The 123,328-nt window shown below is 37.5% G+C and overlaps 9 protein-coding genes, 1 non-coding gene and 1 pseudogene across 13 annotated transcripts; 5 read left to right on the top strand and 6 right to left on the bottom strand.

Annotated features, from left to right (window-relative positions):
* Positions 1-10,010: 10,010 nt before the first annotated feature.
* Positions 10,011-27,458, bottom strand: LOC149006953 (potassium transporter 6-like). Of its 2 annotated transcripts, none has more exons than XM_089164657.1 (8): positions 26,840-27,458; positions 26,258-26,744; positions 26,099-26,140; positions 17,151-17,411; positions 17,021-17,073; positions 12,329-12,452; positions 11,982-12,236; positions 10,011-11,609 (listed from the first exon to the last, which is right to left on the bottom strand). In XM_089164657.1, exons 1-8 carry the CDS (start codon positions 26,876-26,878, stop codon positions 10,558-10,560), a joined length of 2,313 nt encoding a protein of 770 aa, XP_089020783.1. In that variant the 5' UTR covers positions 26,879-27,458; the 3' UTR covers positions 10,011-10,557. The 2 variants fall into 2 exon arrangements, with proteins under 2 accessions (XP_089020783.1, XP_089020782.1); XM_089164656.1 differs by having other exon boundaries at positions 10,012-11,609; positions 26,099-26,152.
* Positions 27,459-33,234: 5,776 nt separating this feature from the next.
* On the bottom strand, positions 33,235-50,223 carry LOC149006954 (putative potassium transporter 12). Its single transcript, XM_089165176.1, has 10 exons — positions 49,919-50,223; positions 49,563-49,798; positions 47,890-48,118; positions 47,493-47,741; positions 42,026-42,076; positions 41,420-41,680; positions 35,437-35,489; positions 35,131-35,245; positions 34,772-35,026; positions 33,235-34,630 (listed from the first exon to the last, which is right to left on the bottom strand). Exons 2-10 carry the CDS (start codon positions 49,779-49,781, stop codon positions 33,585-33,587), a joined length of 2,478 nt encoding a protein of 825 aa, XP_089021302.1. The 5' UTR covers positions 49,782-49,798; positions 49,919-50,223; the 3' UTR covers positions 33,235-33,584.
* Positions 50,224-53,958: 3,735 nt separating this feature from the next.
* Positions 53,959-54,039, bottom strand: TRNAL-AAG (transfer RNA leucine (anticodon AAG)). The gene has a single exon. It is a non-coding gene; the product is annotated as a tRNA-Leu (tRNA).
* A 503-nt stretch (positions 54,040-54,542) lies between these two features.
* LOC149006956 (spermidine synthase 2-like) lies at positions 54,543-59,014 on the bottom strand (annotated as a pseudogene). The gene is made up of 9 exons (XR_016175274.1): positions 58,687-59,014; positions 56,701-56,777; positions 56,440-56,562; positions 55,625-55,729; positions 55,309-55,381; positions 55,100-55,217; positions 54,930-55,046; positions 54,716-54,840; positions 54,543-54,608 (listed from the first exon to the last, which is right to left on the bottom strand). The product of XR_016175274.1 is annotated as a spermidine synthase 2-like (transcript).
* Positions 59,015-63,497: 4,483 nt separating this feature from the next.
* Positions 63,498-78,163, top strand: LOC149006957 (cyclic nucleotide-gated ion channel 18-like). Its single transcript, XM_089165238.1, has 6 exons — positions 63,498-64,182; positions 64,912-65,124; positions 65,432-65,742; positions 69,812-69,923; positions 76,562-76,798; positions 77,387-78,163. Exons 1-6 carry the CDS (start codon positions 63,739-63,741, stop codon positions 78,161-78,163), a joined length of 2,094 nt encoding a protein of 697 aa, XP_089021364.1. The 5' UTR covers positions 63,498-63,738.
* A 3,122-nt stretch (positions 78,164-81,285) lies between these two features.
* On the top strand, positions 81,286-85,921 carry LOC149006958 (aldehyde dehydrogenase family 2 member B7, mitochondrial-like). Its single transcript, XM_089166210.1, has 11 exons — positions 81,286-81,556; positions 81,842-81,976; positions 82,098-82,240; positions 82,356-82,509; positions 82,600-82,829; positions 83,471-83,560; positions 84,260-84,433; positions 84,517-84,654; positions 84,858-84,995; positions 85,095-85,156; positions 85,250-85,921. Exons 1-11 carry the CDS (start codon positions 81,484-81,486, stop codon positions 85,521-85,523), a joined length of 1,611 nt encoding a protein of 536 aa, XP_089022336.1. The 5' UTR covers positions 81,286-81,483; the 3' UTR covers positions 85,524-85,921.
* A 1,649-nt stretch (positions 85,922-87,570) lies between these two features.
* On the top strand, positions 87,571-93,306 carry LOC149006959 (aldehyde dehydrogenase family 2 member B7, mitochondrial-like). The gene is made up of 12 exons (XM_089166992.1): positions 87,571-87,652; positions 88,657-89,031; positions 89,450-89,584; positions 89,676-89,818; positions 89,931-90,084; positions 90,196-90,425; positions 90,878-90,967; positions 91,857-92,030; positions 92,116-92,253; positions 92,502-92,639; positions 92,737-92,798; positions 92,883-93,306. Exons 1-12 carry the CDS (start codon positions 87,571-87,573, stop codon positions 93,154-93,156), a joined length of 1,995 nt encoding a protein of 664 aa, XP_089023118.1. The 3' UTR covers positions 93,157-93,306.
* Positions 93,307-93,584: 278 nt separating this feature from the next.
* Positions 93,585-95,584, bottom strand: XTH33 (xyloglucan:xyloglucosyl transferase 33). The gene is made up of 4 exons (XM_089166103.1): positions 95,346-95,584; positions 95,143-95,243; positions 94,808-95,016; positions 93,585-94,252 (listed from the first exon to the last, which is right to left on the bottom strand). The coding sequence occupies exons 1-4, from the start codon at positions 95,581-95,583 to the stop codon at positions 93,841-93,843; spliced, it is 960 nt and encodes a 319-aa protein (XP_089022229.1). The 5' UTR covers position 95,584; the 3' UTR covers positions 93,585-93,840.
* Positions 95,585-104,963: 9,379 nt separating this feature from the next.
* Positions 104,964-107,592, top strand: LOC149006961 (U-box domain-containing protein 19-like). Its single transcript, XM_089167502.1, has one exon. The coding sequence runs from the start codon at positions 105,045-105,047 to the stop codon at positions 107,097-107,099; it is 2,055 nt and encodes a 684-aa protein (XP_089023628.1). The 5' UTR covers positions 104,964-105,044; the 3' UTR covers positions 107,100-107,592.
* A 3,251-nt stretch (positions 107,593-110,843) lies between these two features.
* LOC149006962 (protein DELETION OF SUV3 SUPPRESSOR 1(I)-like) lies at positions 110,844-114,955 on the top strand. Of its 2 annotated transcripts, none has more exons than XM_089166940.1 (3): positions 110,844-110,956; positions 111,194-111,304; positions 114,621-114,955. In XM_089166940.1, the coding sequence occupies exons 2-3, from the start codon at positions 111,214-111,216 to the stop codon at positions 114,749-114,751; spliced, it is 222 nt and encodes a 73-aa protein (XP_089023066.1). In that variant the 5' UTR covers positions 110,844-110,956; positions 111,194-111,213; the 3' UTR covers positions 114,752-114,955. The 2 variants fall into 2 exon arrangements, with proteins under 2 accessions (XP_089023066.1, XP_089023067.1); XM_089166941.1 differs by lacking the exon at positions 110,844-110,956 and adding an exon at positions 110,969-111,038.
* Positions 114,956-120,212: 5,257 nt separating this feature from the next.
* Positions 120,213-120,713, bottom strand: LOC149006963 (putative E3 ubiquitin-protein ligase ATL44). The gene has a single exon (XM_089166993.1). It carries the CDS (start codon positions 120,711-120,713, stop codon positions 120,213-120,215), a length of 501 nt encoding a protein of 166 aa, XP_089023119.1.
* Between the last annotated feature and the right edge of the window lie 2,615 nt (positions 120,714-123,328).

Consider the following 123,328-nt stretch of genomic DNA (forward strand, 5'->3'; position numbering starts at 1 on the left):
AACCAACATTATCCTCCAATTCTGTCACTCTGTCTTTGACAATTTATAAATTTTTCAATGTTTTATATTAAATAACAAAATATTAGGCACACATGAAAAATGAAAAAATAAATAAATAAAAAAATAGGAAAAAAAATTAGGTCAAAAAGATTGAACAAGATATATGACACTTAAAGATAACTCCTCCCCAGTTGACTCCCACTAAACTTTATTATATAAATATGGTAATTTATTTATGGATAAGGGTTGAAAAGTCACTAATCCATTACCATAAACAACACAAAATGCATTAGTTGTATACTAAAAAAGTCATACCACCTAAGGAAATTGAGTAATGGCTAAACAATATATAACTCATTTTTATAATGGTTAGAATTGGCTTAAATGTGAATTAGGATTGTAACATGACGAGTTAGGTCAAATTTTTCAAAATCCATATTAAGTATATATTTACCCTCACGTTACTTCAATGCCTAAAATTCTTATCTTTAACCTTGAATCTTGGCAGGTCAAGCTAACGTAGCCTCACCGCTGATTGTCGGTGTTTATACAAATTCTAGACGGGTTGACCCTGATTGGTCCTGTACATGCCCTTGATTTGTTCTTTCTCCTATATAGATATATAAGAGAGGGAGGGTATTTTAGGTATAAAATATTAAATGCTGGAATTTTTTTGGGGGTAAAGACTAATGAATATTGGTGAGGGTAGATGTGGATTGGATATATGCTGGCTGAAAGCCAATGACAGCTGGGTTACGACTTTAGGTCTTTGTGGGTGAAATTTTCTTTTCCTGGATTCTCCTAAAACCCATTTACCCAGGTGAAAAAAAAGCAGCTTTTTACCACTTTTTCTTGGGGTTCTCTATAACAAAACGACCCTCCGGCTCGAGGAGGGGCCATTTGAAGAACCGAAGACTGACTCGGCAACCGTGACCGAGACCGCACGCGTCTGCCCAGCTGGCATTTTGGTTAAGTATGCATTTCCCTAGTCTCTATCCGATCGTTGTTACTATTTTGCCCTTTCCAATTGGTCTGGTTCGATTTTAATCCACTTGAACCGGGTATGTTCATACTGGTCTACTAATTCGTTGGATTCCAAATCATTGGCAGACACTGTTAGTGTACGGTTCTCGATGTGGATAAAATGGCAAACCTGTAATTTAAGTAAAAGAGAGTGGCTTTTGATGATGTCGATGTCCGATGTTGATAAATGAGGGTAGACAGGGATTTGGATTTCTACCTTTTTCATGATTCGCTTTTTCGGGTTTTCCAGTTTCCAATTTCCTCGTCCCGTTTCTCCCAGCCACTAGCAATCTCGTACGGACGTCCCCACGTGAGCAAAACGCGAAACTCATCTCATCTTATCTCTTCCGGTTTCTCCAAAGCACAAAGTCTACGATCTGACCCACAGTGGGTCCCATTGCACAAATGAACGTTTTCGATCGATCCACGTCATCCGCTAATTACCGGATGGAGGGTCGGATCTAGTGCAACGTTTCGCACCACGTGAGGAAATTGATAATTTAACCGTTTTTGGTTAGACACGTTTCGGTAGACTCAGACATGGGAAGCAAGCAAGCGCGGTGGACGAATAGGTTATAGTGGGTCCCACACTGGTCGGGTCGCCGCATTTCACGGCCATTTCTAGGAAGGCGTGCGAGGGTTTGATAAAAAAGCCTTTGTGCGTGGAAGGTGCAGTGAGGAGAGTGGGGTCCACCGTCGTCCCTATCCAAAACCTCCCCATTGTGTGTGGGACCTACATTGGGATGGAATGTTCTAAGCGTATCTTTCACGCAGTCGGCAGTTCCTGTTCCTGCCCTTTATTACTTGTTTGTTGCCGTTTCCAAATGAATGAAATCCTTCACTTTCCCATTCAAATTTTCCACCGTTGATACAGGATAGGTGGCTATAGATCTGGACCACCCATCGTATCTAATGATGTGGATCTAATATCTTTATGAATGGTTGAGATCTTTACTTTTCTCCTACTTTAATTTAATTTTTATCGTATTCTACTGTTTGTTGGTAAGGAAAATAATTGGCATATTGCGAAAACAATAGGGTTGGTAGACTGATAAAGATTCATACTTCTCAGTAGAGAGGTCATAGGTTCGACTCTTGCAGATAGTGTCTCCCCCGAGGATGTAATCAAGTTGCGTGAAAGCTAGCCTAGATGAACCTCAACTTTCAAAAATATATATATATATATATATATTTGACACATTGTTAGCCAATCTAAATATTTTATATTATTCTTTTTCATCCTATAGTAAAACTCAAGGGAGTAATTTATTTTTTATAGTGAGAATAATAGCTATAACCTTTCTACATGATATTGTATTTTATGTGTCATTAATTATACATATGCATGATGGTTTTCTGTTCATGAATGATGTGCATATTGACTCTTTGTGTTCATGTTAATTACTATTATATTTCTTTTTAATCCGTATAATTGAGAATTCGTATTCCATTAAGCATGACTTGGTACCTTGTAAGACAAAATAATTATGAAGAACTTGCTTAGATTGAAATTGAATGAAATTATATAAAAAAAAAATCAATAGAGACAAATAAATTAGTCAATATCTTTATTATTATTATTCTTGTTTTATTATGTTTTTCTTGACTTCTAAAAACATAATGGACACAGTTGGTTTCATGTTGAGAAAAAATTTGGATAATAAATAGGAAAAAGTCTACTCTAATGAAATTAGGAGTTGACAAATAGAAAATAGAAAGGATTGACAATATAATGGTGAAATTTTTTATTTATAAAGAAAAATAATTGTAGATAATTTTTTTTTTTTGGTAAAAATTGTGGATAATGTTAGAAAATGGACTTATCGATGAGACCTATGAAAAAGACTTAAAAAAGAAGAAGAAAAGTATACATCACAAGAAAGTTAATAAGAGACTCCTCCATATTTCACCCAATTATACCATGAAAGGGTGCTGGGCAATTTTTTAAAGTAACCTTTCAATATTGAATCTTAAATAAGCTTTATTTTGCAAATTAATCAGCTCAAATTATATCCTAGAGTAATGCACCTTGAGATCATGATGTGCATAAGAAAATAATAATAGTTCACCATCATGTCTTCACAATTTGTATTATGTACGTGCACTTAACGATCATTTTTGTTAATACTTTTATCCATAATTTCATTGATTCCATGTTGATGTGAGTTTGAATCTTCAGTAGGTCTGTGCTTCGCTTACATCTTTTTACCACATATTAAGAGGAGAGTCTACTTTTAAATTTTGACAAAATGAATTAGAGGTGAAACCACTAATAGGTCCTTTGTAGATTTCGTTTTTAATGTATAATCAAGAGATACGGAGAGAACAAAGAACTTATTGACATATAGAAAATATAGACTTTGTTGATGCATGAGTGATATAGGCTAAATAGAACGAACCAATATAGTCCCACCACATCCACAGAGATCCAAACAAACTCTGGTCGAACCAAGGATAATGTTACAAACAATTTGCAAATGAATGAACTTCCTTGAAGTTAGGAATTAGAATCCTAACCAAGTAGGAAAGCTTGGATTAACTTATAGAATTTTTTTTTTTTGGTAAACCGATCTTCAATTAAAAGGGGGGCAAGCAAAAGCCAAGATATCCTGAGTATAGAGTTCAAGAAGCCAATGAGTGGAATTAGGTCAAATAGTCCTACTTGCCACGGACTGGGCTTTCCTAGCTAGATTATCGGCTACAGAGTTAGCCCATCTAGAAATAAAATAAACCGACCATGACGGTTCCATCAAAAGAAAGTGGCGGATGTCCTTGACCACACAATGCGCATCCAACACCACAGGACAAAAGGGGTCCTCAAAGTAATGAATCAAAGCCTGAGAATCACTTTCAAAAGCCACGTTCTTCAAGCCACCATTTTTCGCCCAAATCACAGCTTCCCTGAGAGCCATCGCCTTTCCATCGAGTATAGACGAAGGAACAGAAGGAATTGAAATCGCGAATAGGCAAGATCCGGAAGTCCAAATAAACTACTACCTCTCGAAAATAGAGTTCAAAATGAATTCATATACTACATGGCTCAGGTAAATTCCATTATAAAATGACAAATCCAAATCGAGAGAAATGTACATTCTTAAGAGGAATCACTCCAGCTGATTTCCTATTTCTTATGGAATACTCGTCTAACTTGACCTTCAGAGGTGTTACTCGACCAATCCGATTAAACACATTCTTGCAGGAACATCTAATCGTGTGGACGAACAGAATTCTATAGCAACAATGAGTTACACCAAAAAAACTATAGATATATTTATCCTCATTTGGATGTAAAGTGCTGTCACGATCTCCTCATCCAACCAGACAATAGTTTTTTTCATAAAGGCTACTAGACACTACTCATAAGTCATACCACCTTTGGTGAGACAGCATGTACAGAGATGAAAGGATATTGGAAGTTGACCTCCAAGTGTAATAATTTATAAAGAGAGAAACAATAAATAGTTTTGGATTATGTGATAAATTAGAGTTGACTTGTGTATAAATGTAATAATAAATCCATTATTTCTCTTTATGAATACTTAATACGGAAATGAGCACTTCCTGTGTTGCACCAAACCTCACCTCACGGCAACGAATGAGAAGCAAGAGAAAATTCCAAGTCCACTCAAAATTCATGAACCTTTTGAGTTGTTTGGTTCCATTTCTCCCTCTTTCTGTGACACGTCAAGAATATTAGAAGAATATAATTGACTTTGGTTCACTTCCCATTACTTCAAAGAATATAGTTGACTTTACTTAACTTCACATTGCTTCAAATGTTAATTAAATCTCAAGAAGCCGGTTCACTTCTCACGCTTATCTGGTCAAGAATTTGAAATTTTTTGAAATTGAAGATAAAGTTTAGAGTATTTTTTACCCCACTTAAGTTGGAGTTTGGATCATCTACCACGTATGTGCTTAGTCAACTATTGACCACAAATTATAAGTAATGAAATTTTTTTACTTGTGGGCCCCACATAGCTTGTGGTTGTAAAACAGTTGGAAGAAATGATCCACACTCCTTAGTTTGACCAAAAATATAGTCAATTCACTTTTATGTGACTAAAATTACATGTTTTTCCTACTAGTCAATTTGAAAAATTACTAGTTATTCAATGTTACTTTTTTTTTTTTTTTACATTTGCCCCTCTTTCGTTGCTTGTTGTGGAAAAAAAAAAAACCCTAGCACCGCTCTGAAGAAGATCGTTGCCGCTGGGCTCTGAGGTGGAGAGACTCCATCTCTACCCCTAAACCTTCTAACCTGTTACCTCATGTCCCCTCTCCCTCTCTCTGCCTCTTTGTTCGTTTTTTTCTTTTTTAATTTATTTTTTTACTCCTATTCTGCTCCATCGCCTCCTCTCTCTCCCTCCATCCCCACCCCTGTTAGCTTTCTCTCCGCCTCTTTGTTAGTTGTCTCTACCTCCACCTCAACCCCTATTCTGCTCCTCAGCTCCCTCTCTGCCTCCACCTCTCTCCCGTGATCGGTTTAGAGAGAGAAAAAAAAAGTCTCACTTTTTCATTCTCTCGTCTCTCTCTATTTGCTTTCTCTTTTCTCCAATCAGTCTTCCGTGACCGGTTTGGAAAAAAAAATCTCTTAGTTTTCTTTTTCCCCAATCGGTGTAAGCTCAAGTTATTAGTGGGGAAAAAAGAAAGGAATTTTTTGTTTTTTCAAGTTCATGCGAGATTCGGTAGTGCATTCCGCAGATCATAAGGTTTTACGCGGGAGCTGGAAGTATCTCTCGTGGATCTAGAAGCTTTGCTACTGCGAGAATCTTGTGTTGCTAGTCGCCGTCGGTGTGTCTTCACCATGGTTGTTGTTTCCACCCTTGTGGCGTGTCGCCTATTCAGGCATTTGTGATGGAGGATATGTATGTCGTATTCTTTATGCTTAATTGGTGTTGTAGTTGTTACAACCATTATTCTAAGGGCTTGAGCCCGAGCCATTCCTTTGCCAGGTTGATCTTGTCTATTGTATGTATGACATTTGGTCAATTTCCAGTCCTTGATTCTGATCAAACCATGTGTTTTCATGCATTTATCTTTCGTATTTTTTTCCCCCTTTGACATGTTTGTATTCCCTTTCAAGTTCATGAATGAAATTTTTTCTCTTCGAAAAAAAGGGATAATTACTGTTGCCTCCTTGTACTCTGATTTTATTACTACTTTATCCCCTCTATTTTTTAAGATTGTTAATCCAACCTTTTAACTTTGTCTAAAATTACTAATGCCCCCTTCCGTTAAGTTCAGTTAGTTTACTGATGATGTGGCATCTATATATTTTTTCAAAAACCCAAAAATAACCCTACAATTATCTCTTTACCTATTTACTCTTTGCAAGTTATAATACTATCCTTAATTAACTATGGAAAAAATTTAACTTTAAATTAAATTTTCTTTTCTAAAAAGAAACTACCGATTAAAGAAAAATACTTGATTTTTCTTCTCTAAAAAGAAATTGCCGAATAAAGGAAATATGTGATTAAATAAAATTTAAAATAGAAACTAAAATATTAGGAAATATCAAATGTAATTCAAAGTTGAAAATTGAAAATCTCCTAATATATGCTAACCATTGTACAAAGTGTGTGGTCCCACCAAAGCCAAAATTTATTATAAAATATAAGATTTTAAGATAATTGACATTCAATATAATTTCTAAAAATGAGGATGATGTTATATTTTTTAACTTCTTAATTTAAATGAAGGGCAAAATAGACATTATATATTTGATGTTAACAACCACTTAACACAGTTAGAAGTGAGGGGGGCAACATTAATTTCATAAAGAAAGAGGTTTGATTAGTAATAAAACTAGAGTACAAGGGTTAATAGTAATTATTCAAAAAAAATTGTTACTTTTTGATAATTTACTATTAAGTTTTTAAAATTTTTAAATGTTTTAAGACCAAATGTCCAAATGCCATTACCCTATCATATTACATTGTTATCCCTAATATTCAATTCCCACAACGTCCCTCTCTTGTCGAAAACTACCCACCACCGCCCCACTTCCCCCTTACTGATGCAACTCTTCCCCACCACCGGAAGTCTCACTGATTAAGTGACAACGATTGTTTTCACTGATGGATCAATCTTTCTTCCTTAACCATAATTTGAACCCTAGATCTTCGGGCATTTTTCATTTCCTTGGCTGTTTTGCAGGTTTTAGATAAAAGTTTCAGGGATTAGGTCACTCTGATCCAATCGAGATGCACCTTAATACGACGTTTTCCGCATGTTTTGCAGGTTTTAAATGGAAGTCACTGGCTGAAACTCCCCGATCCAATCAGGTTTCAATGGTTTGTTTCCGAAATTTTGCAGGTTTTTAACGGAAGCTGTAAGAATTGTGTGAATCGATCCGAAGGAATCAGGTCAGGTCCCATCACTCGATTCAATTGCAACTGATTCAATTCCAAGTCGATTTGAAATTGATTCTGTTCTAGGACTTCTGGAAATTCCTGGAATCTGGACTTCAAAATTCTCAAACAAACTCATGATTGTCGGTTGGAGAAACTGAAACATCAGTTGGAATCAAATCTTTGAATCTGAAATAAGGAGAACAAATGATTCTCTCATTACCGCGATATTCTAATGAGTTACAGTTTTCATCTATGATCTATTGATTCATAAAAGTTTGATGGAAGAGCACATAAAATTCACATCTCCATTCCTAGCTCTGTTTGCTTCTTTGGGTTTGGTAACAGAAGGGGTGCAGCAGCAGTTGCTCCATCCAATGGTAGATGAAAAAGAGGTAAAGCCTAAATCAAGTGAATAGGGAGTTGTTTTTGTAAATTTGAAAAAAAGTAAGTGAGGTTTTGTAAAATAGAAAACTTATATTTCTCTTCGACCTATGGGCAAAATGGTCATTTTAATTTTAAAGTTAACAGAAAAATATCATTAGGTAGTCGTAATATTTTAAATTAATTAGTGTGGGCAGTATGTAATTTTCGCCTACAATTTAGACCTAATTTAAGTGGACAACATGACAAAAACTCTAAAATTTAATAATTAGTATATATTTAATTAGTTATAAAACTATCCTTAGAGAATATAGTCAAAATGCACATAAATTGATTTGAATGAAACTTAACTAAAAAAGGAAAAAAAAGAAAGATGTTTTGTCACTTTGAGTTAGGCAAGGGTTAGCATGCGCGTACAAAATAAAAAATGAAAAAAGTCAAACAATTATATTTTAGAGAAGGAATATGCAAGCTGAGTTCAGATCCCTTATAGGATCAAATGCTTGCCGTTCTTCTAAAATTTCAAACATGTGGAGATGATATCACTATATTTTTTTTATATCTTAGCCAATGCGCATCACGGTTTAGTACTTCTGATGAGATCCCAAATGAATTCTTTACAATATAGAAGATGCAACTCATGAAAACATTTTTGGGTAGCATTTCGACCTTTGAATTGCTTTTTCCAAGTACTCATCTCTTTTTATCTATAGTAAAGGATAAGGAGACATGAGAGTGTGAACAAGATAACATATATATAATTGGATTTGATGGTTCATTCAATGCCACCATGGATAAGGTTGTTCTTCAATTCGATAAAAGTTAAAAGGTCATTCATGCATATGAGGGTGATCAAGAATTCAAGAAGTCCCATTCAAGCTTCTTTTGCTTTTGACCTAATTTTCCTTTTTGGAGTGAGGTTTTGGCCTCTCAATCTCTCTATCAAATGATAACAAACAACAATACAAGACAAGATTAAGCTAGTGCGATTAGATAACATTCTTTTTTCCTAATAAGAGAATTTTTTTTTTTTTTTTTTTATGAAATTGCATAAAACTTGTGGTCAAATACAAAGACCATATCAAATGGACCATGTCACACTTTATATTACAAGTTTTGGGTTGTGATAAGGGAAGAATCCTGAATGGACCACATCGAAAACCCGTTAGACTCGATCGGGTTCAGCCGGAATGAGGTCAAACTTGAAGAACGAAAGATATGGTATGCGCAACAAGGAAACCAACGACAATATGAGAAAGGTAAAACTCCTAGTTTAGGTGGAATTTGGAGACACAGAAGGAAATGAGTCAGCATAAAGGGAGAAGTCAATACTCTTCGAGATACCCAAATCCTAAAGGAATTCAAACTCTAAGATCAAATTAACCACAACTCCACAAGTAAACCCTTCGAATAGATCCGACGATCCACATTTCGAGGTAAAACCTATAAACCCTGCACCCAAGCAAGGCCAAGGTAACTTTATCATACCTTTTGTCTATGTGATTTTTCGTTTTCACTTTGCAACTTAGTAGGGCTATCTGAGTGGTGCAATTACTGATTTGATTGTCGGAGGTGGCTTCCCGACTTGTGGTAGGCCTGCGTTCAACCCTCTTTGAGGTACGTACCGGTCATTGCTTATTAAACAACCCATTATGATAATATGCTAATTATTTTGATAAGGACTTTATCTACTGGGCCCCACGGCAATATTAGGTTTAGGCTGCATTTGGTAGCCAAGAAAAGAAAAGCCAATTCTGAAAGTTGAGGATTATTTTCTACGTTCCAAACATTCGAGTAGAACCAGACCACCCCTTTCCATTACAGAAATAAACAAATAATAAAAAATTAAAAAAATTTCAAATAGTAACAATAATCCATTAAATTAGTATTATATTTTTCAGTTATGAATGCAATACTATAATCGGTAAGTTTTTTTCTTTTTCTTATTTTGAGTAACCACTAATCAATACTATTATTGGTAAGTTAAGTAAACGCTAATGAGCGTTCACCCACGCTTGATCACCGCATGCCACGTACCATTAGTTGATTCCTAACCAGTTGCCGCCACGTGTCATTCTCTTCAACCATGTACGTCAGCATATATCACTTACAATTTTGAAAAACACAAAGGGAAATATTTTAGTTTTAAATAATGAAGATTTAATAAATCTGATTTGACTATTTTTCCAGTCGTACATAAAAAAGCCATAAAATGTTATAAAATAAGAAGAAAAGAAAAAAAAACCCAAGATTCCTTAATCAGCTTTGCATGCACTTTGCTATGGGCCATCCCAATCCGAATGTCGAGGTTCATGGGCTGGGCCTTTGTTATGGGCCATCACTATCCCAACGTCTCCGTTCATGGGCTGGGCTTCTGTTCTCAATCCCATTTTTTGGAAAAGCCATGTGACAAAAACAGGTCCTAATCCATTGCATTCCACAAAAAGATTCCAGCATGTTCTAATCCAGAAGTAGATGAGCATAAATTTCTTCAAAAATGATCTCTGAAGTGCTATAGGTCAAGCAATGATAAAGTCCTTGAGAACCAAAAGCTGGCTGCTGAATTTCATTTCCAAAATTATAAGTTACAGGGGTGGGTGTGTTACAGGCATTGATAACTACAAATGATGATTCCATCACATTCTGAACAATGTAGACTTGTGAGACACTACATCCCCACCATCAATGCCATTCCTTAACTCAGAAATCTGTAGCTTGGAAGTTTTCTTTTTCTTTCTTCCCAATCTATGATATACACAAACATGATATAAACAAAAACATGTAGAAACCAAAGTCACACATTGCAGATCATTGCCACCTCGAGGATAGATGCATGAGGGATTTTATGAGCATATGATGGCCCCCTGCTGTTCCTCCTCAAGAAATCATACCCAACATTGATCACCAACCTCTTCATCAAGCTCGAACCACGTCTAGCTCTTACGTAAGAGTGTCCGAGTATGAATGCCAACCCAGCCTCCCTTGCTTCCATCAGATCCCCAAGCTCCTCCTGTGTAGCATTATCGATCTTTGGGTTCTCAGGCAACACAAACCTCACTCTTTTCCTGTGCACCATTGGAGAATGTACTTCCTTCACCTCCGAAGGACCAGCAGCTTCAGCTCCATTTCCGTCTTCACAGATACGTAGCCCTTCAGAATTTGTTGCAGATGTTCCAACTACAGTCATTTTCTCATCATACTTCTCCAAGTCCACCCCTCCTCCGCTGGGCTCTGGTTTATCCGAGCGAATAAATTCTGCTATGCTAAAAACAAGGTCCTTTTCAAACTCTAAATCATCCTTGTGCACATCACGGTACCCATAACGTGCAATGCACCTATAAAGCCTGTGCTCTTTTGGGCCAATCCGGCCCACAAGGAACCGTTCCTCAGGCCGAACGTGTGGAACAGGGACAGATTTGACACAGAAGAAGACCAGAATTTGGTGGAAGGCAGGGAGGTTGGTGACAAAATGGGAGAAAATTGCAGGGATTCCAGACACAAGCTCAGTGTGTATAAGACCAATGCCCTTGACACGTACAATCCCCAGACCTTGACCCAAGGTCAGTAGCCAGTTGATAGAAACCTTGTTTTGGACATCAAATTCATATTTCTTGAGTGTGCCGTAATGCCAAACATACATGACAACCAAGAAGGTGAAGGCAAGAGCAATAGGGAGCCATGCCCCTTCAAGGAACTTGATAAGGGAGGCTGAAAAGTAGAGTGCCTCAACGGATCCAAAGAAGAATATAAAGCAAACAGCAAGCAAGACACTCTGATTCCACACAAGAACCATAACCAGAGACATCAGGCATGTGGTGACTAGCATGACAGTTATCACCGCCAAGCCTGTTCAATGAAAAATTTATAATAGTCAGGAAAAGTCTAAATCAACAAAAAAATCAATTGAAAGGTTCTCCTATTGCTTCTTCAATACTGAGATCCTGGACTAAATATCTGTTTTTGCAGTGTAACCTCTGTTTCACTGGTTAAGTTTAAAATCGCTACCAATAAAGAATTATAATGAGATAGCTATATTTCTCTTAAAAATTGGTGTTGGTCGATCATCTGAAAATGAGATAAATTCTATAAAAAAAGGTCAACCCAGTAGGAATATTCAGATGATCGTCAGACAACAACATCAATTCTCTCGAATATAAAATACATAATCAATTCAAGCAGGAATATTCAGATGGAATTATTTTAATCATGATAGCATACCTGCAGCATTACCCATACGTTTTGTGTCCCTGAATCCAATTGTAACAGCCAAGCATGACAGTAGTAAAATCCAGTTGATTTCAGGTATATAGATCTGCCCATGTATTTCAGATGATGTATGAACTATTTTGACCCTTGGGAAGCAACCCAAAGCGGAGCATTGCTTGATGATTGAGAAGGTCCCTGTAATTATGGCCTGGCTTCCAACAACTGCTGCAAGTATGGCTATTGCCAGAACTGGCCACCTAATCCTCTCTAACACAATAAATTCGTCCGCTCAAATTATTACAAAACACCATTACTATAATTCAGTTGCTTGCCTCTATCAGAAAAAACAAAATAGTTACCTGGTACGGATACATAAAATCCAATCCGGTAGACACTTTCAATGGTGTGATGCTTGGACAGATAAGCGGCTTGTCCCATATATGCAAGTATCAAGGATGGATAAACCACGGAGGTAAAAGCAATCTGTAAAGGCATCAGTTCATTTGTATGAGCTCCAGTGTATCAAATTATCTGTGTTACTTTATTTTATTTTGGTATTTGGGGGGGGGGGGGTAGGTTGGTGAGAATTGGTTAATAAGTGCTCATCCCAGAATTGTGTCACATAAACAAGCCACATCAATGTTACATAAGTTTGGATCTGAAGAAATGTGTCTGGTTTTGTTAGATTCATGTCACATGGCCTGTTTGAGGATAATCAGTGTCAAGAACTCTCCTTAAGAAAACTAACCATAAACCTCATGCATGCAAAGCATAGATCCAAACACCAAGCCAAACACTTCATCAATGTTTTAAGTATGATACATTAGTATTACCCTTTAAGGTGTTTCACTTAATGGTTGGGCCTATGCTTTCCCTGCATGAGGTATGAGGTTTAGGGTTAATCTTTTGTGTTTTTGCAACTAGATATGTTAAAACTTATCTTATTACACCTAAGCCTTTTTTAAATATATTCAATAAACACATGAAAAATCAGACATCCCAAAAGCATATTAGCAGCAGTCACCGTTAATCAGATGTGTCAGGAGATATGGATTATTATTAGGTATACAGTGGATATCATGTAAAATTCATCAGATAAAATTCCCCTCCACAAATGCTCATCCAAATATTTGGCAATTACCCTGCTCTGCCACCCACCAAATATAAAAAATATTTTCAGGGAAAACCAAACATGATATTTATCACATACATCTCGAAAAACCAATCAAATATTACAAAAAGGATTAATTACATTTATACCATAAAACATCTTGAAAAACCAATCAAATATCACAAAAAAGGATTAATTACATTTATACCATAAAACTATAAATGAAACCACAATACAAGCCCCCTCATGTAGGATACTTAACTGCATATTGCAGTTTCCAGAGATATACTCTTTGATATTTGTTTGTATGCTAGTTTTGTAGTATTGTCTAGGTATTAATACTATACTTATGATGCAGTTCAGCCGTCTAAAGCAGGCTTCAAGCATATGGATTACTCCCCAAACCAGCACCATTAGGTTTTGGGGGAGGTGTATAGGGAGGCAATAAATATCATGGGCATAGATTTAGTTTTTTAAGCTTTAAGTAGTCCTTTACGTCAGCCTTAAGAAGTTCTAATCTGGTTATGACTTGCCAATTGCCATTGAGTAGTCAGTAAACCTAATCCTAGTTTAAGTGAGTACTAATTTGAATTTGAAAGCTACATAAACTATTGTGGCTTCAAATATAGATGAATTATTGAAAAAGAATTTAATTGATTTGTAATTGCAAAGTTGGCACTTCGTGCTGAGAGGAACTATCGGATTTTCAAAGATAAAATCAGCCAAAAGACCAGCTAATTGCAGTCACTGATGTGAGGATGAAATGTGGTGCTCCATGCATTAGTAGTTAGTGAACTGCCCAGGTTGGATATATAGCTGAGAAGTGGAGTGGAATATCCATGCAGCTTGGAGAGTAGGATTCCTTAGGCCTGCACCTGGTTTAGGCCACCTATAAATATGATTTCTTTGCGCTGTGACAGGACATTATTGAATCCAATAGATATATATTGGAGGGGGGGGGGGGTTTACTAATGAGTTCTTCAGGAAGTCCAATCCTGGCATATGCTGGCAGAGGAGAAGAGTCTCAATCTTGGCTATGGAGCTTCAAGCCATTCTTAGAGGGATCCAAATTTGCACTCAAGAAGAGGTCTCCATCAGATCTGATTTCAAATTAGTAGTGGATGTTCTTGATGGGACTATTTAAAGACCTTGGAAGTGTCAAGCTACAGAAAGAAGAATAATGCAAGTGGCAGCAATGATAAGAAAGAAAGAGTTTAGGCATGTGTGAAGAGAACAAAACCAGTGAGCAGATTATATGACAAGGGTTCAGCTGGGGCAGCAGCAACTTTGGTGGGATCCTACTCAGTATTCTACGATTCTGAAGAACTAGACGATCTAATTAAGAAAGATGCGGAAGCACATGCTCATTACAGATTTGTAATTGGGCTTATTTTTCTGTTTGGGATATTGATTAGGAGGGAATGCCCTCCTTGTTTAAGTTCTCCTAACCCCTCCTACTAAGGGGTTCTAAGAGAATAAAGCCTTCTCTACATTTTATCCCTTTTTCTTAACACAAAATCCCACCTTTAAAAAAATAAAATAAAAAAGAATTTGATTGTTTTGAGCATTTCTACCCTCTGGATTAGTGGTTAATACCCTATCCCACCCCCACCCCAAAATCAAATTTTCTCCTAGCAAGCCCCAAGGCTACCAAATAGAGCTGATTGGAAAACAAGAAACCATGTAGCAGACCCCATCTAGTTGGGACAAGGCTTCTTGTTGTTGGTGTTGTAGCCCCAAGGCTGCAAAATCTGGAAGTTCTCTCTTGTCGCTGAATATTCTTCATCAAAATTCAAGGTCTTCATCTCAGCCAGTCAACCTTTTTTCCTCACAGTAGTGTAAGTTGAATCATCCCCAACCCCTACTCTTCTTGTAATCCTCTACAACCCCAAACCATAACGTTCCCTTCCTGTTTTTCTCAACTTCCTCGTGACCTAAACCATTCACAGATCATTCCAGCAATCCAGCTATCAAACACCTTTGCCCTTGTGATTGAATACTCCCCTGGTCCATTAGAGAACTTGACCAAGCTGCAACCCTGTTGCTTCACTCAAACCCTAGAAACCTCCATCTTAGGTTCTTCTGAGGAAACTCCAAAACTCACCAAACTCATCCAGTCATCATTTTCACCCAAATATGGATCAATTCATCCCCTCCAGTGGCTTCAAACTCAATCCAAATCTCATCCACAGTTTCCAAAAACCTATATTCTCTCATCTTCAAATTTCCAAAACCCAAACTCCACCCTAAATTGCTGAAACTTCAGTTCTAGCAATATTCTAACATCAAGGAAATGCTAACCCTTAACTAATAGCCGGAACTACATTCATTTATCAAAACCCCATCATTCAACCATAACCCTAAGCTAACCTTAACCCTAAAATTGACCAGACTACCTATTTTTGTCTGTTCATGAATCATAATAGATCCTGGTTTATTGGCCCCTAGTTAATCTCCTACCAATCTAGGACTACATTAACTTGTGGTTGATCGTTCAACATCATATTATATAAGCATAATAAAAGTTCACGGCTATGAATGGTAACTTGGCACATGAGCATACGTGTTGCAGTTCAAGCATAAAAAGTGATCTTAGAGCCCATTTTCTTTACCACATAGCCCATATGAGCAGATCCGGGCCTTGTGGTCCTTTTGCAAGATCTCACTTTCATAAAGTGGATCAAACACGTACTCAAGTTGATTCTTTGGCGCAGTCATTTCATCAACTTATGATTTGAAATATGAAAAATGATTCCTATATGTTGGAGATTTCTAGGTTATTTCTTCAGCAATTCTGCAGATCCAAACTTAACATTTTAAGGTACCTTGAGACCATGGCAATCAAAGCCTGGCTAGCTGATTGAATTGGACAGTCTTAAGTTCCAGCCTCTAAAATGCTTTAGGTTTGACCTTGACCCATCATATGTAAGGATACTCCAGTGACACCATCAGGTTTGTGGAACCTTGGAACAGTAGCTAAAACTGCTCTCAATTGCTCCTAATTTGAGCATTAGATGAAGGGCCACAAGGCACTTAATAGTTGATGTACCAGAATGACTTCTGGCACCATAGGTCATGGCAAATCTGCTCATCTGAAAATTTTACTCATGGAGTCATGGGTCATGATTTGTCAATTAATTGATCAAGCCAGTAAATTGGCCAACCCTACTACTTCTACTAAACTGGTTCGGTAAGTAATCCAGTTTGACAACTTCTCTGCCTCTCCATGAAGCAGGGTAAGGCTGTGTACATTTTCCCCTCCCAGACCCTCGTGATCTGCGATGTTCTAATGTGAAAACTGAAATAAGAAAATAGTAAGTAAGAACAGGAACTACAAGCAGAACATTATGTCCCATCACCATGTCATGAAGTCCCAGCAATTAACATGCTACATGGAGAAAGATCTCAAGTTAGATTAACAATTCTATTATGGATTTCAATGCCTTAAAGTGGATCTCATAAAGGGAATTTACAATGAAGGTTAAAGCCTTTTTTCAGACAACCAAGAAGCCACAAGAATGTAGTATAATAATTGAAAAAAGGAGATATCAAATTTTAAAAGAGATGCATTGGTGGGACTTGCTATTTGTATTTAAGCAAACCTGACAAAGGTAGAAAGAGGGACTGGTAAAGGAAGGGAGCAACCACTACTATAGTCAAATGCGGATGAAAATTCTTCTCGTATTAAGCTCAATGAAAGTTTACAGACCATGATGTTTAGCAATATCAGCAAATTGGTCTCACCCATCTTTTGAGAATAATATTTACCACAAATTGACAACAAGAAGGATGGACATGGGAAGAACACAAAGATGCACCAGATAGGTCAAAAAAATGAGCAGACTAGTTATACTATATAAGTATATATCTAAAGGTTTATATAAAGAATATTATATTCACAACCTCCAATAATATTTGGGTAATGCCCACTAATTTTTACCTGAATTGATAACTGAGAGAAATGTCCAAGATCCGCGAACATAGCTTCTGAACCTGCAACAATGACAATGAACATCGGAACGCATGTTCTGGCACGAAAATTGAGATATGTTAACATGCTTATCAAGTACCTGTAATGCATAACAAGATCCCACCTAAGGACATCCAACCTCCCCTTCGTGTCTTCTTCAAAAATTTGTACATGTAATATGGGGAGAGGGCTTGATAGACATGAGGATTCCAGTGAAGTATGTTATACACACCAATCGCACTGATGCATAAAAGCCATGTCAAAACGATTGGTGCAAACAGGAATCCCACTCGGTGGGTGCCGTAATGTTGGAGAGCAAACAAACATACCAGTATGATACAGGCCACCGGGAGCTCTACATCTGCAAAATCACAGAACTTTATAGGTAGACTGATTGTTACTCATACAGAATATTTGTTTCAATTTTTGTGTGAACACATGATTGTCAATATGACTACATAAAGAAAAACCAAGAATCAGAAGAGTTTTGTGGGGAAAGAAGAATTATCTAAGACCCTGCTTGATGTAGAGAGGTGTTTGGCTGATTCTGTATCCACCACTAAAGAATTTGAAGGAATCAAATTCGTGGACATAACTGGTGGTCATTGCCAGAAATTTGTGATACCTCGCAGATATGTTCTCCTGGTTACTATATCCAGCCTTTTTTTATTGATAGATTTACTTTTAGAAATTCATTTTAGCACACAAGAAGCAACAGAATGATCCTTGCTCTCAGAAAAAATTATGATAGGATCAAAATTATAATTTTGTCAATATTTGAAAGGCCAACACTATCCTATCCTGATTGAATTGAAAACACTTGAAGTTGGAATCAGTCTGACTGCTTGTTGTTATCTCCTAAACAGACACTAGAAATGCTGACATGATCCTGACCTCTGATGAAGCCATGCAAGGTCCTGAAGGACAGCTGGAGGGGGAAGTGTGAACGTGACAGCAGAACCACACAGATGGGAGAGAGTGCGGACATGGCAGCAGCACCATGCAGGACCTCCAGGATTGGGAGACAACCTGCATTCCTAAAGGATTACATGGTGTAATGGGGAGCGTAATAAAGTGAGACAGAACATCAAGTGGCAATGTTTCATTGGGTAGAAATGACCCCAATTGTCAGGAATCACTAAGGAAATGTGGGACCATAACAATCTCAGCAGAGAGAATGTGTATAAAAGATGCAATCCCCGCAGAAAGCAAGAAAAGAAGTTATCACCCCCCCCCCCATTCTCTTATTCTCTCTCCCCTCTTCCCTGCCAATCTTCTGCTTAGTTGGTCTTACCAGGTCTCTGGCAGCTACACAGGCAAAACAGATATCATCCAAGCAAATGGTGTTTCTTCCCAATAAAACCAGTAAACTTCAAAACAACCTAATGTTCATGATGGAGATGTGCAGCCATGTTTTGGACGCCAGATCCACTCTACTGCACGGCACAAAGAGGAGGCCCAGGCCACCCACACCACTGTGAGCATTGGCAATCCCTAGGATAACTAATATAGTAAAAATGATTTTGTATAATTATAATTCTAAGCCACTTAGAAGCCATTTTAATGCAATAATATAAATATTCTAGTACCAACCTCACATGAGAAAATGAACATAGAAGAAACAAAGCATATAATCATGTTCGGTACAGACCAAAAGAATAAGAGTATATACAAATATAATTGTATTCATTACAACCCAAAAGACTAAAAGTATATATAGTGTGCTGTCATAAGGAGAAATCTAGGCATCCAAGGTGGCTGCTTTTCTTGTGTCAAACAAGTCTTGTTGCTGTGTACGACCCAAAAAACTCTGGATGCCTAGGCAAACCTTTGACAACAATCTCTGTCACTATTTAAAATAAAAATGAGTACCACAAATTTGTGTGAATCCCTGTACTTGTTATGGAGTAATCTTTGTGCAGTAAGAATTCCAGATGATGACTAATTCCACCAAAATTTTCAACCATGGAGAAAACTCCCTTTTTGTGCTATCCAGATGTGCACTAACAGTGATCAGGAGTCAAGACCTCCAATGCCGGATAGCTTCAAAAACCATAAAACAAATCATGAAATCCTGCAGCATCGCCCAAGAAAGACAAAGGTATTCAAATTCCACCCTCAAACTTTATGAGCAAAAAGTAATGTATCTATAAGGGGCTTAACAATGGCCTCCCTACCCAGCTTTTCCTCATTGGCTGCCATATCCCTACCAATCCCAATTGCATCATTTGTTGGAATTGGTTCAGAGGACATTGAACATCTCTTCTTCACCTGCCTGTTTGCTAGCTCCCTTTGGATGAAAGCTCTTGCTTCCATTTGGCCTCGTTTGAGACATTCCGATGGCTTTGCTCGAGATTGGTCCTTGGTGTTGAGAATCTATTTAGGGTCTACCATTTGTGACCAACTTGATAAGCCAGTATTTTGGTGCCACCATCCACCATTTGTGGTGGGAGCAAAACCTCAGGAGACGGACTTCCAAATCGCGTCCTCTTGACTTGATTTGGAAAGTCATTTGTTTTGATGTCTCTTCTAGACTTTAGTCATTCCCCCATCCCCTTGTTGTTGATACCTAAGGAACAAGCACATTGTTGTTACCTGGGGTATTAGTTCTCCCCTCCAATCTTCCTCTCGAAGGCTGGTCACCCCCCCCCCTTTCCTGGTTGATCCCCCACAAGCCCCCTCTTTCATCCTTTGTACATTTCCTTTTTTTTCTCTTGCTTTAGTAAAGTTTATAATTCATCAAAAAAAAAGAAAAAAAAAGGGGGCATTCTTAACTACATGCAACAAGTCTAGGGCATAAGGAGACCCCTTGTGATCGGACATAGTTGACGATTAAAATACTGCATCTTTCTGCTGCTGCTCTGGCAAAAGAAAAAATAAACTTGGATGGAGGGATTTTAGCCTTCACAGCTTTTCAAAAATGTGTATCTATTTCTAAACTTTCACATTGAGTTTAAATTGAGGGAATTCCTTGAACATAAGCTATTGATTCCACTATCCTGAGAATTCCTTGTATATACAAGTTCTCAATTTTTTTTCTTGGTAAATGACATCTAACATACTGTTTTGACAAATTGTTGCTTAGGTGCCTGACTTTTCACACATTGCTTTAGGCTACCTAAAAGGCTAAAGCAGCTTAAAAAATTCTAACTTAACTCTTGTGAATAAAGATATAAAACTGTGCAGGACCTCCTAAAGAGTACTTGTGTCATGTCTTCTTGTAAGTCATATTAAGTGGTAATTTCCCTTGTTTACTTTTTACCTCCCTAGAGGCCCATGTAATATCAAAGCTATTTTTAATGAAAGAAATAGGTGGGGAGCTCTACATGCTCTAGTAATCAATCCTCTCATTCTCTCTTCTTCCTCCTTCCCTTTTCTGCAAACACTTGTTCCTTCACCTGTACAAATCTACTCTTAACTTTGAATTGTTTCATGACCAAACGAGGTGAAAAAACCTACCAAAACCATCAAAGGAATTCACAACTGAAAGAAGTTCACCAACTCGCTTTTTTGGCTAGCAAAGTTGGGGGTCTAAACCAAGTTCAAGAATCTTGGTGTCATTTACCACATCAACAACAACTCAGTATCCCAACTAGATGGGGTCGGCTACATGGATCACACTGCCTTCCAATCAGCTCTATTTGAGGTCATATTGGAAACGACGCCTCAGCTTTGCATATATTTTCTCACTACTCTACTAAGTCATACCCCTTTTATTTGGAAACCTTCAAACACCTTCTTGATTGCAGATTTGAATCCCTCTAAAGATGGCTTGCAATTCCATTGCCAATACCGAAAGCTCTTGCTCTCTACCAGCAGATGACATAATAGGACTGCCAGAATTATGTCTTAGCAACCCACCAAATGTAGCTATTGAATCCATTAATGCTCCATCATAGTGCAGTGAGGTCATATTTGAGGAGGCCTAAACCAGGAACAAGCTTTTGTAATCCTATTCTTCCATACAAATTGAATATTCCACTTCTCAGCTATATAAATGGCTTGGGGGCAGTCTGCTCACTAGTAATGTACAAAGCAGCACAATTACCTTCACATCATCCACAATGGCTCCAATTAACTACTCAACTGTCCTAGTCTTGTCCCTGAATATCCAATAGTTCCTCTCAGTCCAAAGGTGCTGAATAGTTGCATAAAGTGCCAGCTTCACAATTATTCCGATCCTCTCCGGTGCCTCCTTATGATTCCTCACCCAATCAGAAGCATCATAAAGCCTTACCAGTGCCCTCCTTTTGGTTGTCAACATTTAAAACATACCCCTCCACACCAACTAAAGTGACAATGAAAAAAGATGCTGTCTCTACTTTCAAACCCTACCAAGCAAAAACAGTAATTTGGTTGCACCAAGATCTTCCTTTTCAACAAATTATATCTAGTTGGCAATGCATCTCTAAAACATCTCCAAGCTGTAAATGAATGTTGTTGATCCATTGGCTAAGACTGCATGTGTTGTCATTGTTGGCAACCAAAATGCAATATGTGCTAAGAGTGTGTGGCTTGTCCTGAAGTGAAGGTTCCATAGAAGATTTTGGGAGTTTATTATGTTTTTAGAGGGTGACTAGCACTACTACAATGGTATTGAGTGCTGTTGAGAAGATTTGGGAATTCTGGGTGAAGTGAAGATTCCCTAGTATGGCAGATTTCACAGATCACTGCACAAGGGTTATCTTGAATGAATTTTTGGATTCTCATGCAGTTTTTTTTTTGGTTCAATTTCGACTGAAAAAAATGTAGTTTATGAAGTTCTCTTTTCAAAACTTTTTGGATTGTGATTCCGACATCAAATGAAAGAGTTATGGTGTTTCTCGTGAGGTGCACAATATGGAAACAAATCTGGACAATTTGGAGATTAAAGAGAAATTGCTCTCTATGATGTTGTTTTGAAACATAGGTAAATGGATGATTTTGAAGAGTTTTGGGGGTCATTTTTGAAAGAAGAATCATGTCCTAGGGGGGAATGTAATTATAAAAGCTTGAATGATGTGAATCCAAGGGCTATCAGAAGGCCAAGCATAAAGATCTTTTAAGGGCTAAGATTGATGCGCTTGGAATTTTAGTACTCAAGACGGAAAAGATTCCATCGCATGGATTTTGGTTGGTCAGGAGCATGTATATATGGTGCACTGCAAAGCATGATGATTAAAATGGCTAGTACATCATAAATTTATGATAGAATAAGAGAATATTCCATTTGAAATAAACCTATGAAGTGTGTTTCGATCTTATATAACCTAAAAGATCCAACAGCCTAGATTTGGCCCGCCACTTTAAAGTGATTACCCAAAGGTTCCAAAGTTAGCTTCCATTTGGGATTCATCCAAAAGGTATAATTGGACGGTTCCTGAACATTCACATTCTTTCTCCTCAAAAACTCAAATTTGAGGGAAACAACAGAGGGTTTTTGAGTTTTTTTTTGCGCATGTAGACCAAGAAAAACGAAGAGAAGAAGCCAATAAGCAACATTGGTATAGAGAAGAAGCCCACAGGTGCATTTTAATGAAAATATTGAATAAAGTGGGCGAGTTTCCTATTGTAATCTTCTTAATTTGAATAGTTTTACCTTTCAAGTAGTTTTTTGTTCGGTATGAATTGTTTGAGATTGTAGCCTCATTTTCTTGTGGGTGCAAGAGTTTATGTTAGAGTGGGTGTTCTAGATATTGAATGTATTAAGAGTGGGTGCTTTATGATCATTGTATTGATCAAATTTTTAGTTGGAGAGTATGGAGTAAATACAAAGCCCTTTTTAAAGCATTACTCCATGGACGTAGGCAATTTGGCCGAACCATGTAAATTTATTGTCTTGTGTTTCTGGTTTATTATTTTGTGTATATATTGGAGTGTTTCAATTGCAGAGTGGTGGGACACTGTTTGGCAGACCTAGCCACATTGTGGTGTGTGGTGGACGTATCTGTGTATGGATGATAACTAGGGGATTGTCCTGAACTATCTTGACTTGAGATTAAAGAAGCATCCCCATATTAAAGAGAACTTTGAGTACACTGATTCATCCTCCTCTCAATGGCTACCTAGGAATAACAGTCAAAGAATATCATATGCAAACCACACCTTCTTCCACCAAACTCACCTCCTGTGCTTATTCAGCTATTTTTCTTAATAACCCTTTATTCACCATTCTCTATAGTTTCCTCCTTTTCCTCTTCTTCTAGTTGCTATTGCTGGTTCTCCTGTGACAGATTTTCACATAGTATCAAAGCATTGACAAACCAGCAGTTGCAATCCTTCCGTTAAAAGTTAAAGAATGCAAGGGAACAGCTGAGAAAGGTGAAAGACATGGAAGGGAAAATGGTGCAATGCTGTATAGAAGAATGAGACATAGCAACACTAATAGTCGTTGTACCAATGCTATCTATTGAAAATGTTGTTCAGAGCTCAGTTTGAAGATAGGGCCACATCCTACACCCTACAAATTTGTGTGGATGACCAATGCTAATCTCAAGATCAAAATGGAAGATCACCCACCCTATGCATGGGTTTATCAACATCATGCAATGCGTTGTTCTACCCATAAAGATGTGTAATTGTCATTCGATAAGAAGGCACAGCAACCACACTGTGATTATGGGAGAACTTTCTTCAAACAAGGTATACTCGATGTGAAGTTCCTTCAATCCAAGGACCTTCCAACAACCAAGCTTCCCAGGCAGAGGAGTATTTTCCCTTCTCGTATGTCAATTCAGATTGTCTCTATGGATAATGCAAAAGTCAACCTCAAACGGAGGAAACCAGTGGAGATTGATCACAGCCAAGATCAACACAATTACGATGAACAAGCTGAATACAACTGAAACTTCTATTGCTTTTTCTTTCTTTTCTGTTTATATAAGAAATAAGAACACAAACACAGGATAAGAAGAAGAAGGGGATCAAGAGAAGGAAGGGGTAGGGTCTCCCAACCACAGAATCTCAGCTGCTGAACATGGATTTCGCTTCATAACAGAGGATACTAAGCCGAAAATTTGTTTTCTCCAAGTCTAATATTCTAATGCGACAAGAAGGGACGATAGTCTGTCTGCCATAAGATAGGCTAGTTAGTTTCGATATTTATATCAGTCTAACAGCAGCAATAGGAGTGTCTTTGTTTCACCTTTTTCAACTACTTGTAATCAAACAGATTTTAGATATGGAATAGAAAGTTTATTAAGTTTGCTCACAGTAAGTATAGCATGACTATGGATGCAAGATTTTCTTCCCCCTTTTCCTCTTCAAACTCACCACTGTGTTCCCACTTTCCTTTCCGGCCCCCTCCCCAACAAAAATACAAGAACCTTGATCTCATCATCCTAATTTGCTAACTTGAAAACAAAATGACCAGAACCCTATATGCTATGTGTAGTATTAATACATTGGGTATTTTAGTCCTTATACTTTTTGGCCATAGATCAAGTGCTCACTTGCTGAACACTTGGTCATGCGTTCAAATCCTGGAAGACAGTCTCTTGAAAGACATAGGCAAGGCTGCATATGTTTGATCCTCTGTAGACCCTGCATGTGCTTTTTGTTTTTAAAATTTTTCAGTTTTAAGTTTATAACCAGGGGTATGCTTTTAATCTTTATGTCTCTAATTATGATAAATAACATTCACCACAGATGTGGAGTATTCTATTCCACTCTTCTTCATCCCAGATATCTCTTCTATTTCCTTACTGCATCAGTTTTTCCTCTTCTATCAACAACCTCATCTATTCTTCCTACTGGCTTCATTCTACTTTGTCAAAGTTAACATAAATGAGGTTTTAGGGATGATAGACGGTTCGTTGTAAAATAAAACTACAGTCACCAATATGGTCAGTGTTCACATGGTGTGCACGAACTAGAACAGCTGAGGATCTAGGTCTCAAATCAAAATTTTCAACTTTACACCTCACCACCATTTTGATTCAAGAAAATTTGAAAATTTGAAAGAAACCAGTAGGGTGAGAAAGCTGACATGCAACAAAACTCCTAAATGTACACAGATTGTACTAAAAACAAAAGCATGCAGAAAAGGGGGAAAACATTCTGAGTGAAATATTAGAGAGAACACCAAGGTAGACAACTGTAGCATGATGATAATATTACTATCAGAGAGAACTTGGAAACATCTAGTGGAGAGGGTGATAATGAAAATGGTATCTCTAGAACTTAATGGTTTTTTTTATTGGTAGAACTCCAGAAGTTAATGTTCATGAATATAAAGATAGGATCTTGACAATTTGGACTCTGTTTAATGATCTATCAAGTGTCAATGATTGATTGACTAGCAAGCAACCTAAATCGGTGGTTTTTGAATGATAACCTTAATAGCGAACATGTTAATTTGTCGACATGCAGATACCAATGCAACTAATTGGCAATGGAAGAATCCAGCATTCAACAAGCAATGTAAGAGATGTAAAATTATGTATTACGCAGTCGTCACCATTCAAAACCCTCCATTTTTAAGCCATCTATATTCCTCCACCATCATTGATATTGGAGAATCCTTGATCATGTAATGGTTACCTATGACAGATAAGTACGACTTTCAGGAAGCTGCAGGGATCATAGAAACAAACAACCCGAGGATCTAATGACCACAATCATACCCGCCCCCCATCCCAATCAACAGCCCAAAAAGTAAGAGGGAAAAAAAAACTTATCTGATAGATTAAAATATCGGTTTGTCAAGAAAATAATTTAGAATGCATTCTACAGTAGTCTCTGTGGATTAATATTGCAGAGCACAACTGGTCTGATAAATTAGACTTTGGAATATTGTCAGAAGTCCTAAAGAATATTAAGTGCCTTGTACACTAGATGATGCTCATCTGGTTGATGACTACCAAGCCAATAGCGTTCATTAGAAAACACTACTTCTATAAGGTTTTTATATTCCCCCCTGTTTTCCCTGTTATCCACTTCGAAGTCCACTAAGACCACACAGGAGCTTTATTTCCACGCAAGGAAAGCCGCAAAAAAAATTCAGAGGTGATTAAAAAAATCCAGAATATGTAAAACTACACAAATAAGGAAGAAAAGAAACGGTCTTACATCTATGATGTTCTTTTGACATGGAAAGCTCCAGGCCTGACACTGCAGAGAAAACTTCGGAGCAACACAACATAATCATATGAGTCAAGAACCAAAGTTCCGAAAAATCTTAAAAGAAACCCAACCAAGTAAAAAGAACAAACGGTACCCACTACCCACCAGAAATTGCCGGAGTGAGGACCCCATCACCAATTACCATACAAGTTCCAATCAGGGCCAGAATTAACAGCACCTTCTGCAATACCTTATGCTTCTCCAACATCAATTTTAAACTCGACCCAATACCCCTGTTTCGACTAGCAATGCCATCCTTTTTGTATTCAGATAGCTCCTCATCTGCAACCTGGCAATTCGGCAAGAAGTTCACCCGAGCATGCCTGCACAGCAGTGAATATAATGCAAAAGTTCCACCTTCACCGTTGTCGTCGGCTTTGAGCACGATGAATACATATTTTAGCAGCGGCACCAGTGTAAGCGTCCAGAATATGAACGATAACACTCCGAAAATCTCCTCGTTTGTCTCCGAGTGCTGAATATCCTCTGCAAAAGTGCTTTTATAAACATAGAGAGGAGAAGTACTCAAATCTCCATATACAACACCCAAGCTCTGATAGGCCAAAGTCAATACTGTCTTCCATGATTCCTTCTGCAACAACAACAAAAATAACTCCCTTAGCTAAAACCCACAAAATAAACCAAAAAGATTAAGGGAAAAGAGAAAGAAAAAAATACCCATCTGACCTTAATGGGATTAGCATAAACCCCACTCTCCAGATCCATTACAAAGTTCACTCAAATCTCTCTAACCGCATTCTTTCACTTTGATTCTGTAAAAGTTATGTAAACCCAACCCAAGCAGAAATTTCATTCGTTACTACAAAAGACCAACAAAAGAATGGTTTTGGGTTAAATGGGTTTGAAGTAGAGGAAGGTCTTAAGTTGAACAACTACGACTTAGTGGAGATATTTGCAGGAGAAACACGAAACGCCACCCCAGAAAGAACAAAATATTCCTGTAGAAAAGAATTCAAATGAACAAGAAGTAGAGGGCAGTTGGGTTTTCAAATGAAAGGACAATACTAGAATTATTAATTTGCTTGAGAGAGAAAGACAGTTTTGTTTTGGAGTGGGTGGGGGTTTCTTCTTCTGTGTTCGATCTTACACAGTTTCCTCTACTTATGGGCTTATGGCAAAAGTAACAGGGGAGAGCTCTGAGGAGAACAAGCATGGCCTCTCTCCAGTAACTTGTGGTGACCAGTACTTTTTAGGTAACTGGAGAGAAGCGGTTAAACTGATGTCATTCCAGCTCTGCAGTCCCCAACTCCCTTATCGAAAACTTTGATGGATCAAAATAACTGAAAAATACGTACTAGTGATCTCCACTTAGAACTCCACTAACTCGTTTTATGATAATAATTAATCCACAAACAATAATTTACTTACATACCTAATAAGAATCAATTCAGTCTTTCTAGATAATTTATAAAAATTCGTTTTTTTTAAATCTATATTTTTTATAAATGTTTTGAATTGAATTTTTGTCCAATCCCAAGCCCAGATGAAGGAAGATAACTGGTATGTCAAATGAATTTTTTTAAAACAGATTTTGGTTGAATTTTTTTTAACTCCATAAGTACTTGTTGCCAATCCTTTGTCGAAGTAAAGAAAAAGGGTTAATGCGATTAGATGAGCAACCGCATAGAAAAAGATCTAATCAAACATTTTTTACATGTATTCAATTTTACAGATAATTTTTAATAATTGATCTTACTTTTTGTTTTTTTGTCTTATTTTTAAAAGTAATTTAGTGTAATTGTAATCTTATCTCATTACATGAACATGATAATTTTTGAAAAATTATACCTAAAAAAAATAAATAATTCTTGAAAATGACTTGAAAATTACTTACAACTTAGCTAAAAATCCCTTTATGACTAGCCTTTATACATAAACATAAAATTGCAACTTTAGCTAGTTGGTGACAACAAGATTTTTCACTTTATTTTTCCACCAACAATTTGATTTTTTGTTGTCATTATAATTGGAGGTCGAGTTTAATTAGTGCATGTGAATGGTCCTACCTAAAATTTTCATTTAAAACAAACAAAAATTACTAAATATAGAAAAATAAGATCATTAAAAGATTCCAAAAATAAAATTATTTATAAGATATTTCCAAAATCAATCATACCTTCTTCCACCAATGTCATAAATGTCCATATAAAAGATCTTTAATTTTTATTTCTCCAAAAGAAAAAAATAAAAGATTAAAAGAAGAGACAAATGTAATAAATTAGGAGAATCTCAATTCAATGGATCTTCCCCAACCTTTAAAAATACTACAAAATGTCATTAAATGAATATAAAATGATGATAAATTTTATAGTATTCTGTTACAAGGAAATTTATTTGTTAAAAATTATATAAGAAAAATATTTTTAATACTTTATGTTCTATAATATATTGAAAAATGTTTTTGACTGTTGAAAATTTCTAAATTATGTTAAAAAAAAACAAGGAAAAGGCAAGGGACACCTGTTCAATGGATCCAAGAGAGGAAGAACCCAAAAAAAAAAGCAAAAAGCATATGCCATTGTGTGTGTTAGTGTGTATAAAGATTGAAAAGGACCTGAGAGTATTCTGTATTCCCACATCAAACACTGGGAATATTTTTTGTTGTTCTTATTGGGTTTTTGAGATTTTGAGTAAACTTACCAGGGTCTGATAAGAGCACTGAGTTCTCCAGAAAAGCATTTCACAAGACAAGTGGGATTAGTAGGGTCAGGGCTGTCAAAATCTTGATGTGAGATTGTGAGTGCAATTTCTTCAAAATCAAAACACTTTTGATTAGAGAGTTAATTAAAAATCATGCAAAATCATTTCAAGGACCACGTAAAAAAGAAAGATTAGACAGCCCCAGCTGTCTAGTTGGAAATTAAAACCAGCCCGAGTTAACTCGGTACTTTTTCTGATTCGACCGCCTTCAATATCGTCCCCTATTATGAAGACTGTGTTCTCCTCACACTTTTTAACTAAAACTGTGCTCTCCTCACACTTCTTATTGAGTTTTTACATGTAAGGCCCTTTAATAGTGGACCATAAACTAATGTCGGGTACTCTTAATGTAATATATTACGTGTCAACATGTGGGTCCTTGTTAAATATATTCAAATTTCAAATGTGAAGGGATCAAAGTGTCGAGGGACATTTTAGTCATTCTGCGTTGTAAAATTTAAATATACTTAACGACGATTAACAGTGTTAGTCTTATTAGAACCCACACATAATATATTGTACTAAGGGGACCCAACATTAGTTTGTGATCCACTAAGGGGACCCACACGTCAAAAATTTTTTAGAAGTGGGGCGATTTGTTGGTGTAGTGAAAAAGTGCAGAGTAGTACATACTGCTTCCCCAAACGAAGAGGTGAACTAGATTCTCTTAAATGTGCGGTGAATGAATGACTTAGAGATGGACCCCCTAGATCACCTCCTCTTTAGAGCGTACATATTATCTCCCATGCTTCTTCATCACAAAATTGACGTGATATTTTTTATAAATAATAATAATAAAAAAATCAGTGGAACCCACATGGATTCTCGTTGATTTTGGGGCAAAGTGATCTGGACTCTTCTAAATGTATTATACAAAATGTGAAAGAAACACAATCCTCTATCTTGATGAATAGAGGATCCGAAGTCTCAATTTTATAAGAAGAAATAAAAAGCAAAAGCCCAAAGGAATATTCCCATGCCTATTAGGGCTTTACCCTACCACACTTAGCTGTTGATAAGCGTATTAGTTATTAGATAATGAAAAGTATAAGTGGGATGAGATAAGACGATTGTAAGAGAGAGAGAGAGACGTTGATGGTGAGAGACGAGAGTGTCACTTCACCCACTAAGGCCAACATAACCACTGGTTCGTATCGGCCGGATTGTATCGATATCGCAATCAAGAATGGGAATCGGTTGGATCAATCACGAATCACGAATCACGATTGCTGTATAAACTGAACCGATTCGAATTTTATGGGGAATCTATGGATGGAGAGGAAAAAACTGGAGAAAGGAAGGGGAAATTGCACGCAACGTGTTCGCTTTTATGTCTCTGTGGGTGGATTTCTAAATCACTGGTCATTACCTCTTGCGTCCACTGTCCACGCGTCCCATGTCCATGTCAGCCCATGACCCACAACAACCAAGGTGGCCATTACAAGTTAAAACGGTCGATTTCATGCCCAACCCTAACAACTAAGCTGCACCAGCACAACCACGTTCAAAGGAGGCCTGTTTTTCTTTTCTTCGTGAGTATCTTTTATGCGATTCTCCAAAAGAGAAACATAGCATTTTCAAGATTCAACAACTAATATAGTCATTAGATTTGAATCTCAAAAATATCATGAATTGTCTTTCACTTTTTTGGTCGAAAGAATTTACTTTGTTGATTAGAATAAATCTCGAGAGTGAAACTCCTAGAGAGTAGTAAGGGGACAATTTATGATGAAAGTCATGTGATAACTACTAAGTTCTGAGGACCCAAAGCTTTGCAGGCCTATATTATGCTAGAAGATTAGTAAGTTGGTTGTCCTTGTAGATGAATTTGAAAGAAAAACGAGTGTGCAGAGTTGACACGAAGAGAATATTACCAACGATATCAGTGGCTGCCCAATCTAAAGAAGAACATTAAATACTAAAAGCTCCAACCACATTGACACAATCAAAGAGGGGAAAAAAAAGATGAGCGTAAGTCTATACGTTGAGAGAAATGACTATTAGAATGCATCTCTCAAAGACTTTGCTTCCATTGCTAGTAATTTAATTGACAAAAATTCTCTCCAGGGTTTATTATTTTTTTGAGTAATGCTCTAGGGTTCATTTATTTTCATATTAACAAGAACACATTCTTGTTATTCTATACAAACACACTTCATGACTTAGAAAAATGTACTTTCAATACTAAAAAATAATGTCTATCTGTCTTTCTTTAAAATTTTGCTTTGGAATGATGTTAAAGAAAGATAGAACACAAAGTCACAGTTTTGCAGTAGCAAAGTGTTTGACAAATGCATGCCTTTCACTCTAAGCCTTTTTGCTTTTTTTATCACCCAAAAGCAGGTAGGGTTTTATACTTCATATATGCATTGATTAACCTTTACTTTATTTATTTTAGTTTTTCTTTCTTTTTATCTATGATTCTATTCACACCTTTTTTATAATGAAACATTATTTTCAAGTTTCACGACGTTCATGTGCAAGTTCTCTATCTACCAATAGTTTGAAAACACAAATTTACATTCAATGGTCCTGAATTGATTCAAATTTAAGCGAAAAAGTCACACAAATATATTGACTGAGCTTCATGCATGAATTTCCTCTCATAGATTTGTGAAATAAATAACTAATTTCCCTTTAAGGCCCTATTACTATAATTTGCTTGACGTAAATTTATCTCCCAAAATAAAACAATCTTTAATGATTCTCTACCATCCGTGCACTTTCATGTCGAGACATTTCAAACTTGTGCTCAATTGAATACAAAACAAAGACAATTTTTCATTCTTTAATTTTTATTTATTTTTTTGTTGGGTTAGCTCTCTTTTTTAATCTACAAAAAACATGTCTTTTCTGATGAGATTTTTTTTTGGCAAGAAAACAATACAAAATAGCATTAAATTTTGTGGTTACAGAGTTTGTTGAGCTTCGTGTGGGGATTTGAAACATACAAATCATTATATTCCTAAAACATAATGAAAAATTTAGTAAAAAGGAGATTAAGTTGATTAGCCATGCTTGGTTTTTGGATGTGATATAATATTTAGAATGTCTTTTTCATCACATATATTTCTTGCAGATGCAGCTGTGCTGTTTGCACTTGATGTGTTTGTTGGCCATTCAAATGCATCTTCTATTGGTCACTAAGGAATGATATAAGCAACTGTTCTTTACCTGAATGAGTCCAATGAGATTTAAAAAAAGTAGGTTTTGAATTGCAATTCATTCAAATTGTAATTGACCCAACTCTGAATTTGATACTTTTTTTACTTTGTTGTACCTGGGATTCAAAGCCCCTGAGTCAAACACACGGATTTTGAATTGCTTGATAAAGTAGATTGAAATTGTCCAGAAAACCCTAGAATCATTTATAGAAACTCTGTGAATTTATTAATTGTGTCTCAACATCAACATGGATCACCATCAATTTCCAGTCAAATCTTCTAACAGCTTTCTTTACTTTTGGTTTTCCTAACAAAATCAATTTAGTGATGGTTTATGGGTAAGAATCGTAAGAGATGAAAACTTAGACAACCCAGAAGTCCCTTCAAAGACGTCAGAAAATCATAAATTCTTTACCCACAAAATATAAAACCAGAAATTAAAACATTCAAGAAATGGAGACCAAGAGATGGTCTGATGAAGGAGGAAGTTTCTAATCTTGGAATAGTTTGAAAAATCTTTATCAGCTTTGACAGACTAGTCTCACCCACTTTGCTAAGTTTGACTGTAATTTTTTGTTGAATATACTTTGAATCTACTTTTATTGAATTTATTTTTATTGTACTTGATCAAAAAACTTGTAAAATAAGGTATTTTTTCTCATCGGTTTTACTTGGTCATTTCCAGAGAAATGTTGACCAGAAATATTGTTGTGTTTGTTTAGATTTAAACTAGGAGCCCAGAAGTATAAGAAATCATTGATGGCTTCACCAGGAACTTCAAAGTTAGCTTATCAAACTAGTGGTTCAGAGAAAAATGAAATATCCCTCTATTGGTTATATATATTTAATGCAATCCCATTTGTTTTGAGGGGAAGGAATGCTTTCAATACCAACTGAGAAAGTATTGGATGGCTCCAATGTGATATCCTTCTATAGTATCTTAACTGAAACCCTTTTGTCTAACCTATAATTACAAAGTAGCATTTGTGGCAAGGAAACAACTTAGGTCATGCAAGGGACAATTTGAATTTTGAACCTTGACTTTACCTAGTCTAAACTTGACCTGTCCCATTTTGTTCATGAATAAGGTGGTTTAATGTGGCACAAGAAGGTTCTAGTACCTGACAAAGGGCATAGAGACTACTGCTTACCAGTGATCTAAAACCTAAACTGTGTTCTAACTTCATCTTGTAAGATAGTAATACATTATTAAGCTGCATCATATGTGAATGCTATTAAGAGAAGTCTTCCATGCTTGAAGAAAACAGCAGGCATCTTCCAGCTAGTGTGGATCCTCATAACATGTCTCATGGTCTCACCAATGTTTAACATTCTCCAAGAGATGAATGCCCTTTTATCAAAGTCAATCCAGAAACTGACACTAACAGGTGCAGAGAGTATCAACATATGGCACATTTAGTAACAGAGAACACAACTTCCTACTCAACAAATTTTAAATTTCTGTTACTGAATGATCAAAAGTTACAAATGGCTTACACCATATGCAAACAACCCCCAGAACTCAGAAAAGGAGAAGATTGCCTGATTTAAACCATGTAAGTTACCCCAACTTGAATGATATTCATGTGAGGAACTCGCATATTTGCTGCTCCTGCTCTGCAATTCCTTCTCATGAATGCGTATATGTAGTTTATAACTAGTTTCTTGAGGAAAAAAGATTCTTTCCTTGCTCTCACATCCCCATGCCCAAGTAGATATGTAAATCCTGATTCCATGGCTTCTCTAAGGGCCGAAAGCTCATACTCCAAGCTTGGATTCTCATCTGAGGACATGATACTTGATGGCAACATGGTAACAGTTTCCCCTGAGCTAGACGTCCCTGCCTCCTCTCTTTGATCCTTCAACAGTGGAACCTCAAGCTCCCCAATCTCACTACTTGATACTGGAGACTCCCTAGATCTCCCTGGAATGTCATCAAATTCAGTCTCTTTTAGGCTGATCTCTAATACAAGTTCTTGAGCCTCTTTCCTCAAGAACCTCTGGAGACTCTCAACCAAAAGTTGCTCAAAGGCATGGTGATCTTCCTTCCTGACATCCTTGTAACCATAACGGGCAATGCAGCGGAAAATGTGATAATCCTTTGAGCAAACCCTTCTGAAAAGAAACCTTTCTTCTTGGCGTACAACTGGGACTGGGACATACTTAATGCAGACAAACACGAGTGTTGAATGAATGGCCGGAAGGCTGACAAGGAATTGCCCAAAGACTGAGGGAATCCCTTGAACCAGCTCATTGTATAGTAATCCAATCCCAGGGACCCTGACCGTACCAAGTGTTGATCCCAATTCAAGAAGAAAATCCATGGAAATCTTTTCTCTGACCTCACTCTGGTACTTCAAAACACTTCCATAGTTCCAAATGTACATTATACAGAGGAAAAAAGAAGCAAAAGCAAGTGGAAGCCAACCGCCCTCCATTATCTTTGTCAGGACTGCAGACAAATAGATAAACTCTATTGACCCAAATACAAGTGGGAAACATAAAGCCAGGAAGAGGTTGGTCTGCCATATTAGTAGCATTACGAGTGTCACCAATATTGTGCTGACCATCATGACACCAACCTCCGCAATGCCTGCAAGAAAAAATTGTATTGCTCTGTAAGATTCACTGGTACTGAATGTATGTCATATTAGTAATAATCTGATCATTCTCATGCTAATCAAACAAGACATAGGATCTACATGCAATAAGTCAGCTTGAGTGAGTACTTAACCGTATGCATTGGCTATATCTGTTGTGCTCCTGAAGGTGGCAACCACTACAATGCACATGACCATCAGGAACCAATTGATGACGGGAATGTATATCTGACCCATGAATCTCTTGGATGTGTGGACTATCTTCATCCTTGGGAAGCATCCTAGGGCCATGGATTGCTTAATGCAAGAAAATGTTGCAGATATCATGGCTTGGCTGGCAATCATGGCAGCAAGTGTGGCTATTACAAACATCGGCCAGAAAAGACCATCTGATAGTCAAAAAGATTTTGGATATTACAACAATTAGTTTGTAGAGATGAAAAACATTGAGCCAAGACTAATGAAGTACAATAATGACACTGTAAGTGCTCACCTGGGACAGAATCGTAGAATATTCTTTCTGTAGAAGTAGGGAATTTCATTAGATATGCAGCTTGGCCCATGTAACCCAAGAGAAGACATGGGAAAACGACACCAGTGAAGGCAATCTGTGGGCACCAGAAAAGATTCTTAGAGGATATAGCTATCCATGTTTGTGCAACCAATCGTACAAAAACTGTTTTTCTGGGGTCATAAACATATATACCCAACACTAATGTGTAGGTTTAGAGTTTTGTGAAAAACATACGTATACTGAAGTATAAATGAATGGGAAAGGCATAAAGAGTTGAGGTAGCACCTGTATAGATATGACAGAGAAATGACCCAAATCAGCAAACATTGCTTCAGCCCCTGTAACCATCACATAGGAGCATATGTGTAAGGAAAAAAATTCCACCTTATAAATTTTGCCACTTGAAAAGTAGTAACTGTTCTGTTAAATATTATTAATCTGCCATATCACTTCTGAAATAAATAAGAGCATCCCAGTACACTGCAGGGTCTGGGAGAGGCAAGTTATCCTGCTTTTTTTGTTTTCAAATTTTAAACCCACAACCTGATATAAAAGTTACAAGCTAAATTGGTACCTTGAAATTTAAATAGTGATTTATCATTGAAGTATATTTTTACCTTATAAATACCAAACAAAATTTCACGAGGGTTAAGATATAGTGCTTCTACAGGTTTAGTGAATATAAGAAACATATAATAATCCCACAAATAGACTTTCTTTTCTTTTTCTTTTTCTTTTTTAATTTTATTATTATTATTATTTTTTAGGTGAATGATCCTGCATAGACTAATTCCATAACCATGGATGACTTCATATACCAGTTGGCTTCTATGCCTAGTAGGTTAAGCTTTTTGGGTGGACGATTTAATACAGAGTGGTTCTCTAGAAATGACGTTTTAGGTAATAGGCTCACAAGATATTTTTCCTAAACTTAGTGATGAAGCTATGGTTCAAGACATTCATGCGAACAAGACTGAAAAAGAAAATTAAAAAAAGTCATCTAGACAGACAGTTTTACGTGGGACATAGGAGCAAAAGAGTTGAAGGAGTAAGTAGAGTTGTACAATAGAACTATCCGAATATCACTCCACAATATAAATAAAGGGCGAGACAGGACATAAGCCATCACACAACGTCCAACAGGCACGAGCCTAAGCGATGGGGAGAGAAAGAAGAAAGAAAAAAGAGAGAAGAAAAGCAAAACTCTCTCCGGAAGACACCCCCAATCTCAAACCATGCGAGCTCAAACCACACCGGAAGCAACAAACACAGCCTTGGCAATTCCAAGTCCCCAGACGAGAAAGACAGAACAACAAAAGGAAAGAAGAAGAGCGAAGAACCCGAAACCACCATCTCTGAGTGATCACGGAAGAAGACGACACGACCCACGAGCGAAGAACCCAAACCCACCTACGAGGATCGATCACGAGAAGAGAGCGCACCCACCACGCCCCCATCCCCGCCGACAATCAACAGGCACGAGGACCCCCCGAACAACCCAAACATCCCGGAGAGAGGGACAAAAGAGGACGAGCCAACACGGAAGAGGACGGGAACACGGGACAACAAACACACCACGCGCCCGGAAAAAGGATCGAAGACCAAGCATCCGAACCAGATCCAAAAGCCGGGATACAACGAGGCAAACGGAAGGCACAAACAAGGACGGGGAAGAGCGGTAGACCGAAGAAGAGGACTACCCAAAAGGAAGGGGCCAATAGAGGCGACTCTTGGCAAGAGGGACAAGGGGAATAACAACGATGATGGGGACAAAGAAGCACAGATAAGAGAGAAGACGGGGGGAACGGGAGCGACGATCGAGACAAGCAAGGCCCCTCCACACAGAGAGATGCCTTGGGTGGAGGAAAGGGAAGCAGCAACCTATTGGAGAAACAGCACAGGACAAACGACCGGAAGGAGAGCAAGGGAGCGCCAAACCCATCATACAAGGAAAATGGGAAATAGGGAAGGGATTGAGAAAAAAGAGCACAAAAAGGAAAAAAAGCAACCGAGAAGTCACACCCCGAGATGTTGGTCTCTCACAGAGGAGTAACCGCGAGAGAATCTCACGGGCAGCCTCACACGCCCCACTATTCAAACCAACTCCACCGCACGGAAACACAAGCAAGTTTCTGTCACCGGATAGACCGGAGACGATCAAGACGGATCCTCTCTACAATATTCTCCAACCGGAAAGGATAAAGGAAGATGGCTCCATCTTCCACGGAAAAGGGACCACAACACTCCATCCCGTCTTGTCAAAGACAGTCCCTCTTCTCTACAACGCTCCACGAGCTACACAGACTAAATTGTAAAGGACATTTTCCCATCTGTGTCTTCGGGATGGTAGCGGGGAAGGAGATGGACGTGGTAAACAGACAATGGACTTATTTGCTCGAGCGAGAAGGATACGCGACACACTAACGGGTCCATGGAAACGGACCCACGGGGCACCGAGGCTAGGCACCCCCCAGGAACTCTAGAAAATATCGATTTAGTTTCTCGAATGAGGATGATTTTTTGTGAAGCGCATTTGCAAAGCAAACGTCTACATTTACCTCTCTTCAAATAGAAAAATATTCCTTATGTTAATCATCCGATGTGTGGGGTCCCGCCGACGGTGTCTATCCGGCCATAGGTACTTTGTTACTTTATTGATTGTCACTCTCGTTCTACATGGATTTATCTTTTAAAACAAAAAAGAAGTTTTCCGATGTTTGTGATTTCATAATATGATTAAAACCGGCAATGCCACGTGAAGATCCTTGCGGTGACAAGGCAAAGAGTATATTGATGGTGAATTTAAAGATATCTCCGACTCGGCATAATACATCGGACTAGTGCGGATACGGCTGCCCAAAATGGGGTGGCGAAAGGAAGAATCGGCATCTCTAGAGATAGCCCGATTATGATTGCTATGAATGTGCGACCGATCGGAGTGATGCTATTCTCCGCCTACCTTAGAATAGGATGCCCAGAGGATACTTGGTTTTAAATGTCCTAATGAGATTCTTGAGGAGCCTCTTCTTTGTTATTTCTCCAAAGGTTTTGGATGCGTGTGTTATGCCGAATCACGGCCCACGAGTAAGTTGGCTCCCGCAGCCTACGGCATATTTTGGGGACGCACCGGAAAGGGACAAAGACACCCCCCAGAAAACCAGACCAGGAGACCAGAGGCCACAACACCCCGGGAGAGCCAGAGGAGAGGGGAAGATCCCACACACCAACACAACAAGAGCCCGGAAGAGCCGACCGGGGAGACGAGGAACGAGGACCAACCCCCCAACCGAACCAGGAAGAAAGCAAGGAGACACGGAGACACGGGGGCCAAAACAGAGACCAAAAAAAGAGGGGGACACGGAGGAAGAAAACAACCGGCAAAGCGGGGAGAAAGGGGAAGACCACGGCGCGAAGGACGAGGAGACACGAGAAAAGGGGGACGACAACACCCAAGCAAAAGAAACCGCGACACGGAACCCGCAGACGCAAAAGGGCGAAGCCACGAAAGAGAGGAAGGAAGCAGGAGAGGAAACGAGCAAGAAGAAAAAGACACGGGAGGGACACCCCAAAAAAAACGGGGGAAAGGGAGGGAAACAAAAAGGATGGATCAGCAACAAGAAAGCAGACAGGCAAAGGGGACCGGACAGGGAGAACGGAGACGCGGAAACAAAACGAGACAGGAGGGAACAAAAGGAACGACCAAAGACGAAAGAAGCCACAGGGAGAGCAGAAGAGGCAAGGAAACCCACAGGCCGAGACAACGGGGGAAAGCGCGGGAAGAGGAAAAGGGAAAAAGCAGAGGGGAGCGAAGGCAAGACAGGGACAAGCAAAGCAAGGAATACACAGGAAGAAGAAGACAACAAAAGCAGAGACGAAGCACACGGGGAAGAGGGAAGAAATCAAAAGGAAGGACACGGCAAAGAGGAAAAAAGATCAGGAAGAGGACAGGGAGAGGTGGCCGACAAAAAAGGAACCATCCCAAAGAAAGATGCAGACAACGAAGGGGAAGGGGGGAAAGAGGATACCCAGAAGGCGGAGCAAACAAAGAAAAAGAGGGAGAACCGGGGACAAAGGAAGAACAAAGGGGAGGGAAGAAGCACAGGGGAAGACGAGGAAGGAGCAACAGAGACAAAGCAAGAAGGGAGAAAACGAAAGAACCGAAAAGGAAAGCACAGAAACAAAAGAGAAGAAACAGAGAGGAAGAAGAAGAAAGGCGACAGAGGAACAGACAGAAGAAGAAGAGAAGGGAGCACAGAAGGAAAAGGAGGGGAGGAGCACAGGAAAGGAAGAAAGCCAAGCAAACCAGAGAAGGACAAAAGGAAGAAAAACAGGAAAGAAAAAGAAGAAAGGAGGCAAAGGAAAGGAACAAGGGAGCAGCCGAAGAGAAGACAAAGAGAGAAAGGGAGAAAGAAAGAGAAGAGGAAGAGGAGAGAAAAGCAAGAGGGGGAGGTGGAAAAAAAAGAGTGAAGGAGTAAGTAGAGTTGATCAAGAATTATGAATATTTACTTCCATAATTATAAATAAAGGGCTTGAGATCATGGATCAATAAGCCATTCTACTACAATCGTTTCTTTCAACAAACTGTCACGCTAAACCATGCCATTCTTAATCTCAGAAGCTCCCAAAAAACTGCAATCAATGAGAAAATGGTCAAACCTGTTTCATTTGTACCTCAGTTACTTACTATTCAATTAGATGTTAATATTTTTGGCTTAAAAACTCACCACTGTTAACAGTATTAATGAGGGAACCAAATAATTTGTACCTAGCATTATCCATTGCTAATGAGAAATTGTTTAAGATGTTTTCATCGACAATTTCACCCACCCAGGGTAGAAAATACCAGTGCGTACCCACTGACATAAATCAGTCTCAGTGGGAAACAATATGATGTTCATTTTTAAGTCTGATATAGATAGATACAAGTTAAACACACTCAAGAATCATCCTATAGACCTGCAAAAATAAACCCTGAAAGTGTCTTGTAACATAGGTACAACCGTACAAGGGTAGGTTGCTGCTCCCCTCCTTCCTTAGCCTTCATTTCTTCATTTAGTTGGGGTTCTCCCATTCTCTTCTGCAGGCCCTTGCCACTTTTAGCACAGCTTTGTTTTTGGCTCATGTCTTTGTCCCCACCTCACACCCAGCCCCACCCCCAAAAAAATTCCTCTTTCTCCCTCTTTGCTACTGAAATTATTTATTCATCAGTATGAATCCCAAAAATATTTTATTTATTCATCCATAGAAAAACCAATGAAACTAACCTATCAATATCCCAAACCACCACAATTTTAGGTAACTAGATACAGCTAATAGAGTTAAATCCATATTGACCAGTTGTCCTATATTGACTTTCAAAATAGGTCTATTATAATACAAAACATAAAAATTCCCAGCCCATGACCAGTATTACCTATTAGGTACATATTTTAACCCATTTGACTTGGATTTAGGCTTGATTCTGTAAGAAATTTTTGCTGGAACCTCCCTTGATCTATATCACCTTGTAAGATATTGATTTCCATGCATCCCGAGTTTGCCCTACCCAAACCAAGGTGAAGAGGGCGGTAAATGAACGGGGCAGAGCCACATGGTAGGATAGGAAGCATGAGGGAGGGAGGAGAACCAGTGACCAGAGAAGGGGGTTTGGGTCAGACACGCCAGCCCCTCTCCCCAACCCACGGGCAGGGGCCCCCGGGGGACGCCAGCGCAAGAAGACCCAGCTGCCCGCGACGGGAGGACCGAAGGGGCAAGAACGCGGGGCGGGAGGGCGGGGACCCGGGGCGCCGGGAAGAAGAAGCAGGCGCACGGGCAGGGGAGCCTTGTCGAGCTCACCGAGAGCACCACGATTAGGGCGTAACCCCGGTCCGAGCAAAGCGGGGAGCTACCATCCTGGATGTGGTCCGCCACCGTAAAACCCGGTTGTGCGGTGTTGTCGCTCTTCGATTCTTGTTGGTATTCCGCTGCGTTAGACTAGTTTTTCTTAACAAGGGCTAAATAATACATCAGGCTTTGGTACCAGACTGGCTAAATGGTTAAACAAAATCAATATAACCAACCCCATTTAGTTGGGAGAAGTCTGGTAGAGTGATCTATTCCAGGCTAGTGGAATCAAAGTATTATAGGTTATCACTTAAGGTAAAGAAGTTGGGAATGGAAAATGAAAGAACAGTAAACTAATAATAAAGGTCTAGGCCATGATCTCAAATAAAGAAAAGTGAAGAGAGGAGAGAATTCAGTGGAAACAAGCTCCCTCATGGTAACTCACCTGTAATGCACAAAACACAACCACCAAGAGCTGACCACGCCCTTACATTATTCCTCTTGAAGAAATAATAAATGTATGCTGGATTCAATGCCCTTATAACTGTAATATCGTACTTCAATAGGTTGTACAATCCAATGGATCCCAGGGAAAAGAACCACAGACCCAGTGCAGGTGCGAACATAACACCTACTTTACCAGTCCCAAACCTCTGTATGCTGAACAATGCAATGAGAAATACAATCGAAACAATAACCACAGCATCTGCAACAACAAAATTGAGATCAATAATCTTGCAAGTTCCATGTCACACTGTGATAGTGCATATTTCCATACTCTACACAGTAAGTGTAGCATATAAAAGAAACTGATCAATCACATGGCAAGGACACTACGATGGCTTCAACTATTGCTAAAATTCCATAACCAATTAATCACATCAAATTATTGATTTAAACTGTCTCAATCAATGAGCACTTCCAACATTTGCAGTGAATTGCATCAAACCAATATCCTTCACGGTGAGATGCTGAGATAAAGAGGACTCTAGGCATGAGCATAAAAAAAATTTAACTTCTAAAAGCAAATATGTGTCAACTGTCAACTTACTTGTATCAAATCCTGGAATTTCACCCTGTAGTCCACTCACTGCAGACATTACTGCAATACACAGAAACATAATGAGACATATTGAAGAGATCAAGGAAAAACAAATACAGACTATAGAGGTCTTCCATTCGCAGAAAAGTAGTGCACACAATGGAATGTAAACACCTACTTGTCAACCATAGCAAACCTCTCATAACACAATCTCTCACTTGTTTCCTTTCCCTATGCTCTTACTTTTATAGGTAATATGACAATAAGCATTAGTCTGCATGGCTCTGTGCAAAATTATGTTGAAATTTCAAACTTCATGAACTCATTGTTGTCTTCTATAAGCTTTGCTTAACCCATGACATTGACTTTACACTTAATTGGATATTGTAGTTGTTTGCATGATCCACTTGAGATATATATCTAAACAAGGACATCATAGCCCTACTACCTAATGGTAAACTGCAGTGGGCAAGCCTTAGAGCAATGTTTCAATTTTGGGATGGCAACTTATTCGTTGCTAGTTTTGAAACTTGAAGTCAACCTCTCTTGCATAGCAGGGGGTAAGGCTATGTGCATTTGCCCCTGCCAGACCCTGCAACCCCGGGAGCCTGTTACAGTGGGTTGCTATTTCATTAAACAGTAATTTACCAAGAAAAGGAAGGGTTCAACTAAACCATCCAAAACTAAAGGATTTTAATTCAATATGATTCTTAGCATTCTCCTTTTTTTATTGTCAACAAATTCCAGCTATTACCTTCCCTACACACCCACAAAAGAAAATAAATGATAATAATTTAGAGAAAAAAGTAAAACCATGAAATATATTTACTTTAAGTGTGAAAAAGTTGATCACCAAAGGAGAATTTATAGAGCAGGCTCTTTTTTTTTTGGTTGGTTGGATAAATAAGGTCAAGAAAGTTATCGAGAAGAAAGCAGGAAAAAAGGAAGTGGGGAGAGAACTAGTGATGCAAGGCCGAAGACGTATTCTCAAAATAAAAAGCCTAAGGAGTTTGGTCGGATTATGACCATGGCTTTCATGGACCAAGACTATTTAAGTTGGTTAGAGTCAGCCACATATTATGGCCTTCATGGGCTAAACCCAAGCCCAAGTCTACTCTAACACAAGGAAATTTGGGGAGTCTCGAAATCAATAAAAAGGGCTATAATGTGATTATCAAAAGGAGCTGTCCTTTGTCAATAGTTGGGTAGTAGTTGAGTCAATGTTAGTTTAAGTTAATACTCTTGTTGGTGGGTGCTAAGTAGTTGGTGGTTGATGTATTTTGTCTTTAAGTTGGCTATATAGAGGAACTTATGTAAGAAGGTTCATCACCATATTCATAATGAAATTTGAAGTTGTTATTTGCAGGTTTGTTCATATGGAATTTGTTGAGAAAACTGATTGTGGTAGAATGGCTTAGAATGGCTTGAATAGATCAGTGTGATCCCAAGCCTTTATTTATAATAAGGTGGAAAGAGCACTATACCCTCACTTGCGCAATAAGAAATAGAAAACTACATGAACTAGAACTCCTAATAGAACTCAACCAACACTCCCCCTCAAGTTGACGCATAGATATTAGTCATGCCCAACTTGCCCACAATAGGAAGGAAATCTCCTTCCTTGAAACCCTTAGTGAAAAAATCAGCCACTTGGTCTCCAAACCTCACAAAAAGCATGCAGATGAGCCCTTGTTCCAACTTTCCTTTGACAAAAAACCTATTAATTTCAATGTGCTTAGTTTGATTTTGTTGCACAGGATTATAGGCAATATTTATGGCAGCTTTGTTATCACAATACAACATCAGAGGGTTCAGAACTTGAACTCCAATATCTTATAGTAGACCTTTCAACCATAGTAGCCCGCAGACTCCACGAACCATAGCTCTATATTCAGCTTTTGTGCTGGATAAAGCTATCTCCAAATAACTAGGTTACCTCCAACAAAGGTACAATAACTTGAAATTGATTTCCTGTCAGGAGACTCAACCTAGTCTGCATCAGCGTATGTCTCTACCCTTAGATTGTCAGTGGGTGACAAAAGTATTCCTTTTCCAAGAGTTCCCTTCAAATATTGCAGTATACAATCAGTTCTGTATACATAGATTCTTGCCTTCCAATCAGTTATGTTTGAGGCCATGCTAGATACTAGACCTAAGCTATGCATATCCTTTCTCACAACTTCTCTTAAGGTTATCCCTTGCTCAAAGTGATTCTTTTAGGTAACGGCCTTCATATAAGTTGAATATAGATCATGCATGAACTAGCTCACTGAATAAATGTTATGCTAAAGTGTTCTCCGACAAAAGAAGCGATACGCTACACTATGGCCCGGGGGTAGGGATAAGGGGGCAAGGGTTAGCTAGGGCATCCCCCATAAGTGTCGTGCCGCAATACAAAATTTGATTGAAACATGCAAAATTTTGAATTTCGCACTTTTGAAACTTCAAAACAAAACTTTGAGTGACTGGAAAAAAATCTCAAGTTTTGATTGAAACCATCAAAGTTTCGTCGAAACCTGGTTCATCATGAGAATAAAAAATTTCCCAAATTTCGTGGGAAACATGAAAAATTTGATGAAAACCTGGGACTTTTTCTGCAAGTTTCGTAGTTTTTCCAAATTTTTAATTTTCTTTTCTTTCATGTTTCCCTAAATGCCATAACAAATACCACCTCCATCAAGACTTCCCTATCCAAATTGTGTATTCCCTCAAACTGGTTATCTTAGGCATGTTGATGACCAGACTTATAAAGCTGCAGCTGTCAAATATCTTGACAACCATAGGCATAAAATGTCATGGGATGTCTATGTTCGTTGGTTGGAGGGGATGATGTCACAGGCACAGTACTACTCAACTCATAGGATGGATCCACCAAGGCACTCCTCTTGGCACTGAGTTGTACTTTCTTTTTATTGTCAGTTACTTTGTATTTGATGTTTTGAACTTAGAAGTTATCTATTGAATGTTATGTACTAAAGTAGTTAAGTTTATAGTGTACTTCTCGAACAACTCTACATTAATGTCATGTACATTGGATGACATATCTATATTGACTTTTTAGCAAAATGCATTTGTCAATGTGTTCTTTATACTATATTAACTTAAATGCAAAGTCCTACCCTAAAATACTCCCTTAAAACCTGTCGAAACTTGCATGAAAAAGTCCAAAGTTTCCTTGAAATTTTCCAGTTTCCCACCTAAGTTTCCCATTTTCACTTGGTCAAAACTTGAGTTTCCCTCAAAACTTTTTCTATGGTCAGTTCCCAGATGCGGTGATAAGTAGGCAAGGATTCATGCACTGTGGACAAGTGCGAGTAAAGAAGCTAATTCAAAAACGTAAGATTAGGTTGGCATCTTAATTAGGATCTCTAAAAAGTAAGAGCTTAGAATTAATAGATGTTATGAGGAAAAGAAGGATTAATATAGCCTGCATTTAAAAGACTAGATGGAAGGGTAAAAAAGCTAAAGAGTTGGATGACTTTACACTTTGGTATACTAGGGATAAAAGTAATAAAAGTGGAGATTAGGTGATAGGATTATTGCTATCAAGCTTGTAATGGAGAAAGAAATCGTATATATGCACCTCAAGTAGGATTGGATGAAGGTCTTAGGTTAGAATTTTGAAAAAATATGGATGGATTAATGCAAGGAATTCGTCAAGGAGAAAAGATTATAATAGGGGGTGATCTAAATGGACATTATAACAAACTAGAACCTACTACTGAGGTGCAGCCGTAGGTTAGAAGATGAGGTTAGAGAGCTAAAGAAGAAGAGAACAGAGAATGAGGAGAAGAAGAAAGGGGCAGAGACGATTCTGCAGTAGTAGTCATCTCTGCTCTCTAACCTGTTATTTATAGTTGATTAGTACAGCACTAAAGCAGTCCCAAAAACTGATGGGAAACCAACTTACTAATTCTGAGTACATTCTGAAAATAAATACTAACTATCTAAGACTCTAAAACTGTCTCCAAAAAAGGAAGATAATATGAAACTAAATCAACTAGAAAATTAGCAACTCTCTAATTGTGTAGAGCACCCAAACTTTCTAATTCTGTAACAGCTTGTTCTCCAAGGCAGCACTTTCTAAATCTGTGACAGCTTGCTTTCTAAGACTCCACGACTTGCTCTCCAAGACTCCACTCAACTATCACAACAGACATATTGGGAAAGATCAAAAAGGCTATGAGAGTGTACATGGAGGATATGGTTTTGGAGAAAGGAATGAAGAAGGAATATCAATTTTAGCTTTTGTTGTTGCTTTTGATATATCCATTGTAAACACTTACTTCAAAAAGAAAGAAGAGCATTTAAATAACTTTAAAAGTGGACATCATAGAAGTAAACCAACACCATACCTCTGGCTGCACATGCAAGTTGTTCTACATTATTTTGTATTTTTGTTTTTATTTTTATTTCGGTATTAAAATTTCTATAGGTCATATATCTTGTCTTTCTCTTGCACAACAAGGTTAGAATATTAAAAGTCATTTTTAGATTGCTTTTAAACTATTAAGCATAGTTGATAAAAAGACATCATTGATGAATTTTATGCTATTTTACGAGTTAATTGTTCTATTAAATGATTTTATATTGGACTTTAAATGGTGCAAAGTCATTGATGAGTTTTATGTTTGCCTGTTAATGCTTCTATTAAATGAATTTACATGTATTACTGATCCAATATATAAATAAATATTGGGCATTAAATTCTGCAATGGTAAGATTGCTCTATTGTGACCAAGTGGTCATGAATTCGTCTAGAAATAACCTCTGCTAAAGCAGAGGCAAGGCTGCATATACTATGACCCTCCCCAGCCTGCTGCAGCAGGATCCTCATGCACTGGGTATGCCCTGTTTACCTAGTAATGAATTAGTTAGTGGTTTGCAAGCAAAAAGAACTATTCAAGAAGTTAGCATGGGAATTCTACTCTAAAAGTTGGCTTCCTATCCATGAAGAAACTTCATACATTGGGCAGACTTCTAAACCAAGATTGAGCTTTGATCACACATATGGTGACAACTAACAACTACTTCCCTAATTGTTAAGCAACCCCTTTTTGGAGGAACCACAAATTTAGCATTAGAACTAAGATTCAGGTTTCCAAAAGAACAAGTATAGCTGTGTATGTATAAAGATGAGTGTACAGATCATTATCCTTTCACTCTTCGTGAAGCTAGCTACATGCCATTGCAATTCATGATTCCTTTGGTGAGTTTGTACAGGCATACTGGATCAAAAAACGTACAAATATCATAGGTTCGAGTTTCATGCTAGTGTTTCTCCACATTCTTTTAATGATGCAACAAGTCAGAACTAGGTTATCATGAGAAACATTCAAGGGCAAGGGATGTAAAGGTTGAGTGTAAAGCACTCATAAAAAATTATAAAGACATGTAATTCACATAACCCACCAACATGAGTACCCTCATAAATCATTACAAATAGCAAAAAGGGAAAGAGGAAGCATCAATGTACCTGACATTGCGGGAGTAAGAATACCATCCCCAATTATCATAGAAGTCCCCATCAGAACCAGGAGCAACAGAAGAGTTTTCATGGAGGATCTCCTTTCCAAGCAGTCTTTTATTCTTAACGCCCTCTCCAGCTCTGGAGTTGGCAGTCTGAGTTTAAAACTAGAGATATGTTCATCAGCTGGCTGCTGATTTGGCAATAAATTAACTTTTGCATACCTACAAATTAATGAATAAAGCGCAAATGTGCCTCCTGAAAAAGATTCAAAAAAAAAAAAAAAAGAGTCAATCATTAGTCAATATGTTGATTCAACATATAGATGCCTCAGATTTTACTGATGGGTAGGTATAAACTATTTAAAGGAGGAGACAAAGGATTTATCAAGCTTTCAAATATTTACCTTCTCCATTATCATTAGCTTTGAGCACAATAAAAACGTATTTAGCAAAAGGAATAAGAGCAATCGTGTACATCACTAGCGATAAAGCTCCCAAGACATCATCGTCTGACCTTATAGGCACCTTGCTAAAAACATCAGCAAAGACATACAAGGGACTTGTGCCCATATCACCATAGACTACACCAAGTGTTTGAAATGCCAGTGCAACAGTACCCCAAATGGAGAGATCCTAGAGATGGAAAATGAAATCTTAGTAAGAAAGTAGAAGGATCCCAAAATACCGATCATCACATGATAAATGAAATGTAAGAAGCCCCATATATATAATGCAGTTACCACCCCTCCTTCCCCCCAGTATAAAGCTACCAGTTCCAAGAAAGAAAATGTAAGAAGCATGGAAATCATCATTTGTTAGTCGGTCTTGAAGATAAAAAATAAGGCTGGAGTACTTGGAACTCATTAAAATGAGAAAACATTATAATTAGCAGAATGCTAGAATCTGCAGAATTTTGTCTAAGTTACACAGCTGGACACAGGAACATCTAGTAGCTACCACCCAAGAAAACCAAGAAAACTGGTTAGGCATAATCTTGGATACCATCTATTAACACAAGTCTGTTACATGTGAAACACAAGCACTTTTTTATGAAAAGACATGACGGAGATGAGGAGGGAAGTAACTTCTTCGGATAACAACCAACTGAACAAATGGGTAGAGTTCACAAGATAACAGAAATCTCACCTCAACACTTGATATAATCAATATGGAGAAGCCAAAATACCTTCTCTTCTTCCCTTGACAGAGAGAATGCTGTCAATCCATAACCCAAAGGAGAACATATTTTCCTGTTTTTTTCTTCTCCTCTTTCTCTCGCAAAAAGAGAAAACGGAAATCTCTGTTTTCACAAAGACGGAAAGAAATCTCCGAAGTACATATTTTAACCTCTATATGCTTTGTATTTTTATATAAAGACATTACAGTGATTGACTTGATGCAAGTGAGTTTCGAGCAACCAACTCTAAAAAAAGACACTGGTGGGTCTTCCCATAGGCGAGAAGAACTCCCAAACCTACTGTGATCAGAGTGGTCATAAAACCAGTGACAGGCTTCATGCGAATGGGATTTGGAGAGAAATTGCATTTCAGATCTTGATTCAATTGTAAACAACAAAGTTTTGACACTTTAAGCGCATATTCGACAAAGTCCCAACTCCTAAAACCAATGGATAATAAATACATAATTTGTATTTCTCACCTATATCAGGTTAACCAATTCTTTGAAATCATATCAGATAAACTCATCCACATACACTTCACTTCAAGACCTCTGCAAATTAGTGAGCATCCATAACACCAACGAGAAGATGCACACAAAAGCATCCTTGCTCCCTAAAGGAAGACACCCTAAAGTGAAAGAATTAACGAAAAGGAAAATGATTTGTTACTTCAATTAATTATGATACTTTTTAGCCCTTTTTCAAATATCAACACACTTGGGGACCAATTTAAGGAACTAAAGTATCGATTAGTCTTCCAATCAACCGAACCAAAGAACACCTACATGGCTATTCTACCACAAAAGAAAGAACACTAAACCAAAACGCATCAGTGTGTAAAAGAAGATAAAAAAGCAATCTGAGAGAAAAGAAGAAAGGGGGGAGGCGATATACTACCTTGGAGTGTTGGTCATGGGACCTAGATATAGACATGGCTTCAACATCTAACGAATCAACTCTTTTTGGTTTCTTCACAAGCCTCCTTCTGATAGACCCGTGACTTTCCTCTTCGAACAAGGATATTGGAGGAGACTCTGAATCTACTTCGCTTCCATCCACCCATCTGGACTCCGAACGAACCAACCGAATGCTCTCATCAATTCCTCCTTCCTCCATTTACCAAGTCTCAGGTACTAAAAACCATCAAACGAAAATAATAAGCATATAAGCACACATTCTCGACATAAATTGTGGTCAGTAAATCATCAAAACACAATAGCAGAAAAATTAGAAGAAAAAAAATGACTACCGACCTAATCAACCCTGCAAAGTTCTTCGATGGTACCTTCACGATCTCGTGTGAGGAGAAACACAATTGCTAGATTTTTTTTTAATTTTTTTATCTTCTTTGTGAATGAAAATCAACCAGAGCCAAACATCTTCCTTTGCTATCTCCACGAATTATTGAGTAAAAAGAGAGAAATCTTCCTGATCATTCAGTGTACTTGTTTCCGCCATTGCTGGAAAACGAGAAAAAGAATTGTCCAAGAGAGTAACAGTGATGTGAATCATGTGATAATTATAATAATAGCAATTAAGACAACAACGACAAGGTTTGCCATGCCTTGCCTTTTGCCTTTGCCTGGATAGCATTGGACGTTGTGAGCAAATAATTCATAATTGGGCAGGTCCGTGGGTCCCACTGCACTATCCCGCGTTTTTTAACTTCTCGTTTACGGCCACTGTACCCCTGCGCAGGCGTTTCCTTTACCTTACCTACTTTGTCTCAGGCGTCAGGCGTCAGGCGTCAAATGTGCCACTATCTGCGCCACAATTTTGTCGTGTTTCTTGATTTTTTATTTTATAATTTTAAATTTTAATCAAATAAAAATAAATATTTCTTTTTTTGTAAATAATAATAATAAATAAATAAATTTGGTGAAAATAATAATAAATAACCAACATCATGTTGCATACTTGCATGCGATTCACAAATCACAAGTAGAAAATATAATATTACTTAGATTCAAAATTATAAATATAATGGAAAGTCATTTTTGTAATTTATCGTCAAAGTGTCGTGAGGAATCTGTTCGTCAAACTATGCGAATCTAGTCTGAAAATACATTATTCTTGTAATAAAAAAAAAAGTTTTTTTTTTTTAAAGAGTAATTGTTCGCTAAAATAAATTAAGTTTTTTTTTAATCTAAAATAAATTTAGTTAACGTTTAGAAATAACGAAGAACCGACAACGTGATTATATGCTGGCAGCGTACTTTACATTTTTTGAATTACACCATGGGATAACCGGTAAGGTTAAATCTGAATCGTCCGAATTTTGTTCGTAAAATGGGGTCAGAAAAAATGAGTGAGAAAAATAGATATGATACCATATGTAAGAGGGTACAAGAATAGAAAATAAAATAAAATAAATTTGTGAAAATATTTTTTTAAATGGGTATCATCTTTTCCATCACATTGAATCTCATAAGTCATATTTTCGAATTTAATGGAAAAGTAGTAGAGAGGTCTTGGATTCGACCCTTGCAGACAATGTAATCAAGGTACACGCAAGCTAACCCGGATGAACCTCAGCTTACAAAAAAAAAAATCATATTTAAGATTTAATGGAAAAGTTTACTTTTTCACCTTTTTTTTTTCACTCCATTTTAGATTCAGCAAAAACGATGCCTAAGAGGAAATAGTTTCATACGAGACTGTATTGTGAGTGTCACGCCTCCCTATCACAGAAAACAATGTACTTCTTTAATGTTTTCCCAACAAATAATAGTTGTTGAACAACCTATAAATATTGGAGAAAAGCAAATTTCATTAGGTCTCATGTGAGTCCCATTCCTTATTGTGTGGCTCAAAAGCATCAAGAGCCTGAGACAATTATTTTTATTTTCTTTTTTATTTTATTTTTTAATATTGTGTCTTTGTCAGACTAGTCACAAGGACTAGGAGCCTATTGACCCCCTTCTATAGGCTATATACGTCCTTCATGGAAATGTTTTTAAGGCAAGTCGTGGAAGTAACCCTTCATGGGTCTAGGGAAGTATAATAGTGGACTTGAGGTTCATCTGGGCCAGCTTGCGCACACCTCAACTACATCCTCAAGGGAGACTTTATATATCTCTAGCCCTGGGGGGTTCAAATTCTGACCTCCAATGTGTAAGCGTCGGTCTTTTGGCATTTGAGACACCCCTCGAGGTTGATTTTCTTTTTCTTTGCGGTAGCCCTAAAGCAAGTCGTGCTATGGTTAGATATTTGCCAAATAAAGTTTAGTTAAATTTGACAATGTATATTAAAAGGCAAGGGCTTAAATGTAAATATAAATTTCTTATTACACAAGACCTACGTTTCATAATATGAGGTCCAGAATTCAAATCTCCTTAAGACCAAAGACAAAACCCTACCATATATTTAAATATATAAAATTATTCTAACGATACAGTCAATGTGCACATAAGTTGAACAGATGAAATGCCTAAAAAGAAAATTCTATGAGCATGTTTCATTGCTTAGGTTGGGTTATAACTTCTATGGGCCCTACATTTCTATGAAAACAAGATAGAAGAAAAGAATTATTATATTAGATTGGACTTAAGATTGAATGATGCTCGAGGTGGTATGGGTGTCTATCCCCCAAAATATCATATTTGTAAAGTAAAAACTAGTAGAAGTACTAAAGAAGGAATCCGGATCATCATCCCCGTCAGGGAGCACACGGTTTTACCACCACAAATCGATGGGCCCCACAGCTAAAAAACATTTTTAAAAAAAATCCCATCACCCACCCCTTGGGCCCCTATATTTTAGGGTGGAAAAGCCATCGGGGAGAACTTTGTGCTCCCCGACAGGGTCGTAGATCCAAACTCCTAAAGAAGAGTGATCAAATATGACCAAATGAAGGGAAAAGAGGTAAAGGAGGCCTAAATTGAATATTGAATTACTAGTAAAGCATCAGGAGTAAGAAAAGATTTCTACCAAAAAAATGTATTAAGAAAAAATAAATTGGTAAACAGCCAATTTATTCAAAGAAGAAGCCTACATTAGAGATAGGTTCTTTAACCAATTAGTGGACGTTTGGCCAAACCATTGTCTCCTCCATCACTCCATCATTAAGGTCTCTGGCTAAATTATAGGCCACAGAATTCGCCTCCCTAACAAAACCAAAGAAAGTTAAGAATAAAAACAAACCTTAAACCCTAAACCCTAAATTTTAGGGTTAAGAATAAAAACAAAACCCTAAACCCTAAAGCTAAGAATAAAAACAAAAACACAAAAAGCAAAGTATGCGTATATCATACACCACCCCTGCCACGAAATTGCTTCGAAATTGCTTGAGTGTCCACTTGGGTGTTGCGCATTGATTGCACAATATCAAAATTCTGAGCCTAGTTTCAATCATACGTTGCTGTATATGGACCCAAGTAAAACCTCTCTAGCTCAATGAATGTTGGGTTACCAAAAAAAACAATAAAATAAAACCTCTCTAGCTCAATGAATAGGAAATAGAAAATATATGTATGCATATCAAAATTACGACCCTAATTTCAATCTTGACTTAATTACGCAACACTCAAGTAAGACCCCCCAAGCTCAATGGCTAAGAAAATATATGTATGTAAATAATTTTTGGGTAATTTTCATTTGGACTCCTTAAGGTTTGGTCCAGATCATTTTTAGTCTGAAAAAATTTCCCTTTACATATGGTTTTCTTGTGGTTTCTAAAAATAACTAATTAAGGACAAATTATAATTTTAATGACCAAAATACCCTTTTGATGCAATGGTTATGGGCTTGTTTGGTTACATGGTCGGGAGATTTCAAATATCTAGAGATTTCAAATATATGAAGTTATAATTTATAAAATTAGATGTTTGGTTGTGGAATGAAATCTGTAGGATTCATCCTTAAAAACTATTTGATCGATTGTCGTTTTAACGATTTTGTGAATGTGCAGATATATGAGCTGGTTTTTCAAATATCTAGAGATTTCAAACCTATAGCCTTCAAATCTATGGAGTTATAATTTATAAAATTAAGCGTTTGGTTGTGAATGTAAATCTTTGAATTCATCCTAAAAATTTATTTGATCGACATGATTTTTGTGAATGTATTTTTGGAATGTACAAATATATAGCTTTTTTGAAATCTCTAGATTTCACCCCTTACCCATAAATCTATAGATTCACGTTTTTAATGTAAAACTAGATTCATAAACCCTAAATTCATGTAACCAAACATGCCCTAAGATTATGGCATACACCGTTTATATTAAATAGACAAATTTTAACATAATGAAATCATAAGACACTTGAATATTAACAAAAATATTTATTAATGCTGTTGAGAGTGGGATTTGAACCCACGCCCTTTCGGACCAGAACCTTAATCTGGCGCCTTAGACCAACTCGGCCATCTCAACCTTGTGTGTTAATAAATTTAGAGCATCATTAATGAACCATGGAAGTGAGCGCCCCAATGTCAAAAGCCAACCATACTTCCGAAGATCTTATAATGTGATACCCTTGGAAGAGACTTTATGTTTATGATGCATAATGATGATTTGAAACGATGGAAATCATGGTCAATATTAAGTAAAACTATGAAAAAGAAGGGGAAGAACCGTATTTAAATTTCTAAACAGCAGAATGGCTTTGAGAACCAAAGCATGGGTGATGGAACATTCACTGGTGAAGGAAAGCAGCCCTAAAAGTAAAGGCAAATTTCCTCCACAAACAACTCCATTACGTGTCAACTGAATACTCCAGCTGAAAGGCTTATTTCCAGACTCCAACTCACATATATACATTCATGATATACTTAGATCTCAATTTATTTAGTAGCCCAATGCAACCTGGGTGAGATCCTAAGTAAACTACAAAAGCTAAACAGTCCTAACCTATGTTCTTGGATAATCTCAAGCAGCTATGGCAATATGGCATCAATCACCTTCTTTGCAAAAGATGGTAAACAGAACGAAGCTGAATGGATCTGCAAGAAAAAGAGAGGGCAAGAAGGAAAATCTCAAAAACATAATGAGAAAACCAACAAAAGATGACTAGAACAGGATAGAAGCTAGAGAAGGTCAATGATAAAACCTGTGAGTTGTAGAACTTCAATGGTCCTAGGCTGTTACTCTCATTTGACATCCAAGGGATTCACTGGATGCTTGAAGTCAACTGGTGGCCCTTCGGTTGAGCAAAGCATGAAACCGGTCACTCCACTGCAGTGATCAATATGTATCAATTACAACACATTTAAATGTTTCTAAGTTTATAATACTAGCTTTAATATACACCTTTAAATGCATACCTGGGGTAAGTAGGAACGGTTGTCCAAGCATAGGTGACAGTTCCTTTAAATATCTGGCGACACAATGAGATAATTTTCTCAATAAGGTGCATGTGAAGCCAAGTTCTTGTGCAGGCCCTGATGATGTTAAAGATGATGACAATATGATGATAAAAAAGAAAGATGATGACTTAAAGATCCCAAGTGAGACAGTAGCACGGTTGCAGTGAGCATTACCAATTGGATCAGAACAGTCCACAATGATGGCATCATAAGTTCCTTCAGGAACAGCTCTCAGAAATGCTGCTCCTGCAGATGGAAGAGCAATGAAGCAACATGAACCAGGGGGGCAATAAAAATTTTCTTTCAAAGGAAAAATAAGAATAACAGATCAATATACCATCGCCAACATGGAGGGTCACTCGTGGATCGCTATAACCAACTGCAACAGCTGGAAAAAATTGCTTTGAAACCTGGAAATTGATTAAACCAACTCAAAAACTTTAGCCGTAGACAAAGAAAGAAAGCAGTAAATTTCTAGAATCAAGGATCACCCTTTCTTTACCCCTCTTTTGGGGGAGGATGGTTGCAGAATACACAAACAAGCATCTGAAGTACTGTTCTATGGAGGATGTACAACATCCTATCACATTATACTCTGGGAATATGAGTAGCCAAGGAAAAAGGAAAAGCCAAAAAGGTTATTATTCACTCACATCAGCTACCATTTTGTCAATTTCACATATATCTATCTGCTCAACAGAAGAGTGGCGGGATACTTCTCGTAGAACACCACCATCTCCTCCACCAATAACCAGCACCTGGAGGAAAAGGACCAAGTTTTATGAGTAAAAGAAGCTAATAGGAAGTAATCCTTCAAGCACAAGGGAACTGTACTTCAATCCTCCACCCCCATGGCACCATCAATGTTCATCTAATGTTATTCTGTGCAGCATATGTATGCATGCAACAAAAAGAATGAAATGAAAAAAAGATAACGGATATTCAACCACAATCAACCAAGCACCACTCATGGATCTCACTGATCAGGATTGAACACAATATTATTGAATCTCTCTTGTACATTTTACAGTGACCAGCTCTAATTCTTCTAGGTTGCCCCAGGGGTTCATCCCTCTCTACCATACCTATCCATATACACTCCATCTTCAGGGGTCTGGCAGAAAGAAATTCAACTGCTGCCTCTAATCTACTAAGCAAAACAAGTTTTGGTGCAAATGGGTCAGAAATGATCGATGCTTTCTCCATTTGAGAGGAGCATCATACATTTCATTTCTTCCCATTTCCTGAAGAAATAATTTCAGATGGGTAGAGAGGGCCCAAGTCCGACTGGGAAGCAGTGAATAGACCAAGAACACTCTTAGGGCTCAGGAATGTCACCAGTCTTGAACTTTACATATGAAAATCTACAACTAGTTCATTAAAATTATTACCCTAAGAATTAACAGTAACAGATAAAGAAATTCGGAGAGGAAAAAGTGTGTATGCAACATTATTTGGGCGAGAATACCTTCTTTGGGTTTGGAATAGAACAAAGAGGAAGGTGAGTTATCATTTCTTGATATGCACACTCATCTCTTTCGGTAAGTTGAATCACGCCATCCAATAAAAGAACCTTTCCATATGTTGCTGACTGGAACAAGAAAGAACAACTGATTCAAAATTACTGCAACACTGCAACTAATCTATATAGGACGTGTCAACTACATATTCAAAATGTGGGCAACATGAGTCAATAAAAGGTTTCATCCTTTCCTGGAGCAGCAAGTACCTGGAATACCATAATGTCTTGGTATTCAGATTTCCCCTGAAATAAGATCTTTTCTACCTTCAGAGAGTGAGCTTCTCCTATAAAATAAATAAAGTAACATCAATAATATCTGCAACTTCTAAGTTAGAGAGTCTAAAAACCATAAAAATCCCCAAGCTTTTATACGGATGCTAATAGAGAATGTATTTATACTTTTAAGGAGGTGAACGGATACCTAAAAAGAAGCTTTAATAAAAATGAAAACATTAGACCAACTATAACTTCAGGTTTTCCTCTAAGAATTAGTCTTTATTGTTCATTTTCAGTTGATTAACCCATTAAACATGCATCACAAGAATCTAAGTTCTGGTTTGCATAAAAAAAACACAAACTACCCAGAGGAGGAAACTATCAAACTAACAGACACATTGGAAGGGTACAGCAGAAAGCCTCTTACCAGTCCAAACTAATTAAAAGGACGACAGCGTCAAAACAGAATTGGAATCCATAGACTCAAGGGCGCCGGCCCCCGCCGGGCCCCGCGGGACCCCGGCGATGGACCATACACCCAGGGAACAAAATGGTTAAAATTGCCCGTCCAATTAAAACTTAAGTTGGAAGAAAACCCAATAAAATAGGAACCAAGCATTTAATTAGTTGTAGACAAATGCAAACTAGCTAGTTCAAACACTTAAAACGTTGCAGTAAGCCCAGCGGAATGAAATACTTAGAAAACATCAATATATTGTAGTTAAAAAAAAAACAGCCAGTGCCAAAAAATAAACCACAGTAAGCACTACGGAAATATATATATATATATATGGCAGCAAGTTACTGAAAATATATAACATCAAGCAATGAGAGAAGGCTACAGAAAGGACAGAAAAAATTTACCTCAAGAATCAAGAGATATTACGGAATAAGTATGCATTTACTAGAAATCATATAACTGAAAAGAGTTTTCATTTCTCATTTCATTTTCATCCCTGTTTTCCCATATTTTCACTCCCCCTTTTTGTTGTTTGAACCTCATTTTACTATTTGGTTTGTTTGAGTCCAGGTTGACAACCCCATTAAGTTCAGAAAAAGCTGTGTTTATTGTTGACAAAGAAAAATATAGTCAGATAGATATCTACAACCAAAACAGTGTGTTCTGTTACATAGTCTAAAAAAAGGATTAGTGATCCATTATATCCATAAATTGAAAAACTGGCATTTAAAGAACAATCTGAACAAATTGTCAATATAAAGGACTGGAAACGAAATCATAAAGAAGAAAAAAAAGTGAGAATATAGGGTACCACACTTCAGCAGGAAACAAGTAGCTCATTGCAAAACATGTGGGAAAAAAAAATTAAAAAAATCATAACACTTTATCCTTTCTAATACGATCATTTCTTACTTTATCCTTCTTAGTTTTACCACTCATCCATCTCAGCATCTTCCTTTCTACTAAGTTGAGTTCACCTATATGACAATTCTTAACTGTCCAACACTTTATGCCATATAGCAACACTCCATGCCATATATCTTAACAAATCGCAAGAGGACCCTAAGAAACCAACCGCACCTAAGCACATCTAAGACAAAACTTAGCAGTCACAATCCATACCAAAATCCAGAAACACTCAGTAAAATGATCTACACAGAAACAAGATGTCAATCCACCTTAATATGCAAATCATGAAATGCAGTGAAAAATTTAAAGAACAAACATAAAATCCGTAGAATGAGATACAAAGAAAAATCAACTCGTCACAACAAAAATCCATCATAACTGACAGAGCAAACCACGAGAAATCAGACAATATAATAACAAAACCGCAGTCACTAGCAACATGCAAAAATGGAATGCATGCAAGCACCGTATTCACTAGCTAGTAACATGCAACAATGAAATGCATACTAACATCGTAATCACTAGTAACATATGCAACAATTTGAATTGAGTACTAGTAATCGGTAAACCTAGAAATGCAGGAAAACAAATGATGAAAGAGAACAAACCAGGCCACATTGGGCTAATCTCAGAAAACCACCCAGGAATGATAGAAGAAATGCAATCTGTCTTGTTCCCATTTCCCTTCTCAACAGAAAAAATTGAAGCAGAAACACCGTTCTCTTTGTCATAAATCACAGCTCCAGTTTCTCCTTCTTTCCCTCTCTTAACAGGTACATCAGAAGCAATAAGACCGCCTTTATCCATGGATTCCCCTCCCTCACTTCTATATAAACAACAAGAAACCCTCAGAATCAAACAACAACAATCGTTGAGACTGAGAGGTGATTTCAGAAGAAAACCAAAAATTTAAAACTTTGCGAGGGAAAACGTCTCGGTGGCTTCACTTCAACGAAAAACGATTTATCACAATTCTTTTAACTGTAGTATTTATAGATAATTTATTAAGAACTGTCATTGGGATTGTCACCTTCGAAGTTCTCATTATCGAGATACATAATCGCTCTATTTTACGTAACTGCCACTGGTTATCCTGTATTAGACAACCACGTGTCTGTGTGTATATGTACACGTTTCAATGTATATGAATACACGTAAATGAAAAACATCAGTGGGTCAGTCTGTATATATACACAGTAAACGGAGAAAACGTCTACGTGTCAGTGATTGAATGTGTATTATTTTAATAAAATAATTTTATTGAAGCGTTAAAAGCCGAAGGAACAGGACTACAAAGAGACTGCAACCAAAGAAAGAAAATGGACCACAAAGTTGGGCAGCTTTTATCAGATAAACCCATTCCAAATCATACTTATAGGCATGCATAGATTATAAGCTAGGTTTATGGATATATTGTATAGGCAAATAATATTTTGAACTATATTGTGAAGTAGTTAATAAAAGTGAAACGAGCCTAATGATCCTCGTAAGACTCCATTAAATGCAACCATGGCTTTACTCTAGATAAGGCAGTAATTTAGAGTCATGCACATATTATAGGGCACGCACCATCAAATTGCATATCAAAATAGGTCTTCTATAGGTAATGAGTTAATTATGAAGGACTTTGGTAGTGTGATGGTTATTACGGTTCAAGCCATTGAATTGGAGTAGACCACTTCGCTAAACTAAGGGCTCAAATCTAGTCAAAAATGGTTCATCTAATAATTCTCAAACATGGCACTTCTCGGAAGAGATATCTATTGAGAAGCTGAGAAGTGGGCATGGAGGTGACACTCAATTGCCAACATGCGACTTCCCGACAAAAGTACGCATTTAATTCCGTATTAAATGCTCACTGTTGGCAAGGAAGCTTCTCATTCGTTCAAGACCAACTTTGAGTACTGCATCTGCACTTTTTGTCTTCCCAACTTTGAATTGGTGTCACATCAATATCAACTTGATGTTGACTATTTGATTCACCAACGAGATCTCCAGCTGTCCTAAAAATCGCGCGGTCTGGCTTGCTGAACAAGCCTCTCTTAGAAACCATCTCCACCCTTCATCCCCTCAGATGGGCATTGTAAGCCATGGAGTGTCCACTATCAGTTTAGGTATGGACCAGCTATATATATCATCACTATACATGAACAACGGTAAGACTTGAATACTCCAGTTATTATTTTCCTGCAATTATTCATGAAGAACATTATCTTCTTCATCTTCTCAAGTATTTATTTCTCAAGGGAAAGACTTTAGTTTTTTTACCTAAACGAACTTATTCATTGGATGTGGCTTTCTATCCCCAGAGGCAATCAACTTTTACCATTGTTTTGGTGTCAGGAACTACACCAGGTCAGGAGCGAACCAAGGAATTTCAAACACATTTTCACTACAACAGGTAGAATAGATAATTATTTCATCATCTTGACATATTTTACCAAGGCAAACAAGGTCGTCTTGTTTCTCTCCCACCACATTGACCTGCATAATTGTTTGATGATGAGGTGTAGGTTTCCATGTTGATTATCCTCTTCCAGTCTTGTGTTTTGTAAGCCAATAGCACTTTTGGGATTGTGAAAACCTTAGGTTGCGTTTATTTGTTGGAATAAAGGTGGGGTGGGAAAATTATTGAAAAAAATGTAAATTTTTTACTTTTCCCTTAAATCCCAAAATGGTAGATTGTTTGGTTGCTTGGGGTGGGAAAGTAAGTGACAAGTTTAATTGAATCAAAGAAACTTGTCTGATGATATGACAGCCTAACTTTCCAATCCTAAGTAAAACCCCACATATTTGGTGGGACTTTGTGGAACTTTTCCATCTTAAGTAAAACCCCACATGTTTGGTGAGACTTTGTGGAAAAGTTGAAAAAAGTAAAAAGTAAGACCTAGCATTATCACTTTTCTACAAAACCCTTTTATTTCCTTCTCCCTCACCCCACTACACATGGGACACACATTTTTTTTTTCCCACCCCACCTTTGCAAACAAACGCAGCCTTAAAGTCTAAGGAACGCAAGCTACCCTTTGTGCCCGAAACAAACTTCATAAAATAATTTTTTACGAATTCGTTAATCAATTTATAAATTATGGAATTTTTTTGTCTCACCCTTTACTTATTTTCTATTTGTGGGAAAATCTATGGCTATTTTTTTAAAATATATTTCCTTGTATTTTTTTTCCTTAATGATCCTCATATGACATCATTCAATAAAACCATAACCTTACTTGAGAGTTGAGATAAGACGATATATTGTGTCGCCCCAGGATCCAGGGTACATACCATTGCCATCAAATACCAAAATACATTTTTATTAGGAGGTTGAAACTTGAAACATGGTTGGGGGTGGGTAGTTTCAGGAAATCCTATTATAACATTCTTTAGCTCAATCCACACATTTCATAACCTATCCCTTTTTTTTGGTAGGAAATTCCAACTGTTTGATCGAAGCCAATGAAACATAATTCATGTAAGAGAAAAAATTATGCAGGGTAGATAAATATTCATACTTCTTAGTGAAAAATGTTATAGGTTCAACCATTGTAGACCGCATATGTAATCATGGTTCGACATGTCGGTCCGTGTCGCCATGGTCCGCACGGCGACTTGGGCGACATGTCACCAGATGTCGACTAACTTTTGGCAAGGATTCGATAAAAATCAAACCCCTGTTTTGAAGGGTATTTCAAGTCATTTTGACATGAAATTTGACTTGTAGCCTAATTTGAGGCCAATAAACACATTGATAGTATTATTTTTACCTAAAATATCACCTAATCTAAAGTTTATAATTAGCACATGTCCGGCTATATGTGGGCAAAACTGGAAGATTGAAAATTTCATATAAACTAATGTAAATATGTAAACAAAACACAAATACACAACTAGTAAATAGATGTACTAAAGTTTATAATTCATTATACAATTATGTTGAGTATGGTTCATGCTTCACATATTGTTGTAGAGATCCTATGTCACTTTGGCAAAAATCGAACAAAAAATGGGCGAAAAACGAATGAAATACTGTTATATATGCGAATGTAGCGATATATCATTGATTTTTTTGGCGATATATCGACATTTTGGCGATATATCGTCGACACAGGGCAATATATCACTTATATATTGTAAATATCATGTCACACAGGGCAATATATCACTAATATATTGTAAATATCATGTCGCTGGGGGGAGTCGTGTCGCCCCCCAGCGACACGGCGATATATTGCTGACACAGTGTACCATGTATGTAATACTCCCATCCCCTATATAAAAAACTCTTCAGTTTAAAAAGATAAAAGAAAAAAAAAAAAGTTTCTTGAGGTGCCAACGCTCACACAGTCCAATGCTTGATGGACATTAGGCCATTAGGTTGGAAAACCTGAATTGAAATCTTTATCCACGAGAGTAATGGATTGTGCTTTCCATACACTTATCTACTACATACTTAGGAAGGGAATCTATAAGTGAGTCTTCCTCTTTTTTTTCCTAAATATGTAGTGAAAAATTGTGAGGAGAACTGTGAGTGAAGGATCTGGACTAAAGAAAACATAGCCTATCCATGGTACATGGACCCAAAGAGTGGGTGGGGGAAATGGGGGGAGGACTTTCCCAGTGGAGAGAATTTGGATTAGAGTCTTGATTACCTCCCATTTCATTACATACTTTGTGTGGGGGTACACGTTTAAAATTGATAAAACAATTCAGAAATGAGACCCTTAATATGTCATATAAATTGCACACAAAATGTGTGTTAAAAAACATCAAAGGAGCCTGTAGTGCTGGATTCACATCTTCTGTAATTTTTTTTTTTTTTTTTTTGATGAGGTTCATCCGGGCCAGCTTACGCGCACCACGATTACATCCTCAAGGGAGATTTTTTATATATATATAATTAATGCCGCCAAATGGGTGCGAACCCAAGACCTCCCTAGGGAAGTTGGGCCTTTCCCTACAATTCCCTGTAATTCTCTCATAGGATTGTGCCTTGTGGCATTTAAGGAATCCAATGGTTATTCAATTTACTGAGAAATCCGAATCTTTTCCCCGTCGGGGGAGCACAGCATGGCTTCCTGACCACAAACATCAGTGGGTTCCACTGGTGTAATTTTTTTTTTAAAATTTTTTTTCAAAAAATGTTTTTCATCGTGGGCCCCACTGATGTTTGTGGTTAGGAAGCGTGGGGGAGCACTTTCTGCTCCCCGTACGGGTCGCTGATCCGGACTCCTTACTGAGCGGTGATTTGATAATCTGACACGATTAGAAGGCGAAGGCCACGTCAGCAACCGCCTTCGCCCGCGTTTGAAAAATTGAGGCGAAACAACCACCCCCGCCTAAAATGAACCAACACTATATTGTGATATCAAGCGTTTTTGGTTTCTCACTGCTAACGGCGTTGCGGCCATGGCCACACCGAAATCTCTGCGATTTCTCTGGTCTCCCGCGAATCTCGCAGTGAATGGAATCGCAATCCAAATCCCAGCCTCACTTCTGTCTTCTGTCGTTTCTCCTTCTCCTGTTGCTCAGCTATCACCTTCTCTTTCTTTTTGTTCTTGTCTTCTCGGTTTTTGTTTGTTTTCTTTCCATCCAATACTACTACTGCATGGTGTCTCGGTCGCAGGGTTTCGTAGGATTGGGAAAATCCGTCTGCGCCATGGAAGATGAATAGCGGGGATCCTTCTTCGGCGCCGACTTTCCGCCCTTTCAGGCGAACTTCTAATCCGATCTCCGATCAAAAGACGCCATGGCAGTACCGAATTCTAGATCCAGGTGGCGTAATCGTCACTCGTTGGAACCATGTATTCCTTGTATCATGTCTTATTGCTCTCTTCATCGACCCTATCTACTTCTATCTACCCCATGTTGGAGGTCCCGCTTGCTTGAGCATGGATTTGAATTTGGGAATCACCGTCACGTTTTTCCGCTCCGTGGCCGATTTTTTCTATCTCGTGCATATGATTATGAAGTTTCGAACAGCATTCGTTGCGCCTGATTCTAGGATTTTTGGAAGGGGCGAGCTTGTCATGGATCCACGGGAGATTGCATTACGGTACTTGAAATCGGATTTTGTGATTGATCTTGCCGCAACTCTTCCCCTTCCACAGGTAACCCACTTCATTTCTGCAATTGATTTTTAATTACAGTAATATCTCTAAAACAATATGGAAACGCATGACGAAAGGAGAAAATATGTAATGCCGAAAACACAATCAACAGATCGATGATGTATTAAATGCTGCTGCCTTTGACAAAATTATTGTGTAAAAAGAAAATGAAGTTTTATTGCGAATTTGTTAGGCTTACTGAGAGTTTCTGATAATGGTCTCTCTGCTGAGCATACGGGCTTGTTAAGGTGTTGGTCCTTTCTGGAGACTGAGGAGCCTGTTATGAGCGGGCTGTGGAGCATGGGTGCTCCATGGACTCTAGGCTCTTAAGCCACAAACTTATGAACCCAAGGAGTGTCAAATAATTCATAAACACAAAAAACAAATTTTATGCCTCATAGTTAGAAAATCGGTCTAGTTAATACGAGTAATTTTCTGCTTCAGTTTTCCATCTTGGTGGCATCGTTTGGCTTATCATGCTAAAAGAAGAAGTCAATTCTGGTTTTGTTACAGCTAGCTCCCTTGATTAAGTGGGTTGCATTTGGTGGAACTTATTGGTAAATGCTTCCTAAAGTATGTCTGGCACTTCGGGTGCAGATTATTATTCCATTGAAGTCCCAAAATATTATGTTTAAGAATTTTTTTTTCTCATTTTGATTTTGACATAATTCTTCCATTCTAATCTGTCTCATGTATCACTTAAGCTTCTATTGATTTTTTGTTTTGCAGATGGTCATCTGGTTTATTCTGCCAGCACTGAGGCAATCTTCTACTGATCATACTAATAACACCCTTGCTCTGATTGTTCTCATCCAGTATGTCCCTAGATTATTTCTCATTTTCCCTTTGAATCGTCGGATCATTAAAAATACTGGGGTTGTTGCCAACACCGCTTGGTTGGGAGCTGCATACAATCTCCTCCTCTACATGCTGGCTAGTCATGTATGTATTCAACTTCACATTTTTGCTTGTAAACTCATGGTTTTTGACCCAAAAAAAGAGGTGTAAATATTTCCATTATGAACAACGGATCTGAAATTCCACTAGGATCACATAAACACGAATGTGATCTTTTTATTTACCCTTTTAATTGGTAATCATTGAAAGACCAACCACTGAAAAGACACCTTGCCTTACCTTTCTGAGTATGTTATGGTGCTCATTCACTAATAAGCAAGGAATGCGTTATTCTCATTGAGATCCTTGCAGCCATCACACCCAATTATTTATCTAGTTTGCTGCTCTGCAGGTTTTAGGTGCTTCGTGGTATGTATTGTCCATAGAACGACAGCATACCTGCTGGAGATCAGAGTGTCAGAAAGAGGAGACTGCCATGCTAGTTCCTTGTAATCCTATTTTTCTGGATTGTAGAAGTTTGGAAAAGGAGGATCGAAAAACTTGGCTGAATATAACTCGTGTTATTACCAGTTGCGATATTTCAAACAATACTATCAAGTTTAAGTATGGAATATTTTCTGATGCTTTAACCAATGATGTTGTTCAATCGAAGTTCGTGGAGAGGTATCTCTATTGCCTTTGGTGGGGTTTGAAAAATTTAAGGTATGTTTTTTTTTGCATGAAGTATACAGTTTCCAAATTAATGGGGGGAGGGGATGGCTTCGAGTGTTGTTGACTGAATGATTCTTTTATGTAGCTCTTACATCAATGACTGGTAATGTCTTACTAATCCTTCATACATATACTGTAATTAACTACTAGTGTGATTGTTGCCTAATGGAACAACTAGCTGACTAGGAAGTGACCAATAATAGGTTTTTAGTTGACTGACTTGGTTGACTTTTTTTTTTTTGCTTTCAAGTTGAGGTGCTAATTTCTTTTTGTGAAGGGTTGACCATTTTCTTTTATACATTAAACTTGAGATAATATTCTGATACTATATATTCCTTTCTTTATTAGTCATTGCTCTTTGTTGTCTTCAATTAACTTAAGTACCACTTTACAGAGAGAGAATATAGGAAAGCCTTAAAGAATCAAATAATATTTTTTTTCTCTCCGAAAAGTGCCCTTCAAAAGCATATTCATCACCAAGTTGGGCTTCTTTTGTAGGAATAAGTCTAGGGTAAGGTCATATATGTACTAGGCCAATGATCCCATTGGTTTCTATGTAAATGGGTCACTTTAATTTCTCTTTCAGTTTTATGAAGTTTTGATTTATTGTAGAGCTTTAGCCAAGCTATAAATATGCGAAAGAAGATAGGCTTTTGGACAAATTGTTTTGTGGTCCAATAGCCTCAGTTATGGAATAAAACTCATGTTCAACAACCGAGATAGTGTAGGTGAGAGACCCAGGGCTGAGATAGCCCAATCCCTTACCCTCCTCCTTCTTTATCCTTTTTCTTTTCTTATTTCACTAGCAAAATTTCACCCCTTTTTTTTTTTTTAATTATTTAAATATGAACGTTTTCTTTTAGGAAGAGAACATATTAAGGTTAACTTATCCTTTTTTTTTTTTTTTTAATTTTAAATTTTTATGAGTTATTAATATTAATGTTGATTGATGCAGTAATTGTTTAGTAAATTATTTCCTTCCACTATTAAAATATTGGGCGAATTTGTGGGATGAAATACACAACTTTTTTGGTTGTGACTAATATTTATGGGAAAGAAATAAGGGAATTGCGCGCAGAGACATAAGGTTTGAGGCAAGAGGGTGTTAGTTGAAGAGGTCTACCTCTCGAGAGAACTTGTTAAGGATAGATGGGTGGGATGTTTTGTGGTGGTGTGATTCAATGGCTATTACACGGGGGTGGTTTGAAAGGATACGTTTAATGAGGAAAAGGTGAAAAAGTATGCTGTTTTGGAGGAAGGGTATTTTCGTCCATTGAAAGGACAGATCATAACTGAGTTAAGGTTCTACTTTCTTAAAAAATAACAAAACAAAAACATAAATGAAAAACTAACCTAAAGTATCCTCCTATTTGAAATTTGGTCTTGTGGTGGGGAGTTCTTTTCATCCACATAGATATATTTTTTTGGGTAGAAAAATGAGACTTATATTATGAAGAAGAGCAGATGTTACGTTCTGAAGAACCATGGACTTCATCTCTCCTACCACCTGCATATTTTCAGGAAACAAAGAGAGAGTACTAATTATTATTTATTGTTAAGGAAAAATAGATGTTGCAAAGGATTAGGAATTACTTTTTTTTTTCAAAAGAATTAAAAAAATATATTGGTGGATTTTTGGGGTGGGATGAAATATAGTGAGAATTTTTGGCTGTGAATAATATTTATAGGAGGGAAATAAGGGAGGTGGGTGAAGAGACATAAGGTTTGAGGTAAGAGGGTGTTAGTTGAAGAGGTGTACCTCTTGAGAGAACCTGTTAAGGATAAGTAGGATGCTTTGTTGGGGGCGTGATTCAGTGGATACTACACAACAGTGGTTTGAAAGGGTGTGTTCAATGAGGAAAAATTATGTTTTTTTGGAGGAGTGAAAGAACATACCATAACTGAACTGAGGTTCTACTTTTGTATAGTAGTATGATATGATTTTTGAAAATTTAAGGACATTTTAAATAAAAAATAGGGCTGATTTTTGGGGTGGGATGAAATACAGTAAGATTTTTTTGGTTGTGAATAGTATTTATAGGAAGAAATAAGGGAGGTGGGTGAAGAGACGTAAGGTTTAAGGTATGAAGGTGTTTGTGAAGAGGTGAGGTAAGAGGGTGTTAATTGAAGAGGTGTACCTCTTGAGAGAACCTGTGCAGGATAAGTGAGTGGGACATTTCATTGGTGGCATGATTCAGCAGATATTACACGGGGGTGGTTTGAAAGGGTGTGCTCAATAAGAAAAAGTTATGTTGTTTTGGAGGAAGGGTATTTTGGTCCAGTGAAAGAACATACCATAACTGAATTGAGGTTCTACTTTTATATAGTAGTTATAGTTATGATTATGATATGATAGTATGATAGGTTACCAAAAAAAAAAAAAAAAAAAAGATTATGATATGATATGTGAAAAGACAAAAAAAAAAAAAGAAGAAACAAAAGAGTTCTGGCTATTATATTTTGTCTTCTTTATTGTATCAGTCTCCTGATGCTTTCGCTGGTCCGAGGTCAGCTTTTGCATTAAACTTGATTAGAGCTAATGATAAAACACTAGCCCTCAGGTGCACTGCATACCTAGGTCTAACTTATCTGAACTAACCAATTTGTCCTAGATCTTGGATATTGGCTCTGGTTGGTCTCCAACCAATCTATGGCTGCATGAATACCAGAGCCAAAGGACAAACTTCTTCCAATTGCAACACCAACATGAACACATCAACCATTAGCACAGGGGAAGAGAAAAATGTTGGTAACAAAAAAAACCCAGATACATATGAGCAACTGAGAATACCAGCTGCAAGACAGAAAATAACAGCAACTACAAAACAGCAGTGATGGAAGATTAACAAATGATCATTGCAGCCTATCAATTTTTAATAAGAATACACACAAAAAAATCTCAATGCCATAACCCTAACAAAAAATTTATCTCACTATGGAGACACACCAGTTTCTCCCACGATGAAGGGAAGCAATAATTTTCATGGGGAAAAAGAATCATCACAAAGAATAATCTCCACATTGGAGAAACATGTAATAATCTCCTCCATGAAGGAGACTTGAGTAATAATCTCCACTAAAGAGACATAATAGTTTCCACATGGGGGAGTCAAACAGCACAAAGAAGACACAAGTACTTCTCTCCTCAAAGTAGGCAGAGTAATCTCCAAGTGCAAATATGCAATCTTCACTGCAGGCAAAAAATATGAATTCTTTGATAATCATATGTAATCTTCAATTAGAAGAAACTAGCTCAGTATCTCCAACCTGCCTGTCATATGTAGCACTAAGGTGGATGAACAGTGCAGGGGAGACTACAAAGAATAACATGTCATCATATTGTAGCACCAACCAACATCAACAACACAGAGACAAAATAAACAAGAAACTGCAACATATATGCGTTAAACAAGATCTTATATAGATCACCATTTTAGATATGTGAAATCCCAGATTTTAACCATAAATATCAATATCTGTGACACTTTGGCAATCACCAAGCTACAGGGTCCATCAAAGCTATCAGATAACAAGCCAATCACTTCGGAATAGTATAGATATAATTCCATAGCAGCAAGGTCATAATGGGTCCACACAAGTGATTAATGGCTCAAAAAGAAAAGCAATAAGAAAAGCAATCTTCAAAAATGAATTTAAGCTTTGATCACAATTAAGAAGGCCAAATTTTATTTTATTTTTAATTTTTTTTGGCAGGGGGGGGGGTAAGAAAGTAATATAACTTGTCAAATTCTAATATAAATATGGAGTGTGCTCACTGCTTCCCTATTGATGCTTAAGAAAACTGTACTATCAGTTTTGCAGAAATTTGCTGATGACATGTCCCCTTGAAGGTGGTATTTTGCTTGCTGTTATTTTCATTCTCTTCTGGTCATCAGTGTGATCTTTTAAGTTAATGTGTTAATTCTTTTTTAGAATAAACTGCAAAGTTACATTGGTTGCCCTGGTTTTGTTTAGGGTGATTTTTTTTTTAATTCTCCAATTCTGAGAAATGCTTACATGAGTTTGATTTGCTCTTATGCTTTTATTTATTGCTTTGTAGTTCGTATGCACAAAACTTGGACTCAAGCATATATATTGGCGAGACAACATTTTGCATTTTAATAAGCATTGTGGGTCTAGTTTTGTTCTCCCACTTGATTGGAAACATGCAGGTATCATTTTTGTTAACTATATTAGTAAGGCCTTTTGATTTGCAAATTCATATGTTTCTTGTTGATATTAATTGTTCTGTGATGCAACTTTTTTTTTTTGGGGGGGGGGGGGAGAGGAAAAAACCCCATCACGGTCGTGTCCTGAAAACTGCTTGTGGTACTTTATGGATCTAGCCATAAGAAGAATGGTTGGTATAAATAGGTTTGAAAAAGGATCTTAGAGTGTCTAGGGATGGGCCAGGAGGGTCTCTTAATGGCTTTTTTTTTTCTTCTTCTTTTTCTCATCGAAGTTATTTCACAAAGACTTGCCATGGTAAGGAAGAAGGGGGAAACAAGCACACTTGGAGAGCGCAGTACAATGGAAATTTAGCTGAAAACAGACTAGCATAGCTATCTGAGATATCCACAATTTTCTTCATTGCTTGATATTCTTAGTAATTATGGATACTGACTGCTGAGTTAACATGTGAGATGTGATCACAAAGCAGGGTACCAGAGTTAACATGTGCGATGTGATAACAAAGTAGGGTACCCATTACCAATAATAAGTTGAAAATTCCCTGTCTCATAAGAAAAGATTAAGATCTTGATTTCTTATCTGGTTTAAACAGGACTGGTACTGAGATTGTTTCAAGGTTTTGACCAGGGGTATCATTTTTGCCTGGCCCAAAACAGATAACTTGGAGGTTTCAGTCAGTTTCAACTGAGATTTAGTAACGTATCCCTAGTTGGTAGGAGACCAACTAGTAGCCAATATCTAGGATCTAGGATGTACTGTTAAGCTTGGGTAAGTCAGAATTGAGGTGTGAGGCCCAATTGTGAGCCAAGTTTAGGTCAAAACTAGGGTAGAATATACAGTGAAAGTTAAAATTCTTAGAACTAAATCAGGTTGTTAATCTGGAGTTATGGAGGATTCTTAGTAAGAATATGACAAAAGTTGATGTAGATTCATCACCAAATTGGGCTTCTTTCCTCAGATATATTCTATGATTTGTATCACATACGTATTTGGCTTTTGATTCCATGGGTTTAATTTTTCATTGGCCAATTTGATGGGCCTAGAATGTAGGTAGAAAGTAGGGAAACGGGATTTCTTTGATTAGTTTGGAAAGAGTCTTATTCTGAGTCTATTTCCTTGTCAGTTTAGGGTAGCTATTAGGTTTAGAGTTGGGCTAGGCCTTTCCTTTTTAGTATAGGATCCTATATCAAAGTTAGTTTCTAATTTTGTGTCCTATTTTAAGTTTGAAACTACGTCAGCCAATGTGGCTATAAATATAGGTGCAATTGCTCAGCTGAAATGAATGATGAATTGTAATCTGAGTTTTGTTTATTGCTGCCGGAGAGGTACATTGACATAACATCTATCCTCATCTCTCTTTCTGTTTCTAATGCAATTTATTCTTCATCTTATTGCTGGAACTTTCTTGTAGCATTCCACCTGCTGTTCTTAAGATCACTAGTAACTTGAATAACCCCATTCCCACGGTTCTTCTTCTGATCCTCGAAATTCCCCAACCCTAACTTCCTTTTTCTTTTCTTTTTAATTTTCGTATTCCCCAAGAAACCCAAAATTCAAACTTCTATCTACATCAATCTAACAGTTAGAATCATCCAAAACTTCAGGGATCATCCCCATATATCATTGTCAACCACCGTAACTTATGTTCTTGTCTACCTCAAGCAACTGTCCCAAAATCCTAAAAGCCTCAACCCTAACCTTTTAAGTTGAGATCCTGGAATACTGGCCCCTAGTTGATCCTCTTCAATCTAGGGCTACATCAAGGGTGACTTCAGGCAATTGACTAAGTGATTGAGTATGAAATTTGGATGGGGTTTTCATTGGGGTTAGGAGGAGATTCCTTCAAACTTCAACATGTGATGGAAATGATGACAGTTTTTGTTAACCCCGTGTGATGTAATGACGTAATGATTTAGAGAAGCATCCACATGGGATGAACTAGGAATAAAATTGAAACAAGTTAAATTTTATAGGAGATTCTTGACATGGGTTAGAAATCTTAGGGTTAGGAATATATGGTTTATAGGATCAGAATGAGACGAAAGATGGAGGGAAGGTAGATAATGATATAGGGAGATGACCCTCCAAGTTTGATGATGCTTGATGGGTAGCTTGGCTAGATCTAGGTTCTTCTTTTAGGTTGTGGATTCAGCCCACCATTCCCACCTTCATTTTGTTCATTGAAGCACAAGGTTAGTACTTCAGAGTACCCCATACTCACTCTTCCCCTTTTTTCTGTTTATTCTAAGCCCTAATACCTTGCTGAATCCCTTCCTTTCTGTAGAATCAATAAACTTCAGATTTGACCAACTATCCATCTGAATTGCCTCAAAGCAAGAACCTAGATCTAATCAATTTACGCATTAGAACATTCCTAAACTTGAAGGTATCACCCCTCTACATCAATCCGACATTGCCTTTAAGTTCCGTTCCATTTTGACATCGGTAAACCCATTTTCCCCATCTCTAGAGTGTTTATCCCATATCTCTAAGATCCTAACCCATCCAATGTATGACTACTTCCTCTTATTTAAATTGGTTTCAAGCATAACTCACCTTCTTTGTAACCCTGACCTAGTACACCATTCGAACCATAAGTCAAATTAGTAACCCTGGGAACTTATATTGAATTTCTCTATTTTTATCCCATAAGCCCCATAACTGAAATTCAACAAATCATTTCTTGGGCAATTTTAAGTTGAATCTGACAAGATCTTAGCTATTTGGTGGCCCTTGGTCAATTGAGACTACATCAAAGTGATATTTAGGCAGTGGCACAACCAACCTTTTTTTTAACACTTCAACATTGTGGTCAAGAAGTCATTATTTTTAGGGTTGGCCCAAACTTAACTCCTCATACCTATAACCAAATCCTACCATTGGATTCTCCAAGCATCGAAGCCGCAAGACCCCATCCAGGATTTCTCCAATTTTACCTCATAGACCCCATAATTGAATTTCAAGAAACCATTTCTTGAACCCATTTGGGTTTTCAGAACTTGGCTATCTAGCCCTCATTTAATTTAAACTACATCAGTAGTAAAGTCAACAACTTGTTCGGTTTCGGGACCTAACTTGGCTCATCTCAGCCCGTACTCAATTTTTCTCAGCTTTGATTAGTCAGCCCTAGTTGCAGCTTGAGAGCATAATGTTCGATTTCAGTGACCATTAAGACCATCCAGTCACTAGGAAGTTGCCTCCAAAAAAGCCAAAATTTATTTCCCACTTTCTTGCATAGTAGCATAGAAACATTTGTTTTTATGGGCTTCAATTTAACCTTGCTAGAAGTGAGGGCCAATCATGATGCAATTAAACCAGCTCAAATGGGGTGAAATCTAGGGTTTCATGAGATTTTTTTATTGGGGCATATGGGATTAGAATGGGAACGCTCTCAAATGAATTCTTGCATAACTTGGTTAGAATTCAAGTGGGTTGGGGCCAATGGGATGGAATGGTTGAAATTATGGTAACACTAGAGATTAGAAACAACAGAATTCTGTAATTAGTTATTTGAGATAGGGCAAAATGGGTGGAAACCTTGAGATGTAAAGACGGCTTTTACTAATGAAATGGGGCTGAAACTAGGATCAATCTAAGGTGAATAGTTTAGGTTTAGAGTTTACTTCTTAAAGTGTTGATGCGGGTTTGTGGCAATTTTATGGTGAAACTTAAGACGGGCGGAACCTTTGATCTGGGAAGAGTTATGGGACCGTCAAGATATCAAAAAAATTGGCGTGAGTTGATCTATAGAGTCCCTACCGGGGTTCACTTGGTAGGTGTCATTTGACCCCTGAATTCCATTGTTTAGTTGGTTTCGCTGTACTTTTAGTTTCCTAGTTTGAGTTGTTTTTGCTTTGTTTTATTTCCCCCTAATATCTTAGGGTTTCCTAGCTATAAATATGCATCATTGTTATCTTGTAAGGTACTTTTCTATTTTGAATAATAATTTTCAGTTTATCAAAGTTCTCAGAATTCTTGTTCTACGCTATGACGGTGCGTCAAGTTTGGTAGGGTAGATTGATGGGAAATCAAATTCTTGATAGGGTTTAAGTGAAACTCGTTTTCAAGAAGATGCTCGTTTAAAAAAAATGCTGGTTTTAGGTTTTGGATGAGTGGAATGGACGGAGTGTTGAGATCGAAGGTAAGGGTTAGGATACTCAATAAGCTGTTTAGGGTTCAGAAAAGGTGGAAAAAAGAAGGAAACAAAGCATGGGGAAGTGCTTGGCATACAATTTACCTGCTTTAGGTCTTATTCTTTGATGGATGTAGTGTTCGCTGTGTTCCATGGCAACGGCAAATTGAATCCAGTCATAGGAAGGATCTTGGACAGTTTGGACTTGAAGCAAACACCAAGAAAGTTCAACCACCTTGGACTTCAAACACCAATGATCCTAGGTTTTGTGGACTTAAAACACAATGTAACCTGCTATGGGTGAACACTTCGATCAGCAAAATCTCAGACAAGAGGAGCATAAAAGCTCAGAAAAATAATTACCAGGCTGTGTATTCTTCCCTTTGCTGGGCTTTAATTAGGGGCCTAAGGCCAACTCAATTACAATTAGAACTTGCAAAACCTGATTTAAATAGGAATAGACTCTTCTATTGTTTAACTTAAATTGAACCTTTGCTGGTAGGAATAGACTCCTTTGTTGGTAGGGCTATTCTGATCTGATCAGTCCAATCTTCCTATCTCTAATGGTGTGTCATCTTCTTTATCCCTAAAGCCAGTATTCAATCTATGGAGGGCATTTTCTATGCCTTCCTCTAGAAAGGCCAAGTATCCTCCTGCTTCCTCCATCCATTAGTTGGGCCTCTGTTTGCTGCCCCCAGTCTGAAGGTGGTCTTGGTTTTTATAGAACCCAAATTACAACATTGCTAGCTTCACGAAACTCATCTGGAAATCCTCCTCTAAGCATGACTTTATATCGGGTAATTGGGTTTACTCTCACTTGCTTAAATCGGACTCTATCTAGACTGCCTTTCTCCTGTCCAACCTATCTTGGGTCTAGATGAAGTTGCTCCTCCTTAGACCTGTCACTCTCCTTGCTATATCCACTCAGATTGCTGACGGTTCCTCTGCCTTCTTTTGGCTGGACTCTTGGCACCCATTTGGTATCCTCTACGATCTCTTGGGCCCTCTTTAGGTGTGTACTACTAGAATCCCTAAACTAACCCATCTTTTGAATTTCATCTCCAATAACTCTTGGGTTCCCCCTCCCCCTCTCCTCCGAGTGTCATTCATGTTTGGTCCAAACTTTCCCTCTTGCACCCTATTCCCAGAGACCTGTCTATTTGATTCCCATCCTCCACTAGCACCTTTTCCACTTCCTTTGCTTAGAACCTTAACCGTTCCCTTAGCCCTCTTGCTCTTAGTCTCGTTTGGTTTGGTTCAAAGGTCACATTCCTTGCCACTCCCTCATTGTTTGGAGAACCCTTAACGTTGACCTTGCCACCCAATCTTTCCTCGCTCATCATCACCTCTTTATTGTCTCAAACTGCATCTTCCGTTGGAATAATCTTGAAGATTTTGACCACCTCTTTTTCGCCTATGCCTTCCCCCATTCGCTTTGGGGGAAAGCTACTGCCTCTATTTGGCCTTGCTCTTGACAATCCTTTGGTTTCTCTAGTGAATCGTCTTGGTGTTGAGTTCATTCTCCGGTTGTACCATTTGTGACATGGTCGGGAAGTTGGTTTTTGGCACTTTGATCTCTCACTTATGGTGGGAACGGAATCTTAGGAGATGAACCTCCAACTCTAGATCTCTAGACATGATTTGAAGGAACATCTGGACATCTGCTTTGATTTCTCCTCTAGGATTCAGACTCTCCCCCACCCCCAAGTTTTGGACACCCCAAGCCATAGGCTGATTGTTGTTGCCTAGGGTCTTGGTCCTTCCATTTTGCCCCCTAGTCGGTTATAATAATTTCCTCCCCTCCACCTCCTTTATCCCTTCCTCTGGTACATTTTTTTTCCTTCGGGTTCTTGGTAATGAATCTCTTTTTTTATCCCCCCCCCCCCAAAAAAAAAAAAAAAAAAAAAAAAGAAAGAAAAAAACTTCAATTGGACTAGAAAATTTATTTAGATGAATTAATTGAACCAAGCAAACCATGGTCCAATGGAACTAGACTTTAATTTTATCTGGGGTTATGTGCTCTCTTATAAAATCCTTCCAATAAAATTGTGATGCAGTTGTTTTGAGTTCATTGATCAGTCACATACTCACATAATGCTTCAACACTAATGATAATGTAATTCTTTAAGCTCGCAGCAACTGGTCTTATATTATTTTAACTTTGGGAACTTTGAGTAGTATTACATATTATTGTACTTCTACAAAAGAAAGAAAGAAAAACCTAATAAGCAATACTTCCAAATGTAAAATTGTAAGGAGTTGGCATTTACTGATTGAGTTTTATTGCTATTCATATCAAATATTACTGCAATTATGAATGTTTTACAGCATAAAAGTTTGGGTATAGTTCTTGTGACCACCTGTAAAGCTGGAAGTCTGACTATTCTAATTTGTTGAATATCAGTAGCCATACAATGTTGAAGTGATTGAATTGAAATAATTAGCTGAATGGTAGTGATTACTTTATCAATATTTTTTTTTTTGAAGACGTATCTTGCATCTATGACGGTGAGACTTGAAGAGTGGAGAGTAAAGCGAAGAGACACTGAAGAGTGGATGAGGCATCGCCAGCTTCCTCTTGATCTTCAGGAGCGGGTTCGCCGGTTTGTTCAGTATAAGTGGCTTGCCACAAGAGGAGTAAATGAGGAGGCTATATTGCGGTCCTTACCTTTAGACCTTCGTCGTGAAATTCAACGGCATCTATGTCTTGGTCTTGTTCGCCGAGTAAGTCTCTGTCTGGTTTCTGTCTATGTTGGTGATAGTATTATCTTGCGAAGAAAATGACTCTCGCAGTCATTCATTTTAGGACTATTTTTAAATTTAAAATTTTAAAATGCACCTCTAATGTCTTGCTCAGGTATGATGGTTACCTCACATTACTTACACTAATTTACAAGAAAACCTAAAAGTTTATTTTCTTGGGGTTTTGGGGGGGGGGGGTTAAATGGGTGAGGGAGAGTGTGGTTCATTGACCTCTGAGGGAAGCAACTTTGTCAAGAGTTAAGAGGTGGCCCCATTCTGAATTTGTGGAGGGGAGGCCCGAGGGCAGTGATATATGCTACTACCCTCAGGGGGAGTTGAGCCACACTCGGTGAGGGGATGTGTTGTGAATTTTATAGTCTTTAATTTATCCCAGTAATTAAAAAACTTTACCAGCTTTAGACTTGCACCAAAAGCATATATTGGCCATGACAATCTGTAACACTGGTTATGCACATTAAAATGGAACAATCAGCTTCTTGAACACGGTTACCTACTTTTTGGTGTGCATAGATCCAAACTTATCAGTTGACACCTGAAATTCCACTTTAGGTTCCTTTCTTCTCACGAATGGATGATCAGCTCCTGGATGCTATATGTGAGCGCCTAGTCTCATCCTTGAGTACCGAGGACACCTATATTGTTCGTGAGGGTGATCCAGTTAATGAGATGCTCTTCATTATCAGAGGGCAACTTGAGAGCTCCACAACAAATGGTGGGAGATCTGGATTCTTCAACTCCATAACTCTCAGACCTGGTGATTTTTGTGGTGAAGAGTTGCTGACTTGGGCTCTAATGCCCAACTCAAGCCTGAATCTGCCATCCTCTACTCGAACAGTCCGAGCCTTCAGTGAAGTTGAAGCATTTGCACTTCGTGCTGAAGACCTCAAGTTTGTAGCCAATCAGTTTAAACGTTTGCACAGCAAGAAGCTCCAGCATGCTTTCAGGTACTATTCCCATCAATGGAGAACATGGGGAGCATGCTTCATACAAGCTGCATGGAGACGGTTCAAGAAGAGAAAATTAGCAAAGGAGCTGGTGATGCATGAGAGGTTGTATAATAACATGCCAATGCCCAATCTAGAGAGTGACTATGGTGATGAGGTTCTGGAAGTGTACTATGAGGATGATGATGATGATGATACCGAAATGTCAGCAGAGAATGAAAGCAACACCCAGCATTTTGGGGCCACAATACTGGCTTCAAGGTTTGCAGCAAATACAAGAAGAGGCGTTAATCAGAAGGTCAAGGTGGTTGGCACCTCTTCCTCCAGCTTAAAGATGCCCAAGCTTTTTAAGCCAGAAGAGCCTGATTTTTCTGACGAATGATATGGTTGGTAAGTAGTCCAAAACATGTTCATGATAAAATGGGTAAGGGAAACAAATCAGTTGTTAGATAGGATCTTTGTAACTTGTATGTATATTTTACTAGTGATAATCCAGATACTCCATTTTCTGTCTTTTTTTTTCCTTGAAAAATTTTTGGGTAGAAAATAGAGGGGAAAGAAACAAAAGGAAGAAACCAATGAGTTAATTCCCTTGTGAAGCTGTAATCGAGCATCTGTCTTATTCCACAACCATCAGAAAACAATTGCAAATATTTTGTAGCATGACATATACAGGGGATAGAATCTATTATAATTAGTTTTCCTATATGGTGTTGAGAGTATTGGTATAATATTTGTTTTTTCTAGGTTCTTTTGAATTTTGATTAGACATTATCATGTATTGTCTTAAGCCAGGACTAAGCATTCTGCTTTGTCCAGGCATGAATTCTTTCTTTCTATATCATGTTCATTTGCATCTTCAATACTTGTTCACTTTCAGAAAAGATATAGGTTTCAGCATATAGATCTGCAATTCTAATCACCATTGTAATTGGGAAGACTACTTGGTTTCCCCCCAATCCAGATCCTCTCTGACTACAGCATTCTGATAAAGTTCTGATCTGATGAAGGCTGATCAGAAATTCTGAATAGCACTACTTTAATTTTTTAACTTCATCAAATTTTCTTTTGGAATCTGTATATTTGTTTGCCACTCGATTTCTGAAACATTCAGATTCAGAAGTCACATTGGAAGGCTGATTGAATTTATATAGAACCAAAATCATGTTCATTTGGTGTGGTTGCTTCAACATGAAACCAACACCAAAGTAATCAGAAATATTATAATTTCAAGAACATTTTGGATTATTTCAAAGGTAAGGTAGGGATTAAGCCCTCCTCACTTGAAATTCTGGTTAGAGGGATTGCAAATGCTGGTAAAGATATTGCAGCAGATTGCAGCAGAGTGTCCCAAAACAAATGCAATTATTTCTCTATGATAAATTCCATCCTTCCCCTGCTGACTTTTTTCATTTTAATGAAAAGAAAAAGCTTTATCTTCTTCTTTTTCTTTTTCTTTTTTTCTTGGGTAGAAAGTTAAACTCTTTCTAAAAGCTTTGGAGTTTTTTACGTTAGATATGTATGCTTTTCTATTTTGGCCCAAAAAAAAAAGTAATGACCCCTAATATTGTTTAAACATATGATATGACTAAGGCTTTTTTTGGTATCAATTATCATTCTCAATTAGGAGAAATTTTCATTATTTTAAATTGTTCGGCATCTATTATTAATTTTAATTTTATTTAAAATAATTGAAAAACCTCTAAAATTCATTATGGATTATGGTGAGAATTTCATTATTTTCATTTATGTACAGGTTTACTTAAAATTTTATAGTTAAGATGATAATAAAATAATCAATACACGTTTTTTTTTGTTGTTGTTATAAAAACCATACTTTTTAATTTAATAGTTAAATATTTGAATTTTGTTTCGATTTAAATTGAGAAAACTCAAATCTTTGCTTTTTGCTCTTTTTGATAATCAATAATAGATAAGCATATAAAGAACAACGATCAGGGTAGGTTTCGGTGGTGGTTCAAGCAAAGTGAAGGAAGAAGATGGGTGAAGGAAAAATCCCTTCACTCACCTATATGGTGTATAAAAATTGGCTATTGGGGGTACTTTAGTCTATCATATGTATCGAATAATATCAGAGATATTTTGGGTTCTTCTAAGCTTGAAAATTAAAAACACTTAACGATAGATTGAGACCTAGACATAATATATTACACTAACGGAAGTATAAAGTCTACTAAACAAACCCATGTCTACAAAACTGAAAACTTCATCTTTCGATCTAAATCCCTTTATAAAAAGAGCAGTGAATTGGGTGCCGATATTAATGCCATGAGACATTGAAGCCCTCCATTTTTTTAAACCCAAATATTGCTCACACTGGGAATGCCAATCATTCTTTCTATGTATTTATATATGATATTTTGGATCTTCATCGAATAAATTTATCATTTCTATGTACTGCTTTTTTCAACCCTATCAATAAAAATTGATTTTTTTCTTTTATTTTTTTGGTATAACCAATAAAAATTGGTCGAAGTGGGACCTTCAAATTGTTTAGTATAATCTGTTTGGGATTAGAATTACTTTAATCTTAATTAAGTTTCATAAATGAAATCAACGTGGGAGTTTTCCGGGTTTTAAGTTGTTTTATTTTCCCTTCCACATATCTGGCATGCACTTGATGATGGTGAAAATAGCTTACTAAAAAATTAAAACCCATGTGAGATGATAATGCTACTTTAGAGCCAGATAACACTTTTAGCCTTTAAATATTTGGATTTGATTTACTATAATTATTATGTTAATCCTACCTTTGTTTATTTTCGTCTGGTTGGTTGAAGAAGTGAAATTCATCTTAAAATTAAGTCTTGCTGATTTTCATTTTCATTCTAATTTTTAAGCTTGGAATGGATTTATTACTGTAATCTTTCTCACAGAATGGATAAACTTTATGCTCTATTATACATGGAATCATGTATTTATAAATATAAAAAAAATCAAGATCATCATGGAAAGTGATAATTCGCATTTAATGGATCTTCTTCAACACCAAACAAAGCTAGTAGCAACTTTCTTGGAAGATCAAGCATATTTATATAAAAATATTAGATTCTTGGTCTCATCATATGATCCTCTGAAATTCTAAGTATATTCAGATAAGCCAATAAAATGGAGATCAAGTGGCTTCATTTGCCGTGGAATATTATCAAATGAATCCCCTCCCCTCTTTTTTATGTTCACCACTATTAAAAGATAACTTAGATAATAAATTCCCAAGAAGTTTTTAAGTTCAAATGGACTTTTCAAAGAAAAAGTTTACTATAATAGAAATGAAATTCAAACACAAGAGGAAGAGTTTTTATCAACAAAAGGTCAAAAAAGCACAACAGGAAGAAAAGATCATTATAGAAACAAACAGAAACTGAAGAAATCATTCGCAAACATATCCTGCGTTCATATCCCTATGTTCAATTCTGTAGATAAGATAACGACTCTGCTACTGCTGTAATATTACTTTGTTTATAAGTGTGGTCCGAGAAACGAGGAATTATTACTTTCTGTCTTTTTTACCCATTAAATTTGAGGACGCGTGGAATGCATTGCAGCTTAGTTTATGCCAAATGGATATGGTTTAGTTGTTCCAGCTCTTCAGCACCTCTTTCCTCTTTCTTTTTCTGATCAACCCACCTTTTTATACTGTTTAATCAATAGTCCAGGCCAGTAGTACCCAGAGATTTGGCGATGGCGTCTCGGAAATTATCTTCTCTGCTCTCAAGGTCTTTCTCTGCTTCTTCAACTTCCTTGTTGTCACTGGGTAATGGTCATCTCACCCACTTCTAGTTTGAATTTTTTTTTTTTTTGGGTTCTCATACTTCATTCACTGTGTTCTTTGTGTTTCATCTAGAAGGGATGTTGTTTGCTGGGTCTTCTCTGGTTTAACCCATGGATTACTGGGTCTTTTGGATTTTATATGTTCTGTATTTCCTGGTTTTGTTAGATCTGATTAGATATTTTAAGTGATGAAATCTCCTTCATTGATATTATAGTCTTCAGTTCTGATTCACCTATTCACTGAAAAACCTTCACAATATATATTCAGGGAGAAACTCTAAATGTAGCAGAGGCATCAGTGGGATTACTACTGCTGCTGCACTTGATGTACCCATTACTCCACCCGTTCAAATACATCATACCCAGCTTCTGATCGATGGGAAATTTGTAGATTCAGCATCAGGTGGAACTTCCTTCCTCTTTGTTTGAGTTTCTGTTATCATCTCAAAGTCGGTGGTAGTTTTTGCTTGAGGATTCCTTTGTTGAAGAAATCTCCTAACTGGAAAAGCAACCTCATGCTCCAGGAAAAACATTTCCAACCCTTGATCCAAGAACAGGAGATGCGATTGCTTATGTTTCTGAAGGAGATGCAGAGGATATTAATCGAGCAGTTGCTGCTGCTAGAAAGGCATTTGATGAGGGACCATGGCCCAAAATGACTGCTTATGTATGAATGCCCAACTTGTGCTTCTTACATATATTGCCCTATTGGGCATGACAGTAGTATGAGAAGTTCCTCAACTGTGCTGAAATTCTAATCCAATTATGTTATTATTTTTCAGGAAAGGTCAAGGGTTTTTTTACGCTTTGCTGACTTGATTGAAAAGCATAATGATGAGCTTGCAGCACTTGAGACCTGGGATAATGGAAAGCCTTATGAACAGGCTGCACAAGTTGAAGTACCAATGTTGGCACGTCTCATGCGATACTATGCCGGTGAGAGGAATTTAAGGAATATCATATTCCTCTAATTCAACATTTTTGGTGAAGCTGCTAATTTCTCTCTGCAATTTTTTCCCTTTTCAGGTTGGGCAGATAAGATTCATGGTCTTACAGTTCCTGCTGATGGACCTTACCATATTCAAACACTGCATGAACCTATTGGTGTTGCTGGACAGATTATCCCTTGGAACTTTCCTCTTCTCATGTTTGCTTGGAAGGTTGGACCTGCATTAGTATGTGGTAACACTAGTGTACTTAAGACTGCAGAGCAGACACCATTATCGGCTCTGTTGGTGGCAAAACTACTCCACGAGGTAGGTGCTTAATGACAACATGGTTCTCTTTTTACAATCTTGGATTTGTATTTTCTCTTTGGTTTGGAAGAGGTGGGCTCTCAATTTATTTTCCCAGACATCTGCTTTGCTTACATGAAATGAGTAGTACTTGCATCTATGATTTCAGAGCTGCAATCTGACTCATACATGTGCATTTTTTATGTTCAAAGATGTACTTAATGAAGAAAATCATGAAATTATTGCGCATGCATCTATGATTTCAGAGCTGCAATCTGACTCATACATGTGCATTTTTTATGTTCAAAGATGTACTTAATGAAGAAAATCATGAAATCATTGCGCATTTTTCATATCAACTTTGCCAAACTGTAGTTTATGAGTTTTAAAAAATTTAGTTCGAATCTATAGAAACTACAGCTCTTTGGAGTTCTGTGTGATCATGATATCATCTTTTGATAAAATCTGTTATCCTACTTTGGCATAACAAAATTACTGTTGTATGCTAAACTCTAGTATACACAAAGATATGTACTACTGAATTTTTACAAGTTCCAAGTAGTTAAATGGTTCAGCAGATTGCTAAGAAATGCTTGTTGAACACATTTTTCATTCCTTTTGAGTTTGGGATATCATATACTCTCATGTTTACTTTGTAACAGGCTGGTCTCCCTCCGGGTGTTTTAAATGTGGTTTCTGGATATGGCCCAACAGCTGGTGCTGCTCTTGCAAGCCATATGGATGTGGAGAAGGTATTTTAATAAACAACCTTATTTCGTAAGATATACGTAGTCATCACCTTGCCTCCATGACGCAATCAGTATTTGCATCATTAATGAGATAAGAATCGTTAGATTTGTAGCTCTCTGTTTGACGTTACTGTATTAGAATGGCTTCTCTATATGATCTCCCTGAATTGTCCATCTGAACTACATTCTGCAGGGAAAAAGTGGGATTTGTTGATGGAAACACACTAAGAAGCACTAGTAGTTGTCTGCCTGGTTTGCCTTTTATCAATAGGGCTTTAGTGCACACTCGATATACTCAAGATAGAGCTTTCTCCATTCATCCAATTATTAGCGAAAAATTCCAAAAGCAATAATGGAGCATTTGAGGAATGACAAAAAAATTTGGTGAACATACTTATTAAAAAATAGGTGAAGTAGTCTTGTGGATGAAGGAATTTATAATAATCATGAAAATGAAGCATATCCCAGCAGTCTACAGTCAACTTTTGGCAATTAGGAGATCATTTCTTATGCTTACAAGTTATGACAATCATTGAGTGGTTCCATGTAAAGATTTTATCTACCTTATTTTTATCTGTTGCTGGTCACAGTGGATTGCAACATTAGCTTTAGACTTATAGACCCTTCTTTGGGTGGTGGGCCTGATAAATTTATATGTTTCTTCTACTTTAATAATTTTATTAAATTCTTATCTCTTTGCAGATTGCTTTCACAGGATCAACTGAAACTGGTAAGATCATAAGCGAATTGGCTGCAAAAAGCAATCTTAAACCTGTGACATTAGAGCTTGGAGGCAAGTCCCCTTTCATCATCTGTGAGGATGCTGACATTGACCTGGCTGTTGAGCAGGCACACTTTGCTCTGTTCTTTAATCAGGTTTGATTGATAAGTTGTTGTTGCAAAGCCAGTTTATATCCCTTTGATGATTGGATCAGCAACTGAGATATGCTTGTTTTAAGGGTCAATGTTGCTGTGCTGGATCTCGTACATTTGTGCATGAACGTGTCTATGATGAGTTTGTAGAGAAAGCAAAGGCACGCGCTTTGAAACGTGTTCTTGGTGATCCCTTCAAATCAGGAGTGGAACAAGGTCCTCAGGTAAAATTGCTCTCCCTCCACACCCCCCCCCCCCCCTCCCCAAAAAAAGAAAAAAGAAAGGCAGTTCATGTGCTTTTGTTTCTCTATCCTTTGCAATTCACAATAAATTGTGTTTTGTATCTTTGTTTATACTTTATATAGTATTTTTTACACCTATGCATCTTCTTGGTGGTGTCTCCATTAACTTTGACCAAAAATTTCAGATTGATTCTGAGCAATTTGAGAAGGTTCTAAGGTACATTAAGTTGGGCGTTGAAAGCGGTGCAACCCTTGAAACTGGAGGTGAAAGAGTTGGCTCCAAAGGCTACTTCATTCAACCAACTGTCTTCTCAAATGTCCAGGTATATACTACTGTATTAGCTGCTCCTTTCAACCTTTCAACCTTTACACTTAATTCATTGAATTAGTGTGATTGGAATTGTCATTCTTGTGTCAACTAGGATGGCATGAAAATTGCGACCGATGAAATCTTTGGGCCAGTGCAGTCCATCTTAAAGTTCAAGTAAGATTCGATAAACGATCGATTTCATTACTAGGCTATTGAATTGATTTGATTTGTCCTTTGTAAATGACTTATTGGTTTCACTGGTGATAGGGACCTTGATGAGGTGATAAAAAGGGCAAATGCTACTCAGTATGGGCTTGCTGCTGGTGTCTTCACCAAGGATATCGGAACGGCGAACAGGTTGATGCGTGCATTGAGAGTAGGGACAGTATGGATTAATTGCTTTGATGTCTTTGATGCTGCAATTCCTTTTGGTGGATACAAAATGAGTGGACATGGAAGAGAAAAGGGTATCTACAGCCTTAATAACTACTTACAAGTGAAGGCTGTTGTTTCTCCAGTAGACAAGGCAGCTTGGTTATAATTTCTGTTGATTTTAATCTGCTTCAACCATAACAATAAAGTGGTCTTTAATCTGTGCTTCTTTTCTTCTTCAAGGCTAGTGATGCATTTAGCTTTAGTTTCTTTATGCCACAGTTGGGATTCTAGCAGCCTCTCCTTAAACAGTTAATGATAAAAAGATATACTTCTACATCTCTGTTGGAACTCAGTTTGAACACTCCAAACTCTCAGAAGCACCTTAATCCTCCACTACTTAGTCTGAAACTGAACCCTCTCATATTAAATCCTGGTTCCATTCCTGAAGGTAAAGGAATTTGTGAGCAAAGCTGAGTGTGAAAGTGGTTTCGAGAGGTCTTTTTACTAATGAGACTATTGGATCAAGCTTTTATTATTTGAATAGGGTATGTCTTGTTCTGCAAAATCCGGTATTTTGATAATTTTTCTTATTGTTTCGTTTTTTTATGTTAAATGATTTATAAAATCCATTTAGCTTTACCCATTGAAAAATCAAATTTAGATTAAAAAAAAAAAAAAATGGGTGAAAAGTAGGTGAAACATGACACGGGTGCCTGTTGTCGATACCGGCTCACCCGGACCCCCCCCCACAACGCGTGGGGCCCATCTTGAAAATTTGAATTTTTTTTTTTTTTTTTTAAATTTTTTTTAATTTTTTTCAAAAAGTGTTTTTCACCTGTGGGTCGTACGTTTTTGTGTAAATGCGGATGATTATCAAACCAAAATTTCAATGGTCGAGATTGAAATTTTGACCTAACGGCCCGTGATATTTGACTTGACGGACTTGCGCATTAAATGTGCAGGACCCAATCAGAGTCACAATACAACTTATGGCTAAAAGTAATGTATGATTTGACTCCACATCGAAGAATGATTTGACTCCACACAGATGCTAGGATACTTTTCTAGAAAAGAATTGTTTAAAATTGAGTTTTTTTTAGGGTGAAGAAAGAGTTATCCAATCCAGGTCAGCTTTCTTTCGTGCACATTGACTACATCCTAGGGAGATAGTTATTTAAATATAAGGCAGTCCTTGGCCTCGAGGGAATTTGAACTCTAACCTCCTACGTGGAAGCATTGGTCTCTCTTGAGAAGTATATTTCTTTTACCCGATGCTTTCTTGATGGCTTTGGATGTTTTAGCATGAGAATAAGAATAATACCATCAAAGGGTTGGCTTAGTTGGCAACGAAGACCAACACTTCTAAGTAAATAGATGATGAGTTCGGCTTTCTTTCTCTATATACCTAGAAGTTCTAGAATCCGGATCATCACCCCGTTAGGAGAGCACAAAGTGCTCCTCGACGGTCTTACCACCACAAAATCAGTGGGCCCCACAAGTAAAAAATATTAAAAAAAAAAATCCCATCACCCAACTCCTGGGCCCCCTTGTAATTTGTGGTGGTAAAGCGATCCGGACTCGAAGTTCTCTTGTATAGAAGAGAGGGAGGAAGAAGAAGAAAAAAAAAAAGAACTTACGATTAATATTAACTTTAGGTGCAACATTTCATTTACATGACTTCCAACATTTCCTTCAGCCAATCCTTCGATAGAATACTTTTATATGAGAATAAGAACAATACCATCAAAGGGTTATGAAAGGGTTGGTTCAATTAACAATTACTAACATCTCTTAATAAAAAAATCATGAGTTTGATCCCAATGGTTTCTATAATAAATAGTTTTCCTTTATACATGGAAGCTCTCTTTTGTAGATGTACAAGTAATAATAACCATAGATAGATAGGTGCAACATTTCTTTTCCATGACTTTCAACTGTTAAACAAAGATTAGAAACTCATGTTCTGAGATTGAAATATTATGATCCGATGAATGAGGAAGCATCAGTTAATCTTCTGTTCTCGTCCACAAAGCCACAAGTCCATTGGCGAAATTGTTGCATTGTCTCTGACTCTCTGTAATGCATATGGGTCAGTTTTCTCAGAGTTGAAAGGCGAAAGTTCAGTTCAGTTCAGTTCAATTGTTTGATCTATCTATATCCTGCATTACTGTTTTGTCAGATCAATTATTGAACAAGGTTTGCTTGAATTGGTAATGGCGTCTACCAAATTATCATCTCTGTTCAGTGGGTCCTTCTCTGCTTCCTCAACTTCTGCTGCTAACTTGTACTCTCCAGGTAACCATAAGCTTCTTTATTCATCACCTGTATAGCTTTTGTGTTTTAAACAATGTCAGCTTGTTTCTAGTTTGAAAATTTTGTCCAAAACTTGTTCATTTTGTTTCCTGAGATTTATTGGAAATTCAAAGGACATTCAACCCAAACTTCATTCACACAATTTTTAATTCTTTTTTGCCTTCATAAGAAATTTTTTAAAGTCTTTATCATCTCAAGTGTTCTTAGTACAGATTTAACCAAACGATCAAAATTGTGCTCAAACCACGATTCTCGCAAAGAACGTTCTCAGAAAAGAGCGTTACCAAATACGTACTAAGTGTTTTTATTTCGAAAAACACTAAAAACAATTCAAAATGTTTTTGAAAGTAGAAACACTTTTTAGGCATTTAATACACTTTGCTTCTGGAAGTAGAAACCACATCCATAAGCATTTGAATCTCTCGCAGTGCTCCTCAACTCTAATTCGAAATCCAACTCCAACTGCAACTCAGCTCTCGTCCTCCTACTATGGATGTAAAAGCTCTATCAGAATATTGAAAGGATCTTAGCAAGTTGTTATGTTTAAAGTGCCAAATTTCTTGAATACCCTTTTAAAAATGTTTTTACTTAAACCCAAGTAGCATCTAATTTTCGTAAATTTTATTCTACAAAATCATGTGAAATAAAATGATTTTATCAAATGGTTTTCGGCCCATTTTTTCTGTTTCTTGAAACAAGAAACACCAACACTGTTACTTTGTGTTTCACTGACTTTCAAGAGAAATTTAATTAACCCTGATTGGAGAAAATGACCCTTTTATCCTCTTCTTCTTCCTCTGGCAGATACCGCATTGTCTGGGTTGAATGTTCCTCATCCTATTAGCTTTTCATTGAACTCCTGCAATTTCTCCAATGCCAGAAAACCAAAGTTTATATTTTTCTGCTATTCTATTCTGAAAATGAATCTGAAATTTTACCAAAAATCAAGACGTAGAGGGTATAAACAGTGAAGCTGGCATAAAAAAACTCTCCATCGGAAAAATGGTGGAAACAACGAGGGAAGGGAGGGAAGGCATGGCGTACCAGTCATCTTGAAATCCTTCCAAGCCCGTACCTTGACTTACCATTAGCAATCTCTGTTTTCTCCAAATTTAGCGGTTCTTCAGGTTTATTTGTCAGCAAATATGAGAGAGAAGTTTCTGGGCAGGGAGGGCTTCCAAGTTCCAACTTCAAAGGGAAACTAAGATGGGCTTACTGTAATCCTGCTTATACCACCCTCAACGGCTCGTCTCTGAAGTTCTTATCCGAAGCTGTCTGGGTTTTTTCGTCTTCTACTGCTGCTTCTGCTACCAGCAGTTCTGTCTTTTCTCCGTTAGGTCACCTTCTCACCAGGAAAAGCAGTGAGAAATTCTTCTGTGTTAGAACTTAAAAACACATATACTACAACATCTTTTACAGGGTTAGTAACAAATCAGTTGCTTCCTGCATTTTCTCACTTTCTTGTTATTAGAAACATCAGATATTTAAGTCCCTTTTTTCTTCTGTCCTTTTTTAGTTATTGGTAGATTAAATATTTTTCTAGCATGTAATTTTCTGGAAGCTCAGTTGAATCAAAGCTTCTTTTCCTGTCCCTAGAACCGTTAATATCCAGTAGTAATTTATACAAATTTTCTGAAATTTTGTTTCCTATATTTAACATTAAAATTTTCAACCCTGTAAGTTCTACTGGTTTCTTGAGTTTCTTTTTGATTAATTTGCCTTGGAATGTTGAAAATTAAAGTAGACTGTCACTAACCAGTCTTCACAGTATATTTCCAGGCAGAAATTCCAACTTTTGGAGGGGCATCAGTAGATTTAGCACCGTTGCTTCACTTGAAGAACCCATCAATCCACCAATTCAAATAAAGCATACACAGCTTCTAATAAATGGACAATTTGTAGATTCAGCTTCAGGTGGAACTTCCATCCTCCTTTTTCTTAAAGTAGAATATAACTCTACATCAAATCTTCTAACATGTTTGTCTCAAATAACCTCTGACTGCAGGAAAAACTTTTCCAACTGTAGATCCAAGAACAGGAGATGTGATTGCTCATGTTTCTGAAGGTGATGCAGAAGATGTTAATCGGGCCGTAGCCACTGCTCGAAAGGCATTTGATGAGGGACCATGGCCCAAAATGACTGCTTATGTATGAATACCCAAGCCTGGCTTGTTACATTTTTGAACATGCCATTCATTGTATAGTATGTGAATTCTTTGACTGTGCTAAATTCTTATTCCCATAATGTTTGTCTTTCCAGGAAAGATCAAAGATTATTTACCGTTTTGCTGACTTAATTGAAAAGCACAATGATGAGATTGCTGCACTTGAGACCTGGGATAATGGAAAGACTTATAATCAGTCTGCAAGTATTGAAATACCAATGGTGACACGCCTTATGCGATACTATGCTGGTCAGTAGAATTAGGAATATCTGAAGCTATATTCTATTGCTCCATGTATTCAACAAGTCCTGTAAATCGATGTATTCTCATGATTTAATATTTCACTCTGCAATATTTCAGGTTGGGTAGATAAGATTCATGGTCTAACAGTTCCTGCTGATGGACCTTATCATGTACAGACACTACGTGAACCTATTGGTGTTGCTGGGCAGATTATCCCATGGAATTTTCCTCTTCTAATGTATGCTTGGAAGGTTGGACCTGCTTTGGCATGTGGTAACACTGTTGTATTGAAGACTGCAGAGAAGACACCATTATCAGCTCTCTATGTGTCAAATCTACTCTATGAGGTAAGAGCTTGATTGTCTTTCATATTCTTCATGATTGTGGTCTTTCCTACAATCTAAGATTCATATTTCCTTTTTGTTTCAGAGAGTTGAAGCTCAGTTTTTTTTCTTCCATACCTCACTTATGGAAATAAGACATAGTTAGTGACTCATACAGTTGCATTCTGATGTTCAAAGACATATTTAAAGTGAAGACTATTGATGAAGGCATAAAATATTTTTTCAAGTCAACTTTGCCAGAATGCAGTCTCAATTATATTTTGAGGAAAATCTGATATCATACTTCTCTGGAAAAAAGATTCACTGTTTTATGACTTTAAACTCTGGCCAAAGACATGCATATACTTCTGAGTTATGTGGAAATTTCATTCTGTGTAAAGAAAAGAAATTCTACTTAATACCTATTTTTCATTCCTTGGGGTATCTTACATTCTCTTGTGTGTTCTTTTTAATAGGCCGGTCTTCCTCCAGGTGTTTTAAATGTGGTTTCTGGATATGGCCAGACTGCTGGTGCAGCTATCGCCAGTCATATGGATGTGGACAAGGTATTCTAATGAACAACCTTCCTGGTTTGGATGATCCTTGTCATTGCCTTCCATCCGTTGTGTGGCTCAGTTCCTATCTGGCAAAAGTTATTGAAATTTACTCATTAATGAACTAGAAATCTTTACATATATGTAGCTCTATTGTAAAGGCAAATCTATCTAATCTCCTTAAGCTGGCCTTCTGAACTATGTCTGCAGCCAAAAAAAAAAAGGAAGAATTTGGGTTAATCAATCTAAATGCAGTAAATACTACTGAATTTGATTGTACTTTTTTCTGTAGATTCCATAGGCCAAGGAATTTGAGTGGCTTCAATTGAAACTTCCTATACAATTGATTTTAGTGTCAAAATATCCCTTAATTTGTCTTCATCACTTGAACCTCTAACTGTGGTCATAATCATAGTGTTGTATTGTACATTATCCAATCCAGGAGATCTCTGTACTATTTTCTCCCTAGTATGCCAACTTCAGAAGTACTCATAGTTGCCTGCACTGGTGTGTCTATCAAATGAGGCTTTGTTTGTTAGGAAACATGAGATATTACTTCTATACGTTTGCCATGTAAATTATGGTCAATTTCATTTTCAGTCATTCTTGATGAAAATAAGAGTTCATGCTTCAGCTTATAATCTGCTTTTGGCAAATTGGAGATGATGCACATTTATTTGGAATAGTTTATTCGTGTTGATAGTTATGACAATTGTTGAGTGGTTTGTGGTTTTTTTTATGACACTTCGGACCATTTTTACCAATCTTATTTGTATTTGTTGCTGGTCAGCAGTGGATTGCAGATTTGGTTATAGCCTACTTTGTGTATTTGTGATGTCTAATAAATTTTGATCAACGTCTCACATTCTTATAATTTTGTTGAATACTTCACTCTTTGCAGGTTGCTTTCACAGGATCTACTGCTACTGGCAAGATCATTAGCGAACTGGCTGCAAAAAGCAATATCAAACCCGTGACATTAGAGCTTGGAGGAAAATCCCCTTTCATTGTCTGTGAGGATGCTGATGTTGATCAGGCTGCTAAGCTTGCACACTTTGCTTTGTTCTTTAATCAGGTTTTTCCAATGAATTGCTTTTTTGTGAAACCAGTTTAGATCTTTTTGATGATTGGATCCTTAACTTGGATGGTACCGTCTTCAGGGTCAGTGTTGCAGTGCTGGGTCTCGTACATATGTGCACGAGCGTGTGTACGATGAGTTTGTAGAGAAAGCAAAGGATCTTGCTAGGAAACGTGTTCTTGGTGATCCCTTCAATGCTGTCGTAGAACAAGGTCCTCAGGTAAAAGTTAAAACTGCTCTCTCTTGTGCACACACAAACCCTGCTGAACTTTTCTTTTCTCCAGGAAGCCATGTGTGTTTATGCATGCCAGTGGTAAATGATTTGTTTCCCTATCCTAACTCATTTTACAACAAAGTCTCACTTGCCAATCTCTGTGCTTCTGTATCTTCAGCTTTTACTTATTTTATATATGGAAATTGTAAGCCTGTGATCTTTGTGGTCTTTATTGAATTGGACCAAAATTTCAGATTGATTCAATCCAATTTGAGAAGATCCTAAATTACATAAAATCAGGCATTGAAGGTGGTGCAACTCTAGAAACTGGAGGTGAAAGAGCTGGCACCAAAGGCTTCTATATTCAACCAACTGTGTTCTCAAATGTCCAGGTATACACCATCCAATTAATTGTACTGGTCAATATTTATATAGATTTTTTATCAGCTGAACTATTGCTGCTGTAATTGTAATACTTGTGTCAATTAGGACGACATGAAAATTGCAAAGGAAGAGATCTTCGGGCCAGTGCAATCCATCTTAAAATTCAAGTAAGATAAACAATTTGGGTAGTTTAATTGGCTACTAATTTGGTTTTGTCCTTTGTAAATGACCTATTCTTCTGCTGATGACAGGAACCTTGATGAGGTGATAAAAAGGGCAAATGCTAGTCACTATGGGCTTGCTGCTGGTGTCTTCACCAAGGATATTGGAACCGCAAACAGGTTGATGCATGCGTTGAGAGTAGGAACAGTCTGGATAAATTGCTATGATGTCTTTGATGCTGCATTACCTTTTGGTGGATACAAGATGAGCGGACATGGAAGAGAAAAGGGTATTTACAGCCTTAATAACTACTTACAAGTGAAGGCTGTTGTTTCTCCAGTAGACAATGCAGCTTGGTTATAATCTCTGTTGATTTTAATCTCCTTCAAACATGGGTTTTAGATGCTTGCTTATTTGTACTGGAAGCTACATGATTTGTCTTTCATCTAATTACTTCTCTTCAAGGCTATAGCGGTACACCCATTATCATCCTGTCTCTTTATGCAATGAGGGCAGATAGCTTAATCTTGTCTATTGTTAGATGATGCTGAATTGAAGTTGCAGAACCCTTTTCATTTTGCTCCAATGTTCCGACCATCAACTTCTCAGCTGAAACCCAAATTGGCTGAGAAATACTGAAATTTTTTCAACAGCACAAAGACACCGATTGAAGAACCAGCGGTCTCTTTGGTAAGTTGAGGAACTAATTTACTCAAAAGATCCCTTACATGTCATACTAACTCAAGAAGATGTGTCCATGTATCAAACCAAAGCATTAGATTAAGAACTATACATGCATTTCACTCAATAATAGGGTTTACAAGTTTGTATGCTGAGAGGACCTGTGTCCTGTATCAGTCAGGCCTTCCTCTTATTAACATATGCACTTTCACTGGGAAATATTACAATTTTCGTATTTACCACCTCTATTATGAAATGGGCTAAAACTGAATCCAAGCAATATTTCTGAGAAATCAAGTCAAAATAGAATGAGATATTAGGAAGGTTTTGGTCACCCAAATAGGCTTTGAATTCAAGCTATATTCATTATTTTGTTCTGCACTCTGGGGGCAACACAGTAAACCTGCCAGGATCTTTGCAGTATGAGTAGATCATGAACTTGTTTCTGGCCCAATCTATTCCCATTTTCTGTTGTTGTGACATCTTAACAAAATTTTCACCTCCAACTGGGTCTACTGCTAAAGGACCTTTTTGGCCACCCTTGGAACATGAAGGGAGTGATCTTGTTGAAACCCACACACAGCCCTCCATTTCCATCTCCCCAAAAGAAGCAACAAAGGGTCCATACTTGTAATTCACTGGATACTTCCCTCCATGTGTTGCCCACTCTGATCCATCCCATATTGTTGCATATACTGACATGGGCTTTGATGGATAAACTGTTGACATGACCTGAAGGTTTTCAACCTCTCTTACTGGTATGTTATCTACCAGGAACCTGCAAGATATGAAAGAGATTTTGATCAAATAGAATATACTCATTACAAGTGCGAAACCCAGAAAAGAGATTGGAAGCATTTGAGCTTGGTAAAAGTTGGCCTCCCCCAGGTGGGACCCATGACAGGATGGCAAAGGGATGGGTTAAATGAATCAACCCATGCTTCTCTGCTAATGAATTCGGATTTAAGCCATGTTATGTGTCTGGTTCATGCTTAATTTGGTCTGTTATTCCATAATGTGGTGGTTGTGGAGCCAAGAACTTTTTTTGGTCCAGAAGGCATTGTCTTATGTAAATTCTGTCTTCTTCTATGGTGGAAGCAACTTTTATCTTTTAGTTTTCTCTGCATCGTTTCTATTTTCTTTCTCCCTCTATCTTAGCTTCATCCAAGCTTCACTGATCTTATTATCCTTCTGTATTCACCTCAGATGAGCAAAGGAAAAATTAAAATGAAAGAATCTTGCAATTTTAGTTCCTTTCAGCTAGCTTGTTCTTGACCTTTCCTCCCTCTCCAAAAAAAAAAGGTTTACAGTATAGAAAATGTTATATCCTTACACTATGTGATGACTATTCCAAATGATGCTGTATTGATGAAACTCTTCTGTTGGGTCAAACCAGAGCCGAAATTTCTCTTCTCTTCCAATATTTGTTTTGCCATTTCCGTAGATGTTTGTTTGCACAATCCACTGTTTTCCATTTTCATGTCCCAGCAACTCAAAGTCAATCTCATCATGGTTGTGAGGGAATAAATCTGCATTAGACATCTGTATGTGCAGCCACCAGTTACATAATGGAAGAAGAAGAAGAAGAAGAAGAACAGGAAAGCGTGCACTTAGTATACAAATTAATGCATTTTCTCTGAGTTTGTGGAAGAACTAATTGTAACTCACATAGAAGGCTACTACTACTCCAGAAGAGTAACCTGGGGGAAGCTTGATGGCAGAACTGAAGAATCCATAGTTATATTTGTTTAGAGAGTTCAACCCAGATCCTGTTAACAAGTGAGTTAAGCACAAAAGTTAATGGCTAAGGAGAAGGAAATAACATAAACCCAGACAAACATTCATTAATAGCCAACTTATAAACACATCACCTGAATTTTTATTGAGAGCTAACTGCACATAAGACCCCTTATTGACAAAATGAATGTTTGAGCCTCCAAAAGCTGTTGAAAAGGTCTGGTTCAGTGATTGGTGACTGAATAGATCAGTTAAACGTGGAACATTTGGAATTGTGTAGTGCCCATCTAGAGCTTTTGCTTCTTCAATAGTACAGAAGATTAGGATTCCCATTAGCAGGAAAAGTTTTCTCATGAGTAGCATTTTTCCCATAGTAGAGAGAGAGAGAGAAAGATATGATAAGGTTCGAAAATCCTTCAACTATTTATAAGATGGATCTTTCTCCATAGGGGCTAAGTGGACTCTAGTTGGAAAATAGTTTATCTATGAGGGTAGATTTGCACCCAAGTGTAGAGATTCACTCTATTGATCTTCCCCCATAGGTCAAGATCACCTCGATTGTGAGTGGTATGTATTTTTATGACGCTTCTCTATCATATAATAAGAATGGGGTCCACATGAAATTTACCGCAGTTCCCACTTCTGATTTGTTTTAAAAGTATTTAAAAGTGTTTTACCATCTATTATGTGGTGGAGAAGTGTTAGGAAACACATACGTCTCCCCTGATGGGAAGGTGATCCAAACACAATTCTCTCTCCACATTGAGATTGGTCTTCCAACACAGTATCAATGATAACCTCATCATGGCTGTATATGTCTTGTGTAGTTTTAGCTCTCAAAGGCAAGTCATGTGGGGTGAGTTACAGACTTGATACAGAGCTCCCTAGAAGGTCCACTAATAACTAATAAACAGGAGAGTTGGTAGCATTTAGTCGCCTTCATGCCAGAAAAAAGCGTCTTGTTTTGGCCTGTGACCCAATCTTAATAAAGTTCTAAGTTCTAACCACCTACAATTAGTTATATGTAGGAGGGTCAACCAAACCAGAGTAAAACTGAATGAGACACAAGAGTATAGTTGCTGTCAAGCTAGAAAGAAAAGCCTTCCAGAAAATAACCAAACTCGTGTATTCTTTGATGCCCAGAAGATGATCAAAGTGACTGATAACTGACTACAGAGGCAAGACCAGAAAGATACAAGACTTGGGCTTTCAATTTTCAACTGGCATAAAGCTTGAATTCAGTGAATGTGATGGCTATCCTTATCAGTTGCTTCACCTTTTGGGTTTTTGCAGGCTTAGATAGAACCTAACTAGATTGCTTCTGTGTATTGTAGTGGATTACAGTTTTGAGAGCTAGCAAACCAGCTCAGTTTGAATGGAAATGGTTAATGATTAGCTGGAAATAATCTGTTTGCAGCTATTTCCCAGCTAGCTTAGAAGCAAATGGTCCCAGATACATTAAATGCTTCCAAAAGACTTTCTTTTTATCTCTTTTTTCTGGCGGCTTTGCACCATAGCCACTTGTCTCACTTCCAAATCACCTTAGGTGTATATAAAGAGTCTGTATCATCAATTGGCAAACAAAATAAAAACAATGCGATCAATACTTGATGTTTTTTCATCACACAATGCTGATAAACTAATGTTAAATTCATAAAAATTTTATTTTTAATTTATTTTATAATTTTAATTAATATTCACAAGTGACTCCCCCCATCACTTCTCGTAGTTTTAGGTACTAGAATCATATCTTGTGTATGCACTTGAGAAATTCAAATCCCATAAGACGAGTAAATTAATTATAAGATAAAAGAGTCTTGTCACTATGATTGGTTGATAATGGCCAAAAAAGAGAGTTAACTAAAAAGGGGTGGCAAGTCTACGGCATGCGGAGAGTAATTCCTCTCCATGTACCCAAGAGGATGATTTGTAAACCCGTGCTTTGATGGCGGACAATTGAGAGAGAAATGAGGTGGGGAGATCACTTGTGAGGTAGAGAGAGAAGTGGAAAATGATGGGAAAATGAAAAGACGAAATCTATTAATTTTGAGGCATTTGTGGGCAAGATTTAAAGTATCTTACGATAAGATATGATACGATAGTGGTCTAAATCTATTCATATTAGATACATCCAATATGATACATGTCGATACATCTCTCTGTTGGGTTGCCCTAGAGATCTGTACGATACAATATTTGATATGAGACGAGATGTCTCACCCAATGGACATGATACTTGATACTGATACTTTTAACCTTGCCCTTGAAAGGTTTAGATGTACACGCCAATAGGATTCTCTCTATTGTCTGCTTCTGTCAAGTGTAATGGAGTGTGCGTATAGATTCTCTCTTTTTCTCTCACTTAATGATCATTAAGCAGACAGAATTCCAATGGTTGGTTGTTAACATGGGCCTGGGCTGCGCTTCTATTAAGGTGGGTCATACTCATATAGATAAATTTATAAATGATGTATTATCGAATGGGCCTTATCCACCACAAAAAAGATTATTTGGGCTTTCCTTGATAAAATGCTATTCTATGGGCTTCATAAGTAGGTATACCGATTAATAAGCCCACGAACGACGGTCTGGGGCCCATTCAAAGTCCACGAGTGGATGAAATTATAAAATCCGACAGATGAAAAATGGAATTGGATTATCAACAGCTTATTAAGGGGTTTTTTTTTTTTTTTGGGGGTGGTGGGGGGGGGGGGCTTGGGTGGGGGTTTATCGGCGGCCACCTTAAGCGGGGGTGAAACGAAATCTCCCGATGACCCACTTCCAACCAAGGTCCGAAGTTTTGCCAAAAATCAGTGTTTCACCCCTAGGAAAAAGTAAGGTATGAAATTTCCCGAAACTAGCAGATTGGCGAAATCTTGATTTCGCCGATATTTCCTCAATTTCGTTTTCTCAAATCCCAATTTCATATTATCATGACACCATGTCACGCAACTCCACCCACTTTCAAACTTCAAATTTCCCATTATCACGTGATTCCCATCCTATCAGTCACGCAACCCCACCCATATTGAAAAGAGAAGAAATTTATTCTCTCTTCAAACTTATCCCCACGCAAGCCCACCCCTCTCTCTTCAAAATTCAATCAGATTTTAAAGGGAATAAAAAGAGGAGAAACATTGAGAGGGAGCGTGGTTCTAGCGCTGAGAGAAGAGAAGAACAACGAAAGATGGAAGGGTCTCAATTTCAAGGCATATTTCACACCTTCTAAAACTAGATTTTGTTACTGGAGTTTGAGTTGCAAAGTTTGATTTTTTGCAGCTTGGGACTTGGGTTTGAGTTGCAGAGAATCAACAAATATCAAGGATGTGGCTGGATTTTTCCTTTTTTTTTTTTAATTGTAAGATTGCAAACGGAAGAATATCCGGCAATATTAACCAAGATTTATCTAGTTCCCCGGAAAGTCTGCAATTTTCCGGGCAATATTCCAGCAAATTTTAGAAATTTTGTTTTCAGTGCGAGTTTCATATCGCTGAGTGTCGAACTGGGGCAAAATTTGCCAAAATGTTTTACCACGGGCAAAATTGGAGAAACCTCAAAATTACGCCGACATTTCAAGGACGTTTTGGTTTGAAAAAAGGGTGTGCTTGGGCCAAGCTAGATGGGAAATATTTAGATTGGGCTTGGACAACATTAATTGCCTGAGTAGGGTTCAATTTCATATTCAGGATGATGGACCATGGACCTAATTGAGTTATGAACTTTGCAAACTAGAATGGGCCTTGTGAGATTTTGAGTTTTTTTCGCGATATATCACCGACATCTTGTACCTTGGCCCTACACCCTGCCTGCTGAAAAACCAGAGTCCGGATCCTCACCCCGTCGGGGAGCACAGACTGCTCTCCGACGGCTTCCCAACTACACAAACACGTGGGGCCCACAGGTGAAAATTTGAAGTTTTTTTTATTTTTTTTTTTTCAAAAAGTGTTTTTCACCTGGGGGCCCCATGTGTTTGTGTGGTTGGGAAGCCGTCGGGCAGTTTGTGCTCCCCCGACGGGGTGAAGATCCGGACTCAAAAAACCACTGCCACCGCCGGCCCTTTGCCGAAATCTCTCTCTGCAACAATCGCCCACACTGCAAATATAATTCTGTAGCAAACCGACTAGCTAGGATGGCCTCTCAGTTTTATGCCCAAATGTTTGGTGCTACATGCATCGCTCTCTTTTTTATATATTATTAATAGAAAACTTTTCTAATCTTTCAATAATGTTGATAATCTCTTCCACGATCCAAGGTGATAAGGAAACTACACCATTTAGGATATTGATAATGTTTTTTAATGATCTAAACACCCATTCCAAGGCATAAACTCATCGGTGAAAGAAAACTATATTGGCATCTTTATCATAAAGCTACCTTTGGAAAAAGAGTGAAGTTCTCCCCTCTCAATGAACATCTCTGTTTTTTTTTAAGAGACGATTTTATATATATTAAAGATAAGGCTATCACATACAAGGAACGAAAGTTTGCCCAATATAGTCGGTTTGATACCTAGTGAACCAGCCGATATGACGAGATTTTGTAGATGAAGTGATATCGGAAAGCCCGTGTAAATAAACAAAGTCAATGGGAAGAAACTCCAGTGGGCGGCCCCAGCTTCTTGCTCTCTTGATCAGGCCATCGTATTTTGGGGAGGCGAATCCCGAAGTAGGGGAAGTGCAGGATACTGCAAAGCCTAGATTGCCACAATGATTTGGTTGTCGACCCTTTATCCAAAAAGGAAATCGAATTTCAGGATTAGTGTTGCTACAATGATTTGATAGCATGCAATCGTTTATCTAGGTTGAACTTGAAACTAGCGTGGAAGATAAGAATAGTCATTGTGAAGCAGAGGAAGAAGAAGATAAAGACCATAGAGACTAGAGAGTAGCTCCTACTCATCTTTGGATTTTACTCTGTGCACCTCAAGATGCCGGTTCTAAAATCACCGAAGTCGGCAATGAACTCCTACAGCTTTAACTACTTGTAGGTTCTCCGATCTCCATCTTCCAATGGCCAAAACCATCATGAACAAGGCAACGAGAGACGGAAGTTAAGATTGAAGTGAAAACCCTCATAAGTCTCCAGCAAGTATCTTTGATTTCTCAAGAAATTCTCGATCATTTCGGCGATGTCTCGCATGTTTCATTTTGCCCCCTTCCAATATCACCAAAATATCGCCGAATTTCGACTAAATTTTGTTCCATGATCACATATACTATGAGGAAGAATCCAATTCTAATGTATCTCTTTACTAAAAGACATTAGTCATTGTCAATAGACCAAACTCTTCAGTGGTATTCCGTGAATATCTTCTCTTCTAAAGTTTCAAAAGTGTAGCTTATCCATGAAGTCTTAACCAGAAATAAGAAGTTGAATGTTTATCTAATAAAATTTTTAATTAAGCTTCAAAAACTTCACATGAGGTTCATTTTCTAATTTCTTAGATCTTACTTTACTTTATATGGGTAAGATTTTGCCTGAGGAATTAGTAGAGGTTTTCTCCTAATCCTAAAACTTTGAGATGAATCATTTCCATTTCTTAAGTAGTAGACAGTGATGGTCAAGAAACTTGTAGCAGATATGAAGGGATAGTCAGAGATATTTTATCTTCATAATCTTGTTTCTCTATTTTTTTATTTTTTTTTATTGTTAGATGTGATAATAGTGTAGCTAACCAGCTGACACGGAAGGCTGCGTCCTTTCTAATGAGGATGTCTTGACCATTTTCCACTCCTTCTCTCCAAGATCTTTATTTGTTCAAGTTTGAGTGTTTTACCAATGAAAGTTGATTTACCCAAAGTATTTAAAAAATAGCGATGGTCGAGAAACTTTATACAATATCTTAACTAACCTTTAAAGTTGCTACAGATATCCGCAATTAGAGCACACAAATGAATGTTAAAATTAGTCACAGACTGATAATATGTTATGACTTTTTCATATCGACATCAAGAAGGATCTAGATCCTCCATAACGTGACGAGTTTAACAATAATGTGTCTAATATTTATAATTGTTGTTACATATTACATAATAGTCCATCCAAAAACATTCGAGGATTGACTTTGTATAATGGTGATAGTCTCCTATGTAAGGGTAGCATCTGAAGATATACTGATTTGAACCCTTATCTTTCCACACTTTTACCCTCAATGCTCCCTTCTTTCCCATCCCGTGTGCTATAAGTCTTTGATCCTCGTGATTGATTTAATGACAAAAGAAGAAGAAAAAAATTACAAGACATTCACATAAAATTAAAAAGTGATTTTGGTACTTTTAGGATTGTCTATTAAAAATTTGAAAATCTAAGAGTTACTCAGGTGGAGTCCGGATCATTTCTTCTGACGGGTAGCACTATGTGCTTTCCCGACAACTGTTGACCACAAATTCCAGGGAGGCTCATAGGGTTAGGTGATGGGATTTATTTATTTTTTAATTGTGGGTCCCATATCATTTGTGATTGAAACGTGTCGAAGGAGCACTCTCTGTGCTCTCCATCAGGGGAAATGATCTACACTCAATCTAGTGAGGGTTATCCAAGACTAAGACCTGTATAAGGTATCATTATGGGTGAAATATCCTTGTCCAAGCAAGAATTTTATTCGAAGTTTGAATAAGAAGATAAGACCATCAGCTACATCAACATTCCACCGGCCAATTAATCTTTGTGGACCGGCATACATTATGTGGGTCATTGCCGGTTCAAATATGGAAACGTGTTCGGTGTTCCAATAACAAAATTTACCAAAAAAAAATTAAGTATAAAGCATTTGTTATCAACTAATCATCATCATCAGTATCACATTTGTGTCAACATGATTGGTCCACGTTGCCAAAAAAAAGTCCCATCAGTGCATGCTATATCTCCTACGTAAGTGCTGTTGAAGTGTGAACTTTTGATTGTAACATTTTAACCACCCGATTAATAAATTTGTTTATACATTAATCCTTTCACTATTCTCACTAATAATCATCTAGATTGGATATGTTTTCGACCCGGATCCATATCCAGATCCAGATACTGGTCGGTTAATTCATTGTTCATGCCGTAGGTCAAAGGTCAAAGTATAATATGTATTAATTTAGGGGGTCAACACTCAAAAGAGTAGAGAGCCGTGCATGCCTCATCCGTTTATTAGAGATTTTCTCACAACTACCCGGCTGTGTGGGGCCTTAAAATTAATTGGATCAAGTCTCATATTTCTTTTTTTTTTTTGGGAACTAAGTTTCATTGAAGCTCTACTTTTTTTAGGTAAAAAACAATATTTCATTCATTGAAAAGTAAATATATAAAAACACACCAAAAAGAAAAGAAATATAAAAAGGTAGATGCATGGAAACAAAAGGTTTTAAATATGTTTTAAATATAAATATTTAAAACTAAGGAGAATTTAACCAATTTGTCATACATTAGACAGGGTCATTAAGAATAAGGTATGAGTCAAGCCCCAAGAAAACCTTAGAACAAACGTTGTAAATACAATAGCAAGTAATAAGCCTAGAAGATATGTAAAACGCATCATGCATCCAAGCGCCCAAATGGGCGAAACCACGCCTCAAGGGCAGAGACTGACACGCCACAAAGGCAGAGAATCTACATAGTGAGCATCCATTGGAACGAGTTTGAGGATGGAAGTGCCGAGGAGCTCCGTCGTTGGACTTCTAGCGGGGACTTTCCTTGCTCCAGATCTTCGGCCGAAAGATGCAAGGACTATGGTGGCGACAAGCAGCATCTAGAGGCTAGTGACGTGCGACAGTCAAACTTTCCTGCACATTAGAAACTCCAAATCCAGAGGAGAAACGTCCACATCTTTTAGCATCAAAAAAGAAAAAGAGGTAAAAGAAAAAAGGCAAATAGAGAGGAGCAAGAGCCGAGAAAGTAGAGAGAGAGAGAGAGAGAGAGAGAGAGAGGAAGGAGAGGGAAGAAGAAGAGGAGGCGGAGAGACAAAGGCAGTGGAATCACAAGGATCTCTCTACCTCTAGCATTACTACATGAAGAGTGTACTCAGCTGCAGTTAGGGTTTTTGCCTCTGCGCAAAAATCACTATTTTTTTAGGACAACTTACGTATACCTTGACTACATCTTTGAGGATAGCTTTTTACATATATAATTTAAATATATCACTGAATTTTACCTATAAAACCAAGAAAATTGAAACCCTTGACCTCATAACTAGAAAATGTTGAATCAAACATCTTTACCATTTAAAGCTAGTTGTTTTTGCACTTGTTATCATATATATGAGGTATATTTTGTCACCATTCCAAGGTAGGCTTCTTCCTAGAAACCTTGACGAAGGAGCACCAATAAGGTAACGGTATCATTTGACTCTCCATGGGCCAATCGGGCCTACAGCTCCGATCCCAATCAAACGAACAGGCCATTTTGAATTTTAAGAACCCTATAATCGATTAATGATTTTGGTGCGGATTAGATCAATTGAGATATTGAAAACCCTATAATCTGTTTCCGAATCTGAAATAGGAGAAATGTTTATAGGGCAATCAGTGTGAAGTGTGAACTAGAAGTGTTTGGAATCTATATTAGTCAAAATCAACTCCAATACAAATCAACTAATTCAACTAAAATCATGCTTTAGTGTGTAAGTGAAGTGGCACACTAGAATGATCATGATTGTTCCATTAATTGTCTTTTTTCTTTTCCTTTAATCTCTACAGTAAATTATGTTGATTGTCAAGCTTGACTACCACAAGATAATTGCCTTATTATTAGCAGATTTTCACACAAAAACAAAAGGTTGAAAGTGATTTGTGACTTTTTTGGATTTACTATCTTTATGTAGGAGGTTGCCACCATCGTGCTGAAAGTTTTTTTTTTTTTTTTTTTTTTGATATTGGTGTTTTTTTATATTAGAAATGTAATGCCGTCCGCAAGGGTCGAACCTAAAACCTGCGAACCAACCCTGCATTGGTCTGAAAAACATTTTGAATCTTTAGCATTTTAGAATCAATTTTTCAACCGTCCACAACATCTTTCGCTCTCAAAATTTTCGAATCTTACATTAATTCAATAATTTTAAATGCTAATTCTTCTAATATTTATTTCTCATATAATAAAAAAGATATATTTGAATTCAATATTTACTTCTGGCTACAAATTGAGAACCTTAATTACGCACTGCCACATACATGCATCTCGAAGTTGAGCTCCAATGCATTTGGATTTTCGTAAATTAGAGAATCCAAAGCTTAAACCCAAGAATTTTAAAAGAATAAATAAATAAATAAAATAGAGAATCCAAAGAATGCGAATCTAGGGTGAGCATCAAATACGTTAATGAATAAGAATTCTACTTAAGATTAAAAAAAACAAAGATTCTATTCTAACGGCCTAGATTTTGATAACTCTACACTGTCAGATACATCACTGTAGCATAAAATAACTACAACGTCTCTGCACAAACTCCTGTTACGTTCAGGTTACCACCCCAATCTCAAGGCACCACGAGCATTTCCACAAATTGAATGGCACGTGTCACCCATACTTTTCCAACACGTGTCCCTCCCCATTTTCCATCTCTTTCGCAGCGACATCCTTAGAAGTCAAACTTAGGGCCCACAAGGGCCACAACCACGAAGCCGCCTCTCTCCATCAACCCATCTATATCCATCACACGTGTCGCACCCTACGCAGCGCTCGCAAGATCACAATAATGTTCACGTGTCATGTTCTTCCCCATTTTCTTCGCTTGTTCTCTTCTCTCTATAAATAAAAACAAATCTAACCTTAAACCCAAATTCGGAATCACCAAGATCTGCAAAATCCAAAAAGGTTCAATCTTTTTTTTCTCTTTATCCGTTTTGTTCACTTCGATGATCCAACAATCTGACGATCAAAGCCGCCGGATCTTGAGATTTCCGGCGATTCATCCATGCGAAAGTGTCTCCCCAGAAACCCTTCTTCGTGATCTTCTATCTCTCTCTAACCACATATGTGATTACCAGTCGAGGAGCTTCGTCACCCAAAGACGGAATGCAAGAGAAGCAATTCGTCAAATTGGGATTCTTCGCGTGTTCTTTGAAGAAATTCAAGACTGTCACGGCTCACTTTTCTCTGATTCTGTCAGGCTGGGTTTCTCCGAGCTTCATATTACCCTTCAGAAGCTCCGGTTCTTGTTGGAGGATTGCACCCGGGAAGGCGCGAGGCTGTGGATTCTCATGAAGTATGAACGCGTCTCGACTGAGTTTCGAGTACTAATAAGAACGATAGCCACGGCGCTAGATGTTCTACCTTTGGATTCGCTCGATGTTTCCATTGAATGTCGAGAATTGGTCGAGTTAGTCGCGAATCAAGCCTTCAGGGCAAGATTTGATTCTGACCTAGATGACGGACGAGCAGCGAAAGGTGTTCTTAATATTCTAAACAAGTTCGAGAGCAGGGTCGTTCCAAGTCGTGTTGATGTCAGACGCGTTCTTGATTACCTCGAGATTCGAAGCTGGAGCGAATGTAACAAGGAGATAAAGTTCTTGGATGAAGAAATCGATTTACAGAGTTCCAAAGGAGAGGAGAGGGAGGTCGTGTTTCTGAGTAGTTTAATGGGTTTCATGTGCTACTGTCGAGTCGTCATGTTCGATGTTGTCGATTGCAGAAGTTCCAATCGTTCTGATGTCAGATGCCATGCCGAGGTGCTCAATTGCTTGAATCCAGAGGATTTTCGCTGCCCAATTTCTCTGGAATTCATGACGGATCCAGTGACCACATCAACAGGTCATACTTATGATCGATCTTCAATCCTAAAATGGCTCAAAGCAGGAAATTTCACCTGTCCTAAAACAGGGGAAAAGCTGACAACGACAGAATTGGTTCCTAATGCAACTCTGCGGAAGATCATCCAACATTTCTGTTCCGATAATGGAATTTCAATGGCGGAACCTGGCAATCGGAGTCGTGATATAACAAGAACAATTCTTCCCGGCAGTAGCGCAGCAGAAGAAGCCATGAATCAGCTCGCCAACTATGTTTCTTACACGCTTGTGGTTGGAACAGGGGAAGAGAAGGACAAAGCTGCTTATGAAATTCGTTTGCTGGCAAAATCCAGTATTTTCAACAGATCTTGCTTCGCCGAAGCCGGTACAATCCCTTATCTATTGGTTCTGCTTTCTTCCACTAACCCATCAATCCAAGAGAATGCAATTGCAGCTCTATTGAATCTCTCAAAGTACTCCAAGTGCAAAACGGAGATTGTCGAAAATGGTGGATTGAGATTGATTCTAGATGTTCTAAGCAGAGGTTTGAAGATGGATTGTCGTCAAATCGCAGCTGCAACTCTGTTTTATCTTTCTTCAGTGGAAGAATACAGAATATTGATAGGCGAAATCCCAGATGCACTCCCTTATCTGGTGAACTTGATCAGAGAGGGGAATCCAAGAGGGAAAAAGAATGCTGTGGTTGCTATCTTTGGTCTCCTTCTGTACCCAGGAAACCATGATAAGGTAATTGCAGCAGGAGCAGTTTCTTCTCTGGTTAATCTTCTATTATCTTCCGAAAGAGAAGATCTAGTTACAGATTCTCTAGCAGTACTAGCAAGATTAGCGGAGAAACCAGATGGAACAATTGTGATTCTGGGTACTTCTGCTCTTCCCCATCTGATAAGGATTCTAAACTCAGCGACATCTCGAGCAGAGAAAGAGTACTGCGTTTCATTGTTGCTCTCCTTGTGCAACAATGGCGGAGCAGAAGTGGTTTCCATCTTGAGGAGCAGCCCTTCTCTAATGGGTTCCTTGTATTCTCTGCTGACAGATGGTACTTCTCGTGCAAGTAAGAAGGCAAATTCGCTCATCTCCATCCTCCATGAATTCCACACTTCGAGTTCCACTGGAATGTTCTCCCCAGATGTCCCACAAGAACGGCTTGTTCACGTACGTTGACCCAATTTTGTGCCTTTATTCTTTTTTTCATTGTTCTGTTTATTATTTTCTAAGCATCTGATCTTGTAAATATGGATGCTTTAATCCCTTTAGAAGAAGTTGTTCTATCAGCTCGGTTTTTTCAAGAGCTAAATATGGAATCACAGCTTCTGACTATGAAGCCATGTAATATATGATATGATATATACGCTTGTATACACTTGTTTATTCTGTTATTGTTGTGGAATTAATAAAGCAAATAAAAATGTGTTAAGATGTAAGATCTCTGGGTGTTAAGTGTTAACTTCAATTCCAGATTGTTTTATAGCTCTTCTCAATTTCTGGAAAACCCTTTTCTCTGTGAGGATTTGAAGGGTTTCTATCCAATGACATGACCTTGTCTTTGGATGTCATTTATGAGCACCATCTGTTAATGGACATGGATTCACTAGAAGGAAAGGAAATGGGTTACTCTGAAAATTTTCTGTTTTCTCAGAGATTCCAGAAAAGCAGCAAGATGTGGAAAATTTTCTGACAAGGGTTGCTTTATGCATACATTTATTCGGATGAGCTAAACTATATTATCATAATGACATAATGTTCTAAGTTTCCTAGTCCATAAAGAATATAATGAAACAACAAATTGGGTTCTATCAATGACTGCTTGCGTTGCGTATGCAAGCATTCTCCTCCAACTTTCTCTCTTGAACAGTTAATGTTACTTGTTGGACTCGACAAGGGATTTCTACTTGGTCATCATCGTACGTTAGCACATGAAATGAACCAATAAGAAAATGGATAGAAATCGGTATAAACATCCTTAGTTGAATATTCTTTTCCTTCTTCCTTCCTCACAAGAGAGCTAAGGCACTTTTTTGTCTTTTTAGTATCTATATGGAAGTCTCAGAGTGATTGGATCTTCAATAATCCCATTTGGTCTCTATTGATTGGTTAAAAATTTTGAATCAACTTTCGATAAATTTACGTTGCTACAAAAATTAAGGGAAAACAATTTCAGATGGGAGAGCTTGGATTTAACATCTAAAGACAAATGATGATAATAAAAAGAACCCATGCAAATTAGGAGAGGATTCCCATGTTAAAAAATTTCTCCATCAGAGGGCGAGTCAAGTGCTGGTATTTCAGGGTTCTCTAGGAAAATTTCAAAAGATCCGAAGGAGGGAAAGAATTTCAAAAAATCAGGAAGGACCACGGCCCCTTGGCCTTGGAAAAGTTCCACCCCTAGTGGAGTCCTCTTCCCCAGGGTTGTTTTAAGGATTCAAGCTTTAGGAAGCATAGGCTAAATATAAGAAAATTTCAAAGGAGAACCTGTTTCGGCATTCTCATAAGGTACTTAAAGTGCTTCAATCCTCATTGCTGAAACCTTACTTGTTCAATCAGGAACCCTTCATGCCATTAGGAATGAAGTAAAGAATCTAGTTGTGAATTAGATTGACAAGAGACAAGAGTTAATTAGGTAGATTCTTTCATCTTCTTTAGATTTTGATTTTGAAATTGAACCTATAGTCTAAGTAACCTGAAAGCCTCTATTGATTCACTATTTCACCTCAACCGAAGGGTTTTCTCCAGGGTTTCCTATTCACACCAAAGTTGCTTTGCACTTTACCGTTTCTTCTTCTTATCTCTATGTCTTTGATCTGTGTTGTTAGTTTGATTGTTTTAGTTTGGTTGGCTGGGAAGGACATGTGCATCAGTCTGTTTCGATTATGGAACAAAAGGAAATTGCAGGTTTTGACTATGTCAGTGGTCATAGATTTGGCTATTCAGATCTTTGGGAAGACTTATCCCCTTGCTAGATTTAGATGTTAATCTCTCGGATATGGAAGTTTTGACGCCACAAGCCTCTGCCGCCACATCATTTGAACACCGATCTAGCAATGGCAAAGTCCCTGCTGCCGAAGAACTTCCCTACACGTGTATCTTTCCACCCCTGTAGTGTGTTATCTCTCCGCCCCTACGGCGTGTAAATTTTTGCCTTTGCGATGTGTTTTTCGCCTATTTAGGCGCCTGTGGTGGTGGATGCGTGTTTCGTATCTATTGAAGTTATTAGTTACTATTGTATTTATAGCTTCATATCTAAGGTTTTATTAGGATTGACCCATACCTTAACTTGAATGACTCTGTCTATTGCACGTATAACAATTTGGTCAATTCCTCTACTTGGTTTTAGATTTTTGTTTGAACCTTGTGTGTGCATGCAGCTACTTTTCTGTATTATTATTATTATTATTATTATTATTTATTATTATTATTATTATTATTATTATTATTATTATTATTATTATTATTATTATTATTATTTTTTGGGTATGGTTCTATATTCCTTTGAAATTGTTGGGATAATTGTATTACAAATTCTAAAAATATAATAATGGAATTATAATACAATTGAAAGATGAAGATCCTTAGCCAATCTGGAAAGTTTGATGTTGCAATCGAACGAACCACAAACGAACGATGTTGAGTCACACTTTGAGTGCTATCATTAAGGTAATTGATACACCCTACTTCCAAGATAAAGCAACCTCCAACTAGAAGATGAGGTAGTTCTTCTAGTCAAACTTAAAGGAATAAACTTTTAAAACAATAAGTAGCAAAAAATAATGCAAGTGTGAGGAGTGTCTCTATTACACACCACATGCAATGAAGGAGTTGAGTTTATATAGGCCCAAAGCCTAGAGTCGGGATCAGCTCCCCGACGGCTTCCCGACCACAAAAACAGTGGGGCCCACGATGAAAAACACTTTGGAAAAAAATAAAATTTTCACCCGTGGGCCCCACTATGTTCGGGAAGCCGGGTAGCACTTTGTGCTCCCTCGACGGGGAGATGAACCCAATCCCAAAGCACATCTTACACCTCTTGAGATTCTCAAAACAATAAATTGGGTCATTGAATCACAATGACTAATTTGCTCACAAAGGGAAGAATCAATTCCCTACTGAGAATTAAGGATTTGTTCCTTCTCCACTAATAGGAATAAACCACCTTAACCTAACTTCCCCACTAAATGGAAAATTAATTCTCATATTTACATCTTTTGTATGAATTGCATTTAATCCATTCAACAACCTTAATCTTACTCATGGAAATAGCCATGAATAGTCATGAGGTTGAAATAACAATTGAAGGTCAATAATTAGAATTTGAGTAAATTTTATTTTACAAGTAAGTCCACCTCATCACCATGATCAAGACCTTTAACTTTAAAACTCATAATCAATGTCATAAAAAATATCATAACCAAGTTCATAAAAGGCCTCCTTTATTCATGGATGTTTCATTATTACCATTACCTCATGGGTCCTACACATTAACAAAATAATTAAAATAAAATAAATACAAAAACTAATTTTAAACTTAATATAAATTTTAATAAAAAACCTAACAAGAGTTTTTTCTTCTTTTTTTTTTTTTTTAGGTAAAAAGACGTTTTTATATATAAGAAATAGATATATTATATATGCTATATATAGCAGTTAAACCATGAGCTCTTCACTAGAAATCAGATTCCTAACCATCCTACCACACCTCCTTTGGTTATAATATATAAATAGAGTTTCTCCACATAAGCACTGAGCTATGTGAAGAGAGATGCATCCAGGCCGTCCACTTGGCTGTTTTGAGAACTACCAGCTCTTGCGCCGTCCGTACAAAACAATTATCTCTGCGGCTCTTCCCATTCTGTCCTCGTCTTCAATTGTTATCTCATTATAGTCCCCTGGTAGGCGCATCAGTTGAAAGTTGAAACTCTAGAATCACCTGGACTCATTGCGTCGATTCTTTGCGTGCTAGAGCAAAAAAATCGTTTTAGGGTTTTCTCGTAGCCATTAAAGTTCCTTCAAGCGAGTCTGGAAGTGTAAGTCTTATCTCTCTGTAGTCTTTCTGCCCAACGTTGCTATCTCTACACCGCGAGAAATCTTTAGAACTTACAAATTTAGGTTTTCGGTGACATACTTGGCGTCTTTCTTCCTTTAATTTAGTGATCTTCAGTATTGTAAATCTGCTTATCCGTTATTGCCATTCAGATTGTTGACGAATTTCATAGCTTTGGAGCTTTCGTCTAATCTTAGCTGCGTATCTGTTATTTTTACAGTTTCGTGTGAACTGTTTGAAATGGCGACGGAATCCAAGGTTGTGTCTGAGGATGCTAAGATTGATCTTTTTGAAGATGACGATGAATTTGAAGAATTTGAAATTGGTGAAGGTAATTTATGGATTTTTTTTCCTTTTGCATTCTCCATGTATGATTGCTTTCAATCCATCTTGTAGTTGGTTGATATTCTATGTTGTCCTCTGGTTGTTAATCCTTGGGGCTTAAATCTGGGGATTTGAATTTCTCTGCTGTGTCCCTTCCCCTCTCTTCCCCCCTTTTGCTTTTTTCTCTCTCTAATTAAACTGCCCACTTTGTTTCTCATGTGCTTTTTGAAGTCATATAGTGATTTAGAGGGCAAAAGTAGTTGTAAGTTTACATTTCCCAATATTGATTCGCCAAGCAAGACAATATGTTATCAGTCTGATGCATTCTGCTATCCTTGTTATATAACTTAACCATGCAGACATCCTAATAGTTATTCGGTTACAGTCGTCCAGTGAATGAATTTATCTGAAAGCTATTAAGGAGTTGCTTATGTTTGCTTCGTGTTTAGCCTTCCGTCTTGAGCTTCATGGTTAGAATTATTTAAAGCTGACTAAAATTCTGCATTGATTTATTGACGATGCAATATTTTCTTTATCAGCTCATGATTTGAGCTCACTTATTTCAAACATTCTTACACTTTTGGGTTATCTGACGTCCGGACCTGAGTGTGCTGAAGTCTGGGTTAACCAACCTCTAGATTATATTAGTGTTTGGATGATACTCCTTTTATATTTGAAAGTCTTTTTTAGCATCAATCTGCAGCTACCTATAATCCAGTTCGGCTGGGTAAGAGTGGTGAATAGAATTGGTCAAAATGGTTAGGAAGATTATAATTGTTTTTACTGTGTCAATTTAGAATAGAGATTGATGTCCTGTCATGTCATGTCAAATTTTCTGATAATGGTTTCCATGCCTCGCATTTACATCTATTACTGACTGAAACTGCAAGTGAAGACAAAAATTCTCAAATTGTCACTTTTGTCCGTGAACCTTATGTCACTCTTTAATCTACTAGTCCATCATCTCCCAGGCGTTAGTATGTAGCTTCCTTTCTATTTCTCACACGTATAGAGAGCGGGATTGGATCTGCGAAAGAATCTTTTTCTTGTGAGGGATAAGGGTGTGACTTAATACTTAAGGGTGATGTCACTTGTTAGGTAGCCATACAAGTCTAGAGGATGTAAAGCCAGTTGGAGTTGGTCCAAATGATAAGGGCATTTGAGGATCTCAGGCTAGTTATTTAGATATTGATTCTTGTTTGTGTTTAGGTACATTGTTGAGAAGAAGAATATATACTATTTACAATCATTTGGATGAAAAAGGCGCTTTGAGCAGCACGCATTGATCTTCGCTTGAATACGAGTAACCCTGATTGAGGTGATCAAAATTAGTAAACGAGATTGTGTGTATCAGAATGCTAAAGCATCACAGGCACTCTTGTGTAGGATTGATCATTCTATCTAGAGTGTCAATTTAGAGCCATTCTTGAGTTTAATTCAAGGGATCTTATGATCTGATTTTTGAGAGATTTAGGTGTTCCTTATATATGGATTGGGAGTTCTGGAGAGACTTACTGCACAAACCCGACCCCCAATCTTATCATTTGGATTTTCTTATGATATTTGAATCAGCATAAATTATCTACTTTTGGTGGGTAATGCTGGAACTTCTTCGCTGGTAACATGCTAATATCTTGGTACTCTGTCGAAGATCAGATATGGTTGATCTTGAGTTGCGGTTGGACCTACCCAGTTAAGGACCTAAGGTCAAGCAGCCAACAAGCTATGGAACATGGTTGGGACTCACTAACATCTGATGAGATTAGGAATAAAGCATCTCAGATGTGGGATCACCCATCTGAAAAAGAACAGATTGAAATGGTCATTAAGAATCTTCAACCTCAGTATGGAATACCTCTTTTCAGAGCCAACATCCACAATCACTAGTCCAGGCAGTGGAAGTTGAGCATTTGCCTTAGCAGCGTCCCTGACCTCAGATGCATGCATTATGCATATGTCTAGCCAAAAAAAAACTGACTGAGACAGCCACTGGTTTGCACATGTAATGGAGTATGTCCAAGGAAGGTGGGCTTAGGTTTAATGTATGAGAGTATGTCCAAACCCAGGCAGTTTTAATTACAAGACCTCTAGAAAACAAGTTAGAGACGTTGGGATGAGATGATGTCAAATTTTGGAACCACAGTAGAAACAACAATTAATCCCTAAAATTATTAACCTGTTGAAGGTGCAATTGAAGTTGAATGAGTTCTTGAAGAATTAGGTTCTAACTCCCTAATAGAAGAAACCTATCAGAACAAGAGAAGTTGAGATTGAACAACACTCAGGGTTTTGTGAAAACTGATTCCTTCTGAGTATCCATAATGATAACCGAGGAAGGGAATGGGAAAAAGTGGAGTTGGCTATCTCAGCCAAGAAAACAGCAATAGAAATAGTTTCAGCAACTTAGTTTTGTTCTTTTATTGTATTGATCCTGCTGCAATCAGTCTCATTGGTTTCCTTGGTTCAAGGTTGACTTTTGCGTTAGGCTGTGTTGGGTTAAAGGGAGTTTTCTGTCATTCAGCTGAATCCTTCTCTGTTCTAGAATTCAGTTCATTGAACCTTGAAATTTATTTTGCTTATGGATCTTGCCTAACAAGGGCACTCCTCTCTCTCTCTCTCTCATATTCTTTTTGGGTGGTTGGGGTGGGGGTCGCTTCTTGGTTAGGATTATCTTTCTCTTGATAAATTCAATTATTACGCTTCATTTGTTCCAATCTGTATTAATATAACCAGAAGGTAAGGACGTAGGGTGCATTTGCTTAAATTTGCGGTGATCTCTAAAATGAAAATTTTATTTCACCTTAGTTTCTTACTCTATTATTTGTATTGTCCATTTATTTGTTGTTCCAATGCTATCACGTCAACAAAATGTATGGGTAAGCTTGGTATAGTGTAATCTAGCCTTCACTTCTGAGCCTGTTATCATGCAACATTATTCTAAAGATGAAATGTTAATGTTCATTCAGATCAACTGCTGGTCAGGTCACTCATGACCAAGAGAAACGCCTCATTCAAACCCCCCGCCCTCCCCACCATGCGGCTGCCTCTTCGTTTTTTCTGTTTTTCCCTCCAAATAATAAATAAATTTCAGTCAACAATTTTGCTGGTTTCATAACTTTCATTTTCACCTTCTTCTACAATGCTTCCATAACCTCAACTGGACACTAGATATTCATGTTTGAAATTATGTTCATGTATGTAGTTATGCCTCTGAGATCCCTAAGTCTTTCTTGCTGAGTGATCCATTATCATGAAACCTTATGTGTCTTCTTTGTGTGCTTACTCCCCACGGTGCATGTCTCTTTCTTTTTTTTCCTTAACAGAATGGGATGACAAGGAAGAGGGAAACGATGTCACAGAGCAGTGGGAAGACGATTGGGATGATGATGATGTCAATGACGACTTCTCTCTGCAGCTGAGGAGAGAGCTGGAGAACAACGCTACGAAGGACTAAGTACATCCGTTGTTTCTGCATTTCGTTTTTCTAGTGATGAATACAAGATAGATATCATCATATGGTAGAAAACTTACTGTAGCTTCTTTGACCTTTCTGTGCTTCTTAAAATCAACTGATTACTGATCTTGGAAAACTTTTACGGTTTGTAATCTCTTTCATTTTCTGCGCATGGTGAGTCCAAAGTGGAAAATTTTCTGTTTAGGGTTGCTTTATGCATGCATCCATTCGGATTGGATTAGATTAGATTGATCAATACGGCTGTGTTGCGTATTTGTTGGACTTAGATTGTTTTGGGGGTATTTGCGCAAGGCCTTGTGATTTGATTTTTCCAAATCGAGCCTGGTCTTCCATTGATGTGGTTAAAATGTTGAATTAGCTTTCAATAAATTCATGGCTGCTACAGAAAATGAATGGGAAACGGATTCCAGATGAGTTGGAGAGGAAGAAGGAAGTCTAGCTTCTCCATGGTGGAGTCTTTCTCCTCTGGATTGTGTCATAACCAAATTGTGATTCAGCTTGGATTTAAGGATTCAAGCTCAAGAGACATTGGCTTGGTTATAAGAAGTTTCAAAGGAGAGAACCTGTCTTGGCATTCTCGCGCAGTAGGTCATATGCTTCGGCCCTAATTATTTAAGCCCCAGTTTAGTTGGGTCATTAGGAATGAAGTGAAGAATTTGGTTTTGGAATCTGACTATCAGCAGATCCTTTCGTTCCCCAAATTTTGGAAATTGAACTTAATAGTCTGAGATATTTGTAGGTTCAAGGCCTCTTTTCACAACTCTTTGGCAAAGTTAGTTGATGGAGCTCCTAACAATGGAGCCTTTTACCAACCAATCTTTTGTTCAATGTCATGTTGATGTCAATGTCGGGAAAACTCTTTGATTCAATAAATTCATTTTTATTGGAGGTTATGAGTTCTTATAGGCTATGTATAGGACATTATAGATAGTGGATCACCTCTCCTTCAAGCTTCAGGAGAGCACATTGTTCTCTCTTAACATTTTTTCACTGTAGCCCACCTGTGAATACTAATAAAATAACTTATAGGTGGGATTTTCAATGGATCTAGTTAGAACCCACCACTAGACTTCATTGTAGAATAATATATCATCAATTGTTAGCGGCAGAGGGAATCCTAGCGCATATATAATCAAACAATTTCTCCAAATAAAAGGGCGTTGAGGTCATTCACGACATGTAAAGAGAGAGATGCATTCACCTGGCAACCTTCAGAATCACCTTCTCTCATACTTACAAATAAATTATGTTTGTCATACCATCAAAGGTCAGCTCTATTGGCAATGACCAATGCTTTTTGTGGGGGGGGGAGGTATGGGTTCGATCTTCCTCATGCTGTATATAGTAGTCCCTAACTGTTATTCCTAACAAATTTTTCGTTTCTTGTGAAGCGGCTTTTTTTATTTTATTTCAAAATAATGGCACAAAGAAAATCATTAGAAGAAAAGGAATTAGGGATCATCCTAAGTCCTGTGTCCTTACATGTTCCTTGCAATAAATTCAAATTTGCCCCCTTGGCTTAGGAACAAGGATATCTTTACAATTACTTCAAATTTCTTGAAAAACCAAACCCTTATTCAACTGGATTGTGCTTCACGGCAGCAGCGGATAAGGAGTGTGTGGATCATCCACAAACCATGTGGGACCGGAGAAAAATAATAAAATTTAAAAAAAAAAAAAAAAACTACATCACCTTAATACTATGGGTGGGACCCACAATGGTCAAAAAATAGGGGGATCCACAAATATCAACCGTTTACTCAAAGGAGTGGGGATTTAATCTTATTAGTCTATCTGAATGAAGCCCACATGACCCCCGAAGGAGGGCACTTTGTGCTCCCCAAAGCTTCCTGACCACAAAGACCAGTGGGGCCCACGATTTGAAAATTTTTCCGGATCCACAAATTCGAACCGGTTTTCAAGTTCACTCTAAGGAGTGGGGATTTAATCTTATTTTTTTGCAGCGCCAAATCAACCGCGAAAAAAAACAAAATTAGATTGAATTAAATGCCGCCATTATTCACTTGACACTTCCATTCCCGCCAAATTATTCTTTTTATTAGAGAAAATAAAAAATGAACAAAAAATACACGTTATCTCTGCTGTCTTCCGTTCTAAGCTCCGCCTTAGTTGTTATCTCAGTGAAGTCCCCTGGTATGCGCATTGCTCTAATTGAAACCCTAGAATCATTTCGATTCCTCTGGGTGCTTGAGCGAAAACTCGTTTTGTTTTTCTAGTGACCATCAAAGTTCCTTCAAGCGAAGTCCGGAAGGGAAACTGCTATCTCTTTGTAGTCTTCTCTGCCCAACACTGCAATCTCCACACCGCGAGAAATCTGTACAACTCAGGAATTCAGGTTGTTGTTAACATGCTTGGCGACTCTCTTTAATTTTAGTTATATTCATTATTGTAAATCTGTTCTTATCCATTATTGCCATTCGAAATATTGACGAATTTCAGAGCTTTGGAGCTTGCGTCTAATGTTAGTTGCCGTTTTGGTATTTTTAAAGTTACTTTTAAACAGTTTGAAATGACGAAGAATGCTGAGATTGATCTTTTGGAAGACGAAGATATATTTGAAGATTTTGCAATGTTAATGATTCTTCTGATTCTGATCTTGCTAGATTATTTCAAAGGTGGAATGTTAATGTTCATTCAGATCATTTCTTATTTTTCAATAGTTTTGCTGGTTTCCTTATCACTGTCTTCTACAATGCTTCCATAAACTCAACTGCACACTAAATACTCGATCTTGTTTAGAATTATGTTCTTAGTATGTAGTTATGCCTCTGAGATCCCTGAGTTTTCCTTGCTAAGTCATCCATTATCATGAAACATTATGTGTCTCTATTGTTTTTTTTTTTTTTTTTCTTTACAGAATGTGATGACAAAGAAGATGGAACTGATGTCTCGGAAGACGACTGGGATGATGATGATGACTTCTCTCTGCACCCCAAAACGAAGAGGAGAGAGCTAGAGAACAACACTAAGGACTAACATGTGTCCCAACATCACATCAAAAGGTTGAGATTCATTTACAACTTACATTATTTTTTTTAAAATTTAATCACAAGTATTTGATGTGATTTATAAATGAATTTCAACCATTTGAAGTGATGTTGGGACACATGTTGGTCATTTCTGGATTAATTTTCGGGATCAAACCCCCTTCTGATCTTTTCCCATCAAACCCATCCTGGTCGTTCGAACCCGGTCGGTTCACCTGGTTTGTTCAGTCCAAGCACAACACCATGGATTAGCAGCTCTTTTTTTTTTTTTTTTTTTTTTTGGGTAGGAAAAACACTTGATTAAAAGGAAAAACCACAATTACAACCTACAGATAGAATGTCAAATAACATAAACAGCCTAATAGAGAGAGGGGGGTGTACAAATAAAAAAGGCATCCTGGGTTAAAGCTCCCTCCTTAGCCAATGAGTCAGCTACAAAGTTGACTTCTCTGGGGACATGAGTGAAGGAAATAGATGCAAATGATGCTCCCAGTGTGGTGATGTCTTGGATAATGGGATAAAGTTTCCAAAGCACCTTATGAGGATATTTTTGAATGATAGCTATCAAAGCTTGATTATCACTCTCCATCATTATTCTTGTCACTTGAAAATCTTGTGCCCTTCTCATTGCCGGTGCTTCCAATGTCAAAATATCTTGAGAATTTGATCCCTGTCCAAATGCGAATAACATTTTCCCCAAATGATTCCCTTTCTCATTAGCAGCTCTTACCATTATGCCGTTCATGAGTCTGTACCAAATACCTTGAGGGTAGCTTTATATATAAACCTTAATCCTTTCAGAGTTTAATCTTGATGGTTTTTGACAAAGAAACCAAGCTTTCTAACGGGAATTAAGGATTACCATAAATGGATTCACATATGGATTTTAACTAATCTATAGATTCTATACATTTATATCCTTAATAGAAACCAGAAAGTGGAGTCTTGTACCCATAGAGCTCTGTTGTGATTTCGCTATTTGCATTTTTTGGAGGGTTAAAGAAAATTTTATTCATGGGGGCAAGGAAAGCTCAAGTGATCACTGAGAGATACCTCCTGAAATCAAAATTTGGAAATGGGTCACTACAGAATTGGATCCCCATCCTGGTATATATGTGGTTGGTCATTTCTTTCTACCTATAATAGCTTTGGAAATTGAAATGAAAGATAAGATGATTAGAACACTGGTTTTATCAAGGAAACTTATCTACTCAAGAGTAGTTTTAAAATAATTTTCTCAGACCATTCTATTAAACCGATCAAACTATTATATTCTAAAATGATTATCCACTTCGAGGTCAAATACCAATAACCCACCTTGAATCAATTAAAAATAACTAACTCACTATAACTTAAATAATAATAATCAAAATATAATATAACCACTACCCATAGTAACTGACCCACTATAACCGTAATCAAATCAAATCACCACAACCTAATAAAATATAATCACTAAACAACCCTATTCCCAGTCATGCACGTAACACATCCACCCCCACATTAAAAAATTTATCATTTAAGTTTTGAAGGGCATAAACAATTGGTTACCATCCCTTTTAAGATATGGATTAAGGTGAAAATTTCTAACCTCTAAACAGGATTTTTAAATGTGGAATTTGTTCCCTTCCTTTGGATCTAAAAGAAGAAAATTCTAGGGTTTCTGGGTGCAAATAAACTACTTCGAATTATTTTCAATCAGTACACCACTCATGTTTAAACTTCAATGTTGAATTCAATCATCCACCCGTGCTGTACCTGCTGTACCAGCATGACTTTTTTATGAAGAAAAATACCATGCTTAGAACTAAAGTGACCTAATTTTCTTTTAAACTAGCTTCCTTTCATGTACTGTAAATGCTCGATTTATAGATGTGATTTGGAATGCCATCTATTTTGATGTGTCCTCTTGACTGCTCTCCTTCCCCTATTCCCTGTTGTTGATACTCTAGGAATAAGTTTATTGTTAGCTCCTGAGGGCTCAGATGCTCTTTTATTACTTCCCTTGAGAGTTGCTCCCTCATGCAAGTTCTCCCTTCTCCCCTTATCCTTATTTCGCTGTGTTTTTGCCTTTTCGTTTATACAATTATTTATTCATCCAAAAAAAAGTTCAAACACCCTGCATAACTTCATTCTACACAACCAACCCTATGACTAAAAATATCCCAATCCAACAATAATCTCAGGAAAACCTTTGCGATTCCACTCTGAAGCTTAAAGCAAAGCAAAAGACTTAAGAAGTGCTAGTAGAAACCCAATTGTTTGAATCTTCCTATGAAGGTAAATGAAGGAAAATTAAAATAGAGATTTTGTCTAAGATACAATTCTACATGAGTTTTGAAGAACATGATCTTTTTGCTCACTAGAACAATTTTCCTCTCATGGAATATGGAAGCAGATGCAACCTGCAACATTAAACATTGAAGCCCAACTTAGCTCCCAGGCACCACCGGTTGAATCTCTCTCAATTCAATGGCCACCTCACTGGAATAGCTATTTTCCTCTACCAAAACCACACTGTACTTCCTAGAATCAGCACTGGTTCTACAGATCGGGCAAATTGGTGTCTTCAACAACCATGAATCTATGCATTGAGAATGAAAACTGTGTTTGCAGATGGGCAATAATCTGCATTTCTCACCCAATTTGAAACTTTCCAGGCAAACAGCACACTCAACATCATTGTTTGTCTTCTCTCCTGCTTTGCATTCAAAGCTTGGAAGCTTCTCTATATCATCAATGGACATTTTGTTGCTTCCATTACTGCCCCTCTCTTCCGAACTACCAGCAAGAAACCCCCTCCGAAAAGCTCTCCCAACAAGACAAACATGAATCACGACCAGAAATGCGATGCCCACAAACAATAGTAACACCGAGATGACTATTGCCATCAGGAAAACATGTATCACGAAACCCAGATCAATATTTCTCATCACAACCTCACTGAACTCTTGACAGACCAATTCTCATCCCAAAAGATCCATAATTCTGTACAAAACTACAAAAACCCCTTAATTAGAAAACCCATAAGCTCAAACCCACCAATTTGATCAGATCTCCCAGAATATCTTACACCCACTTCGTATCTCCTGGTAACCGATAGAAATAGTGATCTTGAAGAAGATAGCAAAGAAAAGCAACAAGGGCAGTAGCATCGCTTGAATATCAGAAAACCCAAAATCTGGAAGAAAGGAGAAACTGAACTTACTTTACAGGTGGTCGTTTGGGCCTGAGAATTCTATAAACACTGGAAAATTCCAATTATTACAAGTGGAGTGGTTCTGCTATCAAAGAATGGCGAACTCTGTGATAGCCAGTAGACCCAGTTCCTGTAACTAATATCACCGCGTCTGAAGTTTATGGAGATATTTAATGCGTAGTTGGAGCTTGGAAATCGATCGGTTGATCTATTCCAGGTGGGGAAGAACAGAGCGGAAAATAAATTAATAATTAGGTGAGGACAAACGTAATAAGAAGATTGGGGAAGTTTATTGCATTCCTCTAGATTAGCTATCATCATCAGCATGTCTCTCAAACTTTGGATTAGTTTTCTTATCGTTTTCATTCTAAGATTATCCCCGGGATTAATATATTTTCATGCAATAAAGCGGTTGTGACATGCAACTTGTAAGAATTAAGAAGTTTAAACAACATTAATTTATTCACTTTCTCTAAAATAAAATTTATCATAATGTAAGGTTGGGTTAGTAATGACCAATACCTTTCAGTAAAGAAATTGTGAGTTCAATTCTCTCTAATGATATATTTAAATTATGTATAGAAGTATCTTGAAGATGTAATGGAGATCTGAATCAAGTGACCTTGATGAACTTCAAAAATTCACAAAAAGAAAGAAATTTAAAATGACATTTCTCCAATCATAGAAAATCTCTTTTCAGATTTTATCAAATATCATTTTATGTAATTTTTTACCATTTTCAGGTGATGCATTCAATGCTTAAGTTGTTTTATATTCCCTTTTCTTTCAATCTTAGAAAAGATTTTCAGAATTAATCACAATAATAATCATATATTTATTAGTAAAGAATCAGATCTCATGAAAATCTAGTAGTTTGGTTGGTTCAGATTGATGGCAACCTTATCCCCAGTACAGCCTCCAGATAGTCTCATTGTCATACATACTGATACCATGATAAATGGGCACGAGAGGGTTCCATGGAGGGTATTTTAGGATTTATATTAGCATCATACAATGATTTTCTTGTCTTTTCCTTTCTTCTTCTTTTTTTTTTTTTTTTGGGGGGGGGGTGAAAAATCATACAGTGATTTGTGAACCCTAAGATGTAGATATTGAATCTTCAAAGCGAAATGAAAGAAATCCCTCCTCCCCTCCTCAAAGAAATGATCATGACAAATTGACAAGCCCCCATCTCCTTAAAATATCACACTTCACCCAAATGGCCAAATCCTCATTGTCACTGTGACCCCGAATCCCGAATATCGGTCAGCCCCAACGTTAAAGAATACCCCCTGCCGGCGCACAGGCCCCCAACAACGACTCATAGCTGACACAGGGTTCAATGGCACCTAAACGTAAAGGCAGCATCTGAAAGCACTAGAGCTCACTGTGTCATCTTTTTCCTTTCTTTTGGAATCCCGAATATATTCTGGATCAGCCACCAATCTGTATTAAATGAATATATAACCCACCTTGCTCTAATGGCTGCATCCAAGGTTAACAAATCACACTCAACAACTGAACTCAATTAAGCTTTGTTTACACAGGGCTTTTCAATGTAGCAACCTTAAAAACTGATAAAGGCAGCATCTGAAAGCACTAGAGCTCACTCTGCAATTGCATATCACACACATCTTCAACATCTAGTTTGGTTATATAAATGATGGGAATACCAAGAAATCATTGCCAAATCCCAAAGAAAGATTAGATCTCATGAAATGATGTTAGCAGAAACCAAATCAAATGACAACACTGGTATTAAACCGTTCTTTTGCTCTGTTGGTGGCAATGTTTATCAGAGCAGAGCACCAAAAAGGAAAGCAGATTGGTCATGGCACATAGTGTAACCTACCATTGAACGATAACAAACTCGCTACAGTGTCAAGATTGCTTTGAAACCACCACAGAAGGATCTAAACCATAAAAAAGAGACTCGAAATTGCAATTATAAGATGTCCCTGGATGGGAAATGAGACATAATTGCTAATCAATCTTTTGTTTGGGCAACCACACATTAACTTTTAAATCAATAGGAACCACGATGATACTACTTACCCAAGATAACATACTACAAGGATGTAAAGATCAAATCATTCACATCAGCAAATCAAACTAAGAAAGGGGGAAGCACAGTTCACCAATTAAATCTCAGATTAGAGGCTTAAAGCCGTATGATTCAAGCTGAAACACAGTAGGTGAGATACCAGTACTGCTTAATGTGGCCATGAAACATAACTGCAGGACTTCCTTTGTTTTCCCAAGATCAGATCAACAGATTTGCATTTTGACAATGAAAGTACAACCATCTGCCTAAGTCTCAAAAAAGCGAAAAAAAAATACCAGCTAGCA

Source organism: Hakea prostrata, chromosome 8 (assembly GCF_041222555.1).
Source record: "Hakea prostrata isolate BN-2017 chromosome 8, UWA_Hpros_2, whole genome shotgun sequence".
Lineage (NCBI taxonomy): Eukaryota > Viridiplantae > Streptophyta > Magnoliopsida > Proteales > Proteaceae > Hakea > Hakea prostrata.

What these genes read in the sequence shown, in the direction of transcription:
- LOC149006957 (XM_089165238.1), top strand. Translation starts at nt 63,739, where the DNA reads ATGAATAGCGGGGATCCTTCTTCGGCGCCGACTTTCCGCCCTTTCAGG. An exon ending in TGGGGTTTGAAAAATTTAAG is followed by an intron (nt 65,743 to 69,811) that starts GTATGTTTTTTT and finishes ATTGCTTTGTAG; the next exon opens with TTCGTATGCACAAAACTTGG. An exon ending in GTCTTGGTCTTGTTCGCCGA is followed by an intron (nt 76,799 to 77,386) that starts GTAAGTCTCTGT and finishes ATTCCACTTTAG; the next exon opens with GTTCCTTTCTTCTCACGAAT.
- LOC149006961 (XM_089167502.1), top strand. Translation starts at nt 105,045, where the DNA reads ATGATCCAACAATCTGACGATCAAAGCCGCCGGATCTTGAGATTTCCG.
- LOC149006953 (XM_089164656.1), bottom strand. Translation starts at nt 26,878, where the DNA reads ATGGATCTGGAGAGTGGGGTTTATGCTAATCCCATTAAG. An exon ending in TTTATGCTAATCCCATTAAG is followed by an intron (nt 26,745 to 26,839) that starts GTCAGATGGGTA and finishes TTGTTGTTGCAG; the next exon opens with AAGGAATCATGGAAGACAGT. An exon ending in TCTCTCAGTTATCAATTCAG is followed by an intron (nt 12,453 to 17,020) that starts GTAAAAATTAGT and finishes ATGCCTTTACAG; the next exon opens with ATTGCTTTTACCTCCGTGGT.
- LOC149006962 (XM_089166940.1), top strand. Translation starts at nt 111,214, where the DNA reads ATGGCGACGGAATCCAAGGTTGTGTCTGAGGATGCTAAGATTGATCTT. An exon ending in AGAATTTGAAATTGGTGAAG is followed by an intron (nt 111,305 to 114,620) that starts GTAATTTATGGA and finishes TTTCCTTAACAG; the next exon opens with AATGGGATGACAAGGAAGAG.
- LOC149006958 (XM_089166210.1), top strand. Translation starts at nt 81,484, where the DNA reads ATGGCGTCTCGGAAATTATCTTCTCTGCTCTCAAGGTCTTTCTCTGCT. An exon ending in TCTCATGCGATACTATGCCG is followed by an intron (nt 82,510 to 82,599) that starts GTGAGAGGAATT and finishes TTCCCTTTTCAG; the next exon opens with GTTGGGCAGATAAGATTCAT. An exon ending in GAGTGGAACAAGGTCCTCAG is followed by an intron (nt 84,655 to 84,857) that starts GTAAAATTGCTC and finishes CAAAAATTTCAG; the next exon opens with ATTGATTCTGAGCAATTTGA.
- LOC149006959 (XM_089166992.1), top strand. Translation starts at nt 87,571, where the DNA reads ATGGCGTCTACCAAATTATCATCTCTGTTCAGTGGGTCCTTCTCTGCT. An exon ending in GGCCCAAAATGACTGCTTAT is followed by an intron (nt 89,819 to 89,930) that starts GTATGAATACCC and finishes TTGTCTTTCCAG; the next exon opens with GAAAGATCAAAGATTATTTA. An exon ending in CCTTATGCGATACTATGCTG is followed by an intron (nt 90,085 to 90,195) that starts GTCAGTAGAATT and finishes GCAATATTTCAG; the next exon opens with GTTGGGTAGATAAGATTCAT.
- LOC149006963 (XM_089166993.1), bottom strand. Translation starts at nt 120,713, where the DNA reads ATGAGAAATATTGATCTGGGTTTCGTGATACATGTTTTCCTGATGGCA.
- LOC149006954 (XM_089165176.1), bottom strand. Translation starts at nt 49,781, where the DNA reads ATGGAGGAAGGAGGAATTGATGAGAGCATTCGGTTGGTTCGTTCGGAG. An exon ending in TCTTACTCCCGCAATGTCAG is followed by an intron (nt 42,077 to 47,492) that starts GTACATTGATGC and finishes TGTGTATTGCAG; the next exon opens with TAATGTCTGCAGTGAGTGGA. An exon ending in ATTCTACGATTCTGTCCCAG is followed by an intron (nt 35,027 to 35,130) that starts GTGAGCACTTAC and finishes TTTGACTATCAG; the next exon opens with ATGGTCTTTTCTGGCCGATG.
- XTH33 (XM_089166103.1), bottom strand. Translation starts at nt 95,583, where the DNA reads ATGGGAAAAATGCTACTCATGAGAAAACTTTTCCTGCTAATGGGAATC. An exon ending in AGCTCTCAATAAAAATTCAG is followed by an intron (nt 95,244 to 95,345) that starts GTGATGTGTTTA and finishes ACTTGTTAACAG; the next exon opens with GATCTGGGTTGAACTCTCTA. An exon ending in TGGAATAGTCATCACATAGT is followed by an intron (nt 94,253 to 94,807) that starts GTAAGGATATAA and finishes CATATCTTGCAG; the next exon opens with GTTCCTGGTAGATAACATAC.